Here is a 129,235-nt window from a genome sequence, read left to right as displayed (position 1 = left end):
ACGTTAATACCACTCTAGTCCACTATAGTGAAAGATAAATGTTGACCAACATTTTTTTTTTTTAATAAACTTATTTTTTGGAATGCTTTTAGATTTACAAAAAAATTGTAAAGATAGTGCAGAGAGTTCCCATAGAACCTGCACCACTTTCTCCCATTATTAACATCTTGCATGGGTGTAGTACATTTGTTAGAATTAATGAACTTATATCGATAGGTTGCTGTTAACTGAAGTCCAGACTTTATTCAGATTTCCTCAGTTTTCCCCTGATGTCTTTTTTAGTTGTCATGTCTCCTTAGGCTCCTCTTGGCTGAGACATTTCGAGCAAGTTTTGACACATTTATAACAATCTTTGAGGAAAGGAAATTTGGTACTTAACTTTTTGTTACACATGCACCTTTGTTTTTTGGTGTCATCACTGCTAAAGGGGTTTATTTTATTGCAAAAGTGCATACACTTTAAACCATACTAAAATGGTTCAGTGACGATATGAAGAGCATTTCAGTTGCTCACTCTATTGCTCCGTGGCAGGACTGTCCAACTTCTGTTTTCTGTACCTATTTCATGTACATTGTCCCTATAATTTCCTAATTTCTCATTGATTTAGCCAGACAGCTACCTGGCAACGTTGCACATCTTGCAGGTAGTAGCAGAACTGCTGATTCTCCAGGTGTCCAGCTAGCAGCCCACTCCATTCTCTACCACTACCTGAGACCTGAAGGAGTCACCTGTCTCCTGCTTTTCTTGTCGGAGCTTAATTTGATTTATCAGTGACTATTCTGTTTCCTGTTCCTGAAAGGAAAGTCTTAGTTACATCGTGTCTGGAAAGGGTCAGGAAAGGAGAGATGGGTTTATCATTCATTGAAGGTCAGGAGGAGAGATGGGTTTATCACTGATTGTCTTCTGATTTAACCGCATGTTAATGAGAAGTCTTTTCACTGCACTGATGTCTACACATTACTAGGTGGAACTTCAGATCCACCAGCTCACCCTGGCTTATTTTAATGCAACTGTTAGTAACTTTAATGCATAGTTAGTACACAGTTTAATAAGTTACTTTTAATGTAACTATTTGATTAAAAAAGAAATTTCTGGATGAATGCTAAATTTCTGGACGGATGCAGGACAATAATAAGCATAAACTAAGATTGTTATCAACAATCCTGGCAAGGTGACAGATGTCATCTAAAGGGAAAAAATTGGTATAGACTTTAGGGGCAGGATGTGTGTGAATAAGGCCTTTTCCTGGGTATAGAAGGGTTAGGTCTGGCTTGCTGCATCCCCATTCCTATGCTCAGGAGCTATGTTAATAGACTTTTTTTTTTTTTTAACTTTTTTTTCTTTTTTTTTTTTTTTTTAGTTCTCTCAGATAACCGCCGTTACCAGTTTATTTATTTATTTTTTTGTTGAGAGCCTGCTGGCCCATGTGGGAAACGAACCGGCAGCCTTCGGAGTTAGGAGCACGGAGCTCTAACCGCCTGCGCCACCCGGCCGGCCAATAGACTTTAATAGGGATCAAAGTAAGGCTCATTTGGCTCTCAGCTTGTTTGTGTGAATATAGCTTTGCAGGAGTATAGCCAAGTTCATTAGTTTATGTATTACCTATGTCTGCTTTCATGCTACAATGGCAGAGTTGAGTAGTTACAACAGAGATCATTAATATTTTCCATCTAGTGCCTTACAGAAAAGGTTTACTGATTCTTGGGCTAGAAGCTTTGTAGACTGCCCTCAGGCATGACCCAATTCTTCATTTTCCATGTACCCTGCACTGGTACCCATAAGCCAACGTTTCTGTCCGTGGGCCTTCCACATCACACGGCTTATTTCCTCCTAGCCCTTTCCCAACACACAAATAGAAGCAGAGAGATAAACACCTATTTCTAACTCACTTGGGTAGAAGAGTCACAGATCGTAACAATGGATGACATTTATCGATTACCCTCAGTATGCCTTGTATGTGCTTCATTCAGTAGGAGTTAATCCTCACAGCCTTATGTGGTGGATTCCATTACTACACTCACGTTGTGACTAAGGAAACTGAAGCTCAAGAGGTTAAGGATTTTGCCCTACAAAGCTAGGATGTGGTGAGGAAGCATTTGCGGTTAGGCAGGCCATTACACTTATCCTGCGCACTAGTCATTCACGACTGAGGAAGCCCTCACCTGTGTTGAGTGTGCGGTCCCCAAACCTTTAGCACAGTGCCTCTTGCTGTTTCTGTCTTCTCTCTCCATTAGCAAACTCCCAGTAACTACATGGCAGTGATTTTAAGTAGGAAGCAATTTGCAACTTGGAATGTTTTCTAGTCTTTGAATAAATCTAGCTAACATACCCATTTTCCAGGGAGTTTTCATTTTAAACCTTTTGGGGAATGTTACCCAAGTAAGTACTTAGTATTTTTCAGGGTGATGTCAATCTGGAAGGAATTTTATCTGCAGGATGTGTATTTGGGCAGAGGGCCCTGAATGAGGCACTGGTGGTGGAATACCTGGACTGGATCATCCTTTGAAGGAGTAGCAGCAGTCTGTGGGATGGCAGGACCACGTTCAAGAGATTATTGTTTGTTTTCTCTAGAAGGCAGAGCCAGGTAAGCATTCTGTAACTGAGTTAATGAAGAGTGAGATCTATTGTGAGAACACAGACTGGAATCACTTCCTGTCTGATGTGATCGGCTCAAGGCGGTAGTTTGCAGAGGCACATCCGGTCTGGAAAGACTTGAACATCAGAAAGAGAACTAATGCCGTCCTGTTCTAGCAGCATAGATGGATTCAGCTGTTTGAGCTTATTTTCGTTGGGGTTTATTCTGGAAGTGTGTGTACTATGTAATAAAAGTACATTTTGAAATCAGTAATTTTTACTTAGCTTCTGTGGGGGAAAAGGTAAATCATTCCACTTACTGACTAAATGATGGTATGGTTTGTTAAGGGCATCTGGAAAGTCAACTGGTGTCACCTTAGTAGGAATATAGTCATTATTCTTACCCCCAAAAGAAATAAACTATCAGATTTTTTAAAAAAAGTCTTTATTTTTTTATAGCAGTTTTAGGTACACAGCAAAATTAAGAGGAAATTACAGCCATTGCCCACATACCCTGCCCCCACACATGCGTGGCTTCCCCATTATCAGTGCCCCCCAACATTTGTTATAATTGATGAACCTATATTCACACATCATAATTACCTAAATTTCTTATTTTACATTAGGGTTCATTCTTGGTGGTGTACATTCTCTGGGTTTGGACAAATGCATAATGACATGTACCCATCATAGTATCTATCATACAGAATATTTTCACTGCCCTAAAAATCCTCTGTGTTCCACCTGTTCATTCCTATCCCCCACAACCCCTGTCAACCCGTTCTTTTTACTGTCTTCAAGTTTTGCCTTTTCTAGAATGTCATCTAGTTGGAATCATATAGTACATCCTTTTCAGATTGGTTTCTTTCACTAAGTTATTACATGCATTTAAGTTTCCTCCATGTCTTTTCATGGCACAATATCTTATTTCTTATTAGTGCTGAATAATATTTCCTTGTCTGGATGTACCATATTGTATCCATTCACTTGCTGAAAGATATTTTAGTTGCTTCCAAGTTTTGGCAATTATGAATACAGCTTCTATAAACATCTCTGTGGCGTGGCTGGTTAGCTCAGTTGGTTAGAGCGCATGTTCTTAACATCAAGGTTGTCGGTTCAATTCCTGCATGGGATGGTGGGCTGCACACCCTCCCCCCTCCAACTAGATTTAACTTGGAGCTGAATTGCACCGTCCACAACTAGGCTAAAGGACAACGACTTGAATTGGAGCTGATGGGTCCTGGAAAAAACACACTGTTACCCAATAAAAAGTAAAACAAAAAACAAAAAATACATCTCTGTGTAGTTTTCGTGCATCTGTAGTTTTCCAAAAACCTGCTACACTGTCTTCCAAGGTGGCTGTACCATTGTGCATTCCCACCACTGATGAATGAGAGTTCCTATTGCTCCACATCCTTACCAGCATCTGGGGTTGTCAGTGTTGCAGATTTTGGCTATGTTCACAGATGTATGAGTATAGTGATAATCTCATTGTTGTTTTATTTTGCATTTCCCTGATGACATGATCAAGCATCTTTTTATATGCTTGTTTGTCATTTGTGTATTTTTTTTGTGTGTGTGTTTAAGTGTCTGTAAAAGTCTCTGATCCATTTTCAAATTGGGTGGTTGTTTTCTTGTTGCTGAGTTTTAAGTATTTGTATATTTTGGATAACGGTCCTTTATCAGATGTGTCTTTGCAAATAGTTTCTCCCCGTCTGTGGCTTGTCTTATCATTCTCTTGGCATGGTCTTCTGCAGAGCAGTTTTCGATTTTGATGAGTCCACTTAATCAATTGTATGTTTCATGGATCATACCTTTTGTGGTATACCTAAAAAGGCATCACTATACTCAAGGTCATCTAGGTTTTCTCCTATGTTATATCCTAGGAGTTTTATAGTTTTGCACTTTATATTTACATTTGTGATCATTTTGAGTTCATTTTTGTGAATGGTGTAAGGTCTGTAATGTTTGTGTCTATACTCTTTCCTTTGCAAGTTGTTCTGGCCCCATTTGTTGAAAAGACTGTCTTTGCTCCACTGTATCCACCTTTGCTCCCTTGTCAAAGATTAATTGACTGTATTTATGTGGGTCTATTGCTGGGCTCTCTGTCCTGTTCCACTGATTGGTTTGTCTATACTACCAGATTCTTAATTATCTATAATTTTACACATTCTATAATAGAGGAAAGTAGAAGTTAGTGAAAACTCCTGAAAATGGGGATAATTATGATGCACACTTGATCGTGTCATCTCTTTCTTTAAACTTTCTAGTGACTTCCTTTCCTGTGTCTTTGTTGTGCTTTTAGGCTCCGTGCAGTCATTTGACTCCTGCTAACTTTTCCTGCCACCTCCACGTCTGTTGCTGCTGCTCCCTCCCCTACTCTGAGCTCTCCAGCCTCCCCAGCTTCTTCCAGTTTCAGGAACTGCTGGCTCCTCTCCTGCCCCAAAGCCCTCCGCCTACGGGTGTCCATGCCTGGGACAGGTCAGCCCTCTCCCGCTTCCTGCTTTCTCCTAGGTGACATGGAAACGTCCATGCTCACCTTCTCTGTGCTGTCAGAGAATCTTGTATATAATGTTCATGGTGAGACTTACGAAGGAAGGAGCTTAGTTTCTTAGCATTTTATTTCCAGACTCTGACATGGTGCCCCTTGGACGGCATGGATGTTTAATTTCACATGCTCAGATATTAAGCTCATACTGTCAATTTTCTTATGGCCATCCCTAATGTAGCATGATGTAGATGTTGGCATTTAATACTGTTTGCTTTTGTTCTCAGAAAACTGTTTTGGGTTTTGGAACTATGTAACTTATATTTTGAATAAATAAGTTAGCCTCCTATCTTAATGCTTAGATCAGCAAGACTTGGAATCTAAGGGACAATTTTCCTAACCTTCCTGGGTCACCATTTTCCTTAGTGTCGAGTAGTGTTGTCTGCTGTTGACTCTTTCCCAGACCAGAGGTGTTCAAACATTCTAAACACTGGCCTTACTACATACATTACCAATATATGTGCTCTCCTAAGTAAAGTGTTAGTCTAATGAAAATGTGGGACTTTTAAAAATCTTTACATCTGAAGTATACTCATGTTTCTTCTAAGTTCATATAATATCCCTTTCTGCTTTAGTGGCACTATTTGCAATGTAAAATGCTTGTTTCCCAGGGATCAGTTTAAACATCAGTTTAACATTCTTATAATTTATCAAACAAGAAGATGAGTAGGCTCAGAATTCACACATGTAAAATTGGTTGGTAATTCATGGGTGTATTTTTCTCTGTGTTTCATTTGATCCCTTTTCTTTAGACATAAATTAGATTATTTTAAGTGTTAGTGTCTCTCTCTGCGTGGAAGCAGAGACTGGTTTTTGTCTTGGCTGACTAAAGCATATGACTTGACCCTTAATCTTTACCTGGTAATTGCCAAGCACACCTGTAAACAGGTCTACATGGTATTTGTGAATCCAGCTGTAATTGCCTTAGATGAGGCACTGAACTTATATTAAAAGTGCCTCAAGCCTTCTCACTACCAGGCGCCCTTCTCAGCACTCTCATGTGCCACACTGGGTCAGGCCCAGAAGAAAACAGAGCCGTGCGTGCAGCATTGTGCGGTTTCTGCTTGTTTAACCTTTGATGTCGGGAGCTAGGACACGGAGGAAGACGGTGACTACTCCACTCTCAGGAGTGGAACAAAAGATTGTCTTGGCACCAAGTCCGCTGCGCTGAAGAATTTGCAGGTGTTTAGTTGCCTGTACAGGGCACAGCATTTCATCTTACACTGGGGGACCAAGTGTTATCTCTTGCTATGATAAAGTGTTTTTTGTTTTTGTTTTGTGTATTCCACCAGGTGTGAAAATTGCCAAGTGCCTTATGTTGCAGCCTGTCACATAATCCAGATGATTCTCTAGTTCCACAGATACAAACTAAATGAAGCACACAGGCAGATGGGGTGGGGTGAGGGCAGGGGTGTGCCTCACTATCTACCATAGTACTTTCCCCAAATAGCTGTAGGTAAACCAAGTTTCATAAGATTATCTCATTTTAGTCGTAGGTGTGCTTCATTCTTTAAATGAGTCCCTTTGTTATGTGTACTGGTTTTGTAGCAATAATTTATATCCTTCGCCAAAGTAGTTTTTACAAAAATCTTGGTACATCAAACTTTCTTAAATGGAGCCATGCACTTGGCACCCTTGAAAACCAGTTAAGCACTTACTTTTAACTTGAAGAGCTAGTTCCTCCCTAGAGAGCGGGGCTCTGGAGTCAGGTGGGCTAAGTTAGAATCCTGGCTCTGCTACCTGATGGCACTTACCCGTCTATCAGTTTTCTCCGTGGTGAATAGGATACTAGTGATAACTTCTTCATAGGGTTGTCATGAGGATTAAGTAATTAATACATGTAAATGCCGAATCACTGCCGGGACTGCATATGTCAGGTGCTTAATAAATGTCTGCTTCAGTATATGAATGTTTCAGAATAGTCTTTTGTTCCCTTTAAAGAGAGTAGGTGGTAGTGGGAAAGACTTAACCTGGTCAAAGAAGTCTTACTACTTAGTTCCTATGAAGCTGTCATGGAAGTAATTAATCTGGAAGAGAATGAAAGAAAACAAATCAGGAAACTATAATGCCAACTCTCTAAGCTCAAGCTGACTGAACTTCCAAACCTCACTGGCTTTATAAAGTACAAACTTATTTTCTTCTCATGTGTCAGACAGATCGACGTAGCCAGGCAGCTCTCCCAAGCAGTTTCCCTCAGTGTCATGACTCAGGCATCCAAGCACATGTCAGCTCTTGGTTTTGCCATCCTGGAGTTCTTTACTTCAGCTCTGAAGATGAGGAAGAGAGAAAGGGAGGCAGAGAAGGAGGGGGAGAGAGAGACAAGGGAAGGGGATAGGGAGAGAGGGAGAGGGAGAGAAAATGAACGAATGAATGAATGAGAATGAATATGAACTAAAGCTCTTACAAAGGATCGTAAGGGCCAAGCATGGAAGTGGCAAATACACCCTTTCTGCTCTCATTCCATTGGTCAGAACTAGTCACATGCCTCCAGTCTACCTGCTGGGGGTTCTGGGAAGTTAGTTCTCCTTATGTGCCCTTAGTAAGAAGCAGGATAGATGAGTATCCAGGTAGTCTCTGGCACAACAGTTAGCCATGTACATATTTTCTGCTAGTGGTGTACGTTTTCTGTAATTAATCTATTTGTAAACTTCACTGTAAACTATTTCCAACATTCTGTACAATGCCAGAGGAACCAAGAGAATTTATAATTATGTTTCTTTCTTAGTTTAGAAATTTTCAGGGAGTCAGGGAATCTACTGAGATATCTACTTCTGAACATTTTATTGCTGTGCAGTTGTCCAATAAAGAAGGGCAGTATCTTAATGTCCACCCATGACAGGCAGGTTCCTATTAATGAGAAGGTTTTTATGCGTTGTATCCTGCTGGTGGTCAGTAAATGACAAAAGGCAAAGAAGTTAATGATCCTGTTGTGACTGAAATTACATGGGACAAGCTAAGAGGAGAGATTTTATTTTACTGCTCTTTACCGTGTTTCCCCGAAAATAAGACCTAGCCAATCAGCTCTAATGTGGCTTTTGGAACAAAAGTTAATTATAATAAAATAAGACCAGGTCTTATATTAATTTTTGCTCCAAAAGACGCATTAGAGCTGATTATCTGGGTAGGTCTTATTTTTGGGGAAACACGGTAATAAATATGGCTCACTATTGCAACTAGTATTTGTACTCAGCTCTGAGGGGAGGGACGATGGCAGCTGTCTGTGTCTTATATCATCAAATAAGTGACTAGCTTCTGCAGGTTTGTTTATAATGTTTCACTTGAGCTGCTCTTTTGAATCATAATTGGCCTATGCAGAGATTGAATAGTTTACTTATAAGAGCAAACCTGGGGGATTTTATAGCAAATGGACACACCTTGGGTCTGTGCTTAAATAAGCTTCCGGGTTAATATATACCTCACGTTTTGCAATGCTTCATAGTTCTGTGGACTGATTTTGAATCCCGTTTCTTCTGCCAAGGTTCAGATACTTAACACAATTGGGAAGCAGTATAATGTAATGGTTGACCATGTGGTCTCCAGCATCAGACTGAGTCTGAATCCCAACTCTTGTCACCCAGTCACTATGTGACCTTGGGCACTTTCATTGTTTGCTATGGTTGCCTAGGTATTTCTGGTAACAAATACCAGACTGGGTGGCTTCTGTTGTATCAACAGAAATGTGTTTTCTCGCATTTCTAGAGGCTTAAAATCTGAGGTCAAGGTGTTGGTTGGGTTGGGTCTTTTGAGGCCTCTCTCCTTGGCTTGTAGATGCCCTCCTTCTCCCTGTGTCTTCACATGGTTTTTCCTCTGTGCATGTTTGTGTTTGAATTCCCTCTTCGTATAAGGTTACTAGTCATATTGGATCAGGGCCCTTTCTAATGACCTGTCCAAATACAGTCACATTCTGAGGTACTGGGGTTAGGACTTCAGCATATGAATTTTGGGAGGATGCGATTCAGCCCATAATGGGCACTTAGCTCTGTCTGATCTGCAAAATGGGTTTGTGAAAGTACTTTAATAGGGTTGTTGTAAGTATTCAAAGATACTGTGCAAATACATTGCTTAGCATAATACCTAGTACATAGTGAGCACTCTCTAAATAGAACTATTTTTATTACAATATATCTAGCTGTGTCACATGTCCCAACTGGGAGATGATTGTATGCACAGCCTTTTAATTATTGAGGAGTGGGATTATTGCAATCTTTCTTGTACCCTCACAGCATTGGAACAGGCTGCCTTCAACAGGGCAGAAGCCCAGGAGTTGTGATGAAGTGGATGAGTATGGATTTTGTGCTAAAGATTTCTGAGTGGTCTTCTTTGGCTGTCATTCTGGTGTCATTAGGCACCATAGATGGCTGTGAAATGCTCTCAGAGGTCCTGAGTCCAGCAATGACCTGCTTCAAAGTTTTACCAGAACTAGATAAGCACCTGGAGAAGAGCAATCTACGTGAGGGGCAAGAATCAAAAGGACTTTTTGCATCGTCCAGGAGTAACTATAAAATCATAGCAGTAGATCACTGAATATAAGAATTATCCAAGTACTGGAGATGATTTTTGAGTAATGCGGTGTGTAAAAGCGGTTAGCATTCCGCTGATTGTTTCTATCCAAACAGTTCTAGACTTGAGAATTGGTAGAATTCTGTAATGCTGATACAATGGTAAATTATCATCTCAGGCCCAAATAAGTGCCTGTTATCTAAATTCCTGGCATTTCTTCTTTCAACTGATATAAATATTCTTTGTTTTTTAAAAAAGTGCTGTTACTGTCACAGCACAGTTACAGCTTGTGTTAACCATTAGCAAGCATGGCTCCCCACTAGGGTCAGAAGAAGGAAGGTTGGATTCCAAGGATTCTGATGGAGTAAGCTGTCCAAAGAGGACAATACAGCTGTCAATCAAGAGGAGCTTTGGATGCGGTGGGAGAGTCATGAGGTTATTACATCCCACACCATGAGAGCATGCATCGATGGCAACTGAGTTCTACAAGTACATCATTTGTCATTCAAACTAGATCCACTTAGTGCTCGGGTTCCTAAACTTGAGTCAAGGGCACTGTTAGCCAGCTGCCCAGTCTTATCAGCTTTTCTTTTGAAATGATTGTGAAATATTTGTCTTTTAATAAAAGTTGTTAAATAACGAGTAAGAGGGATGTCACATACAAATACATATACAAATATGAATTTATGTGAAGTAATTTTTAACTGACTAAAATAATAGGAATACCTACCCTTACGGTCATAAATTCTAAATATATCTTCATTAAGGATTGGTGAAACATAGAATTAAGTAATTGGTTTTATGTTACCTAACTTTTTTTCCTATAAATCTATTCACCTTTTAAAGAAAAAAAAAAACACCCAGCAGTGACAATAAAAAATACTTCCCTATCAAGCCCTTTAAATGCATTTCAGTTGCCCTCACAGGTGTCCATCTTCTAACATGAAATCATCACATTGTACACCTTTAAAAAAAAATCACACTGTACAACCTAAATATATGTAATTTTTATTTGTCAGCCATACCTCAATAAAACTGGAAAAACAATAAGTTGCTGTTCCATTGTAAAAAAAAAATGTAGTGAGAATAATGCAACAGTATCTCTGACTGCTGTTATTTCCCTCCATATAGGTCGTTCTATTATTGCTGCTTTTTTCTTCCTTAGTTCTTTACCTATATGTCTCTTCCCTAAAAGTGTTCCAAAAATTTGCGTTTTTGTACTTGGTTCAATTAGTGTTATTTATTCATTCATTCATTCATTCATTCATTCATTCATTCATTCATTTATTTATGCAGGACAGAGCAAGTTAGTACCTTGTATCAAAATATCAACCTTGTGGAACCAAGACTGATTCAGCCATATGAACATGTTATAAAGAACTTCATCCGAGAGATCAAACTTCAAAGCACAGAAATGGAAAACCTGGCCATTGCAGTGAAGAGGTATTGAAGTCCTTCCTTTCTAAGTGGCACATGGGGTCCTTTCACTGGCTCTGACCCCGGGGTGGGGAGCACATGGACTGAACTGCATTATCACAGTGTGACATGGGAAGACTTCCTGATCCTCAGGAATCTGGAGCTTTCTAAATTAAAGCCAGCATGAGGGAAGTTGAGTCAGGCAGTACTTCATAGGGTCAGTCAGCAATCCAGCAGCAGGTCACCGTGATCCTATCACATAAAGTTCAAGGCCAAAGATTCCACACAGAACACTTCAGAGAGATTTGTTATCTTCTATCTAGCCACTTGAAACATATGGGAACCTTTTCATTCAGAGAGGCAAGCAGGGCTCTATTTGAAGCCTGGCCTTGTCACTGACAGACATGTGACTTTGCGCAGGTTACTTAATCTCCCTGAGTCTCAGCTTCTGCGTCTGTACAATGAAGCTGTAAATATTCATCTCCTCAGGGGCTGAGACTTAATGGATGTCATTGTTGGGTATTGCCCCTCCCACTGAGCCTACCGAGTGGTGGGGGCTCAGCGGTGCCTCTTTCCCTCCCTCTAGCCCTCCTCACCCGGCCTGAACTGAAAGCCTAAAAGCTGTTTAGCCCTTACTGTCATCCAGCCAGTTTGTGTAAGGCATAGTTGGCTTATACAGGATATCCTACTGATTCTAACAGCAACCCAGTGCAAAAGAAGAATTGTATGTGTTACAATCCAAATATCAGCCACTTTGCTTCCTGGAAAGATCATACTCCTTTGTCATATGTTGGGAAAGAGGGCATTTTGTTTGTCACAATTCCTGATTTTTCCCACAGAGGCTTCTCACTGCCATGTGCTCCTTCAGCAGATCCCAGCATGCTGCTCACCTAGCTATTCTCTGCCCAGAACTTGTAAACGACCCTTTGATAGCATACTCCCATGTCCCCCCTACCCCACCACACCCCAGTCTCCATGGGGGACAGGCAAGGGTTGCTCCTCTGTTCTATTCTTTTCCTCAACATGGGTATGAAACTATCTAGTTGACCCTTTGAAGTACCCAAAGCAAATTAAAATGTAGAAGAGAAAATGTTTTAAAATGTTGATGCTAAGTAGCCCTATTTTTATAGTCCCAGAGTCATGCAAGAGTTGAACTACTCATAGGGGGTTTCTTACAAACATTTTCACTTTCTGACTCTAATCTTTTCCCTCACGTTTGCCTGCTATAGGCTTTCAGTAGGATACTAGGGTGTTTCTCGGAATTCCAAATTCTGTACAGCATTGTGGAGTGTGGATCAGAGCCCCAGAATGGCCTCCTTTGAGAGGTGACTACCAGAGACACGTACTGAATTTTCAGAGAGTCCAGTGGACATCTGGTAAAATAGACAAACCCTCATGTACACACACATAGGTACACATATGCAGACCTACACAATGATATGTGGGACACACACAAACACACACACACACACATATGCACATGAGCACTATGGATAGTATTAATATCATGTAAACCCATAAGGGAAAAAAAGAATGGCATTCTTTGTGTTCTTATGACCATCTAGGTTGCTCTGCGGCTGTAGAGTGACTGTTACATTGTGCTGAGCTGTGTTGGTGCGTCTCCTCTCCCGGCTTCTGTGCTCTCTGGGTGGGATCCAAAGTCGGGCTCTGTGCTGAGCTCCGGGCCTCGTAAAGTCTCCTCACTCAGCTACCAGAGACCTCACTGAAGCATTGAAATGACGACTGTGACCATTTTCTTAACATCCTAGCTAAGAACCATTCATCCTCTCCTCTATTTTTTGGTTGGGGAAAGTCTCAGTCTTTTCGCTCTGCACTTGGACCAGAAGAATGGGCACCTAGTGTCCTGGTAGGAGCCCTGGACTGGGTTAAAGGGGACACACCCAAAACGCTAGACATTTTACTAGGAATTAGGAACTCACGCAGTGAGTACTGTGTCGTTACAGACTAACCAACCAAAAAACAAAATTGTTGCTCAGAAGTGAGAAAGGCAGAAGGAACACATTTAGGAGCAGTCCCAGGTGCCCAGATGTTTGGGACTGGGTGTCTAGAAGAACTGGCTTGAAAATCTGGTCATAACAAAGGGAGAAATGGATATGGGGCTTAGCTATTTACAGTCTCACAGTTCACTAAACAAACAAATAAAACCTAGGTTTCAAGTAGCAAGTATTTATAAACAAACTACAACTAGCTGACTTTCCATCCGTTGTCAACATGACCTTGGGCAGGCTCTGAGGGGAGGAGGAAGTAAATAGGAGCAGAAACTAGCAGTAAAGTCACTCAAAATTTTACTTTGGGGTCTTACCCCATCCCTCAATGCTTGCTTGGAGGTTTACTGGAAATTAAACTAAATGCATGAACAAATTGTGTTGTGAGGGAATAAATAAGTTAAAAGCAGGTAGGATGGTATAGCAGAAGTCATCACAGTAGAAGAGGGAGGTCTGCTTAGGTCCTGTTGTCTAGCTGTTATTAACAGCATGTTATCAATCCAAGTCAACGGACGCTGCAAATCTCATGGTGGCTGCTTTCACGTCACTTATAATCTAGTCGAGTGGGCAAGACGTATGGGTCTGAAAATGTGGGTAATTGGACATACAGCGGAGATAGAACAAAAATAATTGTTTTAAGGCTTAATCTGAAGCCTCAACCATTGTAAAGTGACAGATGTCTCTAGACTAGACAATTGCTAAATAAAGCTATCTTGAAACTCTTATCAATGAAATTTTCCCATTTCTAACTTTTTTGGCAAATCAGTATGCTCTGCCTCCATAGAAATGTAATATGTTGATTACATTAGTAAAAGAAACAGAAATTTCTGGAGGGTAACTCTATCTGTATTCTAGAACTTTAAGGAACTTAAAGTCAGTAATAATTGTTGCGGTCCCTGTTTTCTTTCCTTCTAACTGCAGCACATAACGTGTGTTTCACAGAATGTAATTTCAAAATTATATCTAACTGTATCTTTGCCATAGACTTCTTTTTTTGTCCAGGGTTGTAGCTCAGTCATGGCAGCAAAAAGGATTTTTATAACAGCCTACCACTGATTTGGTATCTTTTCTGTTCTTTGCCACAATCTAGTTTAATTTCATTTTATCCAATGTATTCCATTTATTTAATATCTGGTTTTAATGTCCTTTTATACCCAAATGGTCAAATTGCTGAACTCATTTTATTATGTGGAAGGAACAGGGAATATTATTTTAAATGGTGTGTTTCTCCTCATTTGTAATATAAAAGGCTTCAAATAGAGTCGAAGTTTTTTCTTCATGTTACAAGTTCAAGTGTGTTAAGAAAAGGTGTGCATCCTCTTGAATTTCAGAGCCCAGGACAAGGCAGCCATGCAGCTGAGTGAGTTGGAAGAGGAAATGGATCAGAGGATTCAGGCTGCAGAACACAAGACTCGGAAAGATGTGAGTGTGCGGTTTTCATTCATGCAGTGACTCCTCATGGAGCCTCTTTCATGCACTGGGCACTTGGGTGCAGCACGTCCAGGCTCTCCACAGCGTCTCTCAGTTAGGGCATTCTGAGTGGTGGTAGTTTCCGAGGGTAAAGAGCAAGAACAATAATAAACAAGTAGTCAAATAAATAAAGCGGGTAACTTCAGATAGTGACAGGTGTAGTAAAGAAACAGCGTGTGTGATAGACAGCATCTGGGAGAGGGGGCGGCTGCAGGTTGGTAGGTGTGGGGCTTCTTTGTGGACATTCCATGGCAGCTGCGGCCTGAGGGAGAAGGCCTGGCTCCACTATCACAGGCCACTGTCTTACTGCCCATGTTTACTGCCAACTGTAAGTCTCGATTACAGTGAAATTAAAATTCTCTCTGCAAACATTGGTGTTTTATAATGGAATATAAGTTATGAATAAAAGTATATTCTATATATACTTTTACTCATCATTATAGAAACTCTTAGAGCTGAAAGTTGGACGCTGCCTTCAGTGATTTCCATAGGAGAAATAATTATCTTCTTTCCTTATAAAACCTATTTGGGTGATGCATGTTTACCGGAAAAAGAAAATAGACGTATTTCTTGGAGTAGAAAGTGTTAGGTTCCATATTTTTTTTGAAAAACATTCCATTTTTTCCTATTCATTTGTCCTGTTAACGCCGAGAGGCAGCAAAATAGAGTGAGAAGGGCCTGAGTGTTGGCATTTGATAGACCTGAGTTTTCTTCCGGGCTCTGCCCTTGTCTGTGTTAGGTGGTGCTGGAGAAATGACCTGACCTCTCTGTCTTTGTTGTTCCATCTTTAGGGTGGGATAATGCTACCTACCTACCTGCTTTCATGGGGACTAAGCCTGATGGTCTCTGTGAGTGCCCAGCGCAGTGCCTGAGGTGTGCTGGGTGCATCGTGTCTGTTGCCGTCCTGCTCTTTGCTGTTACTCTGTGTACTTTTGAAAAATTTATTTTTAAATTGTAGTTGACATACTGTTCTGGCACATGCTCAGTACTGGACCAACTTCTTAGGTGTGCTTTGTGTCTTTTCATATTCTTCACTTTATTTTACCACGTATATGCCTCTGGGTCTCTTTGTTGTCTTACCTCTTAATAACAAGTTTAATAACTATTTGGATGTCACATTCAACAGAGTGAATGATTCAGAGTCTATGGTCCAGCTTTAGTGCGATGGATATCCCATTCTTCTGGTAGCACTTTATTTTTTGTAATCTAGAAAGAGTAGTCATATTTTTCCTGCCTTTTGTTTCTCTATTTATTTAATCTGGGCACTCATTCATTCATGAAACATTTACCAAGCACAGATGTTATTCTGTCATCAAATCTCATTGCTTTTTCCAGCTAAGTACTTCCCAGATTTGTTATTGGTAATGAAGTTCTTACAACTTCATATTTTGTTAATTATAAAATCGTCTTCAGTTTCCTTTGCTCTGGTACAGGGGTGCAAAATATATGGCCTCCACAGCATCATTTCTGTATTTTATAGCAGTGGCATATGTGGCCAGTCGGTTGCTGCATGGATGTGGTCTCTGAAACCTCAGCAAGCCAACTGAGCAGCTTTGGCACTGGAATGACACCAGTGTGCCAGCTCATCCTACTGTCCACCACATGCCCTTCTAAGCACAGTCTCTCTGGAATAGCACATCCAGGCTAATGGATGATGTTTCCTGTGCATAGAAATTTGCAGATGATATGATTGGAATTCAGATAAGGTGTCAGCTCTTGGAAAAAAGGGTAAACCCACCAGGCCTTCCCAGTCTTGATGATATGATAGGATTCTGGGGCCCTTGGCTGTGCCACATCTTCCAATTAATTACAGCTGTAATTAATTAGATTAGCTCATTGATGTGCTATGACCCTCTATCACAATGTGGGTAATAGTCTTAGAGGTACCACTCCAGGTGATGTGTGTGTTTGCAGTGGGATTTGCAGTTTTTTTCACTTCCGTAGGTTTCAGTTCCAGAAGTGCCATACATGTACAATCATGTGCTTTACTTCCGCCCTTCCTTCTTGTCCTCCCTCTGTGGGAGACTTGGGATCAGCCTTAGTTTGACCCAAAGCGTTTCTCACCTATGGGGTTTTGAAGAACCAGTTTAAATCAACATTTTTTTTTTCTTCTAGGAAAAACGCAAAGCTGAGGAAGCTCTCAGTGACCTCAGACGTCAATATGAAACAGAAGTAGGAGATTTACATGTGACGATAAAGAAACTCAAAAAGGTAGGTATGTGACAGCTAGACTTTTAGGAGTAGCCTCAGGATAGCAGTGTGTCTGAGTCATTAGTGATGAAAAACATTTGGAATCACATTGAAGCAGCAGATGGAATCAGATTTCAGAATCAAATTGGACTCCTTGGCAAGACTTTTTTTTCAGGGGTCCCTGATTACCTTTTCTGTTTCCAAAGTCACCTGTCTTTTGCATAGATCTAATAAATATTTCTGATCCCTGAACAGTTGTCCATCAAACCCGTTTTCTTTCCTTAGTCTTCACCAACCAAGTGCCCTCAATTCCCATGAGTCCAGTGGACTATCTGTCTGTGACAGCAGGGGCACTGTTTTCCTTGGTCATGTGTTCCTTAATCCCTATCCTTAGCTTACTGTCAATACATGGTCCATATCCAGTGATTATTTGAAATGAAATGAGTATTCCTCTTCTATGTAGAAAGTTCAGATCTAGGGGACCCTGATCAGCAAGAGGTGGGAGAAAAGTTGTTGAAGGGTGAGCAAAGGCTTGAATGCATTTTGGCTTTTGCTCCATTTGGTTCCTAACGAGTAGGGTACGTTTCACTCAGTGGTGTGCTGGTAGATGTTTAACAACTGGCTCTGGAGAGGGGAGGAGGGGAAGGAAGACTGGTAGGATTTGCCAATTTCCATGGTTTGAATGCTCTCACCATTACTAATTTCAGGCTACCAAGTTGACATCACTGAATGCAGAGGTTGGGAATAGGTTCTTTAAGAAGGCTCTTACGTGCTGGGACTAATTGGCACATGCTCAGTAGTGGACCAACTTCTTGCATATGGACTGTCTTCATGAAAAAATGGAAACATCTTGGCTAAAATGAATACTTAAAAAATAATCATTCCTGAAAGTGGCATTGTGAATTTTGGCACATCACTTTGCTTCTCTTTCTAGTGTTTATATTCAATAAGATTAAGTGACGATTAACTCTATCCTGTGGACTATTGTAATTTGAATTCCTGAAATTACTAAGAATTCTTTCTAGTAGCCTTTGAAAATTTATTACCAATGTCAACCTTGTATCTAATTTCCAAAGGTCATTAGATCATACATACGATGCCTGTATTACAGAATTTGAATGGACCAATCCCTTGCCAGAGTCACAGCTTCTCCTAGTCACTGCCCTCACTTACTTTCATGTTCCCAAATCTTTAGACTAAGAGAATTTATGCAAGAAATGACAGAGTTTCTTGCCCTGATACAGCATGTGATGAAGACCAAATAGGCAGTGAACAGTAAGAGTGAGGAGTGATGAGACCTGCGTCCTTAACGAGACTATGCCAATTTCTGCCTGTAACACCTGGGCTGATTGGCTTCGTTTTTCTTATTTTTCAGTTTCTCATCTGTAAAATGTGATTAATAATGTGGTGTCCTGCCTAACCATAAAAACTGATATTTTATTGATTTGTAGTCTATTAAGTTTTTTTTTCATAATTGAAAAAATATAAATCTTAAACTTTTCCTTTTTTTTTAGATGTAGGTATAAATATCCTATTTTTATAGATGAGGACACTAAATTACAGAAAGATTAAATAACTTATTCAAAGTCAGAGTATGTTAAAGGCTGTCAGAACTGTAGAAGAATTTACAAAGTTATAATTGCCATTCTTAATCCACTGATTCTGAGAAACTCATTTTGCCCACAGTTTTTCTTCTCTGAAATTGGTATGCATCTTAAAATCAATGGCTCTTCTCGGTTACAATCAGACATGTGACAGTCATGACATAGTTGTGTAAATACCTTCAGTTGTTGCTATCCAGCAAGATGAAGGAAGGGAGTCCAGTGTCAAAGTACCTAGACTTCGACTTGATGAAATAAGGCACACATTTTGATCAGCACATAAATATGCAATTAATGGACACCCACAAATCTTCAATAGATGTCAGCTATTTTTAGGGCAGACATTTTTGTTGTTCATATTATAAATGCTCCTGAGCCAGTTTAGTCTGTAAATACTAACGAGTCAACCAGCAAGTAAAGCTCATGTATGTATTCATGTAATTTTCTGTGCGTGTGTCTCTAGCTTCATACTATACTTAAATTTGTATTGATTCCAATCATTTAATAAGTATTTCCTGAAATCACTGGGCACATAGGTGAATCTGACACTAACTCTGCTGTTAAAAGTCTTAGACTCCAGTAGGAGAGTAGGACATTCATAAATACAGGATAGAAAGTATTAAGTGCAGATAAAGTTCTAGGTAAATATAAAGGTCCGACTCCTATGCAATGTACCTGAAAAGCAAGGATTGGGTTGCTTAACAGTTGGTTTCCAGAAAGGACTTTTCAATTGTTTCAAAGAAAATTTATTGAAAAATTAACTCCCCCTTTTAAATGTTGAAATTATTTAAAGCAATTTTTAAATCCTTATGGATTATATGTAGTTTAATGACTTACAAAGTTGTATAATGTTGAAAATTGAAGAATTCTAGAATTCCCATTTCTATATGCAAGGATGTTCTTAAACTTACTGAATCAGTTGAAGTAAGTTTGTAAATGTACAACTTTTATTTGCTCTTTCAGCTAGAAGAACAATCAAAACACGTAAGTCAAAAAGAAGATGTAGCTGCATTAAAAAAACAAATCTACGATTTATCAATGGTAAGAATCCCTTTTCACTTGCAGAACTACATTTCCTGTTAGACTACTATTTTCCAAACATAATCATGCTATTATATTTCAGTGTTCCACGAGGAGACGCTTAAAGAGAAATTAAAGTTTAAAGATAAATTAATACTGTAGTTGGAGAAAGTCTTTGAAATACCTTCAACCAAAGGTATTATTTATATAGGCTTTTTCCCTCAATGATACCTCATCTGTTGTGAATGCTTATATTTATTTTTTATTCAAAGCAATAATGGCCAGGCCATTAAACATTCAATAGTTAACTCTGAATTCTTGTAACATCAACTCTGGTCTGTATCTTTGGCTTTGTAAGATTCTGAGATGTTATTACCCTACTCTTCCTCCAAGTTTTCTCTTTCTGTCCCTTTTTCATCTTCTGTTTACCATATCTTTAGTCTTTCTATTGCCAGTGCTGATACCATTTACATGTTTTGTTATCAGGTTTTCTTTATTTTGTTTTTAGGTTTGACTCTAGAAGTTGGAAGCCAATAATGAACATTTCCTTTATTATGATTCTAAATATTCTCACTACAGTTCCAAGAAGTGAACTAGCATGAGCTAGAATTGCATTTTTTTCTCTCCAGCCATTATCCTTGTGCCACTCAAAAGAGAAGGTTCTTAGCCTCAGGGTCAAATGTATCCCCTTTATGCACCAGTTCCACGTTTGACACATCTTAGTTGACTTTGTATTTGGATCATGACTTTCTGGTAGAGTGGCTTGTTTTTCTTGGATTTCCTGGTTGAGTTTTGGTTCCTTGTTGTAAAAAGAAGCTCTGCCATCTTCATGATATCACTGATACCTTACAACTTCCCATTCTTCCCTGTGCATGGATTTGTTTTTGTTCTCCTTAATAAATATTAATTTTGGGGCCCACAACAATTCAGTTCTTATTGAAATGACTTTTGTTTTTGGAATGACTTTTTTGAACTTACTACACATATGTCACCTTGGAATTTCTGATCATTTTAGGTAGCTGGTGTAGGATTCCTATGCAGCTAGGTAAATAGATCTGTTTACTTCAAGGCCTCCTCCTTGAAAGAGGGTCTTCCTAGGATCTCTGTGTGTGAAGCTGGCTGTCAGACGGGGGGATCCTGATTACCAGAATGATTGGGGCCTGGATATTCAGAGAAGCTTTAGCTTTCCATATAGGCTTCACTTAGCCCTTTTTAAAAAAGACAAGCCCTGTCTCATTGCCCTTGAAATCAACTTTGGCTATCTACTGTTCTTTCCTAGGGTAAGAGCAGATACGGGGTTAACATACAAATTTAATCTCAATTTTCAGCTCTACTCTCACTCTCTGGGCTTCTATCTGCCTACCTGCGTCGTCTTTGTTTTACAGCAGAACCTTCAACACACATCTTTTGGACCTCCTTTTCCCCTATTTTCTTCCTTTGTCAGCACATGTCCACCCAGTTTCCATTTTCTAGAAATGTTTAACTCACTGGACTGCAGATGAGCCCCTCTTCTTTTAACTTTTATTGCTTTATTTCTTTTGGCATTTCGTATTAATGGTGTCTCAAAAAGCAAGGAAGACACATTCATGTGCTCAGTCCACCATCTTGAACTGGAAGCCTCCAATGAATGTTTTTTAGAAAAATTTATTAAAAATTTAAAAATTCTTTTAAAAAATCCTTAGAAAATTCTAAATCTTTTAGAATTTCTAAAAGTTTTTAGATATTTCCTAACCACACTGGTTTATTTTTAAGTGCAAAATGTAATGTTAGGTGATAGGATTTACTGTAAAAAATAGCCAATCTGCCTGGTAATAGGTACAAAATATTTATCTCTACAAAATTCAACTCTACAAAATATTTATCAGTAGTTTCATAGCTCTGGTTAAGTAAAACAGATTTTTAAATGTTTGGTCTCAGTTAATTTGCCAATAATATGTCAAAATACATAATGATAAACTCTTGAGTATTGGAGTTTGACACCAAATGTCAAGTATTAAAAAAAAAAAGAACAGTTTTGAGGATTTAGATTTTTGACACTTTAATACTTTACAATAATTTCAAATACCTTAAATTGATAATTCTTTGAATACCAAGATTTGGAGAATCAGGAAAGGATGAGGGTGATGTGTGGAAAAGAAACACTATACTTTACTTCATTTTTCCCAAGTGAAAGAAATTTTGAATCTAATGAGCTGCAACATTCCTTTTCTCTAGGAAAATCAAAAAGTTAAGAAAGATCTTTTAGAAGCGCAGACAAGCATAGCCTTTCTTCAGAGTGAATTAGATGCTTTGAAAAGTGATTATGCTGATCAGAGTCTGAATTGTGAAAGGTATGAAACTTCAGGTTATTTTTTAGTTTGAATGGAATGTTTATTTGCGTAACCATCTATGGGAATGAACCTCAGTTATGTAATAATAAAGGTTTATTTATTAACTTTACTAATATATTCTTTGTTTTCTAAATATTTTACTATTAGCATCAGATTTCCGAGTGGTTTTTATTTTTAATTTTTTAAAAGACTAATTAGTTTAATTATTGACTAGGTAGGGCAGTGCAGGGCTTAATAAATGTTTGAATTAACTGGGAACAGAAGAATATACTTAAAGTATCAAGTGTCAGTGCTAATAAAGTAATTTGAAGATAGGAATGTTGGCCCTACTACGTAAAAAAGAGAAAAGTAGACAGCTTGGGCAAGTAATTTTCTTTTGCTGTTTTAGTTTTGCAGTATGGTATTAATAACATAAGAACTAACACAGACATGTGTACATACATGTTTACATATAGATAGATATGTAAAAATGCATATATGTGCAAATATAAAATACATACATATTTGCATATAAATGTATATGTGTACGTATATGCATATGAAATGTATATACGAGTATATGTATATATACACCCATATATGTGGGAAAATACCTTGGGAAAATATTTTGTTTTATTGTTTCTTTGCAAACTTTAGTCAGAATCAAGGTCCTGTAATGGAAAGCAGTAAAACATTAAGTACTTACTATAGATATGTCCCTGAGCTAAATAAGGAGTTATATGTGTGGAGTATATAAAAAAGAAAAGATGTGGTCTCTGCTCTTGAGAACTTCACATTTAGTTGAGGAAGATAAAAAGCTAAAATACGACAGAGTAGATAGAAGAGCTGAATAGTGTCAGGCACAATACCTCCAGCAGTGCCACAGGTTGTTGCCCTGTGATGGTATACAATTTGTTCTGTTAGTTCAGAGGTGAAGTTCTTCTACTACCATAGAAGAACTTTACTAAAAAGCAGACACTTTAGGTAATGGTGGGAGGAAGGATAGGTTTATGTTGATCAAGGGGAGCAGAGACAACATCAGCAAGTAACACAGGTAGCAGTGCCATCTGCCAGGCCTGCTCCTTAGTATTTTACTGGTATTAACTCATTCAGTCCAGAGAATATCCTATGAGATAGGGACTTTCCTTACCTCCATTTCACAGATGGGAAAAGAGAGTCCAGAGATGTTCCAGGTGAGGCAGTCACCAAAGCAGGGGCAAGAACATAGAGACAGATAAGACTGGTTTGAGAAACAGTGGTCAGACCACTGGACCAAAAAAACTTATTTTGAATAGAAAAGTAAAAGTTAAAAAAATAAAAAGTTTAAAAGCTAGTTTAAGGCTACATACAATGTAAGGGCCCTGAATGTTTGGCTAAGGAACTTAAATTCCTATGAAAAATTGAGAAGCTTTTAGTCTTCTCAAGAGAGTGGAGGGATAGGTTATTGTGGGCAAAATTGGATAGCCTGAGAGTTTTGGAAGCTGGTAATGGGGTTTGTATGCTTAGAAATAAGGCTGATGTAGAATAGGGGCTGGAGGTGGGTGGTTAATGTTCAGAGTGGACATTTTGAGGAGGAGGCCAGGGCTTCCTAAAAAAGCATCAGAGGAATTGGTGTGTGTGTGAGTTCATAGCCAACGGAGAAAGCCTGGCCTTATGGATTCCCATGGTTGAGGGCGAGGAAGGGAAGGAGAGCAGGAATAGAGGCAAGGCAAGGAGAGGAGAAGGAATCAGAAGAAAGGAGAAAATCACTGGGTTGGGATTGTATAAGGATTGGAATGAGCAGAGAAAGGTCAGAAGTGAGAGAGCAAATTGGATTGAAGGGACTGGTAATGTGACTACCTTGGGCGAGGAACTTGGCAGAAGGTCAGTGGTTCATTCCCAGTGAGGAGCAGAGCCAGGTCAGTGGTGTGGGGATGGAAAAGCTGGTGGGTGCTGAGGGAAGGATGAGGGGCAGCAGAGCTTGCACAAGGAAGCAGAGGGTGTGGGTGTGTCTGTGGAGTCCCAGGAGGAGAGGAGGCTGCTGAGGGCACAGAGGAACCGAGTAGGAACATGGGTGAGAGCAACCGTGGCTAAGGACACATGTCTTTGAAAAGGTGGAAAAGAGTCTGGAAGGGTAGGTATGGGTAAGGCGGGACTGAACACCTGATTCTCATTCAAACATAAAATATAATTTTACAGGGATCTGGAAATAATCCGAGAGTACACAGAAGATCGAAATAGTCTTGAGAGGCAAATTGAAATACTCCAGTAAGTCCTCATATAACATGCTCAATACATTTACATTTTACTTATTTTTTGTTAATAAAACATGTGCCACATAAACCACGAGGTGCTGTATTTTAAAGACCGGGTTCGCAGGTCCACGTGTTCGCAGGTCTCGCTGTGCAGCAATTAGCACATCCACTTAGCTTCCTGACGTTTCTAATCCTAAGTAAATTATTCAAATCCAAGGACTAGAGTATAAATTCTCGAAAAGTCTTCAGAAGTCAGGTGATACGCCCAGTGTGGCTTTATTATACCTCAGTAAAGAATAATGGCCCTTCTTTTAACTAACGGCCTTCTCTGCAGCTCAGCACACTGGGAGGTTGTCAGGCATCGCATGTATGCATGTCACGGCACCAGGCACTCACAATCATTCTTTTGCTATTTATCGTGCTTGGTTAGAGGTATATTTTTCTTAGGTGTTTTATTTTTTAAAACCCTATTGGAAATACTACACCTTTTATCTACTTCACATCTGACTTGCCGCAATTCTGGCCTCTGAGACCCTTCCCCGTCGAACCTCCCCGCTTTCTCTCCCTTTCTCTGTTTTCCACCCATTCAGTATTTTCTGTTTTCACTTCCCCCAAGTGAAGTAAGATCAGGCCTGACAAAATTTTTTCCCGCCATTTTTGAATGCTCATGAAGTCTCACCTGTGGCAATTGTAGAGTTGATGTATTACCATAATCCTGTTCATTCACTTATTTATCCATTCAGCAGTTTTCAACTCAGTTTCTTTTATGGGTCAGGTATGCCGTGAGCTGAGGATACAGTGGCAAGCAGGGAAAAAAGCCTCTCTCTTTATGGAGATAGTCTAGGGAAAGAAGACAGAAACTGATCAATAATTACAGAAATAAATATAAAATCCCAAATGAAAGAGGTGGGACAAAAGAAAAGGGTGTATCTTCTAAGGGCATAGAGTAAGGAGCTTCGGTCTAACCAGGACGGTCCAAAGCGTTCCTGAAGCAACGAGTGAGCTGAGCTCGAAGGGTGAATAAGCCTTCAGTAGGGAAAGACTAGCCCCTCTCTAAGACAGAGGCTCTGTTATTATCCTCATTTTATAGATGTTGCTGAGGCGCTGACAGGTTAAATAACTCCCGTAAGTCATGTGGAAAGGACGTGCCTGAGTTGGTATTTGAACCCAGAGTCAGCATTGGAGCTTAACTGGTACCCGATGGTGCCTGGTGGGACAGCACCAGGCCAGGAGTAGGATGCAGGAGTAGCCAGGAGAAAAGTGTGGTATAACACACCACATCCACAACCAGGGTGGGCATGTGTGCAAGGGCATGGAGAGTGGCATGTGGGGTTGTCTGGGTCCAGGCATTGAGGGATCAGAAACCTGCATCAAACCTATTCAAATGATGGAGCTACCTGAGGGAAGAGTGATTCTGTAGCACAACTAATTCCTTCCTAAAATGCCTTGAGACCTTTAAAGAGAGGTGATACATCTATTAAGTTGTAGTTCTAGCAATGCTTTATGATCTCAGTTTATGAGGTGTGAAGGGAAGTGGTATAAAAAGTTGTAAGACGTGGAAAGCAGTAATTCCACGTTCTGAACATCGCAGCCTAAAAAGAAGGGTGACATTTACCCCCAGTAGTACTTTTCTGTATTGATTAATTTATTTAATGTATTTATTCTGTAGAACAGCTAACAGGAAACTGCATGACAGTAATGACGGCCTAAGGAGTGCCCTCGAAAACACTTACAGCAAGTTCAACAGATCCTTGGTATGCCATAGAATTTTATAATGCATTTTGTTCTGTCTGTGGTAGAGTATGGTAGAGTATTTTGATGAAAATCCTGTATATTCTTAGAGGAGAACTTATAATCATGAGAAGCTATTTCATATAATAAAAGGAGGCAGCATTTTCCCAAATGTAAAAAATCCCTCTGAGGAAATAAACACCTAGCTGTTAACAACTCTTTGTTAGATATTCTAGGAAACCAGAGAAATATGTGTAAGGTGTGACCTGGGTCTTGGATGAGTTTATAAGGTAGTAGGGATCTAAGATATGCACAGATAGCAATAATAAAAGAAAACGTGGGCAATCCTGTGGAGGAATAAATGAAATATTGCCCAGTTGAGAAGAGGGAGAGAGTGCTTCTGGCTGAGGAGTGTGTTTACACACATTGAGTATTCTTCATGGTAGTGACGTTATCAGAGTGGAGGCCTTGGATTTTAAACCCTCCTACAGAAACAAGCTAAGCCCCATTTGGAATTTTGAGGACCTTCTCCAGATTATATGTGCTAGGATAAAAAGCTGCTTCTCCTACTTTTGGGATCAACTTTAAGCTTGGTGTTCCAGTGCCATAGCTTTGGGTATGGACAGGTCAGTCACTAAGCGAAATTAGGGTTTGAGAAGAGACTAATCAAAAAAAGTTGGGGTTGCATGGTCTTGACAGATCTGGGGAACCAGGTGCCGCTTTATAGCTTATACAGTAGGGTTTGGACTTAAGACACGATGAGGAGAGTACTGTAGGCGGTTATTGCAATTTTCCCCTGGGTTTCTGTGCTCACAGATGCTCATGTAGGATACTAAACTTTTAATTACATGAGGTGTTAACTAGTGTGCCACAGAGCTGACTCTGGGTGGTAAACACACAATACAATATATAGATGCTGTGTTATAGAAATGTACACTTGAAACCTATATAATTTTAGTGAACAGTGTCACCCAATACATTTAATAAATAAAAATATATATAACTGAAAAAAATGTGTACATGGAATAACAAAACAATACTTATGTATTACAGCGTGTAAATAATATATCACCAGGGAATACAATTTCTAGGAGCAGTCCCAAATTTAATGGTCATTCTCCTCAACCTCTGGGCTATGACAGGTATGTTAACACCTATTTACTTTTTGTTTGAATTCTGAATCAAAGTTAAAAGGATAGTAAATTTTCTTAGAGGTAAATTAAAAGAATAGAATATATTTTGGGCACTAATTTCTGTTTCTACTTTTACTTTAAATTCCTAAAACATGAAGTATGTAAAGATTAAAGTAAAAATATTTCAGAGACAGCAGAGTGATTTCCTTAATTTAAGATGTTATCATGACTTGGTTTTATGTATTCTCACCTTTACCTTATCCCTAATCATGTCTTGTTTCTTAGAAGTGAACTCAGAGGAGTTTAGGGAAACCAGTTAAACTACATACGGTATATGATTGTTTAGACTCTTGGCATGATCTGTAAATGTTTAATAGCTCAAAATAATATGTAAGCTATGTTGAAGGAAGAGGAAACTTTCAAAACAAATAGAAATATACCTAGTAGATGTTTATGAGATACTGTATTAACGGAGTCACAGAGGCTTACCAGAAGTGAAAATTTGGCTCTACTCCTAATCAAATGAAGTGAAACACTGGCCCTGCTGTAACTTGAGATCTAGTAATAAAAACTGAAAGATTACATGTGTGTACACAAGTGTGTGCATATTCCTGTGTCCAGTGTTGCTACTTAAAAAATTACTTTTGGAGTATGTCAAAGTTTGAAAGTAGAAGTGAACGCAGAATCTACAGATTTCCAGGCATTCGTTTCTGATGTGACTTTCCAATGCATGCTCATTCCCTTTTCATTTGGGAACCTTTAGTCTAAAGATTAATGTGCTTAATAATCTGGTGATAGCAAAATGGTCAGGTCTCCTTTCAGGAAGGTCTGTGACCAAGGCTTATTGGTGATCACTTTTAAGAAAATTCTGTCCACATATCTGGTGTTTTTGTTGTTCACTGATTTGTGAAATAAAAAATTGTAATGGTTTATTGATTTATAGGCAACTAGCTGCTCTGTTATTGGGAAATACAGATTACTTAAATGTGTGGGAGTGATGCCATTTTTCTGGACTGATATTTCAGGTCAATTCTAAGCACACGGGGGAAAGATACACAACTGAAAATTATTTCAGAAATTTTACCATGATTCATTTTTGAAAAGAGTAGACACAATGCGTAAGGCTCATAAGTACTAGACTAAGAGTTCCTCAGCAGTAGGGCTGAAGGGACAAAGTCATCATATACCAGTGGCTCAGAGTGACAGGAATGTATGACTCATGCTCATCACCTTGATCAGTATCTAGAAGGACACTGTGGTCCAGACTGACTTTCCTTTTTGAGGTGTCATTAGTTCGATCCAAGAAGCTAACATTTTATTTTCTTCTTGATGCTAATATAAAAACTTAAAAGCATATTCAATTTATTCAAAAGTAAATTCAATTTTATTGCTTTTGTGGCCTTATTAGATTTTAACTTGTGTATTTGTTATAGTTTTGTGTGTTTTCTAAAAACTCTAACGAAAATATAACTTGCTTTATATTTTTACATACTTAATTGTAATGAAAAGGAAGATACTCTTTGGGTAGGTAAGAACAGTTTGCTTTTAAAAGGGTGTGCATATAAGTTCATTTTGAGAAAGTCTGATCTGTACTTATAGTTTTAATGTAGAGTCTGTATATTCATGGAGGTGATTTCTCAATTCAAGGTTTTACTTGTCCTTCACTCCTTATCAAAAATGCAAATAGGTTTGAAAAAATAAATTCTGACCAATAATGACACGGAGTTGAAATAGTTTGTATTATATTGTAATGAGAATGGTTTCCCTAGATTCTTTACAGATTGACCTAAAATCAGTTTCAGAAGGAGAGTTTCATAAATAATAAAACAACAAAAAAATGGACACATACATACACCCCTGACTAGCTAGGTAGACTGGGATTTGGTCTGAAGTTCCAGTCCCAGGGTAAAGACTTCATAATTGAGCAACATTATGTAGAGAGAATATGGTGGTTAAATCACCTTTTTAGTTAATTTTAAACATTTGCTGAAGGCACCAAAATATTTTTGACTTCTCAGATTTATATGTCTTATACTTATTTATAATAAAATCACCCTGTCTTTTCTAAGCATATCCATCTCTTAGTATTTCTTATATCTGGAGACCCATGTACCCTGAACATTCCCCCTTTCTGATGAAATTATGTAATGCCAAGTAGCTAGGATTGTGCCCAGTGTGTAGTGGGGACTAAACAACTTGTAGGCATTGTTTTTATTTCAGTATAAACTTAGATTCTTATAAAAATAAATAGAAAAGCGAAAGTAAATAGGGAAATATGCAGTTTCTTTAGATTCTCCCGTTTGATGTTAATTTATTCCTCACTGAAAAATGTTAGAGTTTCATAAAAAGAAAGATCCATAGAAGTCCAAAGTTGTAGCCTTTATCTGTGGCATCTCCCTAGGAAAACCTCTCCTATAGGGGTCTTTCCAGATGATGTGTCAACGAATGGTAAAAAACTTGTCTCGCAGGTCCAACCATGCCAGGACCAAACATTCTAATTGCCTGTAATTTTTCACCAAGTTGTTTAGAAATGTGACTCTCAGAAAGAAATATGACTCTCAAAATAGTTCACCCTTATTTTGTCTTGGGCAACCTGAGAGAATGCATTCTTCTTCACGTGTCAGCCTTTTGATTATTTGAAGAGAAACCATTAAGACTTAAGCTGAGGACCCCGAACCATTTCTCATCTGAGGGTTTTGAGTCTCCCATCCTCATGGTTGCCTTTCCCATCTAGGTTCTTGGCATCCCTAGTAAGTACAGACATTATCTAGAAACGGACACACTCTTCAGAATGGGTCTGACCACCTTAGAACAAAAGGGGTCACTTGTTCTACACATATTTTTCTTTATGCAACTTGAGATTGGATTTACATTCTGGGAACTATAATTCTTTTTGTATTGGCAAATAAAACAGGTGGTTTTTTTTTTTTTTAAATAGCTTCATTTATTAAAGGTTTGATTTGAGTATCTTTATTGAGTCTAGCACAGAATGAACTGATATGGCTTTGAACATTTTATTTCCCCTGATGCTTAATCATAAAAAACATTGAGGCTCTTGGCAAAAGTGAGAATGTCAGTCTTCTTGAATCCATGCTGTCTGATTGTGGCCATGGCGGCTTGAGCATTGCGAACCCTCAAGTAAAGCAGTCTTCTCCTTTATTCCCCAGGTCATCCCGCTCTTCCTATGTGGATGAGGACTGCGACTCATTGGCCCTCTGTGATCCTATGCAGAGGATGAATTGTGAAGTCGACAGCCTGCCTGAGAGCTGCTTTGACAGTGGTTTATCCACCCTGAGAGATTCCAATGAATACGACTCGGAGCTGGAATACAAACACCAAAGGGCATTTCAGAGGTCACATGGCACTCAGGAGGGCTTTGCTGGTGACGCTTCAGACACCGACGTAAGCCCCAGAAATCACTGTTCTCCTAGACCTTCTCTTCAATAGAGATCTAGCACCCTTTTGGACTTTGATCTGTCATGGCAATCCAATATTAAAGGTTAAAAATATGAAACATAGTCAGTAGAAAGTTTTTTTGTCCTCACCAAATTAGGGAGAAATTCTCATAATTTGCCATTTGGGCCCACCCTATTTCATAAGAGCATTGACTGTAGATTCAGCTGTGTGGTTTGTTTCTCTTTAATCTCTGATGTATATGTGTTATGAGAGACTTTGTTTTCAACAGCTAACGTTGTTTCTTTCTTTCTTTTTTTTTTTTTAAAACAACAACAACACAGGTGCCTGATATAAGGGATGAAGAGACGTATAGCTCAGAAGGCATGGCTTCCGTGTTAGACTGGAAACCCCAGGGGTCTGTTAGTGAAGGCAGCGTTGCTAGTTTTTCAAGAAAGCCCATCTTGGCACTTTCACCCCAGGTAGGTAATTTCTGAGATACTTTTATTCATGAACACTATTAGTTTTCTGTTCCATATAGCTTATTAGGAAGAAAACCGGCATTTCCTTTGTCACCCACTGTTGCATTTTCCCTCCAGACAGACATGGTGGATGATAACCATAAATCTTCCAGCTCCCAGAAGGCTTACAAGATTGTGCTTGCTGGGGATGCCGCAGTGGGGAAGTCCAGTTTCCTGATGAGACTTTGCAAGAATGAATTTCGAGGAAATACAAGTGCCACCCTGGGTATGGTTCCTTTTTTAGTTATTAATGGGGAAGTGACCTTTAGCATAATTTTATTTTCTTTAGGGATTATATACACAGACCTCTTTCTCTCTCTCTCTCTCTGTCTCTCTCTCTCTTCATACATACATATATGTGTTGTGTGTGTGTCCTTGTCCACAGAATGGTCCTCTTCTGTTTTGGCTAAGGCGCAACTTTAGGAAAGGAAGCCTGACAAAGGACAGAGGTATCTACTTAGCCAGGCAGATCAACCAAACCAAGTTTACAGCCTGAAATGACAGAGACATTTATTCAACTATTTCCTGAGTCTCACTGTGACCAGATACTGTTGTAGGTGCTAAAGATACACAATGAACAGAGTGAACTAAATTCCAGCCTGCAAGGAATTGACTTCCCAAAGGAGGGAAATGGATAAAAAAAACAAAAAAAATATAATGAGGTTTGGGGAGAGGTGAAGTTTTACACAGGGTAGCCAGGGTAAGTTTTTCTGATGTCATTTGATGTTGATAACTAGACATTATTGATAACTAGTTTTCATTATGATCAAACTCGTAGCCAGATGTATGCTCTGTCTCTTCCTTTACAATGAATTCGAGTGATACCTCTCAGAACAAGGAAAGAAGTAGTGTCCTGATTTCCCACATTTGCGTAATAGTCAGTAAAAGGAGTTGAAGATATGCAAATTATTATTTATTTTTCTTTTTTATCTAAAGTGTTCTTATATTGATAACCAGAAATGTTAGAACAGTTAGAACAGTTTGATTATTCTCTTAACAATGGGTGTCTTTGTGAATTTATGGTTCTCTGTTAAATCCTTCAAGATAACAAAGCTGAAAGTTCACTTCAATTTGATTCATAAAAAGACTACAGTATTTGGTTGAGTTGCTAGAGAGCATGGCACATATACAAATCGTATATACACATACATAAACATGTACATACATACATATATACACATATACACACATTTGTGTGCATGCACATCCACAGAGACACACACACAGATATAACTGAGTTCATCTAATAATGTGGATAAGTAGAACATAGATTTTCACTTTGTCCATAGATTAAATTCTCCCCCAAGTCAGCCAGCCTACAGATGGTGCACCTGCGTGCACATGTGCGGTCTGATTTATAATTAGTATGTAAAGGTCACTCTCCTTGAAGGCCGTGTTCATTCCTCTCTACCTCACTGGGCTCTTTGGCTTGTTGGCGTTTGTCTCATCTAAAGAGGGCTTGAAAGTAAAAATCAGTGGAATTATCTACATCATGTTCTCTTATATTCCTTTTCAGGAGTTGATTTTCAAATGAAAACTCTCATTGTAGATGGAGAGCGAACAGTACTGCAGCTTTGGGATACGGCTGGTCAGGAGAGGCAAGTGCTTTTCATGATGCTTTGGGATCTGCTTACGCCTGCACAGACAAACTTTGTAGGATGCTTGGTGTTTTTCATGCTTATAATTATATAATTATACAATATAATTGTATCGTATATTAGAATTCAAGAATGCTCACTTTTCCCCACATCCTTTGCTCCTTCACTTATCAGTTATATGAGAAGAGGATCTTAAACTTCCATTGAGCTGGTGTTCATTGGGAAAAAGAGTGCCCTTTCCTAACAAGAGAGTTTAGTTGAGACAACATTCCTGAATGCAGTTACAGTGTGAGGAGCTTCTGAGCTGGGCACAATAAAAGATGGCAAAAAGGACCTGTCAGCTCTTTTTGGTTCAAGTGTAGAGGCACAAACTAAATAGCAGACTCGCGTTGGGTGACAGTACCTTATGTTGCATTCATTGCGGATGACAAGAAGCATTAAGCATAAGTTTTAGTATTGTCTAGCTTTTTGGGAGCAAAATCTATCCAACTGTTCAACAAGTAAGTATGGGGTTCCCACCTACCTCTGTACCAAGCACCATCCAACCTGCTAAGTCTCAACAGTGAACAGACACAGATACCGGCCCACATGGAGCTTATATTCTGTAGCAGATTGGGAGTTCCAACTTTTAAAAAATATTTGTAGACGACACTTGAAACCTACATAATTTTACTAACCAATGTCACCCCAATAAATTTAATAAAAAATATCTGTGTTTGACATGGCTCTGTTTAAGATACTATAAAATATTGCACTGGGTTTAGTGTTAGGACATTCATGGCGAGGTCTGCTCTTCCCCTAGTGAACCCCACCCCATATATGTAAAGCTTCCGGTGCATTGCGGTGTTCCACAGTATAAGTTCTTCGTCCACCTGCAATACTCCCTGCCCACTACCTGCCACCTAAAAAATAATCTTTTTTCTAATGTGCATCTTCTTTCAGCCTCCTCTGTGTCTCACACATGGATTCTGGTAGCTTGTTGCCAAGGCTGAAATTTTTGGAAATTATTCCCTTAACCTTATCTTGGTTATGCTTCGGGGTTTGTAGACATACTTAGGATTGTTTGCTGGAGCAAATGATTGGCTTTTTAAAATCAGTAGCCCAGATTCTCACCCTGTGAAAGGTGTTTCACTGGTTCATTCTAGGCTTCAGGGATGGCTATTTCACAGTGATATGTTGCCATCAGCTTCTTCTCATTTGGGGCTTATTTGAGGAGATGAGAAAAAACTGAGCATAAAAGAGATGAGGAATGACGCAGCACCAAATTGACTAGTTAGAACCATTACTTAAGTGCTTTTCTCTTTTCCAGATTCAGAAGTATTGCCAAGTCTTACTTCAGAAGAGCAGATGGTGTTTTGCTGCTGTATGATGTTACATGTGAGAAAAGCTTTCTTAACGTACGAGAATGGGTAGATATGATTGAGGTAAGAAATCAAAACAGAGAAACATAAAATTACATGGGGGAGTTGTAGGTCATCTTGGAAAATGCTGGTGCTCTTCATCGAAGTCAATGTAATGAGAAACTATTTATCCAAGTTGCCACGAACAACTGGATGTTAGAGGCAGAGTTCTCAATGGCACTTGGCAGTATTGTTCTCTCAGTAGTTGGGCAAGTTCTCACAAAGCCAAGGACGCGACTAAAGGAAGCTTCTGAGAGTAAAACTTCCGGTTTTCTGACAGATAAAATCAAAACCCCGTTAGAAGCAAGTGAAAATGCAGGTAACTTGAGAAGCAGCAGCTCTTACAAACAAGAGGGTAGTGTGGCTGGGCATGTAGCATAGTTGGATATGTACAGGGGCTTCTGCATGCACTAAAAGTACAGGTGAAACACCACCAGGTGTGAGCATGTGCTTGGCTGAGATTCTGTCACTACTGTGTTCTCAAGCTTATTCTGTTACTGATTTGGGTCTTTACACATCCCAAGGTACCACTGAAATATTAATTAGTATTTTTTAATTTTTATTAAAAAATAGCTAACATACAATATTATATTAGTTTCAGGTATACACCTGAATGTTATTCAACATTTGTGTACCTAAAGAAGTGATCACCAGGTGGACAGGTGGCTCAGTTGGTTAGAGTGCGAGCACTGGGCAATGGGGCTGTCGGTTCGATTCCCACATGGTCCAATGAGCTGTGCCCTCCGCAACTAGAATGAAGTCAATGAGCTGCTGCTCAGCTCCCGGGTGGCCAGATGGCTCAGTTGGTTGAAGCACAGGCTGTCAACCACAAGGTTGCCTGTTTGAGTCCTCGACTCCCGCAAGGGATGGTTGGCTGCACCCTCTGCAACTGGACCTGGAGCTGAGCTGCACCTTCCACAACTAAGACTGAAAGGACAACAACTTGACTTGGAAAAGTCCCAGAAGTACACACTGTTGCCCAATAAAGTCCCATTCCCCTTCCCCAATAAAATCTTTAAAAAAAAAAGTTACCACCATAAATTCAGCAACCGTCTGTCACTGTACCAAGCTATCACAATATTATTGACTATATTCCCTATGCTATATATTATACCCAATGACTTATTTGTTTTACACCTGGAAATTTGGACCTCTTGTTCCCCTTTACCTTTTCCAACTTTCTAAATTTTTCAATTAGAGATGACATTCAATATTATGTTATATTAATTTTAGGTATACAGCATAGTGGTTAGACATTTATATGAGGTCTGACAATTAAGTTCGTGAACTTGTTGCAACAATTTTGCTAACCTTTTTTGATATCAGAGATTATTCATTATGAATTTGTACCAACTGGACAAACAGTTAACCAAGTTTACTATTTGTAAGTGCAAAAGAGGCTGTGTGAAAAAGTTAGACGACCTGAACTTTTTGTCAACAATTCATGGCTCTTGCATCATGACAATGCACCAGCTCACACGGCACTGTCTGTGAGGAATTTTATAGCCACTAAACAAATAACTTTATTGGACCACCCTCCCTACTCACCTGATTTGGCTCCCAATGACTTCTTTACCCAAAGATAAAGGAAATATTGAAAGGCACACATTTTGATGACATTCAGGACATCAGGATAATAGGACTACAGCTCTGATGACCATTCCAGAAAAAGAGTTCCAAAATTGCTTTGAAGGGTGGTCTAGGTGTTGGCATCAGTGCAAAACTTCCCTAGGGGAGTACTTCGAAGGTGACCATAATGATATTCAGCAATGAGGTATGTAGCACTTTTTCTAGATGAGTTCATGAACTTGATTATCCTACCTCGTATAATTTAAAACGTGATCCCCCTGACTAATCTGGTTCCCACCTGGCACTATACATAGTTATTACCATATTATTGACTGTATTCCCTATGCTTTACATTCCCATGACTATTTTGTAACTACCAATTTGTACTTCTTAATCCCTTCACCCTTTTTCACCCTGCTCCCCAACACCCCTCCCATCTATCACTCCAACAAATCTATTACCCATCTGACACCATGCATACTTATTACCATATTATTGACTATATATTCCTTGTGCTATACCCTACATCCACATGACTACTTTGTAACAATCAATTTGTACTATTTAATCCCTTCCCTTTTTTCACTTACCCCCCCAACCTCCTCCTACCTGGCAATGTTCTCTGTATCTATGAGTTTGTTTTGTTTGTTAATTTGTGCTTTATATTCCACATATAAGCAAAATCACATTGCATCTGTCTTTCTCTGACATACTCCATTCAGCACAACACCCTCCAGGTCCATCCATGCCACCGTAGATGGCAAGAAGTGTTTTCTATTATCTTATCTTCTAAATAACTGATTTGATTCTCTAATCTACTGTTGATTCCCTCTAATGTATTCTTCATTTCAGTTATTTTATTCTTTATTTCTGAGTGGTTCTTTTTTGTTTTCTATCTCCTTTTTTATGTTTCCTATCTCTTTGTTGAATTTCTCACTGAGATCATGGAGCATCCTTATAACCCATGTTTTGAACTCTGCGTCTGGTGGATTGCTTGTCTCCATTTTGTTTAGTTCTTTTTCTGGAGTTCTGTTCTGTTCTTTCATTTGGGACATGTTTCTTTGTCTCCCCATTTTGGCTGCCTCACTGTGTTTTTTTCCCATGTATTAGGTAGCGCTGCTAAGTCTCCCAGTTGTAGTAGAGTGACCTTATGTAGTAGGTGTCCTGTGGAGTCCAGTAGTACAGTCTTTCTGGTCACCTGAGCTGGGTGCTCCAGGGATGTCCCTTGTGTGGGTTGTGTGTGCCCTTCTATTGTAAGCGAGCCTTGTTTGCTGTTTGCACATCAATGAGAGGGACTGATCCAGGCTGATTGGTTGTGAGGACTGGCTGTGACTATAGTAGAGGAGCTGCTGTACAGGGACTGACCCTACGGAGCAGGATTTGCTTTAGCAAGGTTTTGGTGTCTGCCCAGTGTGCTCTTTGGATGTATTGTCATTGTGGGCAGCTGAATAATGCTCCAGCTTAGTCCAAAATTGACTGCCAGTTGAGAAGGGTGCCGCTACCGTCCAAGTTCAGGGGCAGCCTGTGCTCTGCCCAGAGCTACCTGCCATGAGCCACAAAGTAATCCTCAGATGGCCACCACCTATGCTGGGCTTGGGGCTGCTCAACTAGAAGTACAAGACATGCTAAAGCCAGATGCTGCTTGTTTGCGTTTTGTGAACCATTGACAAACTTTAGAAATGTCTGTGGCATGAGCCAAGATAGGCCATCTGTACAGAAAAACCATCTGGAGTGGTTTGGGTGTACCCAAAAGTTGGGTGGGGTGGGGTATCACGGAATCACTAGGGTGGGGTGAACGAATGCTGTTAGCCAGGTTGATGGAGGCTCAAATATGGTGCCTGCCTGTGTTTGCACATGGGGAGTAGGGAGGGCTCAACAAAGAAACAATAGATTCTACCAGCACTTTTGTCTGGGAGAAAGCTGCCCCTCCAGCTCTAACCTTGAAGCCAGACAACTTAGTTCCTCCCCGTATGTTCTTGGTGCATTTCAAGCTGCTGCCCCAGCATTGGAGCTCAGAGTGAATGAATCCATCAGCATGTAAGGTCTGTGCGCTTGCTCTTTAAGAGTATCACCTTGTACTCCAGTCACCCTCCATCTCACCCAGCCACAATCTCTGCTGCTTTTCAGAGCCAGAAGTTATAAGGACTTGTCTTTTTGGCACTGGAAACCTGGTCTGGGGAACTGCTCCTCTGGGGATGGGGGACATCCACAGCTGAGATATCTCTCCCAATTTTTGAGAGTCACACATGGGCGTGGGACTAGCCCATTCACATCTCCACCCCTCCTACCAGTCTTGAGGTGACTTTATCTGTATGTCCTCAGAAGTAGGACATAGTTCAGCTAGACTTCAGGTGATTCTCAGTGCTGGTTGTTCTGTAGTTTAGTTGTAATTTTGACGTGGTCATGAGAGGAGGTAAGCACAGTGTTTACCTACTCTGCCATCTTGACTGGAAATCTCTCAATTTGTATTTCATATATGTGTGGTAACTGTATTTTCTTTTGATCAAATGAGATCATGTTTTTCATCTGAAGAGGTTTCAGATCCTTTGGTTTCATGGTAAGTAATTTTTAAAAGCAGAAAATGATTTGACCACAGTAGTTTGCTGCCAGCAGTTATTAATCAACATAAAATTACATTTCAAGCTATAGTTCAGCATTCTCTCTCAGAAAACAAAACAAAACAAAAAGAATTATTGGCTAATACAAATTTTCAACTGTGTCTGTTATATATAATTTTTAACAGGCATTAAGTACAGGGGTAGATAAACAGAACTGATTACTGTCTGATCTCAAGTTTGCTTTCAGATTCTTTAGTTGGGCCTTTTCTTGTACACTATGAAAAAACAGAATTAATGTTCTTTTTCTAGCTAAAGAAATTATGTGAGATGTGACATTATAATTGACAATAAAACTTAGTGATAAATGTGCATTTTGTTCTACTGAAATATGAATTGAAGTTATTATAAATACAATAAGTGTGTTGACATTCATATAATATTTTTACTTCACAAAATTTTCCACATGTTGTCTTCATCTCTGTAACATATCTGAGAAAGAAACATATTTTTATTTTTATTTATGAAAAACCTGAGGCATAGAAAGTATATGTCATTGGTTTATAGTTATTTAAAGGTTAGGGCTGGAAAAGCGGCTAGAATTGGATTCTGATTGAACATCATTGCCCTTTTGATAAAGCACCAGAGTAAGCAGCAGATTATAAGAAGAAGTTTTGAGGTAAAGAAAGGAATTCTTAGGTACAGTTACTGCATAGAGGAGAGGCACCTATGCAAGGAAACGAATGGACCTTCTTGTGATACAGCATTGAGCCCAGAGAATAATGGATAATCCCAACTAACTCATACACATGGACATTTGAAATTACAGCAAAACTTTGTTGTTGACACTGTTGAGCTTAGTCATTGTTTTAAGTCTTTGGATTATGGTCAAGGAAAGGAAGCGCAAAAGGCAAGGTCAGCCACAATATTGAAACAGTCCTTAGTGACCAGTCGTGGCATGTGCCAGGAGCCCCACTGTCATAATTTTCTGAACACCTACACAGGGTAAGTGATCTTTTCAGCTATTGGTAGCACCTTTCACTGGGTCTGAAGAGTAAGAAAACTGAATTCAAGGTGAATTCTTGAATTTGTTATATAGAAAAAATTAGAGACCACTGGCATTTAACTTTCATCTCAGGAAAAAAATGGGCATGATTAAATTTTGCCATGGCTCACCCTTTCCAATTCGAGGAAGTTCTACAGGGACAATTTATATGGCCACTATAAATATGGGTAGAAACTAATGGTGCGATCGGCAGGATATGCCAGAGGAGAAAGAAGAAGTAGAATGTCAATGGTGAATGGACCCTCTGAATTACTAATACACCTTGATAGAAAACCACTGAGTTACAAAATCTTGTAATAAAATTATGGGTAAAATAAAATTATGGCCATTTACTTATCTGTCTAGAGTAATTTATTGATTGAAATATTTGGGTAAAAGTTGAATGGAGACACTTGAGACATGAGATCGCATCCTGATTTTTATACATTCAAAAATATGTTTTGGATACCTCCTCTGTGCAAGTTCTATTTGAGTGCTTGGGATAATATCTGTTAATAAAACAAAGAGCCTTATCCTTATGGAGCTTGTACTTTAGTGAGGGAGATATAACAAACAACAAACATAAATAAATACAATAAATAGAATAATAGAAAGTGAGAATGTTACAGAAACGAAAGAAGGTGTGGTGAGGCAGTGGGCTCCAGTTTTTATTGGTGTGGTCAGTGTGGCCTCACGAGAAGGTGATATTTGAATCAAGACCTGAAGGAAGTATTTACCTGTGTGACTTTGGGAAGTCATTTAGATGCTCGGATTCTTGGCTCACTTAAGTGAATATTTGATTAATGGCTTCCAAATGATGTCCCCTTAGATCCTGAGCAGATTGCCGAAGAACATAATTAATTAATACATTGATGGGGTAGGTTTGGGGAGGGCCTTTTACTCCCTTCTCCCCTCTGCTCTTACCACACTGTGGTGCCTTCATTTAGAGAAAAGTGGTCTGAGTGGTCTGACGGAAGTCAAATATAACTTCATTATTTTTTAAGATCCTGTATTAGGTCCAACACCAAACTGAATGAGAACCTGGTTGTTTCTAGGCATTACAGAGAGTATTTTCCGCATGTCTTAGCCAGGGCTGCTGCTGCTCTTGTTTAGGAACCAGAAACCTGTTTTTTCTGTGCTAGGCAGGTTATCTTCTCTTATTCTCATCATAGCCTTCTGAGGTGGTATATGCCTTTACTAACCCCTATATTTTAAAAACAGGGAAATTGAGGCAGAAACCTGAAGAGACTTGCCTGCTTTTACACAGTCAGTGTGCAGCCAGTGAGTGGGAGGAGTGGGTTATCATACTCAGCAATGCCTGTCACTTCTTACTTTCCACCAGCTCTGCTGAGGATGTAGGAAAGTGTGACAATTTTCATATGCTGTTCTGGAAGCGTTATCCTTAGAATCTGCTACTTTGAGTGGTTGGTAATTGATTCCTCGTAAGAAAAACGTTGACTGTAGGGCCTTCTTACTTTGCTTTTGTTGTCAGTCATATAGTAGTGAGTGTGGAACAGTTTCGAACTCCAGTTTGGCCCCTTATAGCTGACAAATTACATGTGTGTTTTCTATCTGGGATAATGAAGTGGACATAATCACCATTGTTTGGAGTCAAACATCATTTGTAGAAAATGATGTGGTTACCAATGTCAAATATAATTCTGTGGTTATGCTTCCTGAGTTTATATTGGTTTGTGTAGTGGGGAGGGAGATGTAGTCAATTTGGTCCCTAGCCCAGGCCCTTACCAGTTCCTATTTAACCTCTTTGAATTTCAGTGTTCTCACCTGGCAACGGGAAAACATTTGGCTCTTTTCAGAGATTTTGAGGTTTCAGGATATTATCAATACTTCATGTGGGACATAAGAGGCATGTGGAATTGGTAGCTGCTGCTGTCATCATCATAATTGTCCAACATTTCATGTATGCACACTTCTTTTCTTTGTGGTAGGATGCAACCCATGAGAGTATTCCTATCATGCTGGTAGGAAACAAGGCTGATCTTCGTGATACTGCTGCTACAGAGGGACAAAAATGTGTCGCAGGATACTTTGGAGAAAAACTGGCCATGGTAAGAGTGAGAATGAGTCCAAACTGGAAAAGATCTTTCATTTTTGTCTACTTTGCTTAGAGGTTCTTTGACAAACCTCCACCCTGTCTGAGGGAGCTTCTGCCCTTAGACAGGCAGAACTCCCAGTTCTCTCTACCCATCATGAATATAAATCATTTCACCAAGGATTAAATCCCTCATAGAGGTAAAATGATCACTTGATCATTTCCCTCCATTGAGTATCGTGGACAAAGTAGAGCCAGAATTATCTTGTCTTCCTCTTCTCTCTCTCTTACTTAGTTCCTGGAATCCTTCCTTAATCCTGGAATCCAGGTAAAGGAAAAAGAATGGGTGTCTTATTTTGAAAAGATGGGTTTGGTTCCAGAAAGTTACTATGCCAAGGGGCAGAGGACATTGCAATCTGTCACATGGGTGGAAGAGAATTGGAAGACTTGTGTTTTTTTTTCTCTCAAATGTATGTTTAGTTGGAATAGTCTAAAATTATTTTTGGTTATGCATTTATGGAGGATGGAGCTCATTACTGCTCAGGTTACTATTGTGGGCAATATTTATCCACCCATTATTATCACTGTATCAGAATGCTGTGTAGACCTCTTATGACTTGTCCTACTCTCCAAGGAATCAGAGTCACCTTGGGTCAGATCAGAAGGTCACACCGTAACAGCCCGGTTTGATGTTGCTATCATAGCAGCTACCTGTCATCAGCACCATGAAAGGACTTCTCTGTGGCATATACATGTGAACTTTAAACAGAAATTTGAATTTCACTATTTTAAGTTAGGAAATGTTTCTTGTTTTAAATTTTAGAACTGTGAACCAAATATGATACACATCAAAACTAGGCAATGAATACAGAAGAGATTCACTCAACATATATTTGTCTCCACCATGTGACAAGCACTTCATTGTGTGTTGAGCGAAGAGTAGAGAACAAAGCAGACAGTCCTTGTCCTCATGTAGTTTATCGTCTGGGAGAGACAGACATTAAATGCACATAATCCACATGTCAGACTCTGTCCCACACACCTCCTTAGAGATCTCATAATTCCTAGCCACGTGACAGTTTTTTTCACTCCCCACGATTTCTTAGCGTTTCCAAAGTTTGTTTCTGTATGCATCTCATCCCTATACCCTCCTGCATCCTCAAAGCCTTTCTCTATTTCACCTGATCACATCTGGCCATAGAACTCGGCAGCAGCACTACCCATTTCTACTAGAAGTCCATTTATTTTGTGACTTTTAGATATTTTTCTATGGATTCTGAGGCTTGTGCATTAAGGTCCCACTGTGGAGTCTTTCCCTGCTGTTTGGTTCCTCTCTCTCTCCAGGCTCCAGAGCAGCCGACACCTTCCTCTCCTTGTCTCACACAGGACTGTGTACCTCACACCCAGGCCCACAGCACACGCAGTTCTCCTTTCCTAAGGGAAATTGTCTTCAGCTTGTTAGACAAACACACACAAAAATAACTTCATTAGTTACAATTGTGGCAAGTGCTATGCACGAAAAATACAGATGGATGTGAGGTTTTATAATAGGAAGACCTAATAGCAACTTTCAGTTAGAAAACACTTAATTTTAACTCAAGTGAAGATTACCTACAAATCCAAAAGGTAGGTAGGAGTCAGTCTGGAGAAGTGGGTTGATGAGGGTAGAGGGGAACCTTGGTAGTGGGAATTGCAGGTGCAAAGGTCCTGAGATGGAAGGGAATTGGGAGGGTAACTGGAACATTGTGAGTGAGAGAAAATGGTGGCAGGGAAGCTGGGAGGTTGGCTGGGGCCATGGACAAGCTAGGTATTGTTGGCTGTGGTAAAGCATTTAAACGTTACTTGGAGTGGAACAGGGAGCACTGAAAGGTTTGAAGCAGGAGAATGGTATGATCAATGTATGCATAACTGCTGGAAGGTTGAATAATAGAGGACTAAAAAATGTTCATTGGTTTTAGTAACATGCATGCTGCCAAATCTTAATAGAAGATGATAGTGTGAAAGGGGATGTGTGTTAGCTGCTGGCCCAAAATAGACATTCTTTTGATGGACATTTAATTCCTGAGTGATTACCGTAAGCTCTAATTTTTAGCTCTCTCAAAAAATTTTGATAGAGAACATTGGGTAGCATGTGTGTGACTTTTGGAACTAAGAACCTTAAAACATAAAATTTTGTACTGTGGATTTTTTCAATGCAAAATAATAATCCTCTGACTACTAGGAACTATCTCTAGAATAACAAGGCTCAAACTAGTCATTTCTTTTAAGTATTGAAATTCTGAATCCAATTTCTTAGTTACTAGTCACTCTTAACAAATAAAAAAAATTATTTTATTTATTTATGAGCTCAAATTTCTGCAAGCTTCATTTAATAGTATATATTTCTTTCTACAGACCTATGGGGCATTATTCTGTGAAACAAGCGCCAAAGATGGTTCGAATGTAGTGGAAGCTGTTCTCCATCTTGCCCGGTAAAGTTTTGTCTCATAATTGGAAAACTGGATATAGGATTGAATTTTCACTTAGTTGCAGCATATGTAATATTTCTTGACCATAACATGAATATACATTGGGAAACACTGTCTTGTCTTTCATAGTGGTTAGAGAAACAATTCAACATGGATTTTATTAAAACTGGTGATGCTGCTTGTTCACTATGAACATTGGCAAAATACCTTTACTGCCAAACAAAGCAGGTGCATCTGTGGTGTCGTTGACATTTCTGCAAAATGTCACCACAAAGCTAATAGTTGACTTGTATGAATCATTTCCAGGAACTAGAGTTAAAACACAAGAGACTTTTATGAATATAACTGTTACGACATTTTCCAGGGTAAAGGAAAAAAACAACAACACCTCAATAAAGCAAATTGTATATCATGCCAGTTGGAAGCTCTTTGTTAAAATTATTACCTAGGTAATTATTAAACTATATCAATGGTGTTAATAATAAATAACATTTTGGGATGTAGTTAAAATAAAAAAATTGCATCATTGAGGAACTTCGATATAAATGTGTTTTAATCCTTAGAGTATTCTTAAGAAATAACAACATCATCTGTTATATTGATCTCTTCTGCCTAGTTTTCTGCCACAAGTGAAAAGATGATTCTTTATTGGCTCAACAGGATTACATATCCAAGAAAAGGGAAGAAAAATCAAAATGTGCATTGCCAATGACCTTTAATTGTTGACAAAGCAAAAACATAACTTTAGGCATATAGTGCTGTCCCTGATTACTTGTGAAGTTTTACAAGGATCTTAACTTTAGTATGATAATTGGCCTCTTCTGTTAGTAAACATCGACAGTCAAAATACTTTGCAGTATTTTAAATACTTTGCAGTATTTTAAATGCTGCTTTTCTATTAACGACAATATTTATACTGCTTATTAGAATAGAATTATGTTAATAGAAGGCTTGAACTGAGGCCTTGGGAAAGACTGTGGCCCTCGCTTGAGAGAATCAGGAAATGGCCTTAGGTGGCCTGTTTGGCATTGGTTTGTGGCAGGGCTTGGAAAATGCCTTGACTTGAACTCAGAGTCTTTGAACATTATCTCCTTTGACATCCATCCAAGAGAGAAATCCACCTCCCCATATCACACTGGAAATCATTTTTGTTTAAAGCAAAAACAATGCTAACTTTGAATATGACCTAGAACAGGTAGAAAAAATGCAAACAAACATTTAAACATGTATAAATTCAAGTGCATTACAGGCTGCTATCACATTTGTCAAATAAGACCCAAAATAAAACCTTGATAAATTAGGTGCAGTTATGGATTCCATGCACCTTTGGGTCCACAGCCATTTTGGCCAAAGAAGATACATTCAGTAAATGGGGAGGATGGGAGATTCAATGAAATGGACTAAAGATGTAATAATTGCTGAATTAGTAGGTGTTTTCACTTCTTTCAGATGGTTATATTGGTGTTTCATTAAAATGTGCATGAGAATTCCTGGATGGAAATAATGTGCCTGCTGAGGCAGATGGGTGTGGGAAGGACCTGCAGGTCTTTAAAGCATCCTTAGGTCCAAGGCTGAACAGGAGCTCAGTGCGACCTGAGGCAGTGTGGTTCTGAATTGCTACTCCGTCTGAGCAGGTCAGGCCCTTGGTTTGGCTGTTGGCCGTTGGCTTCTGCCCAGAGCGCTGGAGGATTGTGGTGTCAGGAGACTCAAAGTCCACCCTTAAATCTGCCCCTGAATAGCTGGGAAGACTTGAACAAGTCCCTGTCTTCCTTTAGGCATTCCTAATCCATGAAATTAGGGAGGGGGCTGAAGAAAATTATTGGTAAGGCCCTTTTTGATTTGACAGTCTATGAATCTATGTATAACAGCCTATACTCCACTGAAGAAAGTAATCGCTATTTAATGCCGAATTGTCTTGGAGGGTCATATTAAAGTTAAACGACTCCAAACTGCCATGGTCACACCCAGCGTGTGGAATCGATTTTCTTTATTGTGTCATAAAGATGGGAGAGGCCATAAACCGCCCATCCCCATCTGCTCCTGCCAGCCTGTTGGGTCAGCCAAGTGGCAGCCCTGTTTATGGTGTAGCTTCCACACAGCCCTGGGTTTGTTTACTTAAAACACCTGTGTGCATAGATATTTTGATAACAAGGGCACTTCTTGTGAATCACTTATCAAAGAGCTTTTTAAAATTGTTGGTATTGAATTATGGCCTGGTTTGAGGTCATTAGTTATGTTAGCGATGTGTTAAATATGAAAATTATAAAAAAAGCACATATATAAAGACTTTAATTTGCTTTATACTCCACCTTCAGATTTGCTTGTCAAAGTACCTAAGTCTTAAATGGAAATGGTGTAGTTTCCACAGGTTAAATGAACATTTAAAAGTGTTTTACAGCCTTTAGAATGTTATGTATAATGCAAAACATAGACGTTCTTGATTTAGATCTCATAAGATAGAAAACTCCCAGCACGGTCCCTTTCACACCATGTATTACCATAAAACTTGAACTAGACGGGTTTATGGATTTGCACTGTCTGAAGGATTCGTTTTTGAAAGGAGGCCGTAAATGTTTGGTTAACAACCTGAACTGCTCTGCTTTTTCTTGGAAAACCTCTTAATCCCAGGAAAAGTTTATCCTAGAAATGCAATTTCCCTATAGTGCCGATAGGACATTCATCACAACCATTGTCCATTGGGAGGTAAATTTGCCATCACCAGAACCACAGGCTTTCAGCCTTTTGCCATAGATTCAAATTCAACAGGCATTTAATTGATCAATGGCCTGAAATTTGAGAAAAACACAAAAGCTCAGGCTGATGTATCTGTTCAGTGCAATTGCTGAGCCCGTTGAGTGTAAATCTGTTGCTAAGATTGAGTTATTCAAACGGCAGTTTTTAAGCAAATGGTAGCTTTTGGTGAGATAATCTAATTTTCCTGGCCTTAAAACTGTTTTAGATGTTTGGGATTATATATTTCTAATTTCCTTAAAGTGGACATGCCTACATTTTTTGTGGATTAAAGAAACTGAAGGCCAGATGAATGATGCGGGTACCTAGTTTTCTCCCTTAATATTTGCTTTCAGGTGTCTCCATTATTATGAACACTCAGCATGTCAAAGCCTTGTATATGGTTCAGTGGAGATATCAAGGGAATGTAAGACAGGCTGTGCAATTTAACATTAGATTAAAAAGAAAAAAGAAAAGAAAACATGTGACTAGGCAGCCATATGATATGTAGCTGATAGAAGTCATTGGACCTCCCAGGAGGAGAGATGTGAGTTGCCTTATGAGGCATCCTTATGAGGATGCTATGGCTATTGGACCTTTTGTACAGATAAGAAAATTGAGAATTAGAATGCTTGATCACCTTACTCAAAGTAACACAACTACTAAGTGGCAACATTGGGACTTTTCACTACTAATCTAAATCACTGGTTTGCCATTTAAATACTGGTAATCTTCGGATTCCATTTGGCACGCTCTTCCTCTTCACTCTGTCTCTCTCTGCCTGATGTCTTCCATCCCCATGGTTACTAGAACTATTTCTAGCTGGTGACTTCCAATTTCTGTATTTTCAACTCTCACCTCTTTTTAAGATTCCATAATCATATTCCCACCCACCATCAAGTGAAATTCCATAGGCGTGACTGGCCCAACATATCCAAATCCTGATGTGTTAATTTTTCTTCAAAATCATTCCTCATTCTATGTTCCCTTAAGAAACTACCAAAATTATAATTAAAAATAGTAACCTGAAGTCAATCTTAACTCCTTCTTCTCTTTCATCATCATTTATCTCCAGTGAGTTCTGGGGCTCTGTTGATTCAGTGACCTCTCTGTAATCTTTCTTGAATCTGTACATATTTTTTGCTTCAGGCTTGAGAATTTATTGTGTGGGAATTTCCTGCCTGGCTTAGTGTAGGGGACACCTACATTTCTGCCTCTGCATTTCTCCAACATCAGTTCATCCTCCACCCTGTAGTCAGGGTAATCTTCATAAATAAAAATCCAGTGAACACTTACTTTCTTGCTTACAACCCCACGTTGGCGTCCTATCTACAGAATAGAGTTTGAACTCCTTAGCGAGTGGCTTAGTTTCCTCGTAGTCGGACCTGACCTCCTGCTCTGATTATATCTCTTATATTGCTTCCCAAACGAATGATAATCTATAGACACAGCAAACTTTCTTTCCAGTCAAGGCAAACTCTTTTATGCCTCTTTGCCTTTATGCATGCTGTTCCCTACACCCAAAATCTCCCTTGCTCATTAACCGAAGGTGAATTCCTATTCTGTCAGGCAGTCCCTCTGCTGTCAGCCTCCATGAAGCTCCAGCTCCACGAGGCCTTCCTTCCCTGCACCCAGCACAGCCATGTTGCACCCTCTGTGTCCCTGCAGTACACTGCGCATGTGTGGTAGCAGCTCTCTCGGAACCCGGCCATGATTGATATAGAGCTCTGGCTCTCCCTCAGAGCTCACTCATTGAGGATCCCAGAATTTGGCATAAATTGGACATTTGCTGAATGACCAAATGACTGAGAGTTTGCATTTGGAAGTTGTATTAGTTTTCCATTGTTGCTGTAACAAATTCCCACTAACCTAGTGGTGTAAGCAACGAAAATATATTATCTTACAGTTCTGGAAATCAGAAGTCTGAAATCAGTCTTCCAGGGTGTCAGGGGTTGCTTGTGTCTTTTTCTGAATCTGTTTCCTCACCTGTGAAGTGAGGATAATAATGTTCACCTATCACCTGTCAAGGGAGTGTGTGTGTGGTGTATAGAGTTAGAAAAATGTGAAAACGTGTACCATAGTATTTATTAGCTGACCTTTCAGCAAGAATTAGTTTCCCTTTTTTTCCTACTCATAGCACAGAGGTTTTCAAAAGTTAACACATATCGGCGCCTTCTGGAGCTGTACTGACCAAATTGGTAGCCCCTGGCCACCTGAAATGTGGCTGATCCAAATTGAGGTGTGCTGCATGTATTAAATAAATATTGGGTTTTGAAAACAGTATAAAGATTGTAAAGTACCTCATTAATATTTGTATTGATAACATGCTGAAATGGTATTTTTCTACTGAGTTAAATAAAAAATATTAATCAAGTTAATTTTACCTCTTTACATTTTTTAGTGTGGCTACTAAAAAATTTAGAATTACATATGTGGATTACATTATATTTCTATTGGGCAGCATTGCTGTCCTGGGAATTTGCTGATTCCCAGTTTCTACCACCCTGTTACAGTTTCTTTCATCTATCTACCCCTCTGTAATAAATCACCTCAAAACTTAGTCGTCTAAAAACAACGCCTACTTTTTATATTTTGAAATTACCAGAATTGGCTGGACTTCAGTTGGAAGGCTCCTCAACTGCTTTCAGTTGGGGGGTGTCCTGCGTTTGCAGTCAGATGGCCACTGGGCTGTCTCAGGCTGGATGCCTGCGACCAGGGCGCCCCTCCTTTTGTCCTCTCATCACCCAGGGCACCTCTGCTGGCCTCTCTCCATTGAGGAATCCTGGACTTCCTAAACAGCAGCTCAGAGCAGCCAGACCTTGTTAATTCCTGTCTTGGAAGTCACAGCACACCATTTTCTTGCTCTTCAATTGGTCTAAGCAGTCACAGAGCCAGTCCTGACCAAGGGGGAGGGGCACAAGCTCCACCTCTTTATGGGGAAGCACCAGGCACTGACAGGGAAGGGTGGAATTGTTTGGGAACATCTGGGGACTTGCTGTCACACTTACCTCACCCACAGAGATTGTCATGCAGCTTATCTAAGGAAGCACTTCCGGTTCTGCATATTTCACAAGCATCCTCAGGGCTGCACTTGGAAGGACACTTCCCTAGGAGGCTTTCATAAGATCCTGGAGATCTTTTGTCAGTGTTACCTCTAGTAGTTAATTCTAGAAAGAAATTTAGGAAGATACAAAAGGATGATTTTTTTTTTTTTGATTTTAACCATTGTTACCTCCCATGATCGTGCATAATTAAATAATGGTTATACAGTCATCATTGCTTTTGCTCATGTCAGCAAGTGTCAGCCAGAGGTGGGAGCCAGGTTCCAGAATGTTAAGAGTGAGCTGTGTGTGAGGCAGAGGCTGAAGCTTGTGAAACCACAGGAGAGAACAAGAGGAGGCTGTGTGTGCACGTGTGTGTGCATGTCGAGTGTGTGGCCTGGTGTGCTGGAGCCAGCCTGCATGGTTGGAATCCCAGCTCTGCCACTTCTCCAGCTGGGTGACCTAAGGAGATTCCGCATACGTATATGAAAATGTAAAATGGGACACAACAAATTCATATGGTGCTGGTGAGGACTAAATAAGCCACCATTTATAGAGCGTTTAGAACAACATCTGGATGGCACATGGCAAGTGCTCAGCAATACCATTTTTATTTCTGCAGAGTCATTTGTGGTTTAGTTTTGTACCTCAGTAATCCCATCTCTCCCTCTACCTCTACCTGTATCTCTTCCTCTCTCTCTCTCTTCAGGGAGGTGAAAAAAAGAACTGACGAGGATGACAGCAGATCCATCGCCAATCTGAGTGGGAGCAGTTCCAAGCAGTCAACCCACATGAAGAATTGTTGCAAGGGTTAAACCAGAAACATCCTTGGCCTGTGAATTCTTCACTTCCGGAGGACAGAATGTGTGGGACATGTTTGCCTCTTACACAGAGGGGTGTGGCCTGTGGACACTGGGACATGTGGGAAGTCTGAACTGGGTTCTCGGTCCTTCCAGAAACTCAGCTCTTCTTTTACTACGATTCCATGAATGATTTGGGCCCTCTGGTTAAATATAAAATACACTTGTCATGTCCTTACAGAGTCTTAAAAGATAACTTGTAAATATTTTTTAAGTGCTGAAAAAAAATCACATGCTCAGATCAGAGCTGTAGTAGAAACTCACGGATGTAATTAAATTCATGCAGTAGCTGACTTCATAGATAACCTATGACAACATTTCCTGCCCATATTTAATACTAGAGTAGTAATAAAAGGGGGTTATCATCCTAGTTTTGCTGTTAACTAGCCTGTGGTCTCAGACATGTCAACAGCCTACGTTCCATCTGTTTCCTTGTCTGTAAAACAAGGCAGCTTGGCCTTGCCGGCCCTGGCCCTCACAGTCTGTAGCACTTTTAAGCAGTAGGAAGGAGAGCATGATAGCCCACGGTTAATAAGGACTCTGGGTATTTGTATTTTTAAAATATTGGAGTATTGATTTTTCTCACTTTTGAAACAAGAACAGAATTTAATTGAGGGAAAAAAGTGTTAATTTTTAGACTCCAGCAGAGATAAAAAAATCTATTTTTTTATGTATAAAGAAAATAATTTTTTGTGACAAAAATAGTTGTATACAAAAGAGGGTATTTTATAATCTCAGAATACTTACAAACTCCATGGTTTAAATTCAATGTTAAAAATTCTATGAAAACATAAAGCCACATATTACTAAAAGTACAATGCCCAGGAAAGTTGTCACTCTTTACTTAAAAAACTACCAGTGAGTGGTTCCCAGGGGCTGGGGAAAGGGAGAAACTGAGAGTGACTGCTAATGGGTATGTAATATCTTTTGGAGATGACGAAAATGTTCTGGAATTGTATTGTAATGGTTGCACAACTTTGTGAATATACTAAAAGCCACTGAATTGTATACTTTAAAAGATTGCATTTTATGGTATAGGAACTACATTTTATTTAAAAAGTACCCTAGCTCTTAGAATGATTTAACATTTTGCCAAATGAAATTATCCAGGTTTTTAAACCTTCCCATGGTTTAAAGGCATAATCTCCGATATGATACAAATCCCTTCACTCCCTCACTTCCTTAAATAATGAACAATGCAAGAAATGTAATGCATAGTTTTTGGAAAATCATCTCTTTGAATGAGAAATTGCAGTTAGGGAAGGAGTCAGAGTCCTTTGTTTAATGTAACTAGTCACATCTTCACCAAGGATCTGGTTGGTCTTGCTCTCCTTCTAGAACCTGCGATGCCTCCCAGACTCCCCCATTGAAATGTCTCTGAGAGCCAAAGGAGTGAGACCCTAGAGTGGGTCAGTGAGGCCTGGTTTTTGGGTTTTGGTTTTCAGTAGTCTGAACCAATTAAATTATTCCCAACCAACTTACCTTGGTTCATACAGATCCCGGCCCCAAATAGTTTGTCCCCAAAACTTAAATAATAGCTGTTATTTATTGTATTATATAGGCCCAAAACATCCCTTTTGTTGAATTAAAACAATTAATTGTAGCAGTTTTTCTCCTGTTTATGATTTTTATAATCAAACCTGAAATTCCCCAAGCTTAATTCTTATTTTAATGAAAGTTCACCAGGTACATTACACACACAGATTATAAATAGCCGCAACACCACTTTGCCTTTAAAAGCATGCCTTCTCTCTATTGATGACATCTAGTTCTTTTTACTGGAAAATTGTATCTGTCCATAGCAACTCCACCATGAATTCTTGTTTCCTTTTTTATGGTTTTTGGTCCCAGAAAAAAAAGTTTACATTTCTGACCAAAAAGAATTCCTTGCTCGTGGGGAACTATCCGACTGAACAGGGGTGGGAGTGGTGGTTATTTTGTGACACGGTATGATGAAAGTTCTGCCACTGCCCTTTGCCTAGGTGTCATCTGTGGAGCCCCGTTTAGGATGGACCTGACATATATTTGTTGATATATAGGATTCATACTTAGGTGTTTGGTGCAGTTGCACAAAACTGTTAGTATACATGTTATCGTGTTGCCTTTATTTATTTTCCCCCAAAATGTCTCTCTATATTTGTCTTAGAATCTATATGTACCGTGTTTCCCCGAAAATAAGACCTATCCGGACAATCAGCTCTAATGTGTCTTTTGGAGCAAAAATTAATATAAGACCCGGTCTTATATTAATTTAAGACCGGGTCTTATAATATAAAATTAATTAATATAAGACCATATAAGAGCAAAATATAAGAGAAAAATATAATATAAGACCATATAAGAGCAAAATATAAGAGAAAAATATAAGACCATATAAGAGCAAAATATAGTATAAGAGCAAAAATTAATATAAGACCTGGTCTTATTTTAATATAAGACCTTATAATATAAAGGTCTTATAATATAAAATATAATTATAATATAATATAATATAATACCAGGTCTTATATTAATTTTTGCTCCAAAAGACACTTTAGAGTTGATGGTCCAGCTAGGTCTTATTTTTGGGGAAATAGCATAATAGTATACCTTTGATACAGAAGTATTATCTTGGTTTTTGCTTCTGAATTGTATGTTCAGTACACTCAAATTTAGATTAGATTAAATTAGATTAGATTAGCTAGGCACCTTTAATAGACAAAGCAATCATCTTTAACTATTCGAACCTGGATAGAGATTTTGTTAATAAAATCCAAATTAAAGCTTTATAGCTCTGGTTAGCAATCTTGTTTAAAGAAAAGCTACTTACAGCTCTTTTAGCTGCTTGCTAAGAAATCATGATTATTAGCAACATTTGATTTCATGAAGATGTTCTCAAATTTAAAGTATATTTTCACTAAGAACAAAAATACAGTCATGTATCACTTAACAAACCTAGATGGTTTGTTATATATATCCTGTTGCTCCCAGGCTACAAGCCTGTACAGCATGTTATTGTATGGAATACTAGGCAATTGTAACACAAAGTATTTGTGGATCTAAACATCTAAACATAGAAGAGTTACAGTCTAAAAGTCTGTAGTCTAAAAGTAAAATGTGTGTGCGCACAAGTATGCTCATTGGGGCAGGGAAGGGCTGTGGAGGGAGGTGCCATCGGAGGGAGAATAGATGACAGGAGTAGATGTCTAGGGAGAGAAGGGGAGAGAAACAGCAGAGATTGAAAGGGACCCAGATATAAAGCTTGAGAAGGGAAATAATAAAAAGGAGAGGAGGAAGGGAGAGAGGGAGGAAAGAAGAGGGAGAGGGACACTTGTATTTTTCTGGTCTGATCTGGGAGGAAAGACAGAGAAAAAGAGAAATGGAGTGAAGTAAGTCTGTGCAGGAGTGTGTGAGTGTGGAGGGGGTGGGCAGGCTCCTCTCACTCCCTCCCTAACTCCGAGGCCCAGCCTCTGGAGGGTACAGGGTAAGTGGTCAGCATGCTGAGCACCCCCAACCCCTTCTATTTAAACCACTCAGAGCTGCAATAAATTCAACATCCATCATAGCTGGGGCCAGCCTTTTCTTCAAACATTGCAAACAAACTTTTTGCTTATAATCCATTACAATCTTATGGGACCCCTGTCATATATTTGATCTGTCCTTATGTGAGGCATGACTGTATTTCATGTTTTTAACTTAGACTTAATTTGATAACAATTGCATAGTTCTGTGCAAGTAACTCATTTGTCTCAATTTTTCCTTTGAGAGCTTTTAAAAAATCACAATTATACTATGCTCCTTTTTTATGTATCCTGACACATTGGATAATATTTTAATTTCATCATGGAAAAGAACGTTGGATAAGGAGACATTTTTTCACTATTAACTTTTAGCCTCATGCATTTTCATAATTTATTTTTTCCACTTGCTGCTTTACATGACATGTGACATTTGATTATTTAATACTAAATGTGCTTTGCATAAAGCCAAGTTGCACAACCCTCTTGCTGAAGATAAAAATTGAGGTTAAAGATAAAGATTTATTTTCATATTTGTACAGTGATCAGCTTCAGAATGATGGTTTTCTGTGGGCTTTTACTGTGTATGTGTGTAAGAAATTTCATGTGTATATATTAAGTAGGCCTTTACGTATGAATAATTATTTTATGATTTGGATTTACATGGTTTACATTTTCATAGTATCAGCCATACCTTGTTTACACTGTTTATTTCTCTTCAAACCATCAATAATTATACCATAAAGTATAATTTTTATAGCAATGCAAATGTCTAAGGGAACTACCAATATTTTCTGCATTGTAAATTCAATAAAGCAGGCTTCTTTTGCCTTTTGGGTGTTTCCTTAAACTATACTGCAGGCATCCCTGAAGTCATTTTAATTCTAGGAGGTGTCTACATGAAACTGTGCTACTAAAACACTTCTTAGCCTGGGCAGCTAGCTGGCTAGTGGGAGAAAAGAATGAACACATGGTGTTGGGTGCTATGGCATGGCCAGGTCATCTTGGCCAGTGGGGTAGCAGGTCAATCAGCTTGAGGAGTGATGGCCGAAAACAGCGAGTCTCTTGTAGAAAAAATTCAGGACTTGCTCTGGCCGTTGTCATGCCCTTGGTGTTAGCCGCTTTCTCTGACACCCATCCTTTCTCCCCCCCTCCCCCCCCCCCCCCCCCCCCCCCCCCCGCCTAGCTAGTTCCTGCTCATCTTCAGTTTTTGCTTAAACATCACTTCAGGAAGCTTTCCCCTCAGAACCCCCAAACTAGGATGAGGCTGCCTGCTCTAACTTGTGTAGCACCTTTTAACTGAACAGCATCTAGTTAAACCCTTACACTGGTTTAACTAGACACTATGTCCTTTGCCCTGTTGTCTGCCTCCCTTCCAAAGAATTCACTTTCAATAAGGCAGGCTTTACAAAGAGTTTCTGCAGACACACACACACACACACACACACACACACATGCACACACACACACACGTCAGGACAGTATAAATAAGAGGCAGCATATTTTAGTGGCCACAGGTCTGAGCTCTGCAATCAGTCTGCCTGGGTTTGAACCCAGCTTCAAATACCTACTATCAGGGTTTCTATGAACAAGGGGATTAATCTCTGTGTACCCCAGCTTCTGTATTGGTAAAGTAGGGATGATAATGTACCTTTCTCATGGGGTGGTTATAAGGACTAAATGAGTCAATGTATATGCAGGGCTTGGAACAGTACCTGCACTTCCATCACCCTCAATTAAAAAAGAAACATTTGGAAGCCCTTGATCACTTTGGTCTTGTTCAGGACCCTGGGTACTGCCATCAGTGAGTAACAGAAGTGAAACTGACCACATTACTCGCAGCATGGAGCATTGTTGAGGATTCACTTTGTTGTAAGTTCACTGACTACCTCCCACATATATTCTTGGTATTTTGGTGGACACAAACTTGGGGTATCATATAGGATAGGATGTTGTGTAGGATGAATTAAAAGAGAAGGAAATCATTGAGAGAAAAATGAGGGCCTGAAAGTTAGAATGGAAAGTTGTGACTAGAACCGTACAGGTGTAGGATCTCCATTTATTAATGACTGATTGGATCAAGTAATTGAAGGGATGAAGAAAATACCAGTGCTCTGACTGGGATGTTGAATCTAAATGACAGTAGAAGTAGTTGTGAGGTCATGCGGTTCTCTAATTAAATGGAAGCTAGCCTTTGTGTTTATACTATGACAAGTATGCTGTTGAGAAGGTGCTCCAGTGGATATGCAGTATATATAAAAGTCCACAAGATAGGAATGAATCCCCAGGAAAACACATTGTTTTTCAAGCTTTCAAATAAAAATAACGTCTTTTCTTTCCACATCTATATGTTAAGATACGTTTTCACAGCTGAAAATGGAAAACAGGAGAAATGTTTCAATTCAAAATTGCAGGGTAAGATACATTTTCAAATGCAAAATTCTAGAACAATTACCTAGTTTCCTTTATTTTTTTCTGCATCTGTGTATCAGGTTTACTTGTGAATTTGTATTCTTAAACTTCCATAGAACAGGAATTTAGTTGGAAGGCCCTTGAACTTGTGACATCTCAGGTTGGCAGTTCATGAGTCACATTTCATAGCATTTGACTTAAGCTTTTGTAGAGTTCTTTCCTGTTCTTAGGATTTTGGCGTTCTGAAAAATTGGCCATCCAAGTTTTCTGGTACTTCTTCCCACTGCTATGCAGTGGGGGTGGGGGAGAACTCAAGAAGTAAGTGTGGATCCCTTCAGGGAGTCTTGTGAATAGGTCCACTGTGGTTTTAATGGTAAAATAAATGTTCTTTAATTTGCCACAAACATCTTCTTGATCAGTACTTCTGGTAACACATATTTTACCTTTTAGATAAAAAAACAAAAACACTTTTTTTTTAATTAAAATTTATTGGGGTGACAATGGTTAGTAAAGTTACATAGGTTTCAGGTGTACAATTCTGTAATACATCATCTATATATCACATTGTGTGTTCACCACCCAGACTCAGTTCTTCCATCACCATATATTTGACCCCATTTACCCTCTGATAACCACTAAATTATTGTCTGTATCTATGAGTATAAAACTGAAAACAACAAAGGAACAAGACAAACAAATAAACAAAAACTACTTAACATGATCTCTAAGGCCCTCTGTGATCTGGCTTCTAACTGTTCACTCACTGATTCATTCAGTCACATTTATCAAGACCTACTGTGTACTGGGGACAATGGTAGAAATGGGGGATACAGAGTGGATAAGAGACTCGTAAGCAGGTTGACAACAAACTTGTAAACAAATCACTTGCCTATCTTTTTCATAACTACAGGCAATTGGGTCTTTACAACAGTGCTTTAAATTTATTTGTTAAATGCTGTGCTGGGGAATTCAGATTACGAGACCCTGTGGTAGACATTTGTCACTTTCTTTTGTATTGGCATCTAAACAGCCTTCTTCTTTAGGGGAATTTCATATCATGTGAATGTTAGTGGAAAACAGAACTCCATGGGTCCTGAGAGAAGCTGAAAGGAACACATATGCCCTCTCCCCATCCCTAAAGCCTGGAGTGCAGTATGCAGTCTAGACTTAGCTCATCACAGGCTTCTACCTAGCACCGGGCTCTAAAGGAGCGAAACAGACTTGAAGGCAGTAATTAAATCACTCACACCACAATGATGGCAGAGGGGCTGCAGCAGTGGCAGCATCTTGATTGGACCCCAGATTCTTCGGGGCATTGCCTTGTCTGTACTCCCCAGGACCTCACTTCCTTTGCTTGCTGCTCATCATCTGTAATCTGCAATGGGTTCTTGAGCCTTCTTACTGATTCTGTGAGTTAACCACGGCCTTTGAATAAGATCATTTTCTGCTAACACTTATATAAAATACAATTAATCCATTGATTTCTCTAGTTTGTTTACATATGCCACCTCTTAATTCTGACATCAAAACCCAGAATAATTAGTACTGTTGTTCTAATTATCTTGTTTTTCTACTTGATCTGTATTATTTTCCTATTGCTGAGCTAACAAATTACCACAAACTTTATGACTTAAAACAATACAAATTTATTGTCTTACAGTTCTGGAGGCCAGATGTAGAGAAATGAGTCTTATGGGCTAACATTAAGCTTTCGGCAAGATGGCGTTCCTTTTAGAGGCTCTAGGCAGGAACCCTTTCCTGTGTTTTTCAGCTCCTAGAGTTTGCCTGCGTTCCATGGCGCACGGCTCCCTGCCATCAGTGCCCTCATTCCAGCTTCTGTTTCTGCCCTCACACCTCCTTGACTGACTCTGACTCTCCTCCCTCATTCTTTCCCCCGTAAGGACCCTTGTGAGTACATTGAGGAGACCTCAATAATTCAGGAAACCGTCTCTATCTCAAGATCATTAATCACATCTGCAAAGTCCCTTTTGCCATCAGGTAACATATTCACAGTCTATGGATTAGTACACTGGAAGGCCATTATTCTCTCTCCTGTAACATCCCCAATAATTTTGTACCACTAACGTTTTTTCCCCATAATTCCCAAGTTATTAGGTGATCTAAATTTAATCAAAGGAACAATGCTTTATTCTACTAGTTTGCCTTTTGATTTTCTAATTTTGTAAACCAAAGTAAGTACGCAACCAAAAATTTTCATACTTTTTTTCTATGTGAGATGTGCTGGTGAATTTTAAAAATTCCTAATTGCTCCTTGAGTAAAGGAAATGATCATTTATCTTTTCAAACATAAGTTTATCTCAATTATCACAAATTGACATAGAGTTGACCAACTAAACATTTATATAGTACCGATTTGGGGGAGTGCTCCTTGAGAGGCTGGGCAGAAAGAAAAACAAAATATGCTCCCTATTCCTGAAGAACATACCATTTAGTTGACAAGATCGTAAAAGAGGCCTTCTTCTCAGCAACTGGAGAAAATGGAACCACTGATGAATTCCAGCTGTGTAGTAACTGGAAGAATGTGCATTCCCACAGATTTCTCCTACAGTCGTTGGGTTAATGTGTACTCTGTGCCTCAGAGTTTTAGGGGCTGTTCAAATGGCTGTACACAGACATAGTCCTTTGAAGAGTTTGTAACTCCTGAGGTTGCATGCTCGATGGAACTTCAGTGGGAACACTGAGCAAGTACACGGATGAATTACCTTATGCAGATGGTCTATCATAAAGGGGGCTAGATATATACCAGAAAGTACCAATAGAGCATTACCCAGACTTGTGGTTGGCTCAGATTTTGGCAAGGCACACAGAGGATATACATTTCTTACTGTAGACAGGAAAACTATTATTTCCTAAGTGTCTATGGTGCCCTTCAAGCTTTCTACATTTTTTTTCTCATGTTATCCTTGCAATAACATTTCTATTTGAACAGATGAGGAAACTGGCTTAACCAACTTGAATGACTTAGCTAAATTGTTTCGGGGCCTAAATGTCAGAGCTAGGATTCAAACCCAAGTCTCTTTAAGTCTTTCCACTATAGCACATTGTCCCAGACAATGTAAAAGATCACTCAAATCTACTGAATGTAAATGATCTTGGAGAAGAAAATATCTTAGGACTTGATGATTACTAAGTATACCTAAAAAAAAAAAAAATCACAGTAAATATATTTTCTTTCTATGTCTTGACTCACTGGGTGACGTGCCTGGAAGAAGAGGATGGCTAATGTTCTGATTCAAATTCAAGACAGCCATCTGAATGGCTTTTTCCCTTGCAGCCAGGACTCTTGGAGTTCTTGTTTTGGAATGACTATGGTTTTTGTGGGATTTTTCTCCCTTAATCTCTAGTATTAGAAGCTCTCAAGTTTTCCTAAGAACTGATTCTTGATTTCCCTACTAGATAGTGGGCAGAAGAAACACTCTCCTCTCCATGGGCCTACTCCAATGAATGGATACGCAGAATTAAGATGGACTTTAGAGATTATCTCTTCTGATCAATTTATTCTTAATTGGTGAGGTAACGTATTCAGAAATAGTCTGTGATTGTCTATGGTTTTAGCACTGGACCCAGAGCCCAGGTCTCCTATCTTCAGGCCAGCAGTTTAAGACACCACACTTCCTCTTGCTTTGTAGGACTGGGAACCGAGAGTGTGGTCTGGCTCCCTCCTGGCTGGTTTCCTTCCTTCCTTCCTTCCTTCCTTCCTTCCTTCCTTCCTTCCTTCCTTCCTTCCTTCCTTCCTTCCTTCCCTCCCTCCCTCCCTCCCTCCCTCCCTCCCTCCCTCCCTCCTTCCTTCCTTCCTTCCTTCTGTTGGGTGCAAAGGAGACAGCACAAGTGACTTGGGGCTCTGTTTCAAGGCACAGAAGGAGAGAAAGACAGAGACACTGCCTGGTCACTAGTGACTACCCTGTTAACCATAGAAGTAAAAGTTTTCATATAGATGATGTAATAAAGACTTGTACACCTGAAATCTATGTAATTTTACTAACATTTGTCACCCCAATAAATTAAAAAAAAAAGTTTTCCCCCTCAATAGCAGGCAAGTAAACAAGTCTCTAATAGAAGCTACTCTGAGTATTTAATGCAAAGCACTCACCATCAGGTAATTTTTTTTAATAAGCAACATAATAAGCAAATGACTTAGGAAATTAGCCATTGGTTTTAAGGGAAAAAAACACACAAAACTGTTCATGTGAGTCAGTTATATGAGGGAATACAAATTACATAATGACTCACCAGAACATAAATTCAGAAAACCTAGTTAAGATGGCTTTTTTCTCCTGATATGATACTTCAAGTCTTATGAAAAACCACATTTTTTTTCCCCTCTCTCTTTCCTTCCTGTTTTTTCCTTCCTTCTTTTTTTCTCCCTTCTTTCCTTCCTTCCTTAGAGGCTAACTTTTGAATGCTTCCCAGCCTAAGCTTTGTAAAATAACATGGCCTGCTCCATTGTTAAAGCAAGCTGCCCACGGATTGATAATTTCAAGTTCAGCAACCCTTAATTTTGAAGAGGTTTCAATGTCCAATGCCGATCAGGCCAAACCGGAGGCAGCGGGATGGTGGAAAGCACCAAAGACTTGCAGCAAGGATGTATCTAGATCAGTGTTTCTCACTGATTTTTAAATGATCATCCCACTAAGAAGTCATTTAAGACATTTTTCTTGATCGCTTTCTGAATGAAATTTTAATCCCGCAGATACTTTACATACCTGTTTATATGCTTAAATGCATATCTATGCTTCACATGTTTAAAAAGTAATATTCCCTTCCCCATCAAGAAGCAGTTTCTCCCACCTGGGGATGATATCACCACATTGAGATTCCTGGTATAAATGAGAACTTTTCCTAGTGATTAGCTCAGAAAGTTCAATAGATAATAGATGGTGTTGGAGAATTAATCGGTATCACCACTTTGGAAAATACTTTGGCAATACCTGTCACAATTTAAAATACTCGTACTCTTTAACCAAGACGTTTCACTTTCAGAGATATATTCACATACGTCCAAAATGCATATCATCACTGCATTATCTGCTGTAGCAAAGTTTGCACAGAACTAAATATATATTTTTAAAAATGAGTTAAATAAATCATGGTGTGTCTATAGAGTGGAATGTTATGCAGCCCTCAAGAAGAATGAACCAGCTTTATGAGTACATATCCTGCAATGGAACCATTATTGTTTTAATAATGGAACCATTTTGAAGATGCATCATTAACTGAAAAAGAAAGCTACAGACTGATAGGTATAATATGATATGGTTTGTGATATAAAAGTTGTAGATACATGCATGTTTATATGTGTACAAGTTACCTGTGGAAGGATCCAGAAAAAATTCAGGGGAGGAAAACTGGGGAACTGTGAGACAAGGGTGAGGATGAGATTACCACTCAGTATATCCTTTGGAACCCTTTGCGATTTGCTCCATGTACATATACAGTTGACCCTTGAGCGACACAAGTTTGAACTGCATGGGTCCACTTACATGAGGATTTTTTTCAATAAATACCTGTACTGTTTTTGGTCTGTGGTTGGGAGTCTACAGATGTGGAGGTCCAACTGTATGCATTGATCTATACCATTTTATATAGGACACTTGAGCATTCATGGACTTTGGTATTTGTCGGGGTCCTGTGGATGCCGAGGGGAAACTTACATTTTGGGGAGTCTTAAGTTATGTAAATTTTCGACTGTGCAGAGGGTCAGCACCCCTAACTCCCATATTGTTCAAGGATCAATTGTATTAACTATTTAAAAAAATAAACACAAAGCAAAAAGAAAGCCCAGCCAGGCCAAACGGCCCTTCCACCCCTCTTCTCTGATCTGCTTGCCTCATCTTCTCTGGCTCACTGGCCTCTGGGATCCTTACCTTATGTCTCTCTTGACTCCCAATACAGTTGTTTCTCTTAACAACTTCTTTCAGACAGGCTCCTCTGGCTTCTATCACTGGTGCCTTCTCTTGGGCATGATGCCATGAACACTCTCTGGCTCTGTGGAGCTCAGCTTGCTGGAACCTGCCAACTCCTGGCCAGGCCAGCCAGGTCACTAGGCAGCACGCGCCTCCTGGCTGCTGACACTGCCTGGGGACAAGGTGGGAATGGTCTATTTGGGTGGTTGTGCCATTGTTGACATTTTACCTTTAGCCTCAGGACATCTTAGTTCTTTCATTTACTTGTTTTTTCACTGGTTGATTGTTGGTCCATTCATTCATTCACTCATTCAGTATTTCTAAATCAGAGAAACAGAAGCTATGGTGCAGTGGGACTAATATTAGGGGTGTGCTTGGAGATTTCATATCTCTGCTCTCCTTTTCCCCAACCCCATAGATAATTTAGGTTTCATTATATCCTGATAGTATCAGACTTTATTATTAACCAACTGAATATGTTGCATAAACAGTGACAGCTTCTGGGAGTTACTAACTTCAAATGACCTCCCTTTCACCCTCACCAGAAAGAATCTACAAGGTACAACAAAGAGGTGTTCAGTTTAATAATATTTGCAGATGAGCCTTATTTCCTTTGATTGATATCTTTTTTTTTCCTTTTTTTTGAACCAGTGAAATCCTTATTATTGAGGCTTTTCAGTGTTCCTGTTCTCCCAGAGGGCATCTTGGGGAGAATAAGGAATGCCTATAGGCAATCAACCACTTTCTATTTTCAGCCACCAGGGATCTTGGGTGAAGTTAGAAGTGCTGCTAGGAACCTCATCAATATTGAAAATGCCTTTGACTTGATTAAGCTTTGGAAATACCACCATTGATTTTATTCAAATATTTATTGAACATCTGTCTCAGACATGGTATACTAATTAACCTCAGAAAAGTCACCTTTGCCCAAGGTCTGGGAGGGGAAGGTGCATGAGGACACTGGGTGGAAAAAGGAAATTCCTTATGGGTGACTGAAGAATGGGCTGGCTCAGCTCTAACCCAAGAAGGATCCAGCGGAAAAAACCATTGGGTCCCAGAATAGTGATAGGGTTTATGGTCCCTGTTATGAGCAGGGTGATCTGACCTGAATGGGCATCCAAGCAGTAAGGAAGCCTATAGAGAGGCAGCCGGATGCTATATTGTACGTTCCCATGACTATTTTGAAACTTCCAATTTATACCTCTTTGTCCCCTCACCCCTTCACCCATCCCCTTAACTACCCCGGAATCCCACACCCATCAAAATGCTCTCTGTATCTATGAGTTTGTTTCTCTTTCATTTGTCTGTTTATTCTGTTCTCTAGATTCCACGGATATGTGAAATCATGTGACGTTTGTTTTTGTCTGTCTGACTTACTCCACTCAGCACAATACCTCTAGGTCCATCCTTGTTATTGCACTTGGCAAGATTTCATTCATTTTTTATGGCCGAATAATATTCCATTGTATATATGTACCACCTGTTCTTTATCCATTCACCCATTGGTGGACACCAAGGTTGCCCCATATCTTGGCTATTGTAAATAATGCTTCAATGGACATATGGATGCACGTATCCCTTCAAAGTAGTGTTTTGGATTTCTTTGAATCAATACACTAAAGTGGGATTACTGGGTCCTTCTATGGCTCTTGTTATAACTTTGTTTTGAAGTCTATTTTGTGTGATGTAAGTATTGCACTCCAGCTTCTCTCCCCTACCCCCATTTTCTGGAGCCTCTTGGGAGGGGCTCTGTTGCAGGCCAAGGTCAGCTGCTGCCTGTTCCCTGCCAGGTGCAACTTGGTATGAGCTTCAAAGTGATCTTCAGACGGTTGCCACTGTGCTGTGCTTGGAGGTGCCTGGGAGAGCCTAAGCTGCAAACTGAAGCTGGCTGGTGCTAATGCTGAGCTTGGGGTGCTTAGCAAGAGGTACGGGGCATGTCAAGGTCACATGTTGTTTGTTTGAGCTTTGCGAACCTTTATGTGTATATATATGTGTATATACTTGTGGTTCACATTCATTATTGTTCAGCTTCAGCTTCAGATGTACAGTGCAGTGATCAGGCATCTACATCATCCCTGAGGTGATCTCCCTAATGAGACAAGTGTCCATTGGATACCCTACAAAATCTTTACAACATTATTGATTAAAGAGGTTGTCTTTCGGGGTGACGACAGGTGGGTCTCTGCTCCCGCTCCCCACGTAAGAACACAGGATATAGTGAGGCCAAAAAGGAACACCCACGGAGCCATAGATAGGGGAGTCATACCACTATATTCTCAATGGCGGCTGGGTTGGAGACCCAGGAAGCAGGAGCCACACTGTTTGCAACCCTCACTGCACCGCTTGCAGGCTCAACCACCATTTTCTTGCTAGCCCCCATTTTCTTTGCTAGCTAGCCACAGCAGTTATATTAGTGGCCAATGGCTCATTGGTTACAGCTGACGGCCAACTAGCCACAGCTGATGGCCATCTACTACCTGAGCCAGCACCTTTCTATGTGAGGCCGAGAGCCTGGAAACTGCTCTCTGGGGCTCTTTCCCCACAGAGGTAATTTATTAGCATAATACAGGCATACCTCAGAGATGTTGTGGGTTTGGTTTGCAGACCACCACCATAAAGCAAGTTCTAATCTTTTTCCTGGTGAAGGGCCTTGCCTTCAGTTTGTAAAAAACTCAACATCTGTGAAGTGCAACAAAACAAAAAGCAATAAAATGAGGTATGCCTTTAAGAATACAGACTCTGGAGACAGACTATCTGAGTTTGGGTCAAGGCTCTACCCCCTAAGTTTTCTTAGGTCTCTGAGCCTCGATGTCCTCATCTATAAAATGGGGATATGGTAGTACCCACCTTTAAGAACTACTTCCCTTTGGAGGACTAAATGACTAAAACTCTAATATCGTGTCAGAACCATCATAAGTACTCAAATATGTAAACAGTTATTTTAACTGTGCTAAGTTTCACCCTTCTGAAAATGACCATGTCTTCCAATGAGTAGAATTGTTAATTTGCCTAGTTTTGAATTTTGTACTTGTATCGGTAATAAGATTTTTGTGCTGCAAAATACTGTGTTTTCTTTTTCGTGGCTTTGCTTCGTCATCCTTTCTACATCGTTTTTTGATCTCAGAGAAATGATGCAAATGAAAGTAGCCTCATGGTCTGTAGTACCTGGGGTGTGTTGCCAAATATGCATGTGTTCCTTAAATTCAAAGAGGATCTCACTGGTATTGGCTAAAAATATCATAAAGAGGTTGCAGCTGAAATTCCCCTAGCTCTTGAATGATTCTCTCAGATTTTTGCTCATCTCTTATCACAAGTATCATTAATAATGTTGACTGAATCCTTTCCAAAAGCCTGCCAAAATGATCTTTTCCTTGAACTTTTGTGTTCATTGTATTAATTGTTTGGAAATAACATCCTCATGAAATACAAGTTCTTCATGTCTATTTTAAATACTTTGCATTTGTGTATAAGTTGACATTGTCTAAGGAGAAAGTCAAAGACCTTGTAAACAACAATAACAACAACAGAATTTTGAGTTTGCGCTCAATATAGTGACGATTAAGAATATGTCTGTGAAGTTCTGTCATTTGTAGAACTTAAGTACGCAACAAGTTTTCATCAGCCTTGCCCATTTTCCTGCTCCTGAAGTACTTTCTGGCTTCTGAGTTGAGCCTGAATAACTTTTGAATGAATTTTATTTTTGAAATTGAATTGTAGTTCTGACACTAAGGACCTATTCAGACTTTTGTAACAATCCACTGCCAAATGATTTTCTGTCAATTCAGTTCAAGCTGTAGTTCAAATCTTAATGTTGTAATGAAAGGAACTGTGCAGAAAAAAGTATTTTCCAGATGGAAGTATTTCTTAAAGGACCCACAATAATTGGTCCTTTAATAATAATTAAAGATCCAACAAATAATCCTCGTTTGGGCCAATAAGAATTTTTCACTGAACACACCCATGGTCATGACTTTTTAATAATATATTTTAAGTGAAACTGGGAATCATTTCAATTTCTTTTACCCAGTCCCTTGAAGTGGGAGAAAGGTCTCCTTTTAACTCAACAGCTGCCATGGATCTCTGAATAGCAGTGATTCAGTTCTTCAGCGGTACCTCTAGGTGGCAGTGCAGCCCAAGACAACTTTCTCTGTCCTCGGCTTCCTCCCCTCCCCCTCTATCTGGGTTGGCAGCTCAGGTTGGATTGGCATGCAGGGAAAATAATCATTAAAAATAAATGCAATCAAAAGAAGTAGGTTATTATAGTGGCACACTGGAACTGTTTAGTTAGAAGTCTGTCAGCCTCCCATTAGAAATGTTTGGGAGGAGTTTGCCATGTGGCTGTGAAAATTTACTAGAGGTTAAATGTGACACACTCTAGGTCGCAACCTTGCAGCCTATTTATTGCTAAGAAGTTTGATTTTAGACGGTTGAATGGCTTTGAAGTGGCATGCAAAGACACACAGATGAATTTGTTTGCCTGAAGCAATTCATAACTGTTTTTGTGACACTGAAATGCACTATGACCCATTGACATAGTGCGACTTCATTGGACTTATGAGAGTGTGTATACTTAGTAGGATTTCAAGATTAAAATCTGAAAACTACTGTTATGTGAGCGGGAAAATATGATGAGAAAGTGCTGCACAGTAAAACATTTGGACAGGTTTAACAACAACCCCCACCTCCCACTGTATCTGAGGCTAATTCCTTCTGACGCCTTGGTTTCCTCCACTTTAAAATTAAAGTCACTCTTGATGCATATTATCATCCCGTGTGACTTACATGTTCTGGGTCATGCTGTGATAATAAGAAACCCCAAATCCGAGTGATTTGCCACCATCAAAATGTATTTCTCACTAACACAGCCTGTCTCATTTGGGCTGCTCTGTGTTATCATGGAAGCTCTGCCACCTTGCAAATGCACTAACTGGAATATGTGTTTTGGGCTTTTTCTTCTACATTCTGTTCTTGAATGGACACACATCACGTCTGACCCCCGTTCGTTGATTACAACTAGTTACATGGTCCCACTTAATGGCAGAGGAGTGGGAAGATATTGGGTGAGCAAAGCAGTCTCCATCAAATTCACTTTTAGCTCTGCATTTTATGATTCTGCTGAGAGTGCTATCTTATTTATATTTTAATGCTCTCAACTGTCCGTACCAAATGTATGTTAATTCCTCAAAAACTAAATTGAATACCTTGAAGAACTCCCAGCCTCCCATTGAGGTGCCGGCTATGTAATTTTATTTTTTTGGAGGAACCTCATTTACCTTTTCCAGGCAAAATTAATTGCTTCTTCTCTGTGCCTTGCTGGCACTTTGTTCACGTAGATGGGTTTGCATTTGTCACAGCCAAATTTGTTGCTACTCTGTCTCCTCTGATAGAGTATAGTCTCCGATGGCAGATAGTCATATTTATCCATCTTTGTATTGCTGATGCCTGGAAAGATATGGATGAAAAAAATGAATGGATGGAAAGAGTTATTCTATGGGAAATAATGATAAAAATAATATTTTTGAGCTCTATATGCTAAAAATATTAAGTTTTTAACAAATATAATATATATACAGGCCTAGTCACTTTCAATTCCTGGAATAATTCTGTGAGGCAGGTCGATGAGAAAACTGCATTCTACAGCAGTGAAGTAACTTGCACAAATTTATGAGGTAGAAACAGCTAGAGCTGAGATTCTAATCCAGGCCTCTTCGATTGTAGAGTTGTACTTCTACACCATCATGCTATAGTGACTTACATCAAGATTTGTATGTTTTAATAACAAAACCATAATTAAAAATATAATTATGATTGATTGAAAAGTTCACCCTGCAAAGTAGTGCCAACCTGGAGAAAACCTCCTAGGAATGACAAGAGACCTGGATTCTATTTCCTGTGCCAATTCTACCACTTATTGGTTGTATAACTTTGGGCAAAGCTCTTCATTTGCTTCATCTGTAAACTGAGGTTCCACATCTGTAAACTGAGAGTTAAGTTTGGATCACTAATTTTCAGCTTTACTGTACATACTGGAGATCTTGTTAAAATGCTGATTCTGATTCATTAGGTCTAGGGGGCTTTGATTCTTACAAGCTTCCTGATGATCCTGTTGTTGCTGGTCCATGAAGCACATTTTGAATAGCCAGGAGCTAGATGATGGCTTTCTATAATCTGATTCTGTGAGTCCTGAGAAACTCTTGATTGAATTGCTTCTTAATTTATATAAATATGAAACAATTGATCCAGTTATATTAATGTACAGGCACTTGATCATTCACCTGAACATTCATTCTCTCTTCTTCCAACAATAAATCTAGAATTTCCCTGGAGAGTCTCTTCAATCCTCAATCCCTGTGTTCAAGTGAATTTCGGAGGCATCAGTGTTTAAATTTTTCTGGCCAAAACAATTGGTTCAGGGAATGTCTTGAAACAGATTGAAAACTAGTAAAATATAATCAAGTATGTTCCTGAGAACTCAGAAACAGGGGCAGAGACCTTTTCCTGCTGGGCTTGAACTTGAAGAATGACAGCACCACCAGCTATCTTACCTTACTGCCATGAGCATAGTAAGGTACCCACATAAAGGAAATGGATCTAAGATGTGGAAGGAGAGAGGCCACATCCTGAGGAAGTCTCTTGAGATTTATTAGCTTGTGTGCGTGTGTGCACACGCGCAAATGCATGCGCACACCCATCCTTACATATGTGTACCATGTGTGATTGACCGATTAAAGGCTCAGGTCCAATCTCCTCCCAGATACGAAGTTCCTTGGGCCCTGGGATATGGGCTTTACATTGGAGAGTAGGCCTAAGGGATTCATTCAGGATAGTTCAAGGCTGAAGCCACCCCTAAAAGCCAAGCAGAAAATAAGAACAGAGACATGCATGAAGCAGAGAGGTACGAAATGGGAGAGAAGCCACAGGATCACATTGGAGATTCAAGGCCACAACCCAAAGGGTAAGAATGGAGCCTACAGAGAGGCTTTGAGCTGCTGGCATCTGGCTGTGGTCTCTTCCACAGGGAAATGCTGACCTCTGCCATGGTGGGGAAGGAATTATGAGGTGTGCCAAGCCAGGAGGACATAGAATGAGGTATCTCAGTCCTTAATAAAGCGAAGATATGGATTATGGACTGAAATTTGTTTGGGCTAGAAAACTACTGCTTGCAATGCTTCTCTCTTTCTCTCTCTCTCTCTTTTTCTCTCTCATTATTTATTTATTTTCTGACACAAGCAGTAATCTCAAATAGTCTCTTGAGACTGGGCAGCAATGATTATGGATGTCACAGATGAACTCCTCCTCGTAGGATGGCCGACTTCACTTTGACCCGAGGCAAAAGCTATTTAAATTTTATTAGGGAAGCAGGCCAACCACCCTATTAGACCTTTTGGTGATTAAAAGGAAATCATCCTATAAAATGTTTCATTATACATGTCTGTGCACTGACCATGGCTTCTTGATGAATTTAAAATATCTGATAGGCAGATAGCATAACAGTAACAATTTATCTGAATCAGACTAAACACACTCAATTTTATGAAGTATCATGAAATCTGTATTTTTCCTATTTATAAACAATCCCTTTCTTTTCCCCAATCCCCCCAAATATGGTTGCTTCAGCATATTCTGAAATCCATGTCCCTGTGATTGTTTTTGCCCTGCTTCAGTAACTCCAGAGCATTTATCCATGTAATAGCATGCTCTTCTGCTCCACTGCTTATATAGCCCTCATGCCTCAGTGAACTTGCTTGCTGGGTTGCAGACAAAATGCTGCTTAGTATATTTTATGTATCTAAATGAATATTTATAATAAACAAAGGAAGCAGACATTTTAAAAAAGATATAATAATTTTGAGACTAATAGCTAATTCAGTTTATATCATACACGTACATCATAACTTGTGTTCTGTATACTCCTCATTTGCCTTACAGGACAGTGTACTGGGCCATATTTGACTAAATGGTGAATACTGATGTGTTTTGGTTTGTTAATAAACCAAAACACATCCTAAAATATGATTGCACACTCTAATCTTGGGTTAGTTGTTCTGCAGCAGTCATTTACGTGGACCAAGATATTATTTCTATAAGGATATTCTGAACAGAACACTTTTGATTGGAGAAAATTAGACAAAAATTTTATCAAAACGATGTCCATATTATGGTACAGATTCATGAAGGAATCTAATACAGTTGATAAGAAAGAATGAGCTAGATCTGTACTTGCTGATCAGGAAGGTTTTTCTAAAAACAAGGACAATTTCATAAAATGTATATATAGTATAAACCTGTAAATATATATTAAAATATTAATAGTAAAAATAATACATGTTTGTATTTTCACAGAAGTGTGGAGGAAACTGTACCAAATTGTTTTCTCAAGAGAGGTAAGATAATGGATTACTATCTCTTTATAAATACATTTCCACATAATTTAATTGTGGAATTTATAATAAGGAAAACAAAGTAAATGTTTTCTTTTGAAAAAGGTCCCAACTGAGTGTATATAAAAATAACTCTGGCCTCCCATTGGAAATCTGACTACTAAAAGAGAGCTATACAGTAAAATGAAGTAATTTCTATTGATGTTTATGGAAAAAAGGAATGGATTCCTCACAATGATAGCAACCCTTGAACTTCTGGCTTGGCAGTGAACTTAGTGAAAGCAAATCCAACACATCATTTTTGAAGGTGGGAATAGGAAAGATTGGTGGGGTTAATGCCTTTCCTGAGCTCAGACAGTCAGTACATGATGAGTTGGCCACACATGTGAGGTCCCAAAACTTGTCAGAGGCACCAACAACTGCTTTCTCCCTGAAAATCTTCTTCCCAGTTTAAGGGTTAATATTACCCAAGTTTTGAAATATGTCTGCCATTGCATTTGAAAGCTAAGCAATACTTTAGCTCATTAACTTAAGAATCCTAAAACACCTGTGTCTTCAATTGCTCGTATTTTATTACTGTGCTTTACGATTCTGGTTTTGAGTGTGGGAAATGAATTATTCATGATTCTTCCTTGCAGCCCTGTGAGGCAGTGAGCCCTTATTACTGTACCTTCATTTTCCAGATGAAGGAACAAGACACCAAGAGGGTAAGTGAAGTGACCTCGGTCACATGCTGGGTCAGTGACAAAGTTGTTAACAGTCAAGCTTGGGTCGGAGGGTTTTATCTCAGATTTGCTCTATCTTTCTGCATTAAAAATTAGTTCTGAAAATCCAGGACACTTATCATTGACTAACAGATTCTGGTATTTTGAGATTCCAAAGATTCAACTTTTGTAGTATAAAAAAAAGAGAGACAAAATCATGAAGTTAGAAAATTAAATATATAACCGGGATAGTAACAGGATAATTAACCCATCACTATTGAGCCTAGATTTACATATCTGTAAAGAAGGTAATACTTATTAAATGCCTGTGTATAAACCATCTGTGTCCATTCTATGAGAAAGATGCAGAAATAATTTTTTTGTCTTCTTTGTTTTTATAAACAAATGTACACAGGGCCTATAGAACGATTTTAGATTTACTTGTCTCAGACTTGTGTGATGTAGCAATGAATTTGTTTTATTGGATCATTCTGTGCATAAGACTATTTCAATTATGTTTTTTGAAATATGAATTAAATCCTCCATTAATTTGATGGGAAAGAGTCAGATAAGGTGAATCACATTACTCAGATTCTACTTACACCCTCGTTGAACCTACTGGGACTTGCAATTCACCAAGTGCATTTGCGAGAATTCACAAGCAGGTTTTATTTTTTTTTTCCACTTTAGGCCTTTGGAGGTCTTTGCTTATATACTCAAGTGATTTTAGTCATGTACTTCTTTATGAAACACACACACTCATACTTGAAATTATTCTTCCTTGGTGGAATGAACTGAAGCTCTCACCCCATGACAAGGGTAGAAACCTGGTGATCAGAAAGATGGCATGAACTTTGCACCTGTCAGCATCTTAGTTGTCTCCAGGAGTTAATATGGGTTTCTGTCAAGTAAAAACTGTCTCAGGAAAGCAAAAAGTGCACTTTCAGGATAATATAGCCAGGGAGAGTTATTCAGGCATTGAGTTGGAGTTGGGCTTATAACGGAGTCCTATGAGTTGCTTCCTAGGTTAAGTGTGGGTAGAGGGTTCAGTCTTCAGATACACCGGTCCAGGTGACCTCCAGAAGATGGCGACTTATAATAGAGACCAGCTGTTTGCCTCTGGGTTCCAGGAGGAGCTCCCCTGCCTGCATCAGCAATGCTGGCAGAGAGAGGTGAGGGGAGTTAATTGCGCCCCTCCCCCAAAGGAGACTCCACTCTTCCTTCCAGACTGAGTCTGTGGAAGCTTCCACTGGTAGCAGCTGAAGCCAAATGTAGTCACGTGTAGAAAACATGGAATGGGCTAGTCTGTATGTCTGTCATTCTGTGGGTGGGTGGTAAGGTGGGAGCTAGTTTGGTGTGTCCTGGAGGGCTGCTGACACCATGAAAAGAACTGAAAGAGGACACTTCAGGAGAAGCTGGGAAAAAATTGGGAAAGAGAGGGGAAGTTAGATATAAGGAACCATATTCAGGGAGTGTGTGTGGGAATGGGACAGAGGTATCCTTCAAAGACCTTTTGTTAGTGCTTTTTTGTCAAGGGCTGTAATGGAGAAGGGCTCTAGGCAGAGAGAGACTAGCATGAACCAAATGGAAAGTGCATAGTGGAGATATGATAGTGGCTTGTTGTGACTAGAAAGGTGGTAGACAGTGGGAAAATGACTCTAGGAAGGTAAATTGAGACAGATTATAAGACTTGTTTGATGTCCATTCTTGAAAAATCAATTCTAATAAAAGTTAGCTAGACTCATTTAGAATGGCTCATTTGCATTTTGGCCACATTACCTACCACATTATTTATAAAAAAAATACAAATACATTCAAATTGATACAAGTAGAAAGGTAGATTTTTTTTTTGTAAGCGTCACTTAGCTAGAATAATATTGTTTGCATAAGACTGTCTAGAATTTCTTCTGTGCTAGTTAATTACACTCGTTGGAAGGAGGTAGTTTAGGGATTATCCATTTTACAGGTGATAAAATGGAGACCCAGAGGGGTTCTGATCTATCTACAGCTACAGGGAAAATTAGTGGTGAAGCTAGGACAGGAACCACAATTCCCTAGCCCCAGGCTGATATCCTTTTCTGTTGAACTGTACTACTGTTTAATACTGCTTTAGCCAGAATCCTTTCCCTGGAAAATATTCTCCCCTTCTCCACTACTTTCACAAACATGAAAGGAAAATATAGGTCAGTTGAGTAACAGGGTGTCTAACAAGAAAAGACTGGATAATTTCCTTGTTCCCATTGTTTACAGTAGGATATATTTCCTCTCTCTTTTTTTATTCCCACTCTTCTCTCCACCCTCCACCCCCAACACAATGGGTCAATCCTCTGCAGTTTATAGAGCAGTCCTGAGCCCAGCTTAATAGTGTATCTTGTAAAAGGTCTAGATTAGATTTATTTTATCCTTCAGAGAAGAAATAATCACAGAAAATGAGTATTTCTTTCATTTAGGTTACAGTTTGCCACATCTAGACCAAGAAGCACTAGCTGAAATAACTTATTGTATTTTATTTAGGCCCTGAAAAAAAAATTAGATGTTGTTTAGAAGCATCATCGAAATGGATCTTTTCTTGGTGGAGAGTTGTCATTAATTTATGCAATTGTAGGGACTAGCAATCAAGCTTTTCATATTTGAGTGTGTACTCTGTAGAGTGAATTCTTTGGGGGTATCACAAGAGAGAAGAATGTAGACATATGTAACAACAGAGATGATTTGCTCTTCTATTTATTTCTTCTCTTTTTGGAGAATCTGCTATTTTTAAAAAGGAAGACTGTAGTGCCATCTATTTCATTCCATTTTGACGGTTACCTTCCCTTGTACAACATATCCATTTTGAATGATACAAGTTCCCTTCCCCGCATAATACATAAACCTTTCAAGCTCAGAGATTCCAGCAGATGACTGACAAAGCTTTAGCTTTACTGAACATGATGCTATAATTAAGGAAATGTGGACTTTGGAGGTAATCATTAGTTCTTCCATAGGAACATCTAGCCTGGGATTTTGCCGCCTACTATGTTTCCTTCCTAATGACAACGTTGGGAGGCTTCCATGTAATTGAAATTGCCCCCTTTGAAGAATTGATGTGTTAAGTGATCATGTAATCTCATGATGAGCAAGTAATGGAGAGATGAAGAGAATTTATAAACTGGCACAAAGTGGAAATAAATAGACAATCATACGGTAAATTTCTGTACAACTCTGCAAATTTGTGCTGTAGAATTAAAGTAGTTAAGCATTGCCCACTGCTGCATAAATTGAGAAAGATGCTTCTAGACTGTTTTCGATAGACTATAAATCGATTCCAATTATACTCCGTGGAATCAGCCAGTCGGGGTGAAGGACCATATACATGTATCTATGTCTATGTAAAGGTAGGCATAAGGAGTGCATTGCTCAGCTTTTTCTGCAGCAGTGTTGCATTTTGAGCATCCCCAAAACTTGCTCACAGGTCTATGGGTCTGATGCACTTGAACTAGGTGAGGCTAGACCCTGGGTTCTAGGCTCCAGGCTGTGGCTCATGTTGGGTTTGAATCTTCTCCACGAGTTTCATTTCATCCTTGGACCAGCCTTCTAGTCATATGGCAAATGGAGGAATTCAAGAGAGCCAATGGAAACAAGTGATTTCCCTGGAGTTCTCAGTCCTGAACTCTCACACTGCCTCTTACACCCAACATTCATTGGCAAATTGCAGGGCCAAGCTCAACGTGAATGCAGTAGGGCACGGATTCCAAGTCACATGGCAAAAGCCATCGATGCATAGAATTATATTGTGTATAATTGTAAATAGTGATTAAAGCTACAGCAAGACCAATAATCTCTATTCCTACAAACTCCCCAGGTGGTTCTTCTGGCCTCCCTCCTTGAGAAGTATTGGATATATTTTGTTTGCTTTTATAGTCTCTTATGCAAAGATTCTCAAATCAACAATGAAGTCAAACTATTAATAATAAATTCATTTCAAATGAAGATTACAAAGTGTACTGGGGAGGATATTTGCTCTCTGGAGGGTCTTGTTTTGTTTCTTGGGGATTTGTTTATAGATACATATAATTAGAGTGGAAGAAATGTTTAGATTATGTCTCCTTTAGTCACTAAATACCTTTTATAAAACATGTAGGTTTCTGTTATAGAAGAGTCTGTATCATCAGCAAGCCCTCTTTGTCTTGGGGAAGAGAGAGAGCTGCCACCTCCTCTACCCTGCATCCTCCACTCCTTTTCCTCTCCTAGATGTCGGGCCAGTCAGCATATGGGAAGAAAGGCTACACCTGGCTAACCCAGGTTATGTTTGAACTTACCTTTAATTTCCTATGGGTATGGAGTTGTATTCAGTTCTCTAGGAAAGAATTTAAGCATAAGATGATGAAATTTAATATCAAATTCAAACATGACAATGTACAGTACTTTCGCCTGAAGGAGCATGTAGAAGTTCACATTTTTAGCTATTTTTCCCAAAAATTATAAAGGAAAGGAAAGGAAAAGGTTAAAAAAAATATCCAGGTCATTTGTCATTCCTGCCTCGTTATGCATGTTATTCTGGTAAACCTTACTGTGCTTTTTATTGCACAATATTTCATTCACTTTGTTTTCACATTGTCTGAAGATGAGTATTTTTGTGGGGCAGACTACTTCAAGTGGGAACTGTTTGCTAAACTGTGAAAACACAGCCATCGAGTCTATACATGAGCTATTGTTCTGGTGGCTTCTCTGAAAACAGCTCCTAGAAGAGACCTTTAATTCACTTTGTCAATATCAAGCCTCAAATTATGTCTAAGCATTTCAAAAATGTTTTTGGAGTTTGGAATGATTTTTATTCAAATGCCTGGCTGCAGAGATGGAGAAATGGAAGCAACAATTCTCAGTTCCTCAGCTCAGCCCTCACAGTAGGCTTGTGTCCAAAGGGAAGAGAGAGCATCTCTGCGTGTCTGCATGGAACATGATCCAGAGAAGAGTAAAGATAACACAGTGCTGTCCTGCCATCTTTAGGGTGGAAACCACTCTCCCTGGTTTCCTGGAGGATAAAGCACTAGAAAAGGCAGCTCTGTCATGGAGGGCATACAGCAGTGTCAGTGTTGTAGCACCATCCTTGGATAACTTATTTGAAAATTCTAGTGGCTGCCAAAGTAGAAGAACAAATGGAACACGTTTTGGAACCCATGCAAGACATCTCTAAGGATGCCCAGGAAGTACTGGGGTCCGGGTGGGGGTGGGGAGGACTCAGTATGTGTGTACATAAGGAGACTAAACTGCTACCATAAACCAGCAACTTTTTGCTTTCTAACATTTTTAGAACTTTTGTTATGTTCACAGATAGGTGCAACCCAAGGTAATTCAGGTCACTCATAAATTGACAGATGCATTTGGCTAAGCACATGTGTTAAATACCAACTGTTGAGTTCCTTGGCCTCATTCAAATAGTTCTCTGATCATGAAAGCAACTCCCTGCCATCCTCTGTCTTACCATCCTTACGGTTCTTCGTTCTGATAACTCCCCAGTTCTCTACCATTCCACACTCTTGCTCTCCTTGTTGGCACAAGCTTTTGCAGAGATGATGTATCTGGTTTCTGGCTCTTTCTTTGGCATTTCACTAAAACACCTGTTATCGGATTTCAGGAGTAGGGAGGTTTATTTTTTTGGCTGGTCAAGGCTGAGCATTTGTTGGGATCATTTCTATTTTTAGTGTGCAGTGTTCTGAAGCCAGTATTTTGAGTGTGGAGGTATAAGGCATTGCTTTAGATTCCAGGCCAGCTTGCTGGTTCACAAGACTTAAATCAGCCACAATCCTTAAAAGCCCTATAAGAACATATGAAGTACAGGTCTATATTAGAAATGTTCTAGCATTTTTGAAATGAGGTACTTTTGAATATTTTTACTCCACAGACATCATGCATACCATATTTCAATTGCATGTCAATTCCTGACTCATACTTCTGCATTATAAATTTTGTAACTTCTTGCCTACAAATTAGACTGAGTTTTAAATACTCTTCAAATCGTGCAAAGGGGTGAGCTTGCTGCCTACAGGTTTTTAGAGAAAGTCATAGGAAATGAACTTTTTAAGTAATAGCAATGCTAAAAGCGTTATCCTGTAAGCATAAAACATTTTCAAGGTTTTCCTAAGTGCTCCTTGGCACAATGGTGTCTCAGTGATTGAGATTTGAACTCCTGTGATCTGCTTAATACTGAGAAGGTTATTCTAAGGGCTTTGTGCTCTCAAACATGAGCAGCATTTCTCTACCCCAGATTTCAACAGAGCTTCTGAAATGCCAGGAATTTGCCTGCTGTTCCCAAGCTCGGTGAAATATATAGCCTGGTCCAGCAGGTTGGAGGACCTTACCTTTGCATGTGGCCCACTGTGAATGTGAACTACTAAGTCTTTATAGCCAGAGGATTTAAAATGGCCTTTCATTTCTTAATTAGTGGATGCTTTCTCTGCCACTGACTACCTGGGACTGACACGAAGGAGAATTTGCCCAGTTCACAGGGGAGCCTGAAAGAGCCATTATCAATCACAGTGTGTTAGAAATGAAAGATTGAAGAAAAGATGATTAAAGCCCCAGTGGCTGCCTTCACAAATGAACTTCAGGACAAAAAGCAGTTTAGTGTAAATGTGGCAAGTCTTCATATTGGAGCTTGATGAAATTAAAGGCAATGCAAGGTAATATAAACCATTGTTGAATCTTTCTTTTATTAAAACTGGGCTAAAACAAGGAGTAGGAATTTGTCAGGTGCAGTAATTACTTTGGTACTTCAGTGATGAAAGCTCTCTGGGGCAAAGCCCTCCTCTCATCTATTTTCCATTTCCTCCTAGTTCTACCTTTAGCTGCTAGAGAAGAATAAATATGAGCTGAGGAGAGGGCAACTTTACAGCCTGTCTATTTATGGTGTTTTTCTCATTCTTTCTGTTGCCCTGAATTACTACCTTTAGAAAATTTCTAGATTATTTTGTCAAATATGTCCTTAGGAGAGCATAGAAATGTAGATGTCAGTGACCATAGAAACAGGAAATAAAAAACCACCCAAATCCTGACGAGACAACATTTGTTGCCTGTGACAAGACTATGACCCAGGTATTGCAGCTGGGGGAGGAGATGGAGCGAGGATACTTGGGCATCTATAGTGGGATGAAAGAAACTGTTAAGGAAGAAATGACAAGTCTCTCAGGTCCTTGCTACTTACAGTGTGATCCTTGAAGTAGCATAAGTATCACCTGGAAGCTTGTTGGAAATGCAGAATCTCAGGCCTTACCCCAGATTCTGAGTTGGAATTAGCACTTTAATGATATCTGTCGGTGATTCTTGTGAACGTTAGAGTTTAAGAAACTCCTGTCTATGGACCTCCCTTGCACTGGTTGCTACCCAAGCCAGGCAGATCTGTAAAACGCAGAGGATATTCACAGGTCTCAGAAAGCATTTGCAGCAGAACTGCCAGTTGAAAGAATTGCATATGCAGTGCTGGTGAAGGTAGAGCGATGGACATTTACACGGAATTTTTTGAGTTAAGGCATTAAAGTTCTCTCCGTTAATGACTGAAATTTGTGCACTAGTAGAAAGGGGTTAAAACTCTTGGTAATAATAGATATGTTCGTTATGAAAAAAGCACTGAGTAGTCCAGACAAGGGTGTCATGGATGAGTATCAGATATGGAGCCACTGGAAACAGAGAAAACACTTCAGCACCAGGCAGGAAGACAGGAGTGTGGCCCAGGGTAAAGATCAGCTTCCAACCATTTTTTGCTAATTGATTTAACATAAGCTATTAGTAAGGCAGAGTGAACAATAAACCCAGACCATGGTTATCCATGTTAATTCTTTGTTATTTACTGCATATCCTTACCTATTCCCGTGTACTTAAACTAACTCTTTAATAAACTCAACATACTTTGGTCATAAATAGGTTTTGTTTCTTCACAAGCATGGCCTCATTTTCCAGCTCTACTTTTATATGCTGTGTGACTTTGACAACCTGGATCTTAGCCTCACCTGCCTCAGTTTCTTCAGCTGTAAAATGGGGATAATAGTAGTACTAACCTCATTGGTTTGTTTGGAAATTAAATGCATTAGTACTTGCTTAAGTTACTTGCTTAAAAGAATGCCTGCCACATAGTTAAAGCTTAATAATTATTAGTTATGATTATTATTATTTATAAAGCCCTGAAATAAAAGTATTCCTTTAGGTATTATAAGGAGAGGTATCTTAACCAGGAGGATTTAACCAGCATTGGCAGTCACTCTGCTAGTACCCAAAGAGGAGAGAGAACCTCAGTCAGACTTATTATTTTTAGATGCTCCCTATCTTCAATATGGGTAATAACAGGGAAATTAGATAGGATTGTAAGTAATCATAAATGAATTTAAAAATATTTTTATATAGCAAAAAAACTGAACTCTTTGGAAATAGAAAATCCATTACTTATCTTTGCTTCCAGAAATCTTATCCATTTTCGTGGATCCTTTTTATTCTCACTCACTTTGAAGGCCAGTAGTTCTTGGATAAATAGTAAAAGTAGTGTGGCTGAACTTCATTTTTAAAAAGTTGATTGAGATATTAAAATTAATTTGCAGCTGTATTATGCATCATGTTCCATATGACAGGAAAACTAGAACACAATGAAGATATGGGAAAATTGTAAATTATTTAGAATCATCTGGAACTCATTAGGAATGAGATATTGGTAGTTGAGGGTAAAGGGGATCAAATATATGGTGATGGAAGGAGAACTGACTCTGGGTGGTGAACACACAATGTGATGTATAGATTATGTATTACAGAACTGTACACCTGAAACCTATGTAACTTTACTAAAAATTGTCACCCCAATAAACTTTAATTAAAAAAATTAAATTAAATTGAAAACTCAAAAAATAAACGAGGAAAAGAAAAATTAAAAAGGGGGTGAGGTGAAGGGGAATAAGAGGTCAAAATTTCCAGGTATAAAACAAATAAGTCATAGGGATGTAATATACAGCATAGGGAATATAGTCAGTAATATTGTGATAGCGTGATATGGTGTCAGACAGTTTCTGGACTTATCATAATGATCACTTCTTTAGGTATATAAATGTTGAATAACTGTTGTGTACACCTGAAACATATATTGCATGTTAGCTATATTTTTAATAAAAATCTTCTTTAAAAGGATGAGATGTTTATCCTTAAAAATAGCTTTAATGAAAAAGTGTTTTTCTCCAACTACTATGTAGTAGTTTTTCATGTGCATTTTGAAGATTTTCTTTCTCCTTCCTCTCTCCTCCCCCTCCTCTTCCTCTTTCTGTTTTTTTTCTTTCCTGAAGGGCATTTCTGCAAGGAAATATTATAAAAACACAATTTGTCATAGGTGATGGCAGTAATCTCCAAAAGCAATGCATTTGAACAGCTCTCCTTGAGAAGGCATAACAAATGTGTAAAATAAATAAATTTGAACCATGTTATAGACTGAGTATTTGAAAGCTTTCTTTCCTGTTGTGATTCTGCTTTGACGTTGTTGTCATTTCCCTTCTTTAGGTGTCAGTGTCCTATCTGTGAAATCTGGACTAAAATACATAATCACATATTCAACCAAACTTACAATTCTAGGCCTCTATGATGAAGACCCTGCACAAAAAGGAATTAAGAAAAGCATTTCTAACCACGTAGTTAAATTTCACCTGGTTTAGGAGGATCGGGGTCAGGAACCAACCTGAGACTGCCCTGGGGAGAAGTGCAAGTCTTTTCCTGAATATAATACTTGCCTTAGGTAAATGTAGTTTCTCAGGATAATTTCTTTCTCTGATTTTCCTTCAGTTTGGGGCCATGTTGGTCAGCCTTTTGATAATACAGATTTTTATTTTCGAAAGTGATTTTTTTTACATCTGCTCTCTATCACTGAAGATGTTGACAATCCATACAAAATCAGAAGAAAGAGGTCTTTCGGATGGTAGTGAATTACATCATGGTCACTTGGCCCATGTGGCCCAAGTTTGACAAGAAGGATATAGCAAAGATGCAGGGAGGTCCTGAGCCAGCAGGGATTATTGTAATTGAATTCTCGGGCAGCCCCTTGTTGTCTTCCAGCCCAGGCACACTTCTTTGCCTTGTTTATATATTTTTTCTGGCTTCCATATATAATCTGCAAGTGGACAATTGACAGCCAAAAAATCAGTTGGCCCTTATATTTTCCCGAATTAATTTCTCATTGTCAAACACTCACAAGGCATTTGTAGGAAATAAACTAAATCTTTCACCTGTTATGGTGCTTTTTATACATGTAGATGCCAAAACAAAGATAGATTCAGCGTGGAACAAATAGGCAAAATTCTATAACTGAGTATACTCTGTCTGGATTTCCTGTTTTCTTGATTTATATATCCTTAGATGACAATGTTTTTCTAAGTAACAAATTATTAATATAAATAACAATTATGTACAGTCGGCTATATTATCTTTTTTTTAGTGCATCTATTAATCATTTTTGTATCTCCAGCAATCTTTACACAATTTTGGAATCACATTAATGAATGACTCTCTAGCCCTTTCCCCTGGCTGGAAGAACAGAGCCAAGGATATAACCACTCCTGATGGTACCCATCTCACCACCTCCTCTGCTTTCATAAAAGCATGGAGGACATATAGTGGAGGAAAATATGGAGGGGAGATCAAGAGAAGCCATAGAAAAGGCAAATAATGACGCTCATATGTTTCAGAAAAGACTAGGGAGAGGTGTAAAAGTGTGCAAACGATGAGACAGAGAAGGGAACAGGTGGTCTCTTATTCCAGGCCTTCCTCCTATCCCTGTGAATACAAGATAGGGATGTGCAGTGAGAACTTAGTGGGAAAAGCCATTGATTATTGTAGAAGGTAAAGGACTTTCAGGCATTTAATTCAGAGGCTTTGAGGTTCAGAGGGATTGGGACTCCTCCAAGAGTTTCTCTCTCTCCCTCCTCAACTCTTTTTTTTCCTCCCCACCGCCCCCCTCCTCTTTTCCATTCCACGACACAGTACTTTTATACTTTGGAAGCAGTTTTCCCTACTGATGCTGAGAGAAGGGGGTACGAACAGAAGTGAGAGGAAGCAGGAAGATGTCTGAGTGGGATATGTGGGTCTTTCTTTACAAGAGAAGCATGAAGGCACAAGAATACACAGGTGTTCCACCCACTCCCCTGTATTCCTACACTACCCCCAACTTTCTCTCTCTCTTTTTTAATGTTTTTATTAAAATATAGTAACATACAATATTATATTAGTTTCAGGTGTACATCATAGTTATTTCACAGTACTCCCCTGACACTATACTTAGTTATTACCATATTATTGATTATATTCCCTGTGCTAATGAAGTGATTACCATGATAAGACCAGCAACCATCTGGCACCATCCCATGCTATTGCAATATTATTGACTATATTTCCTATGCTGTATATTACATCCCCAAGACTTATTTGTTTTATACCTGGAACTTTGAACCTCTTATTCCCCTTTATCTTTTCCCTCCTTTTTAATTATTCAATTACAGTTGACATTCAGTATTATTTTTACATTAATTTCAGGTGTACAGCATAGTGGTTAGACACTTATATAAGAAGTGATCCCCCTGACTAGTATCCACCTAGCACTATACATAGTTATTACCATATTCTTGATTATATTCCCTATACTTTACATCCCCATGACTATTTTATAACTACCAATTTGTATTTCTTAATGCCTTCACCTTTTTCACTCACCCCTAAACCCCTGCCCATCTAGCAACCCTCAAAATGTTCTCTGTATCTATGAGTTTGTTTTTGTTATATTATCTTTTTTGATCTCTACTTTTTAATTACATTTTAGTGTTGTGTTACAAAAGCAAATGGTGGGTATTACAAATAAATAAAAAATAAGGATGATAAAATGAAAAGCAAAATTATAAAGTACATGAACATTCCTAAGGTTTTGAAATACACATATGAGGAACACAGCAGATGTATTAGATACTCAAGAAATATTTGAGGTATGAATGGAAATTTCCCAAACAGTTCTTAATTATATTTATATCTCTACCTACCAGCAGCTTAGGAAATAACCTGTTTGCCTTATACTTGCCAATGCCATTCAATTATTTTCCATTTTTTAAATTCAAAAGTAATATATTTGTGTGACAGCTGGTTGGCTCTTGGTTAGAGTGCAGTGCTCATAATACCCAGGTCACCGGTTCAATTCCCACATGGAGCTGCACCCTCCACAACTAGATTGAAAACAATGACTTGACTTGGAGCTAATGGGTCCTGGAAAAACACACTGTTCCCCAATATTACCCAATTAAAAAAACAAGTAATATATTTGTATTACACATCTATGAAAATGGCCAAAATAAAAAATACTGAAAATTCCAAATGCTGGTAATAATGTGGAACTACAGAACTCTCATCCATTCCTACTAGGAATTCAAAAATTTGCGGTAACTTTGGAAAACAGTTTGGCAGTTTCATCTAAAATTAAATATATACTTACCATAAGAGTTAGCAAACACAATCCTAGGTGTTTGTCTAAGAAAAATAAAAGTTTATGTTCAAACAAAAATCTGTGTACAAATGTGTATAGTAGCTCTGGTCAGAATCACCCACAACTAGAAACAACCTAAATGTGTTTAAATGGGCAAGTGGATAAACAAATTGCTATAGCCATATGATGGACTACTACTTAGTTATATAAAGGAACAAATTGTTGTTTGATTCATACAACTACCTGGATAAATCTCAAAGGCATTACGCGGAGTGCAAGAAGCCAATCTCAAAAAACTACATACTGTATAACATTCTCAAGAAGTCAAAACTGTAGACAGTAGATCTGTGGTTGCCAGGGGCTTGGGGTGGGGGAAGTGTTTGAGTATAAAGTGAGAACAAAGGGGAGTTTTGGGGTGTAATGGAACTATTCTGTATCCCAGTGGTGCTGGTGGTTACATGGATCCATGCATGTATTATAATTCATAAAACTGTACATCAAAAAGAGCCAATTTTATGGTTTAATAATTTTTGAAACAAAATTTAAAGAAATAATACATTATTATTGAGGACTATTAAACTACAGGGAAACAAAAATAAATGGAAGTCTTCACTCCTCATCTCTGTAACTCACACCTGGATGTGTATCTTTCAGAGCTCCTTTCTGATGCTCTGACAGGCTGACAGTTTCAGGTTAGGACATTGACTCAGGAGCCACGTGGCCTTGATTTGTGTCCCAGCCCCTTCACTTACTCACTGTAGCTCTGTGACCTTGGACACATTACTTAACCTCTCTGTGTCTCAAATTCCTTATATACAAATGGTGTTATAGCAGCATTGTAGGCATTTACATAACAAGCATTGTGTTTGCCATTTTTACCACATAAGCGTCTTATATGGACACACAAAATAGACTGGTATTATTTACATAGTTTTGACATTCTTGGTGCTTTTGTTCATTTGATATTACATTAATAACGTTTTTCCATGTCGGTAGACATAGATCTTCCCTACTTCTATGAATTCCAAAGGCTGTATAGTAGTAGTCTATCATACATATGAATAATCATGCATTTAATATTATATATAAATAATATATATTTAATACATTTAATATTAAAATTTAATATTACCTTATTTAAATATAAAGTATAATATATATTTAATAAAGTTCTTATTGATGAACCCTTTTTAACTTAAATGGTTTTTTATTATTTATTTATTTGTTTGTTTGTTTGTTTGTTTTTATTGGGGAAGGGGAACAGGACTTTATTGGGCAATAGTGTGTACTTCCAGGCCTTTTTTCCAAGTCAAGTTGTTGTCCTTTCAATCTTAGTTGTGGAGGGTGCTGTTCAGCTTCAAGTTGTCCTTTCAGTCTTAGTTGTGGAGGGCGCAGCTCAGCTCAGGTCCAGTTGCCGTTGCTAGTTGCAGGGGGCGCAGCCCCCTTGTGGGAGTCGAACCAACAACCTTGTGGTTGAGAGGATGTGCTCCAACCAACTGAGCCATCGGGGAGACAGCTCAGTTCAAGGTGCCCTGTTCAATCTTAGTTGCAGGGGGTGCTGTCCACCATCCCTTGTGGGACTCGAGGAGTTGAACTGGCAACCTTGTGGTTGAGAGCCCACTGGCCCAGGTGGGAATCGAACCGGCAGCCTTCGGAGTTAGGAGCATGGAGCTCTAACCACCTGAGCCACCGAGCAGGCCCCGGGTTTTTATTTTTGAAAAAAATTTCTTCAACAATCTAATCCCATTGTGCTTGCAATCTTCCAAGATTCCTTTACACCTTATGGTTCATTGCTGGGCCTTTTTTCCTTTCTCATTGTCTTCTTTCTCTTTCCCCTTCTTTTTAAAATCTTTTCCATGAATCCTATGGGCTTTGGGAAGGCAGTAAAAATGATGTGTCATCAGTCCACCATCTTGAATCAGAAGCTCTTACTTTCTCCTAAGATCCTTTCTTAAACCCATCCTATGAGTTATGGATCGTATTGATGCCAAAGGGGCCAGTTGGGTAAGAAAACTCACTCAAACTGGAAAATGTGAGTGTGAATTCTGCTTAGCTATCAGTTACCTGGATGAAGTTGAGAATTCACTTTACGTTCTCTGGTTCTTAGTTTCTTGAGCTGTAAAATGATATGGATAGACTAAATAAACTCTAAAAGTCTATATTTCCTCCATTTACAAACGAGGAAAATGAGGTTCACAGAAATGAAATGATTTGCCAATGGTCATCGAGAAAGTAAGATGTACAATTGAGTCTTGTACATGTGCCTTCAGGTTTCAAATTGCAGCTACACTAAGCAGACCTGAGCAATGCCCTCTCTGAACATAATTTCCTACCATGGCAAGTAAAGTGTGGACATGGCAATGGGCACCCTCATGCAGAAGCTGTCCTGGAAGGTCTTTGTCTCCTTGGCCTGATACCCCTGTAACCCCGCCAACAGAGCTGTGCTCTAGAGTGTTACCTGCTCTGGTCTTGCCCGGGGCTGGGTGGGTACACAGTTCGGGTTTGGCCCAGCACCGAGAAGCAGCTCTGTACAGATGGTGGTGCGGCTGGTTGCACAGTGGTCGGGCCTCCCAGTGCTGGAGAGCACGGCTGTGCTCGTTCCGAAGCCGCTCTGACAACATTCCTCTCCTGGCAGCCATGTACTCTCTCCTCCAGTCTTGTGCAAGCAAATGGCTTTGCAGCAGCTTTCCCCAGTCCCTGTAGGCTAGGATACAAGCATTAGGCCTGTACATTTGCGTACATGTCACTTATTAAATCTTTCCACAAGGCCCTCTCCAGAGTTTATTTCCTCCTCCTTTTCCATGGATTTCCCTTTGGTTTATACGAACAGTTATTCTTTTTAGTCAATATCAGGATTATTTTAAAAAAAACAACCCTAAACCCCAAGCCTCAACTCCTATAAACACACAAACAAATAAGCAAACAGAAAATCAAACCAACAAACACATATGTCCTACAAACCCATTAAAGTGCTTCTTCACCATGATCCTATCAGCATCTAATTGAGACAGTTTGCTTGTTTCTTACATGGTTTAAGAATCAAGCGTTCATCTATTACCACATATGTTTAAACATTTTTTGGAAACAAGCTTCTGGAATTTTGATTTGTAATTTTATTCTTTCTGACCAAGTTTGTCCTACACTATCTGGTTCTGCCCATTTCCTAGTCTTACACAGTTGTACCATCTGGCCAACCTCTTTGTTACTCCAGACTAGTTGTTAACTCTGGCTGCACATTATAATCACTTGGGGATTTAATTCATCTTTGTTGGATCCTATGTCTGCATATATTTAACTGTACCTCAAGCAACTTATAGGTAAAAGGGAATAAGAAATGGAAGCATTCGTAAATGGCATCAATTCCTTGCTTTATCTAGCTAATGTGTAGTTTTCCCCTTTCAGTGATTCTCAGGTAGAGAATAGGAGCTTCCAAGTGGGTGGTGGCGACTTCCCACTCTTGATCTGGCAATGCATTTATCACTCTTTCTGGGGGAATGGTGATCCCTCTACCAGCTTATAGGCATTTTTAAAGATCACAGGATGAACACGAGGTACAGCATGATTTTTTTGCTTGCTTTTTAGTTTTCTCTGTATCATGCTTTCATTCATAGTTGAGAAAACAGCAGATGAATTATGTAGGATTTCTAGACTCCTCAATAAAATGAGAAGGGGAAAGGGAGCTCCAGGTTGCAGGGATTTGCATAGAAAGAAAGTTTGCTCCAGTCATTGTACACTTGAGAATATATGGTATCACTATTTGGAATGTTTGTGATGTTAGTTATTTTAAAAATATCTGGGGACATTCTGGTTATAAAGACACAAGGCATTTTGCACAGGTTTAAACTTGTAGGAAGGGAGTCATAAAGCATATCTCCCATGTCCACCTTCTGCTGGGTACTGAGAAAACTCTTTTCTCTTTGCCTAAGCACCTGTGTTGAATTTGGTAGCTGTGGTGTTTGGACTGATTTAGCAGTAATTAATCTCCAGGCTAATTATGAGCCCTGTTGTCATTTTGCTAGATGTAATTAAATTGCATAGCTGGAGAAAGTTTGGAAACTATGGTTTCCAAGAAAACTCTTCCCTGTAACTTGGCAAGGAGCTCAAGAGTGACAACATAATCAGCCAATTAAATATAAGCTGGAAGCCTGATGTCCTTCAGGATGAGTTTATAGGGAGAAGACAAATGTATGTTCACAAGAAACACCTGCTGTTTTACTGCTGCCTTTTTGGAAAGAGCTTGGAGTGTTCTAGAGGTTTTTTATCATTAATCCTTTTGATAGCTTTATTAAACAGGAAGCGGGACGAATATTTTAGTCCCTTTCAAACAGATGAGATGATTAGCATTATGAAGGTCAACTGTCTTGTCAAAGGCGTAGTGACCATGGGTCAGAAGTGATTTTAATAATGTGTTTCCTTTTAAAAGATGATGCTTATCTGCATAGATTCCTATAGCAACCCCCAAATATAGATTATACTAGCATGAATATATGAATATGCCCCGTGGTGAATAAATTCTTTAAGTCTTTTGGGGCCAAAGTCCTGTTTCATTTTTTAGTCTAGGAGGAGGAGATACAGATCATGTGTCAATTGTAAGCTAACGGGGTACAGGTTGGGTTACTGAATCACACTGACCTTGGCATTGCGTGCCATGTAGCACTTTGAAGAGATGAGTAAGAAGGGGCATCTGGTCCATATGTCCATAAAAATGAGCCTTGGTGATCTCTTTGGCCAATAAGCAGTAGGCTTCTAAAGCCTGATGTAGGCAGAAAGACATGTTACATTTTGGAATTTTAAGTAAGTTTTAAAATTTTACTTTGCTAGCGCTCTTATGCTAACTCTTTGCCCCAAGTGTGCAGAGAACACATGGTTAAGGATAAACCATTTAAAGCATGGGATAGCTACTGTAGCTGCAGTGTTTCCAAAAGTGTATGTGGGTGTGTACATGTGCCCCGCTGCTGCTCAAGAATTCAATATGATGTGGGTGGTACATTGACTCATATCAGTAGGCTTTTTAAATTGTTGGATATTTTTCATAGTTTTACTGACGGCAAAGGTTTTCCATTAAAAATAGTAAGAAACAAGTTCTTTTGAAAATGAATTTATCTTACTAAACCTGTGAATCACATAATATAAATTGTTAAACAAATAATGATATGTGGATAGAACCAACATTATGAAGATAGAACTTGATTGACTAAAGTTTATCTTCTACTTCTGTTAAGAGGTCTATCTTCTTGATTCCCTTACCTTATCAGTAATTCCATTTTGCAAGAGGTGGGTCAGATAAGAAAACTAATGTGTTGTATCCCTAAATTATAAATGTGCATGCCATGACTCTTGCAGTGATAAAAAGTAATGAAAACCATACCATTCTCTGCTGTGTCTCCTAATTAATTTTATATCCCAATCATTTGACTAACAAAGTTTGGATGTCGTGAATTTATGACTTATTGTCTATAACAACCACAGATTATGATTACCCTTGAGAGTGTTTATTCTTGCACTGGGATACCGAGGAACAAACAGCCATACCTGTGTCTATTCCTTCTTAAACATGGACAAAGCTGTAAATGGTGAGAGTTCCAGGCTTTGCATATAGAAAATAAAGGAGACTGTATGGGAAAATATCCCCATCCACACTTCCCGAATGGCTGACACACAGCAATATGGATGAATCTCAAATGCCTTGTGCTAAGTAAAAGAAGCCAAACTCAAACTGTTCCATAAGCTTTGATTACATTTACATGACTTTTTGGACAAAGTAAAACTATGGGGACAGTACAGTTATTAGCCGTTACCAAGGGCTAAAACTTGGCTTCCAAGGGGCAGAGAAAAATTTTCAGGTTGATGAAACCATTCTCAATTTTTATTATGGTGGTGGTTGCATGACTATAACCATTTGTCAAACTTCCTAGAACTAGGTGCTAGAAAGGGTGACTTTTACTGGCTGTAAATTATACCTCAGTAAACCTGACTGAAAGATAAATAAGTGTTCTTAGTGTTCCTTAAGAATTACAAGTAAAATGTGAAATAATAGTCAAACCAAAACAAAAGGCCACAAATACCTGCAAATCATTTTTTGAGGGAGCAGAAAGTCAGACTCAACTTTTGAATTTATTTACATTGATAGACAGCCTCTTAATCTGTATATCTAGAGGGGAAATGTCAAGTGTATGCTTTTATACAAACTGTTTACATCCAATCTTCTTGTTTTCACTCTTGACTAGATTCATTTCAATCCTACTGCTCCTCAAAGCAGGAAAAATATTTAGGTCCTGGTAATGTTATCATTGCTAAGAGTAGTTTCTCTGGTTTGCTTTTAGATAGTAGTAAATTGCTATTAATAATTGGCCTGTAGCAGTTTGTCCATATGACTACAATCTTCTTTGCTTTTGGTACAATTAGCAGATTCTTAAGAGTGGAAATGACAAAGAAATTAGGAATGTATAAACTTTTAGAGATCACGTGTTAGGAATTACTTGGGAATGGGCAGCATATTTAATAGTACGATCAGGTGCAAATAAGGGTGTGTAGCTCACATTTCCTGTGCATTTCCTCTGTTCCAGTATTCATTATACTGTGTGGAGATTAATGTTTCTTACTTGGGCATCTTCTTTAGTCTCAGGAGCAGAAGCCAATTTCAATCATTTTTGTATCCTTATTACCTAGTACACACAACATTTGTAGGAATTAAAAACTATTTCTGAATGACTATATTAAGAATATAGCTTTACAATTATTTTAAATAAATCATTTTCATGTAAAAATAGACTTTTGCAAGGAGTTGAGCAAGTGGAATGAATTACAAGATGACAAGATAGACATGTGAGGACATTTCTCTGTGATACTGTAGGTGTAGCTTTCCTGGTGGTAGTAGTTGATGTGAAGTCTTCTTGAAACTTACTCTAGTCACTGGTTGGGTGAAGTACAAACTACTTAAATATTTTAATGTGTTAATTTAAAATTGTTTAAGATAATATAATAATGCAAATTAAATCATTACAAAAAGCAAAATGAGGGCTTCAAGATAGCAAAGTAGGTAAACACTATACTCCCCTCCTTCCAGACCACATCAAAATTGCAATTAAACTGCAGAACAACCGCCATTGAGAATCACCTGAGGTCTAGCTAAAGAGAAGTCCTATAACTAAGGATATACAGAAGAAGCCATGTTGGGATTAGTAGGAAGGGGTGACACAAAACAGGCTGGTCCTACACTTTTGTGTGGTGCTTAAAAATTGGGAGAGAGATCTCTGCTATGAAGGTCCTCCCTCAGGACTGAGGGATTTTGAAGACTACAACTCACACCAGGTTCCCCAGCCTAGGGTTCTAGTGCCAGGAAGGGAAGTCCCCATAACTTCTGGGTGTGAAAACCAGCAGAAATTGTTACTGAGTGACACAGAGAGTGGTTGGAATCCCAGGCATTGCTATTAAAGGGCCCGTGCATGGACTTACTTGCTGACAGACTCACTCACTCTGAGCTTCAGTTCTGGGGCAGCAGCTTGAAAGTCTCCGGGACATACAGAGAGAAATAGAATTGTCTGGCTTCAGGGAAAGGGCTGGAAGGACAGCTTTATCCCAGATAAAAGTGCTGGAAGAAGCCATTATTCTTTTGTTGAGCCCTCCCCTCACCTAGCCTGCAATGAAATAATGATGGTTAAATTTAATATTTTTTTTCTATGGTTTCATTAGATAAATAACATCACTTGTTTTTCATAAGAGAGTGACCACTGGAATCAGACAGACTCAAGTTTGAATCCTGGCACCACAATTTGCTATAGCTCTTAATTGTAGACAAGTGACTTACCTCTTTCAGCCTGTTTTCTCATCCGTTCCTCATTGTGTCAATGTGAGGACTAAATATTCTAGTAATATGTATGAAATCAGAGCACAGTGGTGGTGGCAGCAGTGGTTACAAATTAGCTGGAGTGGTTATCGTATGACCTTTCCCTGTATCCTTCCTGGAAAATGTGATTTAAAGACAATTTCTTTTTTCCCCAGGGTGGATTGGGCTGTCTGGCTGCCTAGGCCTATTCTTTCTTCACATTCCATGTGTGTCCCTTCAAGATGCATATGGGGTTGTCCTTCTGGGATAGAGGAAAACTGCTCTTCCATTCAGGGTACATACTTCTAGGAAACATGAGGATGAAAAATAGTAGAAAAGAACCAGCCCCAAATGCTGTCAAATTGTGAAAATAAAGCTAATTTGGTATTCATGTAGTAGAGGCTTTTTGTTAAAGGAATTAAATTATAACAAAATTAACTTTGATCAAAGAAATTGACCCAATTTCTCACAACAAATAAAGATGTTAGTGAGAATTAAACAGTTTATTGATAGAATAATAAAGATCACAAGAGGAAGAATTTTGCTCTCTTTATCTCTGTTGAATGCCAGCTCCTAAAGTTTTATCTGGACTATAAGAAGTACTCAGTAAACAATTATTGAATGAATGAATGCTGCTAAAATAAAGAATAGGTGGACTTGAGCTGAATTTTAGGCATGACAAATGTGGCCTTATAAAATAAACTAGATAGAAGCAACATGGTTAACCCAGGAAACTGAAGTTCCTCTTCTCTGAAAATCTCTAAGCGTAAGCTTAGCTCTCATTTCTCCAAGATTGTGTCAGTGTAACTTTTTAAGAAAAGAGGACAGGCCAGATATATTCTGGGGTTGGAAGTTTCTAGAACTCTCATGGAAAGCTCCTTGTCTGCATGCAAGAGCTTTCCTCATCTTGGAACTTGGCAAGCTTTGCCAGGAAGTACAGATATTTTCCATGGTTAATCTTCTACCCTCAGTCATGCCTTAGACAGTTATTTCTGCTACAGATCCATTTTGCTTGTTACACTATTTTGTAGCAAGGTACCTGTTACATGTGTGTGCAGGTGATAATGACCTCAGTGATATTTATTCATAGTTCATCTTTGATTCAGAAAAAGCAGGAAATAGTTCCTCATTAGTATCTTGGCCATATTCAATAGCTGAATGACACTGTTGCTTTCTTCAGACAGAGGAGAGGAGTTTTGCTCATGGTTTCATAGATAATACTGATTTTTTTGTGTCCCAGCCCATCTTTAGTCCATCATAATACACTATGGTTCTACTTTCCTGTTGAAAATAGTAAATTGATGGTTGCTAGAAGGGAGCGGGTGGGGATGAGGAAGAAAGGGAAGGGATTAGATAGCATAAATTGGTAACTACAATATTGCCACAGGGATATGAAAGACAATTTGGGGAATATAATCAACAATGTTGTAAAGATTTTGTAGGGTGTCAGATGGGAACATGTCTTATTATGGAGACCACTTCAGGGACAGTGTAAATGCTTGATCACTGCACTGTACACCAGAAACTGAAGTTGAATAATATTGTATGTCAACTATAATTTAATATATGTATAGTAACGGGATATGGAGTATAGCATAGGGAATAGAGTCAATGGAATTGTAATAGATATATACGATGTCAGAGGGGCAATAGATTGGGGGAGGGGGTTGTCACTTTGTGAGAGGTGAAATGTCTAACTATTGCATTGTTTTGCACACCTGAAATTAATAATAATAATAATAAAACATATGCGACAACTAGAAGAAAAAGAAAATAGTCTCGTAGATCAAAGTATTTCCTTGCTTTCTGTAAGTAATGCTTTATTCAAACTCCTACTATGAAACAAAAATATTTATTAAAAGATTTCCTTGAAACTTTGGGTAGAAAACAGTGCTCGTTTCATAATTAGCTTGAAATAAAACTGTAATTATTTTAAGAAAAATCTTTCTTATTACCATGCTGAAGTACGGACAGTTTTTTAGGACAAGGTTACTAATTGAATGATTGTAACTGTATTTCTGTTGCCAAAACATCTGAAAATAGACAGGTTTCATGCTAAATGGTCTAATGTATGAAGTGAAAGCACATTTTTTTGTTTTTTCTTGTTCAGCTACTTGTTAGATACAATACCAGAAGTAAACCACAGCCAAGAAGCCCCATTATAGACATAGTACATCTTAGAAAGACACAATTGGAAGACAATTTTGAACCAATGAAACCCACAGATCAGAAAGATACCCATTACAGATTTAAAGATCAGACATCATCAAAAATACCTTATGATAATATTGATGAAAGCAAAGGACCCAGCTAACCAAAACTGATTTAGTTACATGAATATGTAAATAAAAGACAGTGTGTTTGGTGAGACCAAGATGACTAAAATAGCAAAAGACTCCAGTGATCTCTAGTTTGCTTTGAAGGTATAATTTATGAAGATGGTTTAAGGTCATATGTAATACAAATGACAATATTTCTAGAATTATATTTGTGCTCTGTAGGATTCATGAGTAATAATGCCTGGAGTCCTCCAACAAAGGTAGTTGCATGAATTAGTGGAGCACATCTGGGCTTCAGTCCAATAAAAATGTTGGCTGAATGCTTCCTTGGGGGGGGGCAGGGAAGAGATTGAGAACTGGAAAGCTATAAGCAATTGATGCTGTTTAAACAGAACATCTTTCTTACTCTTTTCCACTCTCTTACCAAGTAGGTCAGCTGTGTACTTTTGAGAAAGAAAGAAGAAGGCTTCAAGGTGCAAGTTTACTTTAATGCAGAGTCAATTTTCAAGTAATTTACTTCTTTTTGGATAGACTGACACTGCATGTGAATACCTCGGTTTACTTTCAAGACCATACTAATGAAGTCTCCACATTTAAAGCTGATATTTCACCTTTATACTACACACTTCCTATAAGATCAAAGTGTAATATTTAATTCTCAATTTCTATGCAACTATATATATATGAATTATATACAGAGGGTACCAAAAAACATATACACATTTTAAGAAAGGAAAACTGTACTAAAATTGTAATAATATATACCGATAACAAAAGATGAATACAAGTCACGTTTGACTTCTGCAATTACAGGAGGTGCCCAAAGTGATTACCATCAGCATCCAGACACTTCTGATTACAGTGAACTACTGCTTGAGCAACGTTGACCAAAGTGTCCACCTGTATACATTTTTTTGGCACCCCTGGTATATTTATTATATATATTTATTATTTTCCACTGTCGGAAACAGTGGAAAGAAATGGAATGCCATTAATCAAATCTTATAGGAAGAGTTCCTTTCTCTCCTGGTTTGAAATAGATTATACTATTTTCTATGGGGATATAAGGAAATAAAAACTCTAGGCTTATAAGAATATCTATGTCCTACTTGCCTATCAGAAATAGAAAGCAACTGGAAGGTCTTTAAGTGATGGGTAATGTGAGTAGAAGAAAAGACAGTGTGCTGTGAGATAGCTGAGTTGGGTGTACTGTCACTTCCTCTTTAGAATTGGTCTGAAAGTCACTCTCCATTCATTGTTATGAAATGGAGAGGTCAGGATATTTTTATTCCATCCTTATTCTATCACTTTCTAGCCATGTACTCAGGACAAGTCACTTAACTTCTCTGAGCCACTTTTTCATCTACCTAACTGACAAAAAAAAAAACACAACAACAACAACCAAAAACCAAACTCTCGTTTGTGTCTCACAATCATTTTCTGAGACTCCATTGAAATCATGTGTGTGGAGCATTTTCATGGTTGTGGAGAACTATATCATTGTGAAGTGTGGATGTTATTATCCTCTCTAATGGAAAGCTCCCTGAGGGTTTCTACCTTTCATAAACCTCCTCCAGCTGCCTACTTTATTTTCCGAACACTCCTCCTTTGGCTCTTCCTTCTTTTTGTTCTAATTACATCCAGGAGGAAGCCTCCATTAGGAATTAATGAGCTTTAGTACCTTCATTTACCATCTGCTCCCCCTCCCCCTTTTAACAACTGAAGGTGTTTCTCAGTCTCAAGACCTTATGTTGGCTGTAGCCAGGCAGATGGGAGTGATTCAGATGAGAAAGATTCTTTTTTCTATGGTACCAAGTTCACATTTGGATTTAGTGTTGCTTTTAGGAACCAGATGGTGACTAGAAGGTGAGAAGACCCTCTTTTTAGAGCCCTGCTATGGAACACATTGTCATCATTGACATTCATTTATTTAGACATGCATTTATTCATTCAATTGTGTGTCTGTTATGTGGCAGGCACTATGCTTGATGGTGGGTTTATAAAGTTGTATAAGACACTCTTTTCCTTAAATTGCTCACAGCCTAGTGGATGAGATAAATACATACTCAGGTAATTATAGTGCAATGTTTGGTGTGCTACAATAGTGCTAAAGCATTGATTCTAGCGATGGATGAAGGAAAGTTTAGAAGAACCAAGTTACTCTCAAAATTTGGGCTTTTCAGGGAGAACTGTTTTCTTAGTTCCCATCATGTCTGCTAACAAAGGATACTGGTTTGTGGGTCAGGAAGTATCTAGTTGTTATCTTCAATTCCAGGTCCCTTTTTTTCCTTTATGACTGACTGTATATGCTATGTTCAGCTTGGGATTCACCTGGGATGAAACTGCAACATCAAAAGTATTTGTACATATGTAGGGAGCATAATAGTCTACCCATCTCTATTTATAATAACTATGTGCCATCTACTGTTTAATGAAGAGGGTGGTAATTAGGGTCCTAATAGTAAACAGATGGCACACACAACTATTAATAAAGGTGTGACTGCAACCCCATCCAAGGATTGTGTAGGAATCTGGAGATAGATACTAGCAGTGGAGTTGATACAACCTCTATGCCCAAAGGGAAAAGAGAGCAGTCACTTTCAGGAGACTAGCAGAAGAAGGTCTTATGGAATTGGTCTCCTGGAGAGGTGACTTTCAGTGGTCGATCATAGACAGCCCACTCCAAGGCCATCTATCAGATAGCCAGGGAACAAGTCCCCTGACTGCACTCTCCTCCTCCCTACCTTGGATCTCTGTGGTGCTCTGCATTCTCCAGACCCAATCAGAAGCCACAGAGGCAAGATCCTGTAGACTTAACCCATACAGGTCATCAGCGAAGAGTGAAGAGTGAACCTGGAGGGGCAAACAGAAGATAGCCACATGTGAAAGATCAGATCCTCAACTATAACATGAGCCATGAGTATACAGATTTCTCTGCTCCAGAAAATTATGTTATATATACATAATAACTTTTCTGCACATATATTTTTATTATGCCTAAATACGTATATACACATTATACACACACACACACACACACACACGTATGCACATATGTATGTGTGTGTGTTTGTGTTTTCTGAAAATAACAGCACATGAGTTTTGTATAACTTTTACTTTTTTACTTGAGATGCTTGCAGGCACATTTGAGCCAAACACTGTTTTCCTTTTTCTTTTAAAATTTTCTCTATTATGGAAAATTTCAAACATATACCAAAATGGAGAGAATAGTATAGCAACCCCCTAAATGCCAATTATTGTGCTTTGACACTTATTAATTAATGACCAATCTTGTTTCGTTCATACTCCCATCCAATTTCTACAATCTTATGATTTTGAGATATATCCCAAACACCATATTATCCCGTGTTTGGCTTTTGTTAGGTCAAAAACATGTTAAAACTATTTTTTTGTTTTTGTTTTTGTTTGTTTGTTTGCTGTTATTGCTGTTTATTTTGTTTTTTAGATTCCATATATCAGCAAAATCACATTGCAGCTGTCTTACTCTGTCTGACACTTCATTCAGCACAATACCTTCCAGGTTCCATCCATGTCACTGCAGATGTCAAGAACCAGAGATGCTGTCCTCTGGCCCTTGCATCAAAACAACACACTTCAGTCTTCGCCCCCGTATGCCTCTAATGCACCCTGAGTCACTGTTGGTCTGCGGCACCCCAGGGTGAGTGCCTGGAAGGGAAAGAGTCTGTGTGTGAGTGGGCCATCTAAGAGGACATCTGGGTTTCCTACAGCCTTCTGCCCCACCTGGATGGTCAGAATCCCCAATGCTTTTTACAGCCAAATGTCGTGGGGGATCCTCTTCCTGGTACCAGTACTCTGGGCAGGAGAATCAAAAGTGGGACTTGGGTCTCTCACCTCCACAGGGGAACCTCCACAGCTGAGATATCCCTTTTGATTCTCAACCACCACATGGACATCTCAGGCAACCTGTTTCGCATTTCCACCCCTCCTACCAGTCTTGATATAGCTTCTTCTTTACATCTTTAGTTATAAAACTTATGTTCAGCCAGATTTCAGATGGTTCTCCAGGTTGATTGTTTTATAATATAGTTGTAATTTTAATGTGTTCACGGAAGGAAGCAGGCACAGTGTTTACTCCACCATCTTGGATCTCCTCCTGTTAAAACTATTTTTTAATGGATTGCTTTTCTCAATTACAAACTGAGGATATATGTTTAAGAGTTGAATCATGAACAAAAATGAATATGTTTTTTAAAAGGTCAGTCAGCCCTATTTAACCCTAAGTTACCTTAAAATGATAAAGGAATGATTGCAAAATACAATGAAGCATGTGATTTTTATAACTATTTACTGTGCTTTAGTTTAAAAATACTGATTTGTACCTTTATTTACATCACTCTTTTTCTTTGCTTTGTAGTTAAATAAAAGAAAACTGAAGAAAGCGTTATTGGGAATTTAGCTATCTCCCATCCCCACATTGGGAACCTATTGTGGGGTACCATTTACGACATAGAACATTGTTTCCCTCTGATTTGTAATGTCATATCTTCCATATACCAGATTTTCATGCATGGATGAGACTGTGCTGAGCATTTCTTTTTACCTGTTGGTTTGTTATTCTAAAAATCAGTCTTAATTAGCATCGCTTTGTAATAATTCTTCATATTTGGTGTTTGGAATCTTTAAAAGTTTCCTGGCCTTTCTTGGCCTGCTCTTATAAATAGATTCAGCCTAGGGGGAAACTGCATAGGGGGAAAAATCCTATTAGCATATGGCAGTTGATTTCTAAAATGATCTGAACTACAAGCCATATTTTTTGAGAACTTTGAAAGTTTTCTGAGAGTTTATGAACTGAAGACTAGATGAGCCTGAAGCTTAAGAAACACAGAAATGAAACATGTTTTTCTCCTTACTTGTGCCTGTGTTTTTAGTAGACTGTAGAAAGCTTGATTGAAAGGAAAAGAATATATCTTTGTAATATTTTTGTGTCAAGCACAGGACCCATATCTCTGATTAATGTAGTTTTCCACTCACTTAAAGACCTCTCTTTGCAATATGGGCTGTCTCAGTGACAAAGAAGGCAAAGTTGAGGAGAAATGAGAGATGATTGACAGAAAATCTCAACTAGTTGTCTCAAAAAATATGCACCATGGACCCATGGGACAGTGCATTGAAGGAGTATATTAATTGGCTGGTGATTTAAACATATCAATGATGAAGACCATGAATTCAATAGAGCTGAAGCACCAGTAATTTAAAAATGGAAGATCTGAATGCTTAGAGATTATATTAGATATCTATTGCTGTATAACAAATTACTACCGAGTTAGTGGCTTAAAATAAGAAGTTTTATCTCACAAGTTCCATGGGTCAGGAGTCCAGGCACAGGGTCTTCTACTTAGGGTTTTACCAGGCTCCAAACAATGTGTTGGCCAGACCACATTTTCATCTGAGTGATGAACTGGAGAAGAATTCACTTCCATGCTTATTCAGGTTATTGGGAGAAGTCATTTCCTGGTAGTTCTATGACTGAGGGCCTCAACTTTTTGCTAGCTGTCAGTTGGAGGCCACCTCAGGCTCTAGAGGCCCCCAGCAGTTCTTGCCATGTGGGCTTCCTCAACAAGTGAGTGTAGGTACATGGCTCTCACAGGCAAGCAAAGTCCCCTCGTAGTTAGCAGCCCAGGAAAGAGTTAAGCCTTGACTTTAGTTCCTGTGCCAGGAGTTTTGATTAGATGCTTAATTGTGATTGGAAGCTTATGTTTAGGGTACGCACTTAGTGACTTGAGACATTCGGAGATGGCATTTAGTAACTTCTCTTCAGCCTGCTCCCTAGGATTGTAATAAAAGGAGTTGTAGGTGCATTGTTGGCACAAATGCCGGGCAAACAATCATCTTCCTGGCCTTGTGACAATTCCCCAATACAGGTGATTCTGTGTGTGGCATTTGTCTTGTGCATCTCCCTTCACCTTTCTGGCCCCAGCTTGCGAAAAATTTCTGACACAGCGGGGATGAGTGCCTAATGGCAAGAGAAGAAGCAATTAGCATTTCCTAACAGCTAACCAGACACAAAAGCTTCCTCCAGCCTTGGATGGAACACCTTTGACCATTCATTGCTCCTCTACGGCAAAGCCGTGCACCTTACAATTTGTGCTTAATTATACAGGAAAAGAGAAATCTGTTACTCCGGGAGAGCCTCTGAGAACCTGTTGAGGAAAGCTTTCAATTTTAATTACAGAAGAAATACTGGCTGAGGCAATGTTGAAAGGGAATTACCTTTCCTTTTCTTCTGATTTTGCAAAACAGCTGGCCAAACAGAACACTGCAGCTCTGTTTAGGCAACCTGTGCAGGGTGGCTGTAGGCCGTGCTGGCTTCATTTTGCAAATCAGCTGGAAAGATTTCTTTGGGGCTTAAGGAAGCTAATTTAAACATTGCCTGTGTACAGAAACTTTAATCCCTCTTAATATGTCAGCTGTTCCGTCAGAAAAGCAGACCTCCTGTGCGGGCATAGATGAGAAGAAAACCAATACCGTCTTCATTATTCAAACCATCAGCCCATAGACAAAGGGGCAAAACAAGAAACAAATCATCCCAGTGACACCCAGATCTTTCCTATTTCATCTTGACAGGGGTTGTTTCCATGCCGGTGCTCCATCCCCCACCCTTCCTGCCGCTATCGCCTCCTGTTACTCTTTATGGTAATTGAAGCTGGGCCCCAAAGCCCTCGGAGGCTTGTATCTTCTTCTCACATGAATGACGCTTCAGTGATAAACTTGAACTTAAAGTCACTGAGGCGGAACTGAGGGTTCATTTGATAGCTAGTGGTTTTCAGCAGCTCCGCGGGGCTTCAGGCCGCAGCGTGAGGTAGATTGTTAATGTCCTGTGAGGGGAAACAATAACACATTTCATTAATGCGTTCATGTGTGAAGCATCCATTAGTGCAGTGGTGGAGGTATTAATGACGTTATGCTTCAAACTGACATGTGGGACATGACAGGAATGGCAAGGTCGGATGGGAACAGATGACACAATGAACAAATATTTGAATGGCTTCATTTGCCTTCGGGTCAAATGGTGGGTACAAGGAAGGGAGGGGATAGGGGCTAGAAGGAATCTTTTGGTTTTAACATAGACCAGCAGTAGCCAACTGGAGAAAAAGAAAACACACGTGTACACATGCAAGTGTGTGCCCTTCCTCCCAAAGAAAACCAGAATCTGACAGCAGTTAAAGCATGAAAACAGATTTTACCTAGGAACGACGGCAGTTGGAGAAAAGAGACCTCAGTGCAGAGCTGGGCTCCATTCCAAGTACAGTGTGGACAAGTGGAGATTTAATGCCAGAAGCAGGGTGGGGGGCTTTGGATGGAAAATTACTAAGAGAAAACATCAGGAGTAAGGGGATATTGTGGCTAAATGAACCTGACGGGATTCTTGCTGAAGGCAGGCCAGGCTGATCAGATACCAAGGGTGGCGAGTGAGGAATTTGGTCAGATACCGGCGGTCGTCAGACATCAAGGGTGGGGGTTTCTTCTAAATAGATTTACCAAGATTCTTGCTAAAATTGGATGATGGTGGCCTGAAAAATATGGGCATGGACGGTCGAGGCCTAGAGGGCATAGAGGAGCCTGATTGGAGTCAAGGAGAGAGTCTCTGTCATTCCCCCTACACACACACACACACACACACACACACACGCACGCAAGTGCAGTGGTGGGAAGGCATTCACAGAGACTAGCTGAAAGCTACAGGTCAAGTGGGAAAGGGTCAGGCCAATTCTTGGCTGCCAGGAGACTCCTCAGGCAAAAGCTTTCTGCAGAGAATCCCACCATCAGGCCAGGATAGAGAAAAAGCAGTGCCTTCTCTGCCCAGTCTGATAATGACTGATAGGGAATTTGGAAACATAAGTGTTGGCCAGCCGGCTTGCTGAATACTCCCTCTGGCTCCTGATGGCATGAGACAGTTACTGAATGGTACTGGAAAAAGACATGAAGAATCAGACTTGACATTGACCTCTAGTAGCAGGGAGTTTCTTGTGTATTTAGCAAATATACAGAATGTGACAAATGTTGGAACAGGAGTCAGTGCAACGTGCCCTGGGAAACAGACCAAATGTGACTAATATTTACAGTAACATACATCTGGTTTGCCGTGGAGAGTCCTGGTTTATGCCTGTTGACTCAGCATAATTACTGGGACGCTTAAAATTGTCCCAGTTTGAGGTCAAATGAATCTGTGGCATTAGACGTCAGGATAGTGGTTTCCCTTGGTGTGTGAGGAGCAGGATAGAGGCACAGGGAGGGAGTTCAGGGGCCATGCTTCTTTATCTGGGTGCTGGTTCCCCAGGGATAGTCACTGTGCGTCTGATTTGTGTCCCTCTCTGTGTGTTATGCTTCAATGAAAAGATTTGTGTGTGTGTGTCCCAGTTGGCAAACACCATTATACACTGCCCATCACTCCCTGAACTTCCACACTCCTAATCAAAATAGTATCTTTATCTAGAAGGAGGAGTGCATAGATGTCTTAGTTCATAATATTTTGGTTCATTTTAGCTGACAACGTAGAACTGACAGTACTCCTTGATCAAAGTCCTCAAGACAGAAAGGCCTGCAAAAGAAACCATGTGAGAAAGAAAGGAAGGATAGAGAAAATTCTCATGATGACCATTTGGACTATGAGTCTGGGCTCCAACTGCAAAGGTCTGCGATATTTGCCAAGAAAACTCTATCATTGCCATCTCAGTCCCAGAGATGCTAACATTTGAATTTTTTAAAAAAAGTTCATGGCAAGATAATTCATTGAATGTCTTATATAAGCAGAGTTGGGCAGTTACTGTTCCATTTTTGCTTTGATAATGGGATGTAGAAAAGGATTTGATTTTCTCGCTGGGTTGCAGCCATTGAATACTCACGTGAATTCTGAGTGGGGAGGTGGGAGACGCCAGCAACACACATCTCAGGGTAACAAGTGTGATTCGACATAAAAGGTCTGAGCATTTGGCAGCTTCTCAGAGGAGGGTGCCTTTTGGTTTCTTTCTCCAGATTACAATGCTCTTCCCAGCCAGAGAAGACAATTCCCTTAATGTTGTTCTAGAACAGATTGAGGGCTGACCTGTAGATAAATTATCAAGAGGGCAGGCTCCACATGCTGGGAGAATCAAATGCTAATTTGGGCAATCTCAAATGGCATCCCCCCACACAAGAAGTTATTGCAACAGTGGGACCTCATGCCTTGCACTTATCTTTTTTTATTTTTTTTCTGAAAGTGAATTTTAGACCTGTTTCATATTATTCTTAGTGACCTGAGATTAGGCAAAATTTGAATGGAACAGAAAGAAATTAAAATGTTAGCAGCAAGATCAAGCTCCTAAACCATGTCACAGTTAATATGACATGGGTCCCCAGACTAAATAAAAACACCTTCAAGACATTTTCCCTCCCCAATTAGAAGTTGAATATGATTCATCTTTCCTGATGGTATTTTAATGTTGCTATTTATTCATTTCGACCAATAGTTAATGCTGGAGAAGACAAGGTTATAAGGAATCAGAAAAGCAGGAAAGAGCCAGAGATGCTGTGAATGAAAAACTTTGTGCCAAACTTTTTGGGAACCAGGACTACCTAGAAGTTGACCCTGCCCTCACCATCCCATTGTCTCACTTCACTGAGTCTTGTACTTCAGATTGGCTCCCTCTACAAATGCTTGAAAACCTAGCCAAGATGCTGTCTCCTCCGAGAGTCTGACTGGGCCCCTCCAGTCGAGGCTGGGTGGGCCTCTCATATATTTATGAACTCTGGCTTCCATTTCACAGAGCCCTCATCACACATCTATCTCTTCCACTAGAACATGGGCCTCATTAGATACCCATGGCAGAACTTGACATAGGTGTTTGATAAATGGATGCCAAAAGGCAATGCAAGAAAAGAAATATGCCATTTAACGTGTGGATTTTTTTCATGCTAAAAATGTAGAATAAAGACTGTTTTGAAGATTTGAATTAAATGATGAAGTTGCCTTACATCTCAAAAAGAAAGGAAAGAAATATGTGACATAGAATTACATTTCCTTTCATAAGGAAATTGCCACAGTCTGACATGTTTCTGAAACAAGATATTTGGTTCTCTTGTTACACATGTCTCAAGGGACAAACTCATTGTTCAAGGCCTAGTTAAGTAGGTGCCAATTCTGGTGCAACCACTGTTTATACTCTTACTTTCAACCATTTGGAATTGCGGGTAATTGACTGTCTTTGGCCTAGAAAAATGGCAGTTTCATGTGGTTCGACTTATTATTTTGCTGTCAGCATTAACAGATATAATTCTATTTGGAAAAGATGGGCTTCACGTTGTACAGATTTTAGTAAGTTTTGCCAAATAGGTACAAGCATCTGGACACCTTTTTAAGGCAAGCTCCGATGGAGTTGAGCTTTTGCCATCTCTAATTGATGATCTGTGACTGTCTGACATTGACAGCAGCACTTGATGCTGCCTGGCGTTGGTGCAGGAGAGGGGAACGACATCGAGGAGGGAAGCCTGAATCTGCCTGTCCACTGCTGCCTGTGTCCCACTCAGCATTGTGACCTGTCTGCCTGGGAGATGACTCCTGGCAGATGGCAGTGAGCAAAAGGGCAGGGTTGGCATTCATTAAGGCCAAAAATTAGGTCTGAATAATTTGAAAAGAGAACATTACAGTGTTCCTTTCAGTGGTAAATGGGATTCCTTTTGATTCAAAAGATTTTCGTTTTTGCAGAATTTCCAACATCCTATAGTTTATGCATAGCAAAGACATTTTCACATGTTGGAGAGCACATTTTGCTTTGGAGGTGGAAAAAAGAGGTTAATGTGCCCATAAAAGAGGGTTGATGAGCAAGAACAAGCATCGTATGTCAAGAAGAGAGGGTCACAGGAATAGGAAGAGGTGAGATCAGGAAATATCTCCTAAACTCCGCTTTTGAAGTATATCAGTCTGACTCTGTAATCAATGGCTTGTGAAATGATCTCTTCTAAATGAACTGGCACTAGAGCAGAATGGTAGGGAAGGTGTTGCCACAGCTACACTTTCCATTGTAGGGAAAGCGCAGACATAGCGTAAGGAGAGTCATGACCTCTCATAGTCAGACATCACTAATCAATGGCAGCACTTCTTCCTGCTGAGCCATGGCACAGACATGACCTCAAGGTCCTTCTCAGCTTAGAGCCTGGGCAGCATCTGTGAGGAAACCCATTTACCATTCCTGCCAACATCCTGAACTGAGACACTCTGAAAAAGATTGTGGCAAACTGGTAATTTGGCTGGCTCAATTTGCTGAATAGCTTTTCAATAAAAACCTAATTCAAAGGAATTTCCCAGAGTCTTTCTGTGTATTCGTGGTCTCCCCACAAGTTCTACAACATTGGCGTCCTGTGTGCTCTAGTATATGCAATTTATTTTCATCTGCTTTTTATGCAAACTTAAAAATTTGAGAAAGAAGAGCACTGAAAGAAATTCCATTTGGGTTTTCTTTAAAAGATAGTAAAAACTTTTATCTTTAGTGTTCTGAGGACCAGATATATCTTTCAATAGTCACTTATTTTTTGTTTGAATTGTAAATACTTGGAGGTATAATTAAATTCTATTCAGATTTTCTTGTCTGCTTTGTCATACGAGGTATGATCAAACAATACAGTGTTTAAATTTAAAAAAAGTATTATAATAAAAGGTACATTGCCATTAATCCCCCTCAAAATACTCCCCCTTGCTTCAAACACACCTATCCCATTGTTCTTGCCTCTTTCTGAAGCAGTTCTGTCAACCCTCTTTTGTGAGTCTCTTTAGTTGCGCTGTCATGGCTGCCTCGCTGTCCTGAATCAATCCAAAATGTTTTCTTTTCATGGTCACTTTGACTTTGGGGAAGAACCAGGAGTCCCATGGTGCCAGATCTGGTGAATAAGGTGGATGAGAACACACCATAATATTTTTCTTTGACAGAAATTGCCACACCAGAAGCGATGTGTGACATGGAGAACTGTCATGATGGAGGATGAAGTAAAGACACTCACAAAAGAGGACTTCCAGAACTGCTTCAGAAAGTGGCAATAACGATGGGATGGATAAGAGTGTCTGAAGCGAGGGGGAATATTTTGAGGGGGATTAATGACAGTGTGTCTTTTATTGCAATAAACTTTTTATTTAACCATTCGCTGTATGTTTTGATCACACCTTAAGAAAAAGATGTTACCTTGATAAATTTTAAAAATTGTCTGTTGTGACTAAGCATTTAAAGCACACATTTTTCTGAGTTTATATTTGTAGTTGCTCTGTGCATTATTTCATTTTTTTTTCCTGCTCAAAATGCTGGACTAACACTTGATATTTCCTTCTCATTTAATTGTTAGAATCTTCTCTTCCAACCTCCACTATTCAGAAGCATACATTCATTACTAATTCTGGGTCCCCTTGATGCTGTTGTGAAACCAACAGAACATTAAATATTATAAAACAGACTACTCCTGTAATGAAACATTTTCTCCTTTTCTCTTCAGTGTGTCATGCAGTTGGCCTCAAATGCCTCCAATGCAAATAGTTAAGCCTTCTACAGTCTATTTCTTGGTCGTGCCTTGAATTCTAGTGACTGGCACAAGACATCAACTCTACCCCACATGGAGGAATGGCTGGTTATTTGGCCACAGTCTTTGATGGCTAGAGCCAAGCTATATTTTTACATTCTGTTTAGTTGTGATCCAGAAACTCCAGAAATGTTGGCATAGGCAGAGTTGAATAGGTAAGAAAAGACCTTTCCTGCTGCTGTCTTGTCCTTCCAAAGTGTTCTTTCAGAACCGAACACACGGCATGCATTTTCCTCATTCTGTTTGATGAAGTTGACATCTCTTAGACCACACTGCCTATAAAAGACATCACACGGGCTTGTGATTTTTGTAGCCTCTGGATGTCTGGCTCAAATGTCCTTCTGTGTCTTTTCAAACAGGCTTTGAGGCTGTTGAGACCAACAGTGGACTCCCCTGGGGGCTCTGTGGTCTTACTTAGGCTCATTACAAGTACTTATCTGGAACCACAAGCACCTGCTCGTGACTTCCGGTGTGATCCTTTCACAGTAACTGTTTGTCTAAAAAAGGTCATATAATTTAATCTTTCTTTTTGGCCTGCTAGAGGTTTTATGTACCTTACTGGTATGCTTTTATGCTGAAGCAACTTGTAACAGTGAGAAGATGAGGTACAAAAACATTAGTGCAAGGAACCTATGTACTGTTTCCCATCTCACATGCCTCCAGGGGCTTCATTTACTGAGGTTGTGTTTCCAAGTCCTTCTTAAAAATGGATCCGTTATGGTCTAAGGCAGCACTGCCCAATAGAAATATACTGTGAGCTATGTATATAATTTAATATTTTTTTAGCCACATTAAAAAGTAAAAACAAACACATAAAATTAATTTTAATAATATATTTGGCTTAACTCAGTATATCCAACATGTAATCAATATAACATGTGATCAGCATAAAAGGACCAACATGTAGTCTCTATAAACTTATTAATAAGATATTTTACATTATTTCTTTTCTACTGTCTTCAAAATCTGATATGTGTCTGACACCTGCAGCACATCTCAATTTAGACTGACCATATTTCAAATGCTCAATGGTCACAGGAGGCTAGTGGAACAGTGCTAGTCTAAGGCACTGAAGCATATAGTATAAATATAAATATATATATATGTATATATGTATATATATAAATACATATACATATACACATATAAATACATATTATACATACATATGTATATACATATATATGTGTGTATATATATATATATATATATATATATATACACACACACACATATATATACCCTGTTTCCCCAAAATTAAGACCTAACCAGAAAATAAGCGCTAGCATAAATTTTCAGGAGGACATCCCCTGAACAGAAGCCCTAATGTGTCTTTTGGAGCAAAACTTAATATAAGACCCAGTCTTATTTTTGGGGAAACACAGTATATGTATTTATCTATAGCTATAATGTCCTAGGAGAGCATGGAGTGATGAATTCCAGACATAATTTAGATTCTAACCTTTTAAAAGAGTTTTTCCCAAGGAATAGGATGGACCATCTTGAGTCTTATCTTCATATTTTAATTATTGGTCTATTTAAAATTACTCATATAGTGCTTTTTACTTTTTCAATGCATTTTTTTACATACATTTTCTCATCTGCTTCTCTTGACAACCTTGTGAAATCAGTGGGACAAGTGACAATAGTCATTTTGTGATGAGGAACCTGAGTCACAGTTTCCTGGGTAAAGGTGCTAAAGCCATAGAACTTCCTAAAGATGGACAAAGAGAAGAACCTGGAAAGTTCTCTGAATGATACACTCCTGAATGAATGAAGACTATAATTTATTAATCAGGAGTCCTTGGTTCAACTATTTCCATGAGGATCGTTTCTAGCGGTGACTGTAGCAGTTATTCCAAGAACTTTACATTTGTTGACTTATTTAAACCTCACAGCAAATCTGAATAGATACCACGATTAGCCCCATCTTATAAACCAAGAAACTGAGGCACAGAGGGGTTAAGTAATTTACCTAAAGTCACACAGCCAGAAAGTGGCAGAGCTGGATCAGAACCCAGGCTGACCTGCCGCCAGAGCACTGTCCATAACCACTGTGCTATTCAACCTCAATGTCATACCTAGCACTGAGGGATTCAAGGTCCCCAATTTTTCTCAAAAACACAAAAGGAATTTGTCTTTGTGACACAGTGGTTTGAAACATATTGTTCAACAGAGGCCTTCCCCAAGTGGCCTGCTGTCTCATTCCTTTCTCCCTCACAGGACTGGCTATATTAACAACACATGATTTATATAATGCAGGGTAAAGTGAAGGAATTTTCGTTTAATGCTCTTTTCTCACTAACTCATTGTTTTTAATCTTTTATTTAATACACATGACAGAGTAATAGAATGGTGACCCCTGTGGAAATTGTATTATTCTGATGTTTAAAAAGATGAGCAGAAGACAAGAGCGTTCTTCAGGGTGTTGGCAATCCTGGGCAGGGACCAGTTTGCAAGTGGGGTGAGGAGCATGCACTGAAGTTCATATTTTTAAAAGTAAACCGTACATTAGCATTTATTTTGTTTGTTTTGTATCCTTCTATAACAGTATCTTTTAAAAAACATTCAGAAGTTACACGTATTTTGCCTTAAGTAACTTACAGACAATCGAGTATTATAAAGACAATAAAATCACCTGTAACTCCTCTCAGAGATAACTCCGGTTCACATTGAAAGTGTATTGTTTCCTTCTTTACCAATCTGTCTATCGCCTCATCTCCTTTCTTTCTCACTCTCTCTCTCTTTTCTCTCTCTCATCCTTTCTTACTTAATATTTGTTTTATTTTGCTGTATACATCATAAGTATTTTGTTATAACAGTGTGCATTTTTCATAAATGTAACTGGTTTATTGAACAGTCTTAGTTTTTAAAGGTATACATGCAAAAACAGTTTTAGCTTCCCAGTCATTATTTTCAACTGACATTCCTTTTTCCTCTTGGGGTGTCAGCTCTTAACGATACCCTTGTCAGATTCCCCGCCTTTCCAATCACTTTCTCTTACTACCATAGTCCCATTTTTTTTGTTTGTTTGTTTCTTTCCGGCTGAGTGAGTCTCATTTTAATACTTGAAGTTGCAAAGCTTGGCTCTTTTTATTTCCTAGATCAGTGTATCTCTATGACGCAGGAGCTGGGGAGTTGGGGAGCTGGAGGTAGTGGGGGAAAGAATGACCTGGCTCTGCTCGGTGTCTTCTCCCTGTTCTCAGCCTATGACCTCCAGTGTTGGGGCAGGGAGTAACTGGCCCCAGGTACATGGTGAGGAGACGGTCCCACCTCATTCTACTTCTTTCTAGTTCCGTCTGATGTTGATGGATGTGCTTATCTTGACAGGGCACCATGCATGGTTTTCTCGGAGTGGTGTTCAGCTTCATTCTGACCCCCTATATCACTGGAGGCCCTCTCTGAGGGACAGCCGTGTTTAGCTTCTGCCTTCTGTTGGATAAGCCTCCTATCTTCCAAGAGCCCAGTCCCTCCCCACATCTTGATGCCCCTTGACAAGGAGCCATGGGAATTGATGAGTATGTCTTTTGTACTCCCCAAGGGCCACAGAGAACTGTATTTGTAGCATTGCCCTATTTTCTTCCCTGAGTGGTTGTACCTCGAGCCCTTGAAGCCGTACCAACTTCGCCACTCCAGTAGGCACCCCCTCCTTCAGAAATCTGTCCACCAGGCTCAGAACCACTTTCTGTGTCCACTGCAACCAGCGCTTCAGAGGACATGCGTCTGACCCTCCCACAAGTTCTCACTGTCATCAGGTTGGGCGCACGCAGCTGCACCTCCACGGGGAAGTCAGATTCTCATCTCTCCTTCTTCAGTAAATTCTGCAACCCTCGCAATCTTTTCTTTGGAAATCATTTGACTAGAACATCTTAAAAAGGATGCTTAGCAAAAAGTGGTGTGCAGTTTCTGCAGGTCCCTGGCAGGTTTCTTGTAACAGAACTCAGAGGAAGGGAGGCTAGGAGGCCTTTTAGGTGTCATTTTAAAGTAGAAGCACCAGAGAAATGCTTAGGAAGAGGAGCTCGAAAATGACCGAGCCCATCTTGGCAAGTCTCTTGGAAAGAGGGGAGCTGTTTCGCTTAGTCCCTTAATTGCAGTTCTACTTCATTATGGATATTAATGATCCAGCGTTTCTAACGGTTAGGAAATGAACTGAGCTGGAATTATAGTCCATAAGCATGATACATTTTTAAATACATTCAAATGATAATTAGGATACGCATGCACATGGGGGTCTGAAACAAAAGGCGAGCCTTTCAGTTTTCCTGAATTAGTTATTTTAGCTGAAATGAAACTGGAGTTAGCCAGGCTTCTTGTCTGAGTTTTCTAGGCTGTCATAGCCACCTGAGTTGCACTAGGTGTCACTGTGTGAACTTCTACTGAATGAAAGATGGACTAGAAAAGGAAAAGAGAAGAAAAGTGAATAAAAATATTTTAATATGCAAACACTGTTTTATATTCAACATTGCTCTCCCCATTTATTTCTTTTTAGTATCAGCCACTTTTAAGATTATGGAGCACATGTATATGCTCATATTGAATAACTAGGATGTCCAACTAAGTGTCCTTCTCTGACTTTGGGGATTTTTGTTCTATCAGGATAGCTAAAAGGAACCCTGTTCGCAATGTGTTCAGGGGTGTAGTAGAAAGAGATATGAGATTTTATTTTTAAACAATTAAGCCTTGCATGTTTGGTTCTGAGTCTTACCATATTATTTATACAAATTGTCATCTTAAGGGCATTGCCCCCTTTGAGAGGAAAGACAGGGAGTTATCCTCCTAGATAGATACTTATGACACAATGTATAAAAATACTTTGATTTTAAAATTCAAAAAATGGCAACTCATTATGAAATATAAAAAGAAATTTCATTTCAGTTGCAAATTTTCCTTCCCTCCAACCCATCCCATGCAAACATAATTGAAACTTTTATGGACTCTGTGGCTGTGGTCTGATATTTGCAGCACACAATTTCATATCTTGGGGCCTGACCTCAAATAAGAGAGATCTTTAGTGTAGGAAGTAATTCTATCATTGGAAGACATGCTGGGGTCAGTGTGAAGATCAGCACTGCACTTGCTTTGTATAGAGGCCGTGGAAAATTCAGACATGGTGCTGCTGATAAAGAAACACAGACAGACCCTCTAAACGCACCATCAGTCATTGCTCTCCCTGAAGACTATGATTTTTCCTTTGCTTGAAAGCCTGGAATCTTTTATTCTGTGTTAAGTAACTCAGTAGCATCTTCCCTTAAAAATATATGGTCCGTAATCAATTAAGGCCCGGAGAGACTGTTATTTTATATTTTGTGCAATGCCTGCAGCATTTTTTAGTACCTAATAAATATTTCATAATAATACCTGTGTGCCAGCTATATAGTATGTGTCATACATAACCTTTATTTTCAGGCAAATAGTGGAAATACACCTCAGTTTTTTTGACACTTGTGGCTTGCATGGTCTTCATTTTTATAAATATTGTGATAGCTGAGAGTCTGCAACCTTTTTCTCAGTCAAATGATGTCCTTTAGAGCTAAAGATGTGTGTCTGGCAGAAAGGTATCAGAGTCAGAAGTCAAGCTTTAATTTAGGGGATACTTCTGGTGGCTTTTATTAGGTACTCCTGGTGGCTTTTAATGAACTTTTATTAGAGCTAATACTTAACTAGCATTACCTATAAACTGTTTTATGCACTTTCTATGTGTTGACCCATTAATTCCCCCATCTAACCATTGAAGTAGGACAATCTATTATCTCCATTTTTCAGTGGTGGCACAGAGATGATAGGTTACTTTTCGAAGGTCATTCAGCTGGTAAGTGTCAGAGCTGGGGATTTAAACCGAAGCAGTGTGGTTCCAGAGACCCTGCTTATTTGGAACCACTGAACTGTAATATCTGTTTTGTGAACCCCTCCTTCTAGCCCCCAGCGGTACCTTCAGGTGTTTTTCAGCTGCTATAACCTCTTTGGGCTTCAGTTTCTTGATAGTTGAAAGGGCTGGCATGGCTAGATTATCTTTTAAATCCTCTGCTCTCTGGAATCCTATCATTCTATGGTCTGTAAGAGGTATCCTAGAGAGTGTTTAATGGAGTAGTCTAGATGTGGAATTGGAATCTGGGCACAGTAGGAGAAGGGAGAGTTAAAGGTGTCTGCCTGCATACCTGGAAGTATTGTAATGCATTAAAGGGAACAGGAAAGTCAAAGTCTCGCAAGGCTGTGCTTGAATTTATGCAAGTTTAGTTTTTGATGGAGGAGAAAGATTTCAATAATTTCATGAGGCTACTATTAATATGGTTTCAGAACAGCATTTCTCAAAATCTGGTTTACAGACCACATGCGTTAGAATCACTTGGGTGCTTGTGAAATGGAACTTTCTGGATTACTCTCCATATCTATTGAGCTGGAAACTCTGAGGGGACCCAGGAATCTACACCTTATCAAGCTTTCTAGGAGATACTCATGGATCATTGGATGAGAACTTGAGGGCCAGCAGCTGATGATGTCAATTCAAGAGCCAAAAAAGATTACGAGTGCTCAGAGGAGGATGAGTATACCAAGAGGAGTCTGAGATCCAAACTCACACTAAAGAGGAAGACCAGAGGGGAGGAGTTTGGGAAAGTGCAAGAGCAGCATTTAGAGAGGGAGGGACCAGAAATGTGTAAGGAGGAAAGTGTGAAGTGCTGTGAGGATATAGTTGAGGAATGGAGACAAATGGAAGACACATTTAGAAAATTATGAGTGATTGGTGGTGATAAAACGCAGACCCTGAAAATGCTGATTGAAATAATATGACAGTATGAAGGGAATCATTGCAAGAGATGGTTTGTCAAGATAAGGAAAACCTGATCTTGTCTGGAGAGCCTTTAGAGCCATATTCTTATATTGGGCCAAGTAGGGTAGTTTGGGGTAGGGACCTGTGTTTATTATTTCTCCCATGATATCCTTTCCTTAGAATTACTATGGGATAAGGGAATTGTTCTCCATCACCTTTAATAGTTGGGTCATGACTAATGGAAGCTATCTTTAAAAACATGAGATAGTTTCCACTCATTCCAGTGGTGTCTGTGTAGGCCCCAAAATGGTTCCCCTGAGATATCTACAACCTAATTTCTGGGTGCTGTGAATGTTTCCTTATATGACAAAACAAACAAACAAACAAACAAACAAACAAACAAACAAACAAACAACAAACCAGGGTCTTTGCAGATGTCATTCAGTTAATGATCTTGATATGGGAGAGTATCCTGGATTATCTAGGTGGACCCTACATGCAATTACACGTGTCTATGTAAGGCCAAGAGTGGTTGGACTACACACACTCACACATGGAAGAGAGGAGGCGGTGATGAGCATGGAGGCGGAGACTGGACTGATACAGCCCAAGCCTTGTGAATACTGGCAGTGCCCAGGAGCTGCGAGAGGAAAGGAATGGATTCTCCCCTAAAAACTTCTGCAGGGAGCTGCGCTCTGCTGAGACCTTGATTTCAGCCCAGTGAAAATGATTTTGCACTTCTGACCCCCAGAATTGTAGGGGGAAAATGAATGCTCTTTTAAGTCACCAAGTTTGTGAGAATTTGCTGTAACTGCCATAGGAAACTAAGGATGTCCCAACTGGAAGAGTTACACGATGTACAAAGAAAGGATTCTTTTCTACGTCGCCCGTCCCAACCCACCACCACCTTTATTTCTGGTTGGGGTAACAGTAACATCCTTGACAAAGGCACTGTCAACTGTTCCATCCCTTCCTGTCTTCTTGACAGTTTAGAAGGAATTAAAGCACTTTGCTTTTCCCACAGTGACTAATGGGGCTTGCTGTGCTATTAGAGCAGTGTTTTACTGTACTTTTTTGGGTAAATTGTGGAACTCATTATTGTAATACTTGAACAAATTTAAACACCTGACTCACACTCCTCCTTTATTTCTTTCTCCCTGTGTGACTAACTGTAGATACTGCATAATGAAACCAAATAAACTCCATGAAGTGTGTAATGCCTATTTAATTCTGTCCCTGTTCTCTAACTCAAGTACTTCTCTTTTCTTTCTGACTAGAGTCAGTCATTTACCACATACAATAATACTCATTTGTCCACATTTAGTTACCTGGAGTTAATACAGATGGAACTCAAGTCCAGTTAGATTGTTGGGGCACTTAGCGATTAATGGAAATGATCTTTATATAAGTGTAAGGATAAGTGAAGTAGAATCTACAATGCCCATTAATTACAGTGATGGATCCTTGCCTTCTTGGAGAGTTTATTCTAAAAAGGAAACAAGGAAACACCAAAGAGGTATTACACACACACACACACACACACACACACACACACACACACACACACTACCAGAAATAAAAGAGAAAAGCAATAAATGATACTCTTTTTTTTTTCCCTGTAGTCTGCCAATAAGTGATAAACTCTTTTGTAGATAGAGATAATTTGAATCGAATGTCAGCTGGCTTGAAAAGTTTAAGTTATCATTTAAAAAGATTGGGATCTCTTACTTTCTTTGTACTTCTTGTATATAATAGTACAGTATACTACTATATTATATACTATAATATTTCATGTATAGTATTTTCTATACTTCATATAAAACTTAAAGGAGAAAAAATAAGTAAATGAGTGAAAATAAAGCAGCACACTATTCAGTTGTTTCATACTAAATACCATGCGGATCAAACTAACTACTATTTCTTAGAGATTAACAGCCCTATTTTAAAATAATTTAACCAATGATCTTAACTTAATTAACTTGAGATATTTTTGAGGTTCTCTTTTGCTTTGATTCTTTCTTTTATTATGCTATTTTGTGATATACCTGGCCTCACCCAAATTGGACTAAAGTCATGACTGTATTTTATGCAAGTCTGTCCTTACAAGCTTACCCATTTGATTTTAATGGTTGGGAAGGCTGGAATTATGAGTTAGGAAGAAGAAGCTGATTATCTGAGAATTCATGCATTCAGCCCTGAACCTTTTCAAATTTACTCATCACTATTCAGGAACCGTAATTCATGTCTCCATCAAGAAAGCAATTGCTAGGATAAATTTTCCAAAACTGTGGGGGAGGGAGAAAAGAAACCTAAAATGAATATATGTCTCAGGATTCCATATGCTTAAATCATCAAGGCTCCATCTTTTTCTGATTACTTTTGTATCCCCAAAGCCAAAGTATTTTACCAACTAAAAATCGTTTTTAAGCTTTCTTAGTCTGACTCAGATAGCTCTTCTCTTTTTGAATGTCTTAAGTGGGTTCTACAGGTTTGCCTCACAAAATTCTGACTTTTCTTACTCTCCAGCTCAATTCTGAGGGGAACTGTATGGTAAATTGACTACTGTGATTGGACTCGTGTGGACTTCAGATAGCATTTTGATTATGTCAGGCTCTCAAACCATAAATGCTTCCCGGCTTGGTTCACCCTTTCTGCATAAATGATGGCAGTAACAATGAATAGAAAAGTAAGGATGTTCATGCACACTCTTCCTTTGGTGTATTGAAGTTAAGACTAGCAGATCTAAGTAGACAATCGCTAATTATAAGGTGCCATAAATGAAAAGAAGGCCCTTCAGTGAAGAAAAAACATTACAAGAGGGCCTAATCTAGCATGTTTTCACCCAATGTGAAATAAAGAATTACCATGTGATTGAACTCACTGCCTTACATGGGAAAGGCGACTAAGCCCTAACGCTTGTGTAGACTAGAACAAGAAGATCCCTTCTCTTCCCACTTTTGACTCCCTCCCAAACCTCGGGGTGCATGCATGTTGATGGGCCCCCCAGCCTGTAATTGTCAACCACCTTTAACATTCCTCCATCCCAAACAGCTGCTCTTTGGCCACCCCTCAGGCGAGCCAGTGAAGCTCTCACAAGACCCTCAAGAAAAGAGAAAAGGCTCTCACAAGACCCTCACGCAAGGGAGGGTCTTATTGGCAGGAAATTCTAGACTCCCAGGGATGCACAGCATAGTCTAGAAGGAAAAAAGAGGTACAGGCTCCAGCCGGGCTGTCTTATTTTCCTATAGGAATGGTACAGCTGGAAGGGGGGCAGATCAGGGACCTCTAATTACCCAGGGCTTAGGGCACGCCCTCAAGTTGTCTGGTGGCAGTATTGGAAAGATAATTTTTTTTCCTGGATTAAGTTAGAGGTATTTCCTTCATAATGCATAAATTCTTCTACATCCCTTCTTTTTCTTTTCCCTCCCTTTCTTTCCTCTTTCTTTCTTTCTCTTTGTCACTATTCTTCAATACCCTTTCTCCCTCTTCATTCCATGAATATTTAACAGTATCTTGTTCTAGAATCCTGCGATTTTGATGAATACAGATGGTTTAGCTTGAGCTCTTCCTCACTAATGTGTTAAGTCTTGAGTTTTCGTGTTCAATCAGCAGTGCAGGTGAACTGTGGAACAGAAGGAAGTCAGCTGGTGTAGTTTGGAGACATTTTTTCAACATACCCCAGAAGATATTCCTTTTGGTCTTTAGTTTCCAAGTTGGATGAACCTAGACTCTCCCATCTGCCATGTTGCCTTTTGTTATTAATAAACTTCCTTTTAATTGGTCAGTCTCTAATAACACAGAATCTGACAACATGCACACACTGGACGTATACATTTTTAGAGGATAGAATATTTAATATGTGTGGGCAAAGAAATGTAAAGCGTTTTACTTTATGGAGATGATAAAAGGAATAAGGAGGAAGCAAAATTTCTGCATCACAAAATAAAAGATTTAATTTCTAAATGCTCTCAGTATGGTATTAAACCATGAGGTGGCATAAGGCCAGGACATTGGGACAAGAAAAAAAAATCAGTCATTGTTATTTTGGTGTATTTCTCATTAACTAAGAAATTCATTATAAAGAAACATTGTAAATTTTAGACACTATGTTGTTCAGATTCTATAGACCTGTGCCAACACAAGGGCCACCTGCCAAATGTGACTAGTCTGAACTGAGATTTGACACAAGTATAAAAATCACACTAGATTTTAGAGATTTAGTAATAAAAAAAGGTAAATATCTCACTAATAATTTTTATCTTGTTGCATGTTGAAATATCCATCCTTTGATATATTGGATTAAATAAATTACATTGTTAATATTAGTTTCACTTGATTTCTTGGAATTTTTAATGCAACTACTAGAAAATTTAAAATTGCATATATATGAATATATCACATTTTCTTCTCTTGGACAATGGTGATAGAGATAGCTCTGAAAGTTGAAAGTTGGAGAAAATGCTGAGAGTTTGGGTGAGGTGGCTTGCATGTTTGCTCCAGAAATTGCTATCTCTCTGGAGGATAGATGACTGAATGACTCTTTGACCTGTCTTGTTTCCAGATCTTTGTGTGGGCAGCCCTATCTTGTCATTCTCCTCTCCGTGCCACGGTCATCACTTGTAGAAGTTTCCCCTAATACTCCAGCTAAACAGCCTCAATGCTGCCTTCGCCCCATTCCCCAATCATTCTTTCCCAATTTTATTTTCTTTGTAACACTTACTGTTACCAGAAATTATCTTGCTTATTTTCTAGTTTATTTTCTCTCTTCCCTACTAAACTGTAAGCTACATGAGGACAAGAGCTGTATCAAAGTTAATTATCACTATATCTGATAAGGATATATATAATAATCCAAAATATATAAGGAACTCATACAGGAAAAAACAAAATAACTGTACAGGAAATAACAAAGTAATAATCTAATTTTTTTTGGGCAGAGGACCTAAATAGACATGGATGTGTTTATTAGCTTGATTATTGTAATCATTTTATAATATATGTATATCAAATCATTACGTTGTACACCTTAAATGGGTACAGATTTTATTTTTTAGTTATACCTCAATAGAGCTGAATAACAATTTTAAGATGTGGGAAATGCTCACAATATAATGCTGAAAGAGAAAAAGAAAGGATATAGACCAAAAATAATGTAATCCCAATTTTGTGGAAGAAAGTCTGTGTATAAGTTTAGACAAAAGTACTAGAAAAAGATACATCAAAATATTAATAATTATTCTGTGTGAAAATAAACAAATAAATAAATCGATTATCACTGTGTTCCCAGTGCCTAACTTTGACAGTGACCATGGGTGCGCAGCAGGTAGTAAAGTCATAAATGCCTGTCATAAATACCTGTCAATTGATTTTCTACCTCCTGTGTATTAGATTGTGGCTGGACATATTGATGCAGCCAAATCCAGAGATAAATTGAAATTTTGAATGTTTTACTTATTTGAGTGCTTATAAGATTTGTATATTTAAGACCAGGGCTGATAATACATTTAAGAAATAGACCCAAGTTCAAGGATTATTTTGGCTCTATTTATGGCTTTGGGTATGTCAATCAAATCTGATGGTTTAGTTTCATCTCTAAAGTGAGGGTTTTGAATGAAATGATTGCTGGAATACTCCTCAGCTCCGAAATTCCACGTTATGGATTTCACCAGAAGGTTGGGTTTCACTTTAGCTACTAACTACCGGAGTCTTTCTCATCCATTGTTACAGGACGGGACAGAGCCCTGAGAGAAGTATTAAAGGAGGGGAGTCGTTTTGGGCTGACTGGTCAATCACGGGGATAATGGAAGGCTAGATTGGAGGATCATACAAAGAAAGGGCTTGAAGCTTCAGGATGCCGTGTAGGAGAGCGGGATTCTAAAGAGGGACTCTGATATTTTCCAATCTATATTTTTGAAGTAACTATGTGTGTATGTGTATGTGGTCTCCCCCTCTTGCTTCTACTATATCGTAACACTTTCCCTTTGTATACAGTGGGAGAATAGCACAAATTAGGATTTACCCTCTGCTTTGGATGGTGAACTAAACGGATCATGGCAGAAAATTCATGAAAGACATTTAGGAAGAGAAAAATAGAAAAGAGCTTCAAGGATAAAGTGACAGGTCCTTGAAACTCACCAAGAAGTGTTGTTCAGCTTCAAAGATGACGGCAGTGCTGCGAAGGGTGCATGTAAGAGTCTTTTGAAAAGGACAATTTCTCTCAAAATGTGTGGAGATAAATTTCTCTATAGCCCTGAACTTTTGGCACCAGGTGGCCATCTCAGTATTTCAATTTATTTTTATAGACACTTTGTGATGAAGACCTATTCTCTTTTCTTCATTGTTTATAATGGGTCATACAAATATCCGAATGCACAGTGACCAGGCATCCAAATGAGCAATACTCTCAGTAATTCTTAAACAAACTCTGCTGATAGGATGTGTAAGCCATTAAAAAAAAGAGGGGGCATTTACGTGGTTTGGAGGAGATGAGATGGGGTGTGGGAAGTTACTTCTATTTGGTGAAGTGACAGAGTGGGGCCAGTGGTGGTTAAGACTCTAGATAGCTAGTAAGGGAAGAGATAAAACTTTCCAAGACTTTCATTTATCTTGTTTTTCAGTGTTAGAGTTCTTGAAGAGTTCAGGTATAATCACAGCCTTCTGTTGCAACAGGAAGCACCATCTGCTGAAGCATTCTGTAAGCAATATAACATCTCTCCAGAGATAGTTTAGCATTCAATTCACAAAGAAGGATGGCAGGGACTTGTAAACAAAAGGAAACAACTGAAGCAGTGAAGGATGGGCTGTGCTCTAAACATTCAATATGTTTCTTTATAGCTGAGAAGCCCTGTAATGCTACAAAACCTTAGCGGAATTCTCTGATGTATTAATTGTTTTGTTTTGTACGCGCGCGCGCGCGCGCGCGTGTGTGTGTGTGTGTGTGTGTGTGTTTAACTTCAGTCTTTGACACTGCCTCTTTTAACACACTACTCCTGTTTTTTGTGTTTTTTTTGTGATTTTTTTTTTCTTTCATAATAAGTCATTGTTCATGGGTCAGGAAGGTCAGGAGTGGTTACTGGTGGAAAAATGTTTTAAAAATAATTAAAACATTTTACAAATGCTGTGCATAGTTATGTGTTTGTAGTAATGGCATATCGAAGGCTGGGAGCATTAGGAACTATTATATGCAATGGAGTCTAAGCCCAATAACTTTGCTATTTAAAGCTTTGCTATTTTGTCATAGGGAAATCAATGGACAGTCCCCAAATTTCTGTAGATACCAAATTAGTTGAAATCACAGTATTGTACCCCTAATGGAGAGTCCTCTGGAAACTAATCTGCATTGTGGAAAGGTCAAATGTTTAAGAAAAGTGGTCTCTGTTTTTCTGTAGTCTAATTTGTCTTTCATGAAAAGACAGTGTGGGGAATACTAGAGAGAGCAAATACATCAATTTTTTGGTTTAATTCACTTCTTTAAGCACAGTAGGAGCTCAAAAATTAAGTGAATAAATGATTTGGGGGCAAATGTATGTTAATAAAAGCCCTCCAATATTCAGCTCCATCTTTCATTAGATACACAGACCTAGGAGATTTTGATCTTTAGTTGCATATTTTCTAAAATAGTCAATATCTTATTTTATGATTTGTACGGCATAGAAAAATTTACAGTAACATTGACCATTATTTAAAAACTTAACCCCTAAACTTAGACTGTAAACGTCCTGAATTGCAAAATTATAAGAAAGAAATAAACACTTACATGCCTCTTCTCTCAAAAAACAAAAGTATAATTCTTATTGCTGTATCATTATATAAATTAATGACTCCGTGTGCGTGTCCACATGCATGCATGCACTACTCCTCAATAATTGTTTTATCTGATGGTCTTTATTACCTTGTAGAAATTATATTGTCATAATTAAAACACGTTTCATTATTTTCCACTTCTACTCCCATAAAATAGATCACTACTGTTTTCGCGGTGGACCATTAGGCAATGCAGATTGGATTGTTTCCCCCTAGATTTGTTGGTTTACTGCTTTTAAAAGAATTAATCACCTGTCTTATAGCTTCCCTTGTAACTCTGCTGGCTTCCACTTTGAAGGAGCTCTTTACTTTTTAGAATCACAGAATGTCTGGGGAGGACCGCAGACAACAACCCCTTCCTGATCTGGGTAAAGGAAATTGCATATCATTCACAGTCTGTGGAGGTGTTCTATTGGCTATTTTGGTTGGCTAGCAGAGTGTTTTAAATAGTTACGAGCCTTTTTGGCAATTTTGTTAAGTAAGTGCTTTTGGAGACCAGCCTGGTCCTGGTTGCAAAACAAGCACTCAGTAACTTTGCTTTCCATCCTGCCGAGTTCCTGCATTTGTTGCTTATCTGCCTTCTGTATGTGTGTGATTTTAAACTTTCTGGGCTATATGCAGATATGTTTGTCATTTATTACAGAGCAGAGCAGGAATTAGGCATTCCTTAGTGTCTAATAAAGACTCTCTAAAATACCATATATGTCCACACACACACAGACACACACACACAAACACTCCCAGGCATATATATACATTATCCCATGATGTGAACATATAACTTTATTGATATATAGCATGTGTTCATCATAATGACCGCTGATCTTCATTGAAATCACTTTCTCATTTTTAAAAATTTTTAAATGTTGCATATAAAATAAAATGTTATAATAGTTGTATAATTATGAGAGAAAAGGCTCCAGAATAGCATTCTTTCATTCATTCGTCCATCCATCCATCCATCCATCCATTTATCCATTCATTCAACAACATTTGTATGCTTGTTGAACATCTATTGTACATACATTGGGTATTGACTTCTGGCACTGTAACGGCCTTACAGGAGATCATTGATTTGATATCACTTTAAAGTTTCTGTTGACTAAGGCAACGGGTGATAGCACTGACACAGTGTGGCCAAGGGACTAGTTTTTAATCTACCCCATTATAGGCTAGCTTATGTTCCTCAATTCCCTTGTCTAATGTATTTCCTATGAGAGGCTTTTTAAGTTAGTTAGTTTCTATGGATTCTTAGCTCAATATACACTCTTAAGGCTAGTTGCCTGATTTATCATCTCCAGGACATTGAGCTCTCTGAATCTTTCTGTTTTGCCTTGGTGTTCCTGGTCATGAGTAGGGTTCTGAGTGTCCTGAATGTGAGAATGGGAGGGCTCCTTGGTATCTCTTTGTGTAGGAGAGTCATTTACAGCTTGTAGACTGACTCGCAGAAAGAACTCTACTGGGTGGTGCTCAGATATCTTCTGTGAAAGGCCATTAAATGGTTCCCTCACCCTAAAGCACTACTGCTGTGGTAGGATACTGATCCCTAAAAGATATCTATATCCTAATCCTCAAACCCTTGAATAGGCCAGCCATTTATGTGCCTCATTTATGTGCCTCTCTCACCTTTAATTAAGAAATGGAAACAGCTATACTATAAATTCAAGCCTGCATGAATCACAGACTCTCCGGTGTGTTTGTGAACTAAGCATATACATAACCTTTATATCTGAGTCTATCCATCCATATTTTTTATACTCCAAATTTCTGACAAATACTCTTTTCTGTTATGTAAATTTATTAGACTAGCCTCAAATCCTGATTTTCTGAGTCTTTGTCCAGTGTCTTTTCTATTATATTATGGTTGCTGCTAAGTGGACTGGAGCAACCCAGGAGTAAATCCTATGGTGATAGGTAGCTTAAGTGCTGCTCTCTTAAATGAACAGATAACCTCAGCTTTAAAATTTAGCATCTTTCCACATTAGTGCTTCTGTCATTAAAGGCAGTCGTAGTATTCTTGGTATCTTCTCTGTCCTTTTACTTTGTAGGGATCCCCAGAGATGAGCATCATATCTATTTCATAGTGAATGATATCCCATTGCTCACTGTTGCATGAAGAAGAGTCTGCAGGTATTCAGCATAGTATTGGAAGTTCTAGCCATAGAAATAAGACAAGAAAAAGAAACAAAAGACATTCATATTGAAAAGGAAGAAGAAAACTGTCATTATCTGCAGATGACATGATACTATATATAGAACCCTAAAGATTTCACCAAAAAACCAACAAACAAACAAACAAAAACTTTTAGAACTGATAAATTCAGTAGCAGGATACAAATTTAATATTTGGAAATCAGTTGCATTTTTGTATACTAATAATGAACTATCATAAAGAAAAATTAAGAGAACAGTCCCATTTACAATTGCATCAAAAAATACCTAGGAATAAATTTAACCAAGGAGGTAAAAGACCTGTACTCAGAAAGCTATAACATAAGACACTGAAGAAAGAAAATGAAGTGATAAACGTAAATGGAAGCATATACCCTGCTCATGGTTAAGAAGAATTAACATCATTAAAATGTGTATACTACCCAAACCAATCTATAGATTCAGTGTAACCCCTATCAAAATACCAATTTTTCACCAAACTAGAGCAAATAATCTCAAAATTTATCCGGGGGTTACATAACTTTTCTCTGTGGTCATGCAGTTTGTAATGGCAAAGCTAGGATTTGAACCCATGCCATCTGGCTTCAGGGAGCATGATAATTAAAACTATTATGCTGCCACTTCAAGATAGATACCAAGAAGAAAGCCAATCCAACAGATTTGGCTATTATCAAAGGTTGCCCGTTGTGGTCATGGTAATGGCAAAAGTATATGAAAGGGAGAGAATTTAAAACACTTCTGGTATTTATCTGAAGAAAATGAAACACTACCTTGGAAAGATATGTGTACCCTCATTACAGCATTATTTACAATAGCCAAGACATGGAAACCACTTAATATACATGATATATATGTATATCACCTAATATATGATATATGTATACATATATATTGGAATATTACTCAACCATAAACAAGAAGAAAATCTTGTTATTTGCAATAGCATGGATGAACCTTGAATCTTAGCATCATGCTAAGTGGGATAAGTCAGAGAGAGAAAGACAATACCATATGATATATTTAAAAAAAAACCACCCAAATAATTGAGCTTATAGATATAGAAAACAGATTAGTGGTTGCCAGAGGTGGAGGGTGTGTGTGGGCGAAATGGTTAAGACGTCAAAAGGTACAACTTTCAGTTATAAAGTAAGTTAGTCCTGGGTATGTAAGGTACAATGTGGTGACTATAATTAATCATACTGTGGTGCACATTTGAAAGTTGCGAAGAGAGTAGGTCTTCAGAGTTCTCATCACATACACAGAAAAAAGACATTTTGTAACTATGGTGATGGATGTTAACTAGACTTATTGGGGGTGATCATTTTGCAATATATGCAAATATTGATTCATTATGTTGTACACCTCAAAGTAATATAATGTTGTATGTCAATTGCATCTCATTAAAAACAAAAATAGAAAACTGTTGACTGAAGATTTCTGATAAAGAATTACCACTGCTTTAACATTCTAGTGCACCTTCTCTTCAGCATACTTGATGAGACTTTCTAGAGAGTAATTATCTCCCGGCTAAATCTTGACTGTCCACCTCCAACATTTGACTGCCTTGAGGATCCTAGTATAGGATGTTGAGCCACTACATTCTGTAGACATTCAGTGACCACATGCATTTGATAGAAAATTTAGCAAAGCTGACGTGGTAACCTGAAGAAATAAAACAAAATCTTTTTAAGGTTTCGTTAAAGGTGAAATGAACAAATAAAATAAAATGTAAAAATCTTGTTACTCTGCCCTTACACTGTATTAAATATATTATATATATGGACATAAATATATGTACAAGAATACCTTGTTATCACCCCTGCAAATTGTTCAGTTTCACCCTTTTATTTCTTGTTGGGGCACGGAGAGTTGTACAGAATGCATTTTCAGAGGCTAGCATGGGGTTTGCAGGCCGAATAATTTTTTTTTAATTAAAATTTATTGGATAATTTTTGAATGCCAGGAAGCAACAGCCGGAAAAATACCTTCTACTTGTTCTACTTGTATATTGTGTTGCAGTTCATAAGGCGCTTTCCCACATGCTATTTCATTTACACCCAGGACAATGCTAGAGTACAGGGATTATCTTCACCCGACCTATGGAGAGCGCAGGCTCAGTGAGACTCAGAGAGTTGTTGACGGTCACATTAGGGCTATCCAGGTTGTCTGGGCCTGAAACCCAGATTAGCACATGGCAAGCCCAGGACTCTGTACTATAAGTTGCTACCGTGCATCTTCCCTTTTTCTCCCTGGGGAAAAGTGGCCTGGGTCTCCAGCTCTTTGCAGGCAGAGGAAGCCAGTGGGGTGTGTTATTATTCTCCCCCTGTGGATTCAGCCTACATGAAGCACACCATAGAATGTATTTTAAAGTTACAGTGGCCCTAGAGCCCAGAAACTCATGTTTAGCTTGACTTTTGCAATAGATGGCTTGTGACTGTGGTGAAACTCCAGCCTCATTCCAGATTTGATGCAAATACTCAGGGCTGATCTAAAATTGTATTGATGTCAGAAATATTATGACGTTGTGATATTGTGTGACATTGTGACATCCACCTACTGCTACTCTTGTGAAGGGACAATTGTAGGTTTCCAAAGACCATAATCAACAATTCTTCATGGCATTTGAGGCTTGCCCATATCAATCTTGATTAATTGTTAGACACTTATATTCTCACATTGAAACTTGTGCCCTACCTGTGCTAGACACAGGGGATAAAACAATGATAAAGACACAGTCCTTGCTTGCAATAGCTCAATCTGAAATGGGAATCTTACAGTCCAACTTATATAGAATTATTACTAGAAATATAACCAAAAAGGTAAACCAGGTCTGAATTTCTTATCACGGTGATTAGGCTTTGCTGGATATTTTCTATTTGCCCCTTGCGCTCCATCCCTTTGTACTCTGCTCTTTCTTGGGACTGACATTTATTGACTGGAACAATGGGTCCCCTTGCTTTCTAACTTCTGGTTGGTTATGACCTTTGGCAGAGAAAGATGAAAATATATGTTCCTTTGCCTTCCTCCCTGCTGGACTGTACCCCTCTTGGTTGCTAATGACTATATCCCTCTAAGACCGTATCTCATTCTGGGGGATGAAAACCTACAGCTCCAGCAGCCACTTTTTCTTTAGGTGGCTCTCCATCCCTAACCTCTAGGGTGCTAAGGACTCTCTGCTGTCGCTAGCCATAGACTATTTCACTATCCCTTGTTAGTTTCTTTTAATCCTGCCCACACCTTTAAAAATATCCCACCATTAAGCTTTCCTTGATTACCTCTTTGAACTTGCCAGTTGGCTCTCAAAGAACCCTGAGTCATTCAAAGCCCCCCCATGATCTGGCTCTAAACTCAATCTAGCCACATCTGTCAATGTGTCTCATTCATAAGACCTCAAAAGACCTCACAATAGAGTCATATTCTGGACGGGCCTACTCATCAACAAATGCTGTCCTCTTCACGAGCACTCACTATCTCACCCCACAGTCAAAATTAAACCCATCCTCCTTTTGGCTCCTGGTAGCAAATCACATGTCTAAGTATTGCTCATTTCAGTCAACCTTCTCTCCTCTTATCTGCATGCTTGTCTTACTGATCAGGCCACTTGCTCCCTGAGCTCAGGGCCTCCACACTTCTCACATCTGGAAATCAGTCCACAGTAAGCAGTGACTATGCAGTTCAATTGATAAGGAGTGGGTTTGCTTGCAGGACCAAAATGCAATCATTTGGTGGTTAATAATATAATCTGGGCATAACCTAGTCTATTTGCTTTTGTTTCACTCACCCACTCTTTTGCTATGGATGGAAGATTGCAGGAGGAGATTTGAAATGAATCAATTGTGTTTATCAAGAATACTTTTGAGGAAAGCAATATTGAGGAGAAGGCTGAAACTTTTCAAGGATAACCATGTTTTTTAGACTTGACATAGAAGATGAAGGGCTCTTTCTTCCATTGACAAGGATTTTCAAGCACTAATTCTCCTGTGTGAACTCTATAATATTTGCTTTGTGAGGAAAATTCAACTTAGTTTGATTTGATGGAAATGAAGAGTTCCAATGGAACTCTGATTAGAGAGAACTTCTTTTTACTACTAGCTACTACCCAGATTTCGGAGAAGACCTCAAGTATAATAGACAAGGGTTATGTGGTGTAGAATAGGTTGAAGGGGACACTTGTCTCTTGGGTCAACACAACTCCGTGCTTGGATTCAGAGTGTTACTTTCTTATTCATTTTTTGCTTGCTTATCAGGCCTGTGGTCCTTCTCAGTACAAAAAAATGGGTGTCCTATTGTATCCTAACGTCAATTCCTTTCCTAGCAAATGTTCACTAGTTTGATTTGCTCTTTTCTTCCAGCTCAATGCTTTGCGTGGAAGTTTAACATGTAACTGTTTTCTTGCTGGTGCAGACTCCTGAAGTGCGAGTTTGGATGCAGCTGTTTGCCCCTAGAGCCCCTGGACCTGAAGGCTCCTCCATCGGCTTTCTTTATTACTTGATCAGCACTGTCACTAATGCAAATCTATTTCCCCACATGAGGAGCGACATTAATTTTATGTTGTTTACGTACTCTTGCCATAAGGTTAAGCAATTCCTACTATTAAGCTTGATGAAATTGCATTACCTTAATGAAATGCACTTTACTGATAAAGAAGAATGTCACTTTCACAAGTGGAAGCACTGTTAGCAAATTTTTACGAGAGAATTCCCAAAATCATATCTTAATTGCTTGGACAGCTGTGTAGTTTACATAACGAGCAAACAATGCCAAGGTTTTTTATTTCCTTTGTCAGCTGTACTGGATGTTAGTATGCATGGTGGACCTTTTTTGGGCCTTTTATTACTTGATTGCAAATCATTCTTCATTGTTGCCCAAATTTATGGAAGGACATTGCTCCCTGAGGTGCCATTTCCTTTCAGGTCTGTAACTGAACATGACTGATGGCGCCAGAGTAACAGTTGCTTATTACTGCGTTCACTGAGCTGTGATTGCTCCAATACTTTATGTTGGCAGATGTGTTTCCCTAGGAACAGCATCTCTGAGACAGAGGTCATTGATCAAACCCCCTCTGGCTGTTCCATTATGTGCAAATTATTGCTAAAAGCAGAGAGGCTGCAAGGGAGGTGCTGTGTGCTCATTGCAGATGTAGGGAAGGAAAGTCCAAAAAACGAAAAAAAAAGGAAAAAGAAAGAAAGAAAGGCAAGTGTAATGAAGCAGAAAAAATTCCACCAATAGAACAATGTTTTTATAATGTGAATTTATAAAATTAATAGAGAAAAGGGTGAAATTAAGTGACTTTGAGAGACACACAATGGGAGAAGAGTCAGATTTCATTGTTTTGGGGTAACCTCTCAAACTAGGCTTGCTGCCGTCATCCTTGGTGGCTGTCCAAAACTAGAAGGAGGCATTTATGTAGGCTGTACTCAGAACATTGTTGTACTAGTGAGGGTAAGGATTAAGGCAGTTAGGTCGCCATCACATGGCACTCTCTTCTGTCCTTTTCTAGCCAAGTATCTAGGAAATGTTGGAGACGTACAGGGGACATATGCAGAGATCTCCCCATCCCCAGCTTCTCTCGGCAAGGATGGCTGTGATAATGGACTGACTGATAAATGAGAAGCACTTAAATTGAGACTGTCCTTTGCTCAGGCTCGACAGAGTGAGACTTCCTAGTTTTCTGCACAGCTGCAACAGTGGCTCTTCTTAGCAGATTTCTATTCCAGGAAAGACGGATGATTCTGTGTGTGTGTCTATCCTTTGCTAGCTTTGGTGGGACTAGGGGAGAGTTCAGGTAGAGCATGTGGCCTGTACACTCAGCAAGACTCCAACGATGCTGGGCCTTTCTAGCCACAGGCTGCCACCCCATTTCTCACAATAACTTGCTTTTTAGTGTTGGCAAGACTCACCTTTTTATTATTGCAATTCAATTTTCCTTATCTGTAAAATCTTTCTTTATATTGTGCCAGATATTTTCCAGAGCCTAAATCACTCCCTTGATACCTATGTGTATAGACCTCAGGAATAGTATATGATAATTTATGGGACATTGATGTAGCTTTTAGGGTGTTGTGAGGGTGCTCCTAGATATTGTATTTACCCCCAGGATAACTTAATGTTACCCTACCATAACCCCCAAGGAAAGATGAGTGTGGGTATAGAAGCTTCTTTATTTACAAACATGAGGAGTACCAGAAAGCTAAGCAAGGCTGTATGTTTATAATTCCATAGTGACTGTTAATGTTCTCTGAGGATGGCAGGCAGATTCGATGCTCTTTTTCTCTGGTGGGAGTTGTAGTCAGAGAGATGAAAGTACCTGTTAAAGAATGCTTTTCAAAAAGAGGTGAAACATAATTCTCATACCTATCTGAAGTGAATATGAAGTCTGACAATTAAGTTCACAAACTTGTTGCAATGATGTTGCTAACCTTTTTTTGATATCAGAGGGATTATTCATTATGAATTTTTACCAACTGG

The 129,235-nt window shown here is 39.0% G+C and overlaps 1 protein-coding gene across 2 annotated transcripts; it reads left to right on the top strand.

Annotated features, from left to right (window-relative positions):
• The first annotated feature begins 10,081 nt into the window (after positions 1–10,081).
• Positions 10,082–71,079, top strand: RASEF (RAS and EF-hand domain containing). 2 transcript variants are annotated; one of them, XM_081066664.1, is made up of 17 exons: positions 10,082–11,065; positions 14,376–14,466; positions 16,630–16,725; positions 19,269–19,346; positions 21,540–21,655; positions 23,813–23,881; positions 25,538–25,622; positions 26,653–26,741; positions 29,900–30,134; positions 30,470–30,607; positions 30,725–30,872; positions 32,163–32,244; positions 33,554–33,668; positions 40,763–40,882; positions 43,261–43,337; positions 70,142–70,182; positions 70,818–71,079. In XM_081066664.1, exons 1-17 carry the CDS (start codon positions 11,037–11,039, stop codon positions 70,823–70,825), a joined length of 1,617 nt encoding a protein of 538 aa, XP_080922790.1. In that variant the 5' UTR covers positions 10,082–11,036; the 3' UTR covers positions 70,826–71,079. The 2 variants fall into 2 exon arrangements, with proteins under 2 accessions (XP_080922790.1, XP_080922789.1); XM_081066663.1 differs by lacking the exons at positions 70,142–70,182; positions 70,818–71,079 and adding an exon at positions 49,815–52,346.
• The last annotated feature ends 58,156 nt before the right edge of the window (positions 71,080–129,235 follow it).

This window comes from Rhinolophus hipposideros, assembly GCF_964194185.1.
Source record: "Rhinolophus hipposideros genome assembly, chromosome: 11".
NCBI lineage: Eukaryota > Metazoa > Chordata > Mammalia > Chiroptera > Rhinolophidae > Rhinolophus > Rhinolophus hipposideros.
The sequence above is the reverse complement of the archived record's forward strand: the minus strand, read 5'-3'. Positions and strand labels throughout refer to the sequence as shown.

What these genes read in the sequence shown, in the direction of transcription:
- RASEF (XM_081066663.1), top strand. Translation starts at nt 11,037, where the DNA reads ATGGAAAACCTGGCCATTGCAGTGAAGAG. An exon ending in CAACCTCTGGGCTATGACAG is followed by an intron (nt 26,742 to 29,899) that starts GTATGTTAACAC and finishes TTTATTCCCCAG; the next exon opens with GTCATCCCGCTCTTCCTATG. An exon ending in AAATACAAGTGCCACCCTGG is followed by an intron (nt 30,873 to 32,162) that starts GTATGGTTCCTT and finishes ATTCCTTTTCAG; the next exon opens with GAGTTGATTTTCAAATGAAA.